Source organism: Mesoplodon densirostris, chromosome 4 (genome assembly GCF_025265405.1).
Source record: "Mesoplodon densirostris isolate mMesDen1 chromosome 4, mMesDen1 primary haplotype, whole genome shotgun sequence".
Taxonomy (NCBI): Eukaryota; Metazoa; Chordata; class Mammalia; order Artiodactyla; family Ziphiidae; genus Mesoplodon; species Mesoplodon densirostris.
In genome coordinates, this window is record NC_082664.1 from 158,695,717 (window position 1) to 158,839,895 (window position 144,179).

Below are 144,179 nucleotides of genomic sequence, written 5' to 3' on the forward strand. Positions count from 1 at the left end.
CTTTTCTGTTGAAGTTGGGAGGTGTGTGCAGCTCTTTATATGTAAGGTCACATATTTGTTTGGTCACCAAGGAAGCTATATTTGGAATGAGATTTAAAGAGCCTGAAAACTGGTCCAAGCAGCTTCTAGCTGGAAGTAAAACAAAGCGAAAGGATGTGTTAACAAGTGGGAAAGTCTACCTGCTGTGTTATAGTCGGCTTCTGAGTGGACCTGACTACTCTGTGGGACCCAAGTGAACCTGTAGGTTTGTTTCTGGTTTTGTTTTTTTTAAGCTGCACTGCATAGCTTGTGGGATCTTAGTTCCTCAACCAGGGATTGAACCCTGGCCGTTGGCAATGAGAGTGATGAGTCCTAACCACTGGACCGCCAGGGAATTCCCGAACCTGCCGATTTGACTCCAGAGGGGGGTTGAATATAAATGTCGCCGGCACTTCAAGGCTGCTCTTTACTGGTACCGGCCACTTGCCTGATTCTGTTCCCTCAGAGCACTGTCTCCCGAAAAGGAGAGTCATCTGGGACCTACCAGGCTGCACTGAATCGATCTGGTTGTGCCTTACACACAACACACACACACACACACAAACAGGCATAATGATCGATTGCCTAGAATGAGTTCCTCTAGGATTACCTTTTTTTCTCTAAATTAGTTTTTTCTTTAAATTTAACCTTCAGTTTTGAGTCACTTAGTTGGCTGCTGCATCAAATGATTCTTCGGTTTTATAGGTTCTCTCCCAGTGATGCCAGATGGGATCAGCACAGCCCCAGGTGCTAGTTTCTAATGCCTATAAAATACCACCTCCCCCCCCCCACAAAGGAGAATCATTTAAGAGTTCTTTGGACTTCATCTTAAAAGTAGCCAAAGAATTCAAGTGACAGGTTATAGCAGAAAATCTTTTGCCGTTAGTGAAATTAGGGTATAACTAAGAACATTCAGAATACTACACACACAGTTTAGGTGATCTTGGTATAGTGGTGGGACAGCAGTGATTATAAAATGAAAGTAATTAACATGTACATGCTCTGCTGGGGGAGACTAAAGGGAAAGAGGTGTTCAGCCTAGAAAAACATTTCTCAGTGGATTTCCTATGAGTCAATGTGTCTTGGGTTTAACTTTGAAACAAATTAAAAAACTGAAAATAAAAAAGCAAACCAAATGTTGTATTGAGGTGCAAATCATGTAATTGTGTAATCAGGCTGGTCTTGCATCCTCACAGTGTCACTGGGATGCTTGTTTTTATAGGACATTGTGCACATTGCTTAGTCTGTGCTGTGGACTGAATGTGTCTCTAAAAAATTTATACATTGAAGCCTAGATCCTCAATGTGCTGATGTCAGGAGGTGGGGCCTTTGGGGGTGATTAGTTCATGAGGGTGGTGCCCCCATGAATGGGATTAGTACCCTTATAAAAAGAGACATAAGGGAAGGTCTAAGGAGAAGATAACTCTCTGAGGACACCTTGATCTGGGACTCCCAGGCTCCAGAACTGTGAGAAATAAATGTCTGCTGTTTAATCCAGCCAGTCTGTGGTATCCATTATAGCAGCCCGAGCAAACGGATAAGGTCTGGAATTATGAGACTTTGTGATGACAAGATGCCTAATTGGACAGTTTGGGACTTAGCTGAAGCTGGACAAGGAAGTGGCAAGGAAGATTCTAATCGGTAATGTACTATTGCAGGAGGGAAGAGGATCTGATGTAAACTGAGCTCAACTTCAATTAGTACAGAGGTGACTGGTTTAAAGGGAGGATGAGGGATTAGGGGACCTCTGTAGAGCCAGGGAAGTGAAAACTCAGAAAGGATTGGCAAAGGTAAAGGTGATTGGGCCAGCTGTGTCTGCTGGCTGGTAACAACAACAACAAAAAAGTTAGGATTCTACCCTCTCACAGAGACGGGAGACAGAGTGCCCAACCCTCCTGATGATCATGTTTTAAAGCAATGGGTTTCAGATCTTTGAAAAAGACACTCCTAGCAGCACTTTCCACATGGAAATGTTAGAAAGTGACTGTGAATTTCATAAATATCTCTCACTAAGCCCAAACTCAGTGAATCCTGACTCACCTTCCCCTTAGATCCTCAACATTTCCGTGGTTTCTCCACCTACACAGAGTGTGATGGGGGGAAGGGGGGACATCAGAATGGTCTCTTACTTTCGTAAATTTTATAGGACATATTGCCTTGTGGGAGGGCGGGTATTGATGGAGCGTCTTCCAAGATTTTGGATGGGTCTGTGCCAACAAGATTCCCTGAGTGCTAAAGTTGCAGGTAATTATGTCTGTGGGTATGAATGAGTTTCAATCCTCTTCTTCCCCGTAAACATCAAATCCTCTGAATATTGCCCACCCCACATAACAATGCTTGATGAGCTAGATAGATCTTGATATGGGGGAAGAGGGTGGAGAATAACTGCTAATATCCTTTCTCAAAACAATGCCAGGAATCTAGGTATTGACTTTGTTCCCACAGAAGGTTAATTGACAGTGAAGATATTTATTTACTTCAGGAGAGCAGAGGTATTCAGAGATGGTCTGTCCACCAGAAACTACAAATGAGATGGTTCACTTTCCCCAAAGTCATATTTTATTCATTCTTAAACACCCCCTTGAAGAACTAATAGTTAGAGATGTTCTCAGCTAAACCAGATCCTTGTCATAGAATTTCCTCCAAAGAGCTTTGAGTAGAGGTGATGCTGACATGTCCTTCTACCAGCTGAATGACCCTAGATTTCTGGAATCAAATGTCTAATTTTTCATCATTGAGGAGTCTAACTCCAAAATTAGGTTTAAAATGTTCTAATCATACAGGGATACTGCCTTGTTTATATATCTAATTTCCATTTCTAAATGAAAGCACATCTCAAAATGAAGAAACTGCATTTGGGCTAATCTCCTGTGCTAACAAAGATGATTAGGTACCAACCTCAACCCTGCATGAGTTTATACGGACATTATACCATGTATGTGAAATTAAACTCACCAAATCATTTTATCCCAGAGCAAGGAGAGGATTCACCACAAAGAGAAATACCAGTCTCTACTCTGGGGATGATAAGCTTCTCAAATTCCATAAATTAGACATTTTTCAGCTTCAAACATTTTTCAGAACTAACCTCCTTCAGGTTTCCATTACTTATGCATGAATGATAAAGTTGTAAAACATAGGTTCTGCTCTACTAAATAGTGCACTTTGTCTGTCATAGGACTTAGAAATAAGCTTGAGGGGACTTCCCTGGCAGTCCAGTGGTTTAGACTCCATGCTTCCACCTCAGAGGGTGAGGGTTCGATCCCTGGTCGGGGAACTAAAATCCCACATGCCATGTGGTTCAGCAAAAAAAATAATAATAAAAAAAATAAGTTTGATAACATGTCTAAGCAAATAAACTGCAGGAATTCTGGTTAAATATAATAGATTAGGGCTTCTCTGGTGGTGCAGTGGTTGAGAGTCCGCCTGCCGATGCAGGGGACGCAGGTTCGTGCCCCGGTCCGGGAAGATCCCACATGCTGCGGAGCGGCTGGGCCTGTGAGCCATGGCCGTTGAGCCTGCGCGTCCGGAGCCTGTGCTCCGCAATGGGAGAGGCCACAACAGTGAGAGGCCCGCATACCGCAAATATATATATATATATATATATATATATATATATATATATATATATATATATATATATATATATATATATATATAATAGATTAAACACATGGTGGTCTAGGTCTTCTCCTTCTGGAAATCCTACTAAAATGATAGAAAAGAAGCATAAACTCACAAAGTGAATGAAAGAAGAGGCATCAGTGGGCGAGAGACTAACAAATATTCGAAAGAGAGAAAGCAGAGGGACAGTGAACATGGACTTAGGACAGAGGAAGCTGAATCCTGAGTGGATTTTTCACTAAGGAACCTGGGAAAAATGGAGAATCAGAAGCACAAAGTACAGCAAGGAGAGTAAGTGAAGGGGGTTCCAAACTAGGAGAGGGGTGGCAGCTTGAACACAGAGTGATTAAGTGAGCGAGATTCCTTCTTCACTCTTTGCAGCCTAATGAGTCCACCTCTCCCATCCAGAAAGAAAGTGATCTCAGAGATCCCCCACTGGGGCAGGGAAAGCACAGTAGAGGGTGGCTGTTTGGTCATTAAAGTAAAACTAAGGAAATTAAATTAAAGTTTATAAGCTCAATGGGGAAATCTTTCCCTTTTGACCCTGCTCAACTCCTACAAAATTGGAAGTTGATCATATAGCCTGTGGGCAGAAGACAGGACATTTTGTCTCTGGAAAAAAATTCACCTCAGAGGAAAACTAAAAAAGACCTACAATTTTGCATATTTTAGGCTCCAGCAGGAAAATGAATGGATTCGTATCCAATCACATGCCAACTCCACTGTGAGCACATAGTTCTTAATCATCTTTTTAGGGACCCATTTTTAAACGTCGACAGATAGTTAAAGATTGCCAGATATTTCCAGAAAACCTCTTAGAAGAAAGCAATGGGCACAAAAGATTTTGAAAATAAAGAAATTCAGTAAAGTAGATGAAAACTTCTAAAAAGGTTAATGAACATCTTCAAGAAAATAAGAGAACATAGTGAATCTTGTTATTAAACAAGAATCTTGATATTAATTGCAAATAAGTTGGAACTTTAAAATATCATCAATGTAAAATATTTTGTATGATATAATCAAAGAAATATTCATAACGACATACAGATTGAACCACATGGAATTGCCATTTTTGTAAATTTTAAAAAGTGATCACATATTTATAATTTCATATAATTCATTTTAAGAGGGAAAAAACATGACAAAATTGGAGGGAAAATTAAGAATATCAGAGGGTCTATCACGGAGGTCCAATATTCAACTAATAGTAGTTCCAGAAAGAGTAAAGAAACACACACACACACACACACGCACATGCAGGAGAGATATTATTAAAGAAATAATATCAAAAAATCTCAGGGGGAGGGGCAATATAAGGGTGGGGGAATAAAAGGTTATTATGGGATTATATGAAATCATGTGTGTGAAACTTTTGAAAATTGTAAAGCACTGTAGAATTTAAAGAATCTTCCATTCAAAAAAGAAATCTCAGAGAACTATATTGCAAGACTTTCTATCTTACAAGGGACTAGCCAATGTTCAGTGTATTGACTGCAAAATGGCCTGCACCAAAACATGCCGATATGAAGTTTCAAAACACCAGGTATACAAAGAAGACTCTAAAAGTTTCCAGAAAGATATAGACAAACATTGGCCACTACAAAAAACAATAACAAAAGCAGGAATTAGGATGACATCAGACACCTCAACATCTCAACAACGGCCTGTAGTATAGAAGACAATGGCAGAATTGCCTAAAAAATCACTTTCCCCTTAATTCAATATTGGAGCAAATTAATGAGACATTCAAAACTACAGAAGTTCTCAAAAAAGTTCCTATATGTACCCTTTCTCAGGTTGAGGATGGTGTTACTAAAATAACAGGGTAAAGAGGAAAGTGTGCAATCCCTAAAACAGAGGTTCCAGTAAGGAGAGAGGGGGTGGAGACTATGAGTGGATGATGAACAGGACAAATGAGGGTGATAAATAAATGAATAGCACAGCAGTTGTGGATGGGACAGGTAGAGGACCGTGTGTCTGGAGCAGCTGGATGATGGCTGTAAAAGGGAGATTTCAATGAGGAGGAAAGAAATTGATTCATTTGACTACATGGAAATAGTTTTCCAATAAGAGGGATTTTACTACTTTATTGGAGTATTTTGAAGAATTATTTAGAGGTGTATAGAAAAAGAAAGCAGGGCTTCCCTGGTGGTGCAGTGGTTGGGAGTCCGCCTGCTGATGCAGGGGACACGGGTTTGTGCCCCGGTCTGGGAGGATCCCACATGCTCCGGAGCGGCTGGTCCCGTGAGCCATGGCCGCTGGGCCTGCGCGTCCAGAGCCTGTGCTCCACAACGGGAGAGGCCACAGCGGTGAGAGGCCCGCATACCACAAAAAATAAATAAATAAATAAATAAATAAATAAAAGAAAGCAGATGGCAAACAAAATCAAAATGAAAGAATAATTACAAATTCCAAGGAAAATAAAAGTTGTCTAAGAAGAAAATGAAAGTGAAGTATCTTGTTTTCTTCTTCTTTTTTTTTTTTTTTGGCTAAGCAGTTATATACTCATAGCACTGCAGACACTGAAAAATTATTTAGCACACAGTGGAGATATTACTAGGTAGAATTCATAGAGGAGAAGGGAGCTGGCTATGGAAAATAGGTAAAGTTGATAATTTGAATATTATTTGGAAATGTGGAGGTAACTAACAAGAATAAACACTGGGAGAATTATAAGCTGTTGCCTCTTAGTGAATGTGACCAGGACAGGGAGATGCAGGACAGATCACCAGTGTTTGCTATGAGTCTTGCTGTCTTAACCACAAGGTCTTATCTGATCTTTAAAAAAACGTGTGTTTTACTTTGATGAGAATTTATTATAAGTTTCACTCTTTGAATTCAGAATACACAGACACAGTGAAGTTGCTTCATAACATTTTAAGTATCAAAAATACTTTCCTTACAAAATATAAACTTTTCAATGCAAAGATCAACAAATCCATGTTTGTTGATTAATCTTGTTTTGAGAAAATGTCACACTAATGATGAATACCAAGAAGGGTCTCTAGAGGATTTCCATATGGAAAAATATAGTCTGAGACTTCTTTTGTCTTAGTGAGTCAGTAAACAGTTAGCTTCATGTTTTTATGGACGAATTGAATCTGATGTGGGAAGAACAGCCAGGAAAATACCAGGACACATTAATTAAGCTATTTGATGACAAAAAAATTATACTTGCTGGTTTTAGTCAATCAATAATTAAACATAAGTGACTGTTTCAGAAAGCCAAAGCAATGGCCTTAATCTTCTTATTCAAAAACCTCATTAATCCTTAAAAGAATGAGTAATGGGGCTTCCCTGGTGGCACAGTGGTTAAGAATCCGCCTGCCAATGCAGGGGACAAGAGTTCGAGCCCTGGGCCAGGAAGATCCCACATGCCACAGAGCAACTAAGCCCATGCGCCGCAACTACTGAGCCTGCACTCTAGAGCCCACGAGCCACAACTACTGAGCCCATGTTCCACAACTACTGAAGTCTGCAGGCCTAGAGCCTATGCTCTGCAACAAGAGAAGCCACCACAATGAGAAGCCTGCACACCGCAACAAAGAGTAGCCCCCACTTACAGCAACTAGAAAAAGCCCACATGCAGCAACGAAGACCCAACACAGCCAAAAATAAATAAATAACTAAATTTAATAAATAAATTTTAAAAAAAAGAATGAGTACCTATGAAGGCAGTTTAAGGGGTTAAAATAGTTATTGTTAGAAAAGAGCTCTACAGTTAGACTTAATCACAGTTTTTAAGTATTAAGGAGACCAGGAGAAGTTAGTTAAAGTAGTTGTGTCTTGAAGTCATTTTCGAATATGAGAGTTTTGGTCTTTACTTATTCTTTTTATTGTACAAGCTTATGATCAACAATGTTAAAATCTTATAACAATCTTTTACAGCTCTTTTGCAAATAGGTCCCTTTCTCTAAAAAATAATCTCCAGGGGCTAAATGGAGAAAATCATGAAAGAGTCCCAGAATGCCATGCTCAAGAATGTAAATTGGTACAGCCACCATGGAAGACAGGATGGAGGTTCCTCAAAAAACTAAAACTAGAACTACCATATTAACCAGCAATTCCACTCCTGGGTATATATCCCCAAAACATGAAAACACTAATTTGAAAAGTACATGCACCCCAGTGCTCATAGCAGCATTATTTACAATAGCCAAGATATGGAAGCAACCTTAGTGTCCATCAACAGATGAATGGATAAAGAAGATGTGGTAAATAGGTACAGTGGAATATTACTCAGCCATAAAAAGGATGAAATTCTGCCCTTTGCAACAACATAGATGGATCTAGAGGGTATTATGCTAAGTGAAATGAGCCAAACAGAGACAGACCAATACTCTATGTTATCACTTATATGTGGAATCTAAAAACTAAAACAAACTAATGTATATAACAAAATAGAAGCAGACTCACAGATATAGAGAACAAAATAGTGGTTACCAGTGGGGAGAGGGAAGGGAGGAGGGGCAAGATAGGGGTAGGAGATTAAGAGGTACAAACTACTGTGTATAAAATAAATAAGCTACAAGGATATATTGTACAGCACAGGGATATATAGTCAATATTTTATAATAACTTTAAATGGATTATATTCTATAAAAATATTGAATCTCTATGTTGTACACCTGAAAGTAACATAAAATTGTAAATCAACTATACTTCACGTTTTTAAAGAAGACTCTACGGAGGAAGGGTACCTGTGGAGCTGGGTGCTTGACACTTGCTTGGCAGAACACAGACTATGTTCAGCTGCTCAACCTGAGCAGGCATAACACCTGGTACAGACGATGCCTCCTAAAACACAATGTGGAGCAGGCAACAGCCAAGGGAAATAAACTCAGATGCCAGTGGCCATGGAGTAGGAATCCGATTAGACAGTCTTAAGACTGGAAAATGGGGACATTGTGCATCCAGAGAAAATATTCTGACTCTCCCAGTTTCCTCTTCAGGGGCATTTGACATCACTTTCTGATGTTTGATGGTTCACGTTCACTCCTTGTACACACAGTCCTGTCCTCAGGCCCTGCCAGACCACTGTCAACAGAAAGTCTCAGCCATTTGTACGTGATTGTGTATCTGACAACCGCCACCCCCGACACACACACACACACACACACACACACGTACTTGTATGTATAATCAGGAGTATAAAGTGAGGGGCCTTGACTCCCCAATAAAGGGTTGGCTTCAGAAAACAGAGCAAACATTGAGGGAGAGAAAGAAAGATGCAGAAGGTGTTGGCGGTATCCCCAAAATCCCAGTTAAGCCCGTGTGTACACCAGCGCTGAGCAGCACTGACTAAGTTTATCAACAAAGAAACTCTAACAGTGGCAGAGGAGTCAGAGGATTGTACACAGTTTGACATGATGTATTAGCCAGAGCAGGAAAACTGCGTGTGTGTGCTTGACCTTTGACATTCTAAATAAACTTGTGAGAGCAACGTATTCTTTCGGTAATCTGTTTGGCACGTGATTTTAATCCATTTATTATACAAACCTACCTGATTGTGCTTTCACAAGGCTTCCCTTCAAATATGTGAGGACCGCTGGAATGTTCCAACCCGCCCTTCATGAGTTTTCTTTGCACCTGGATAAACATCCCAAGATGTTTAAACCATTAGTCATGTAAAATAATGTGTCTCCATGGTCCTGAAATCACTCCTGTAGGCATTCGCTACTTGGTCATTGTTGCAGGCAAAACTGTCTTCTTTTTAAGGTAAAGGAGTTTTGGAGGAGATCAGTTTGGAGAAACTGATGCCTGACTTCTGGTTTCAGCTTTGACGTGTAAAGAGTTTAGAAGCTATCACTCCCATTTTTACAACAAAAAATCTAGGCAAACTGAAAATAAATGACTTTCTCGGACCCATCAGAGAATTGAGGCTGTGAGGCAAGTTGCCACTCTGAAATCTGGAGACCAGTGAGTCCAGAAAAGACTTTACTGGCCTTACCTCAGCTGGGGGAGGGTCTTCCTTCCACTCCCTCTAATATTTATGTCTCACTCAAGAGGATAAAACAAAAACACAACAGTAGTCAGGAGGTTAGAGCCTTAAGGAAATACATAGGCAACTCTCTAGTCAAGAAGGGAGAGGTGGATGAGGGAAGAAAACTATACCATGGGGAAAACATTCATGAAGGTCACAGCTCAGAGATGCAGGCCTGCAAGACACTGAGATTTAGTCCTGAGATTATAGAATGCTTGTCCTTCCCTGTGTGTTACCACCAAAACATAGGGTTCCTGTATAATAACAGTGCATTATATCTGAAAGAGCTGGAAGACAGAGACTCTCTCTGGGGATTAATTAGGGAACCCCAAAATCACAATGGAGACAAAAACAAGGGCACTGGAGGACCTTGAATCCTCAAGCACATTCCGCTACAGCTACCCTTAGCCAGATGACCATAAATCCTCCAACTAAAAGCCTATTTACTTCAGTACCTGTTAGTCAATGTGTGTCTAGCTTTCAACAAAAAATTAGAAAGCATAAAAGACAAGAAAAAATACAGTGTGAAGAGACAAAGTGAGCATCGGTATCAGACAGATGTGACACAGATGTTGGAATTATCAGTTAGAGAATTTGAAATAACTGTGATTAGTAGGTCAAGGGCTCTAATGGGAAAAGTTAACAGCATGTAAGTTTACACGGGTAATGTAAGCAGAGAGACAGAAGCTCTAAGAATCAAAAAGAAATGCTAGAAATAAAAAACATAGTAACAGACATGAAGAATGCCTTCAAAGAGATCATCAGTAGACCCGACACAGCTGAGGAAAGAGTCAGTGAGCTTGGATATATAAATAGAAACTTCCTAGACTGAAATTCAAGGAGAAAAAAAAAAGAGAAAGAGAAGTAACAGGACATTCAAGAACTGTGAGACAATTTAAAAGTATGTAACATATGTGTCATTGGAATATCCGGAGAATAAAGATAGGATGGAGGAAAAGAAATATTTGAAGAAATAATGGTCAAGAACTTTGCAAAATTATTGACTGACACTAAACCACAAATCCAGGAAGCTCATAGAACATCAGGAAGAATAAATATTTATTTTAAAAATCACACCTTCATATATTTTTATATTTTAAAATATTTATTTTAAATATCACAGACTATATTCAAACTACAGAAAACCAAGACGGTGTGGTATTTGCAAAACAATAGACACATAGATCAATGAGCAGGATACAGAGCTCAAAATTAGACCCAAACAAATTAAGTCAGCTGATTTTTGATAGGGGTTCAAGGGCAATTCAGTGGAGAAAGAATAGTCTTTTAAACAAATTGTGCTAGAATTGTGTATATCCATATGCAAAAAAAAAAAGTGTAGACACAGACCATACACTTTTTACAAAAATTAACTCAAAATGGGCCATAGACCCAAGTGTTAAATACTAAACTATAAAATTTCTAGAAGAAAATGTAGGAGAAAATCTACTTGACCTTCAGTTTGGTGATGAAATTTTACATACAGCACCAAAAACATGATCCATTTAAAAAATTGATAGAGTGAGCATTATTAAAATTAAAAGTGTCTGTTTTGTGAAAGATGCTATTAGCCTCGGAATGAGAGAAGACATTTGCAAAACACTTATCTGTTAAAAGTCTTGTCTCTAAAAAATACACAGAACTCTTCAGACTCAACAATAAGAAAGCAAAGGACCCAAGTAAGAAATGGTAAAAAGATCTGAATAGACATCTCACCAAAAAGGAAAACTGTCACATGAAAAGATGAAGATGCTCAATGGTACATGTTTTCAGAGAAATGCAAATTAAACCAGTGATGAAAACCATTACACACCTATCAGTATTCTTAACCGTAAAAGACCCATAAACACCAAGCATGCTACAGGAACTCTCATTCATTGCTCACGGGAATGCAAAATGGTACAGCCATTTTGGAAGACAGTTTGGCAGTTCCTTACAAAACTAAGCATAGTCTTTCAAATGATTTAGCAATCAGGGTCATAAGGTATTTACCCAACTGATTGGAAAATGTACATTTACACAAAAACCTGCAAGCAAGTATTATAGTAGCTTTATTCATAATTGCCCCAAACTGGAAGTAATCAATATATCCTTCAATATTTGAGTGAATAAACATACTGTGGTACATCCACACCTTAGAATGCTATTCAAAGATAAAAAGGAATGAGTTATGAAGACTCATAAAGACATAGATGAATAATATATTGTTATTTGAATCACATCTCTCAATTTTGTCAGACTAAAAAAGAACTCATGATCCAAATATATATTTCTAAAATCAAATTCCAATAACTCAGATGAAACTTAAATTCAACATCTAATATATCTTATTCCAGTCTTTCCCATATGGCTGTATATGATGTCTCTGTAAAATAAGTAGTTAAAGGGACTCTTGTGCTTTGTTTTAAGCTTTCCTTAGCAGGCAGTGTGATCTTGGATGTCTCGAGATTTTGTGCCTCTATTCTTCATTTTATAAATAAGAATAAAAACAACTGATATTTAACAAACATTTTGATTCTAATAAATCTATTAAAAAAGAAATTTGTTAAGAAGCATTTAAATAATAAGTGAATGTATAGTTTGTAAGAGTATTGCTTTTTATTTATTTTTATTATTATTATTATTTTGCGGTACGCGGGCCTCTCACCGTTGTGGTCTTTCCCGTTGCGGAGCACATGTTCTGGACGTGCAGGCTCAGCAGCCATGGCTCACGGGCCTAAACATTCCGCGGCATGTGGGATCTTCCCAGACCAGGGCACGAACCCGTGTCCCCTGCATTGGCAGGCAGACTCTCAACCACTGTACCACCAGGGAAGCCCAGAGTATTACTTTTTGTACAATCTTTTGAGTCTGGGACCTGGGAGAAAGATCAGTGCACCAATAACAATGTTCTCGCTTTGGAAAAAAAAGTAGTATTGAGAAAACATCTAAGAATTCAGTTTTCTAAATGCCTTGGCATTTGGACTTGAGTTTTAACCTGGCACAAACATCAGTATTACAACTGAACATGCACTTGCTCCATTCAGCATCTTATTTGCTAAAAGTAAGAATAAATAGTAATAAATTGTAATATTTCAAAATCCTTATTTTAAGTCTTCTTTGATAAATATACAATATCATTTCCTCTTCTATCCAACAAAGCAAAATAAAAAAGAAATATCCTGAATAATTTTAAGATTATACTTTTCTTCTCAATTTATATTTGCCATTATTTTCTTCTCTCTTTTCTTTTTTTATCTATAATTATAGTTTTCATTTAGGAAACCTCTTTGAGCTAAGTAGAAATGATGTATTATGAGACTAAGCCAATGTTGAGAATTCAAAGAAAACAGGTAGCAGACAAAGGATTTGAATTTAGCTGGCTAACTCATATTTTGAGAAACTACAACTACTGGAATTACTTGCCTAAATACACCTTTATTTTCTAAAACTGGAATTACGCTTTCAAATGAAATTAAAATATTCTATTTGCATGTGTGTATTCTACACATTGCTTGTCAAAATGTGGTCCATGGATCAGCACCACATGGAGCTCCACGAGAATGCACAATCTTACTCCCTACCTGAGATGTATGGAATCGGAATCTGCATTTAACAGGATTTCCGGGTGATAGGCATGCACATTAAAGTTCTATATAACTACCAATAATAGGAACAATATTTTCACCAGAATGTACTATATAAAATTCAAGTTAAAATTTATTTCTGAATTTGTTGCCACTGCTTTTGTTGCTCATTTGTTTCACATTCTTTTTCCAAAATATGAATATAATATTAATATAAGTGCTTAACAGATAAAAGCAACTGAGTCCTCCAAGGTGAAAGTTCATTCTTGCCTTTCATCTCCAAATAAAATAGCATCAAATGAAGTATCGCTCCCTCCATGCCATCCTAATCTTACAATCTACTTCCCCTACCAGCATTTCAAAGGTCAGCTTCTACTAATTGAGGTAACAGAAAGGGATTTGATCTCATATCTGCCCCTGAATGATTTCACATTAGACACTGCAGGTTAATTCTTCTGGCTTTTACCAGTCTGGAGAGATGAGGTTATCCTTATGCTATGGTAACAAGTAACTCCCAATCTGAAAGGCTTAAAATAGCAAGATTTAGCTCTCATTCACCCTGTGTGTGTGTATGTGTATGTGTGTGTGTACCATGCTTCTGGTGCAATATGTAGAAATTCAAACTGAAGGTCAAATAAGTTTTCTCCAAATTTATCATCTTATAGTTTTAGAAGTCAAAAAGTCCAAAATAGGTCTTCCTGAGCTAAAATCAGGTCAGCAGGCCTGTGTTCCTTCTGAAGGCTGTAGGAAGCCTCGGTATTCTTGCCTTTTCCAGCTTCTAGAGGCTGCCTGCATTATTGGCTCACGGCACCTTCCTCCATCTTCCAATTTTTCTCTGACTCTGAATTTCTCTTTTGTCTCTCTCTTATACTTTAAAGGACCCTTGAAATTACATTGGGCCCAGTGGGATAATCTAGGAGACTCTCCTTATTTTAAGGTGAACTGATTAGCAATCTTATTTTCATCTACAACCTTAATTCTCCCTTGCCATGTAACATAACACATTAGCAGGTTCTGGAGATTCAGATGCAGACATCTTTAGAGTGGCGGTTGTGGGGGGGGGCATATCCTGCTAACCACATCTTCATTATGGAAAAGAATGGATTGTCCTAGCAACTGAGAGTCAAGTTAAACCACGTCAACAGATCACAAAAGACACCAAGTGCTCAATAACCTCAGAGATTAATTTTTCTAACATGGTTTCCAATATATATGAAAAATATGTTTGTTTACAATGGTCTTAGGATGTAGACCTTAATTAATATATATGTTTTAGACCAATATGTTTTCCAACTGAGGTAGTCATTAAAATATCCGAGGTGCTTATTAAAAATATAGATTCTGAGGTGCCACATTCCAGACCTCCAGATGAGAGATTTAGGAATCACTGTGTTGAACAAGTGCCCAGGAAATTCTGCTGATGAGCCCAGTTGGGAAAAGACAGAACTCAAAAAAAGATGTGGAAAGTCATCAAGATATATTGATGACAATTACAGAAGGAAGCATTGTACATACGGATTAAATTCTGCATCACTGGGTGGCAAGTAAAATACCAGTTAGTCAAACATTACAACGTTTTTCAGGACTACAAATACTTTATCTTCAATTGGCTTTAACAGCATGTATGGGGAGCCCCAGGACCAAAGAAAGTTTTAAGATAACAGCAAATACTCACTGAGCACTTATTTAGTCACCTTTCAGAGTGATTTGTGTATATTAACACCTTTAATCCCATGAGAACTAAACAAGGCAGGTATTATTATTATCTCAATTTTACATATGAAAATACTGAGGAATATAGAGATTAAGTTACTTCCCCAAAGTCACAAAGCCTCTAAAGGCATAGAGACAGGACTTCAACCCAGGAAGTTTATTCCAGAGCCCATGACCTCAAACCCCACAGGATATTTTGACTCTCAGCAAAGGCCATATAATATTTCAGTGTTTCAGACTAAACCAAACATGTTTGATATAAAACTGTAGTCACAAATCTATTTTTTATAGAGTATTATTTATACCCTGATAGAGTTAAGGTCACCCAAGTATAATCGAGGCTAAGAAACAGCTGCCAACTATTCCATTTAGAGATTCAGTCATTGTAAGACTGAATAGATGACCCTCCAAGTAAGCCTCATCATCAAGTATCAAATGCAATTTTGTCAGGAAGTATTATGGAAAATACAAGGCATTAATTTATGTAAATCAAAACATGAGCTTGCAAATGGTATATTTATTATTAAAAACATAGCAACTTTGAAAGCATTGTACATTTCTCATTTATAAAGTCCATATTTAAATGATATTTTATTTAAAAAGCTATAAAGATACTGGAATACTGAAATGGAGGAAAATGGGTCTGAGAACAATTTTCAGTCTGCTTTTAATTGTCCCAGATACACAGACAGTAATATGGTTGTTACAGCTACTGGAGCATTGCCAGGCTATCTTGCACATGTGGATGAGAAGTTTGGACGCCCTTGCCAGGAAACTGAGAAGCCTGAATTGTATGGCACTTAATGTTTCCTAGCACTTAATGTTCCCTCCTAGACCCATAGAGAATAGAATTGAGATTAGGAGGGAAAGGAAGATGTGATATTGGGAGAAAAAAAACGTCTTATGTAAACTTCAGTTAAAATATGCCCCTTTGAGCTGGACTTAAATCACCCAGATCCTAGCTTCTGGGTGGTCCTTTAAGCATCCAGTCATCTATTAAATATTTCAAGATTATGGGATCTTAACTAGACCTTTGTCCTTTATTTTTACCCAATCCCCAAATTACCATAGATATTATAAAATCTAGCTACCAGTCATATTTCTCCCTCCTTCCTCCCTTCATTAATTTTTTGTTGTTGTTGTTGTTTTCTCTTTGCACTTTACTTTGGAAAGTTTCAGTTGATATACCTTCAAGCTCAGTGATTCTTTCCCTTTCTGTGTCTCATCTACTCATGAGCCCATCAGATAGTTTCCACCTCTCTGCTTCCATTATTCATCTCTTTTTTTTTTTACATTCATCACATTGATTTATCTAGTTTTAATGACACCACTCAACATCCACAGTGGAAAATAAGATCATTTAGGAGCACATACAATTTTCTATCAGAGACCCAGTTGGCATCAAGAAACTCAAGCAGTCTGTTTGGTTGTCCTGAAAAAAGGAAGGGAAGGGATGGAGGCAGGGAATCCACAGGTGCTCTGTAGTTGTGTTGATAAAAAATCATATTCATCTCTTCTTGTGTGCTGTCTACCTTTTCCATTAGAGCTTAATCATAGTTATTTCAAAACATTCCAAAATCTGTGCCATATCTAAGTATCTTTCTGATGCTCGTTTTGTCTTTCAACACTGTAATTTTCCTGCCTTTTAGCACGCCTTGTGATTTTTTACTGAAATCCAGACATGGCATGCTGGGTAAGAGGAACTGAGGTAAACAGACCTTTCATGTGCAGTTCAGGCTATGTTTAATGTTTGTTATAGTTGTACATGCCAGAGGCTTCAAATTCCTCTAGTTCCATTGGTTTCATCTCCCCTGACGTCTTTGGGGCTTCCCTACGAATCCTCCTCAGAGTCTGAATCCCGTACAATCTGCTGTTATTATACGGGAGCCCTGCTGATGTAGTTGTGGGGTGGGGGAGAGGAGAAGTGCTCTTTTATCTTTTGATTAAACCCCAGTCTCTTGGTGGGCCTGTGTCCCTGAGCTGTGACCTTCACACATGCTACTTAGCTTCAGGAAGTCTATAGGGGGCTGGAGTCAGGGCAGTGGTCTTCCCCCAGGTGGAATAAGGTGATGGTACAATCTGCTCCCCACAGAGTAGGATTCTGTTATGGAGAACACTTGGGTGTCTTTCTCAAAGACTACTCTCCTTCTCCCCTGCCAGACCTGCAAGGGGCTCTTCCTTGGCTCTTCACAGAATTCCTGGAGGTAAAGCCCTTTTCGGTGGTCTCCACCAACTTCTTACTCTCAAGCTAGACCATACTCTGCTTCCAGCAATTCAACAAAATTACCCTTTAAGTGTTGCTACCAGTTTATGGCTCCAGTGGGTTCTGTTCCAGGAAAGCAGGTCTTGGCTCTGACTTTCCAGATTCACGTTTCTCTCCAGAATTTGGAGTGGTACCTAGACCTGAGACTTCATTGATTATTTTTCAGTTAGTTCATCTTTTTTTCCTGTTGTGAGGATGGTAATGACAACTTCCAAGCTCTTCACATGTCTGAGTTGAAGCTGTAAGTCTCCACCTATTTCCTGATGTGTCTTTCTTCAGACTCTCTGCACCTTGAGAGTTGCACCTACAGAGCTAGCAGGAATCTGCCCTTGTAATTGGCCTCTGATTTCTTCATGTGACATCCCAGCCCTGAGAGGCCACTGTTATTGAGAAAAGCTAGGAGGTAGAGAATTGTATCATTGATATCTGTATCATTTAAGTAAACAGTTAATAAATAATTTTCTGTGATAAAAAAAACCAAACCATTATCCAACAACTCTGGCAAGATTTCCAAAACTTATTTTGTAGGTAAGTTAAAAGTATTCAAGGGTATAGAGAGTTTGAAACCACCAGATAAAAAGATCTGGAAAATCTTTTTATCTTTTTAAAAAAATCACAATTTTAAAAAAACAAAGCAAAATAACTTGTATTTTGACATTGAGCTCCAATAAAGGAGATTATGCATGTATATATGCATGTGCATTTTAGAAGCCCTTATTAAGATTTTAATTTGCTATCAAATTAAAATGTCACATGAAGAAGAAACTATTTTATGATTCATTTGCCAAGTGTGACTGTGACAGCTGAGATTAATTTAACCTGGGCTTTTATACATTAGTATTCAAAAGGAATCTAACGCAGAGAAAAGTGCTTGGTTTTGTTTTATTTTTATAATGAAGGAAATGTGTGTTCTCTGTTTTGCTTATTACAATGAGCGGGTGGATTAAATGGTTTTGTAGTTAAACACAAATACGGATTAGGAATGAAAGCTATTTCCAAGATGCATTTCCACCCTTTAGACAAGTGCTTGAATGACACAGGGTCATGAAAAGCAGGGGCTGTAACATTTACTCTGGAAAATAAATGTTTACCTCAAGCAGCAATTGACATTTCTAGCTTATTACGTGAATGTCAAGCACTGTTTCAAATCACTTTCCCCACATTGGTCCCAGCTTTGGGCCCTAGGCCAATATCAGATCACCTTGATTGGTGGTTTACCTTTACTTCCTAGAATTCATATTCGTGTCAGTAACATGACCTCCAAATTCATAACAAGCAAGACATGTTCAGAGCTGAAATAAGTCCACAGGAACCATGGAAACGAAGAAAGAGCTTCAGACGTGGGCGGCCCCATTGCTCTGCACCCAATCAAGAGTGGTGTTCTGTGAGTTTCGACCCATCCCACTGAGACCACGAGGCCTCCAGTACCACAAAGCGCTGTTCAAAGTCTACATCTTCAACCCTAACCTCTGACCCTGACTGAGCACGTTATCACCACTATGCACGATGGTTACTGTTGCTATTGGTGACGCAGCCCAGAGACATCCACTAACACAGAAGCCCCTGCAATTCCCATCAGTTGGTTCCTCTTTTCCTGTTTCTTTTTTGCCAATCACACATAATCCACCACCATAGCAAGAAAAACCCCTGAATCCTCTCCTTTTCTTTCCATTTTAGTGGTGGGATTCTCATAATCTCTTGTCTTAATTGCTGCAACAATAGCACTAAAAAAATCATCATTCTGATGTTTCTACCCATTCTTGTTTCTTTCTCTCAGTGCAAGTCTATGGAGCCAAATTACACACACTCTCACAAACACACATTTTTTTTTCTTACTACTAACTAATTATTATTACTGAAAGTTTATCATATGCCAAGCATTCCATGAGCTTGGTGAACTTTTAATTTTAGTCAGCCCCAGCAACTCTCGATTAACTGGTCTGTGCCATAAATCAGGCATGTCGATGATATTTCAGTATTATTATTGTATGTAAATACATGCATTCTGACTCCTCAACTAAACTTAAGCTGCTTAAAGTTCATGATTGTGTCTTGCTCTCTGTAACAGGCCCTCGCTAAATCAGAGCATCAAGCTTGTTTTGAGACATTTTGTGAACAATGAGCTCATCCTACTCCACATGCTAAGTTTGAGATGTTTGGTTAAATGGGATAATTAAAGGCATTTATAGAACTTGCACTGTGGCATGCACCTAATAAGTGAACAGAATTCATAAATGTATTTAAACTCAAGTTTCCTACCTTATAGCTACTTTTGAGAAGCTAGGACTCTTGAAACTGGCTCGAAGGGAGTTAAAAATGTCACAGGAAATGAAATATTCTGTCCAAAGCCCACTAAGAAATTTGAGAGAACATGCTATTTTTGGAGTAGATTGACCATTTCTTAGTATGTCAAAATTTTGGCAGGTGGTTGGTTAGCCATAAATACTATGGAAATATTATTTTAAGGAGGCCAAAGAGTCTATACATAAGGCACACATAGCTTAACATGGAAATATGTATCCAACATATATTTTTAATTAGAAAGAAAATTACAGTTGAGTATAGGACTATATATGTTTAGTGGATTCACATAAAACTGGAAAATACAGACAGCTGCTATTTTTACTCAAAGTATACTGAGTGCCCATGACATAATTTGGCAAATACATGTATACCATAATATTTTTTAATGTATTGGAATAAATGAGACTTGGTTATATCAGGAATGGAATGTTTAAATACCCCAATAATCTAGACACCTCTTTGTAGAAAAGACACTTTTTTCTTCTGCTATAATACAATTTTAAAGAAAGCAATCTTTTGTTTCTTCAAAGACACAGATAAATAAATGATTGTTTACAGGAATTTTGTTCAGCATGCATTCCAGTTTTCTAAACCTAAAAATGCCTTATGTGAAAGGAAAGCCACCTGTCTTGCATCTATAAGCAAACACAAAAACATATTATTTTGCATGCGGTCTGGCCTATGGTCTTTAAAATCTTTAAAGTTCAGTTGCTTTGAAAAGGATTTTCTAAATCGCAAAGTCGCAATCCAAATTACAGCTGAAAACTGGGTGCATTCCTGTAATGAAGAGTTCATTCGTACTATCTCCCAGGAGGTGTTTAACCCTTTGAAGGACTCCTGTGTGCTTCTGTCTCTCTGCCAGAGAACTGGTTCCCCTCTAGCATCACTCAGCATTCTGTTGTTCCATGACCCGGCCACATGAACATGACTTTCTGCATTTCCTAGGCTTTTGCTCCCAACCACAAACCTTCGTTACGCTCTTCTCTTGGCCTCGAATGCTCTTCCCTGACTTCCACTTGCCTAAACCTTCCCTACCCTGCAGTCTGAAGACAGGTGTGGGTTCCCTGAGGACTCCTTTCTTGACCCGCAGACCTTACCTTCTGTCTGTGCTATAATTGTCTCCTTGCTAGGCTCCCCTTCCTACCCAGACGGGGATGTGTGAGGGCAGAGCCTGGCTCTGCTCACCATTCCATCTCCAGGCATTAGCACAGGACTAAGTAAACACACAGGACTTGTTAAATTAATAAATCCGTGGGGGTGGGTTGGCAGCTAATTTGCATCTTTCTTTTCCTCTCTTTTCATTTTGTCTTTGCAGCTGTGTTCTGTGAGGTGGGTAGATGTCTTTCCAGGGCTAAAATGTATGCTAATCTCCTTCATGGTTTGTTCCTCAACTTTGGCTCTGGGTTCCAGAGAGGATGCTCCTGTATTCCCTCACTTCACAAAGTGCTCTCAACTGGCTTAGCTTGGCTACTTTCTTGGCTAATTTCACAGTATGTGGAAAACATAATGAAAATGCTCTGTGCTGGGAGAAGTGATTTCCATGACAAAGAGAACTGATTTTTTAATCTTAACTATGTCATTATCCAAGTCTATTAAGTTGGACAATTTCAGTTATTTTTTGCTGGCCTCAAGTTTTCTCCCTTATGAAATGAGAGGTTGAACTACATGATTTTAGAGGTGCCTATAGTGGGCAGTTCTCAGATTAAATTGCCAGGGTGTTCCTTGCATATAGTTAGAGATACATGATGCTAATGTATGGTTTGAATATCTCGTGCAATCTGTAAATTCAACCTCATGCATTGATTGTATTAGCAAAGGTGACAACATAACAAAAATAATAACCCACAAGCCACAGATCAATTTGGCTAAAACTATAAAGGAAAGTTACGGACACATATAACTGCAAGGTCAGAAGAATTTCAGGCTTCGAAAGCGGTTCCATCACAGCCCCCCTCCTGCTCTTCTCATCCTCTTGGATCCGCCCCCCATGCATGACTGGACTTCAAACTCAGGCTGACTTGCCTTTTGGTTGCAATCTGCTTGCTGTTGTCCCAAGCCTGCTGCTCAGTTTCTTCCCCAGTCTTTAAAGTCCTGGAATCATTCTGATGGAGCCAAATAGGAGCAATTGCCCAGACCCCTAAAACAGTCCATTTGACCAGGGCTGGGGTCAGGGCAAGGATTGCACTGCCGAGCTTAGGCCTGAGCCCAGGGTTGCAGGGCCATCTAGTTGCTCCTGGAACAAACCAATTTTGAAGGTTGTGGAAATACTGAAACAAAAATCTAGGTTATTGTATTAAGAAAGGGGGAAGGAGAGAGTAAGGAGGCCCAAACAATAGATTGTCACAGTAGGTAGGCTTTGGAAAGCTATTCCTTTAAAAAGAGAGGAGGGGGCTTCCCCGGTGGCGCTGTGGTTGGGAGTCCGCCTGCCGGTGCAGGGGACACGGGTTCGTGCCCCGGTCCGGGAGGATCCCACATGCCGCGGAGCGGCTGGGCCTGTGAGCCATGGCCGCTGAGCCTGCGCGTCCGGAGCCTGTGCTCCGCAACGGGAGAGGCCACAGCAGTGAGAGGCCCGCGTACCACAAAAAAAAAAAAAAAATTAAAAAAATTAAAAATAAAAAAAAATAAAAAGAGAGGAATAATAAGTGTTCATTGAGGACACTCAAAACTACAATTTTTTTTTTTTTTTTTTTTTTGCGGTACACGGGCCTCTCACTGCTGTGGCCTCTCCCGTTGCGGAGCACAGGCTCCGGACACGCAGGCTCAGCGGCCATGGCTCACGGGCACAGCCGCTCCGCGGCATGTGGGATCCTCCCGGACCGGGGCATGAACCCGTGTGCCTTGCATCAGCAGGCGGATTCTCAACCACTGCGCCACCAGGGAAGCCCCCTACATCTTAATTTTTAACATCTCTCTTCAAATTCACATACTAATCTGCAGGTGACTGTTATATGTTATGTGGCTGTCCCACTATCCCCTCAACCCAGCAAATCTACAAAAGAGCACACAAACCCTCTCCCGCCCACACCAGCCCACAGAACACTGTACTTCTCTCAGCTGCACTACTGTTCTCCAGGTAACTCGGGCTTGGACACATGGAATCTACTTGGATTATATTTAGGTCATATTTTGAAAAAACCTGAAGTGAACCCAAATGAATTCTCTTTATACGATACGATAAAACGATGAGTAGAAGAAAGATAGTCAAATGCACGGATGACTAAAATATTGAAGAAAAATAAGGAAATGCACAGAAATGTATTCAAGGTACAAATTCTGGAAGGATACACTCATCACCAAAGTATATAGAGGGCTGGTGCACGAACTGCCCTACAGCCAGGACTTAGTCTCTTGAGTTACCCAATCTCATGTCAGGGATATTACAATGCATTATTGCTGTTTTAATGCTTAATTAATAAAATGTCTACACCATTTAAAAATACATGGACTAAATTCCCACGTTATCAATGTGGTCTCCAAAACAAATATAAGGGGGTGGGGGGCTTGTATATTTATTTCCATTTACAGATAATGAAATCAAGTTTCAAACAAGGATGTATGACTTGGCCTTGATCATGAAGACGAGGAGGTTTCAAAGCCTTAATTCCCAGTTTTTGACACTAAGCGTTGTGGGTTTGTCATAGTATTAGTAAGAACGTTGTCACACAACTAAGCTATTTGTCCTTTAGGTAAATAAAGTTCTGGGCTTCATTCTGGCAGGGCCAACTAGCAGCAATTGCCCACAGAATTTGCTTCTGTGGCTGTGAATATTTTAATCTCCTTCTACCTTTTGGTTTGTCTTTCTCTCATTTGATTCCAAATGCAGAAGAGCAACAGGGAAGCACGTATTGAGGGCAACCACCTGGAACAAGCATGTGGCTATTTGAACATAGGAACTCCAAGAAAAGAGCTAATACCTTAAGTATTACTTGAATGTCAACCCCCAAGTTACTCACATTTTATTGATTTATATAGATATATATTTATAAAGGTATTTTAGACTTTGTACTCTTTGGGGAGATACTTCTACAGCTTCTAAATACTTGTATTGTTTTATTTAAATTTTATACCAACCCTTTAATGTTAGTAAGGAATTTGACTAATTTCACACAAGTTCAGGAAGAACCAGGATTAGACATTGTATTTTTCAAACATCCAGCACATTCAAGTTAACCCCTCCTGTCTCCTATTACTTACCAACCAGTTTTCTTCTGAGTTAAATCATCAGGATATTTTCCTTAAACAACAGCATTCTGTGGCAGTTGGTTCACTTAGTGAGGGGGTGGGGCAGTTAAAATCCTTGTCTCCTTCCCATCTGGAAATCCTATTATTCGATTATGGATTCCACTGATTTGATTATTTCCCTATGTAATCAGTATTTATTGCTAATACAGTATATAATAAGTGGAAACAAGTTTTCACAAATTGTACAGACACATGAGCAGACAACTGTACAGATGCCCAGGGCTGCAGCAGCAGTGGTCCCTGGTGCAAGGGGGCATGTGGGGCCGTGGCTCAGACTTGGGATCAGGAAAGTCTGCCAGATGCAACATGCAGTTAACACAGAAGGAGTAAGCGTCGGCCACGCAAAGGCAGAGGGTAGGCAGAATAGAGAAGTTCTTCAGACAGAACAGAGAGGTGAAAACCCAAAGGCAGGGGACAGCATGGTGCCTTAGAAAAACTACAAATTCAGGGTTTCTGTAGCAGAGAGGGCTAGAGTTAGTGAAGCTGGTGAGAGAGGAGACCTAAGAATCCCCAGAGGCAGAATCAGGAAGGGCCTTGCACTCCATTTAAGGCATCCCTATTTTAACCAGAGAGTAATATGCAGCCTGTGAAGACTAAAAAAAGCTAGGTGTGAGGCATGATCAGATTTGAATTTCAGAAGGATCCATCTGAATGCAGCAGGGAAGACTGGGAAAAATAAAAGACCAGAGTAGGGAGGGCAGGAGGCTGCTGCAGTAACTGATGAGAGCAAAGCAACGCCAAGGGTACACATTCTTCCTGGAACTTGGATTTGGATTTCAGACACTAATCAGCATCCACAGGTGGCCAACTCAGGAGAACAGTCTGGGCAATTCTGACTCATGTACACCAAAATCAGAGCAATTGGTTCACAAGGAAGGAACAGAACAAAGCAGAAAGAAAGAGATAGAGATGAGACACCCCCCTCACCTTGAGTCGTAATGGGTCTGTGGGCACAGCCCCGTGAGAACCAACCCCACTCTCACCCTGTACCTTCCTGGAGATGCCCCGAATCTTTAAGATGCCTGGCAATGTTTTGCTTCTACTAGGGCAATGGGGCTTTGTTAATTGCAGTCAAAAAGGCTTGCCTAAGTATTTTAATTTCCATTTCATGGTGGGTGTTAATTAGTAGTTGTCAGATGAATTAATGTAAGAATAAATGAATACATAAATTAAGTCAATGGTTTCAGATGAATTTTGGAAATTTCATTAACAGCATAAGGCTTTCTATGATTTCTTCCAACTAATTATCTACATCTGTTTATTACATTTTCACTCCCAATTCTACCCCCTCCCCCCAAAAAGAGGCAGTTTGTCTTTTATGCACTAGTATGGTTACCTTTCTCGAAATATTTGTTTTAAATGAAAAGACTTAATGTGTGTAGCATGGTGGAGGGGTGGGAGAGCAGGGAAGGGGTCCTTCCCTGTGTAAACTCTCAGTCCTTAATTAAAACTGTATCTTCTAATGTTAAAAATAACTAATTCTTGGGCCTCCCTGGTGGCACAAGTGGTTGAGAGTCCGCCTGCCGATGCAGGGGATACGGGTTCGTGCCCCGGTCTGGGAGGATCCCATATGCCGCGGAGCGGCTGGGCCCGCGAGCCATGGCCGCGGAGCCTGTGTGTCCGGAGCCTGTGCTCCGCAACGGGAGAGGCCACAGCAGTGAGAGGCCCGCGTACAGCAAAAAAAAAAAAAAAAAAAAAAAAAAAAAAACTAATTCTTATTCAGAGTTCTGGCTGTAAGTCTAAAAGGAAAGGCTATGATTTTTTAAAGCTATAAGAAGTATTAAGCGATTCTCCATTATTACTGATTATTGGATTGTGTATTAAAATTGACAAATGTGCTTCCTAAAATTGTTTTTATTGTTAATAGTTTAATTCATTATTACATTAAAATCTTAAAATATTCTATGGGAATAAAATATACTACAAAGCTATTCTACTATAAATTTCATACTTTAGAGTTTGTGCATATTGTATGTCACATATTTCTTAATTTTCAGGTATTTAAATACGTGAACATATGCATAATCTATCCCTGAACTAGAGTTTGATGTGAAAAATCCTGCATATTGTATTTTATTCTTCTTTGGTGTTTATAGCTAGATTTCTGCACTAATTTTATCGTACCTGAATTCCATCATCCATATTTTAAATCATGCATGTTCCTAGTGCTAAAAAGATCTAGGCTTTTGTAGTTCTCATTGCTGTTAAAAGGGAAAAAGAACAAACAGATGTTCCCTAATCACATGGATGGTGTTCTTTCTGATGTTTAGTACAGGATGGGGTAAAAAGACACAGTTCAGACACTAAGGCAACACCAAGTAACTCCAGCCCGGCAGGTGAGAGTGGGGACTGTCAATCACGGAGCCATTCTTGCCAGGCTACAGGGTGTCAGACAACAGACTTCATTGTCTCCATTGAACTGCTAATTATTTGAGGATTCTGTAGGGAAGAGTCCATGTAAAGTTGGCCTGTTCAATTCTCAAACAGCTTGCTCCTGCTAAATTGTGTGCACACACATACTCTCACACCACACACACAAAAACAACAGTGGGTATGTAACCCACAGACATGACTTTCCCACCTTTCTCTCTCTCACTTCGTGTGCTCAGGGTCTCAACCCTCCATATTTACAGCACGCAGACTTACCCACGTCTATAGTCTCTCTTGCAAGACACTTTCAAAATCAACATTCCGTTGCTGGGCTCAAAAGCCCAGGTGACCTGTTACCTTCAAGTGAATGCACTGACTGAGAACTCAAAGCACTCTCTATGTGGCTTCAATCCACCTTTTCCATTCTTACATTCCACTTCCACTACAGTTTTCTTCTGTTACATGTTTATGGCTTCATCTGTCTCTTCCATATATCTTTCTGGACTGGTCGGGACACTAGTTACCTCTCCCTCCTCTTCACGCATATATTGATATTGTCCTCACAAAGAATGTCTGTGTAGTGCCAGCTACTTTGGTATCATCTTATCTTATTCCTAGTTTTGGTTTTAAAAAGTATTTTAGAAAATTCACCTTTATATCTTGACTTCATATATATATAAATTCACTGAGTGCAAAAACCCTGTTTCACACTGCTTTGCAGTTCTAACATAACCAGCACTGTGGTTTTGCTAGTAGATGACAATCCATGTAACTTTTATATGATTCCTTGAGCCCAACATGATAAAATGGCAAATGAGATATACAGACATTACATTCTCTTAAGATCTCAGAAGATTCGACTTTTGGTGAGGGGAATAATAAAGGAGAAGCTAATAGAGGAAATGCAAGCCTTCATTAAGTTCTGAAGAAAAGTGATAATGTATATAAGAGCTCGGCCAAGAGGGGATAGAAAACTCAAGATAAAAGAATAATTTGAACCTAAGCTAGACTCCAAAATGTCCACAAAAATTCTGTGAGAGAGTGAATAAAACAGGTTGGTTAGAGTGAAGTGGGATGGTTAGCTTTTAGAGATGAAAATTAAGACTCTGTGACTTTTTTTTCAGTAAGAGGAAACTAACAGAAATTCTTGCATGTCCCTGAGGGTGCCGTAACAAGTGAAACAGCATGTTGAATCAGGTGGGGAAATACTCTGGTGTCTTCTATAGATGAGCACCCGGATTCTGGAGTCGGATGTCTGAGACCCAAGCCTATCTCCATCATTCACGGGCTCTGTGACTTTGGGTAATTAGCCTTGCCTCTCTGTGTGCCCCAAACTGTCAGCTCCAAAAAAGGAGGTTATAATCCTATCTCAGATGATTGTTCTCATAAATTATGAATATTTTAAAGGGTATATGGGGAGAGAGGGAGGCTGAAGAGGAAGGGCTGTGTAGGTTTGGGGAAAGGGGCACCAGGAAAAGAAGGATGGGGTAAAGGGTATTAGCAGCTATGGAGAGTTAGTCACCACCTAATCCTTTGGGGAAGTATACACAGCTCAGGGAACTTCTCCTGCATTCATCTACAATTAGGTAGTGCAAAACAGCATCCTTTAATTGAGAGTAATAGTACATTAAACTGAATTTTAACAAAAGCAATAAACCTAAGCCTCTTTGGTGCATCACCAGAATGAGGGCTTTGCTTGGTTAAGGGCTCACTTATAAACCACACTCACCGAAGTGGTGCTTTACCTGTAATTAAGAGAGTGATACTCAAAACCTTAGTGCAGCTTCTCAAATGTCATCTAGTACAACTTGGAAGGTTAATAAGAAAGGAAAAAAACAGCATAGCCGATAAACACGATGACAAATCACAGCTCTCTTTGGCCTAAGAATCTGCAATGGTTTTAAGAATGTGTCCTTCTTAGCCTAATGCCCTCTACATGCACCCATGTTTTCATTCTTTTCTTACATTTTTATAGATTTTTACTGAGATATAGAGATAAATACAAATTTTTAAAAATCAACTGTCATTTGACCTCAAAAGAATAGAGACATAATGTCCAATAGTCAGTATGTATATAAGGAGCCCTTGGAGGGGCTGCTCACTTCATGGTGTTGAAAGGCATGGTCGGAGTCAGCTCAAATCCTCAACAGACCGGAAATGCAGGGCCTACTTTAAAAAGCATTATTTTGCCCAAAGAAAACCATTTGATATCATATTTGGTTTTCACGATTGTTTGGCTAAGCTTCTGACATAACCATGACTTGCCTGTGCACCTTTCTACATCATTCGGACTGAAGAAAAAAAGTCTTCGGACAGAGATAACCCCAAAACGTGCAACTGAAAATGTTGTTTTGCAGAGTCAGAAAGACTTTTCCTGCTTAGAAAATGTTTTCTCTGTAACACAGATGTGCTTTTCAAAGCCTCAGAGTTTCCTCCTTTGAAAATATGTTGAGCCAACTGAATTTTTAAAGAAAATATTTATACCCTGAATTTAGCTCTGCTGAAAGAGCACGCAAGAATTGCAATCATGTTCTTTGTAAGTGTTTTAAAGTTTTCCTGGAGTTTATCACGTGAGGATGAACTGAAGGACTGAGGTCCCAGGATTAACATAGACCTTGATTCTTAAAAGAATGAGGAAGTGCATAGAGGTGAAAAAATGTGCCAATATGTTCACTATCATTAATCCTCATAATCTGAAAACCTCAGTTTGTAATATTCAACATCCTTATTGGTCATTATTTGTAAAATGTTTGCTGTTAAAAGATTCCTATTAAAATAAAGATTGAGAATGGATAAGTATATGGCAATGGTAGGAATGTCCCTTTGGTAGGAATGTCCCTTTACTGTGTTTCAAGTTTGGGGGGATTACAAATACAGCCACTATAAACATTCCCTTTCCACAGCTGGCTACACCACTTGCCTTCCCAGCAGCAATGGATGAGAGTTCCATTTGCTCAGCATTTCTGCCAACACTTACACGGCCAGCATTTTCTGTTGTTGTTTGTATGCAGTGTATCTCGCTGTGGTTTAATTTTAATTTCTCTGATTATTAAAGATGTTGAGCATCTTTTCATGTGCTTATTTACTATTCATATATATCTTATTTAGTGAAGTGTCTGTCAAACATTTTGCCTGTTTTTTTCTTGCTTTTTCAACATTGAATTTTGAAAATATACATTTTGGATGCTAATGACTTATTAAATATATGTTTTGATAATAGTTTCTTTTAGCATATTGTCTTTTCCATGTCTTAACAGTGTCTTTAAAAACTTAGAAGTTCTTAATTTCAGTTAATTCTATTTCTTCATTTAAGGGTAGTGTTTTGGGGTCTTCCCTGGTGGTGTAGTGGATAAGAATCTGCCTGCCAGTGCAGGGGACGTGGGTTCGAGCCCTGGTCTGGGAAGATCCCACATGCAGCGGAGCAACTAAGCCCATGCACCACAACTATTGAGCCTGCGCTCTAGAGCACACGAGCCACAACTACTGAAGCCTGCGTGCCTAGAATCTGTGCTCTGCAACAAGAGAAGCCACTGCAATGAGAAACCCACGCACCGCAAACAAAGAGTAGCCCCCGCTCGCCACAACTAGAGAAAGCCCACCTGCAGCAACGAAGACCCAACATAGCCATAAATTAATTAATTAATTAAATTTTTTTAAAAGGGTAGTGTTTTTGGTGTTACATCTAAGAAATCTTTGCTAAACTCACAGTTTTTCTCCTATGTTTACTTCTAGAAATTTGATACGTTTTAACATTTAGGTCTACAATGCATTTTGAGTTAATTTTTATTTACATTATAAAGTAAAGGCCAAAGTTCAATATTTCTGCATATGGTTGCCCCCAGCACCGTTTGTTGAGAAGACTATTCTTGCTCCATGGAATTACCTTTGCAACTTTGTAGAAAATCAATTGACAATATTTAGCGGGTCCATCTGGGGACTCTTCTCAGCTCCCTTGATTCATGAGCCTGTCCTTTTGGTAAGACCACACTGTCTACGGCAGCTTTATAGGAAGCTTTGGCGTCCGGAAGTGTGAGCCGTCCAACTTTGTTCTCCCTTTTCACAATGGTTTGGACTATTCTGTCCCTTTGAAGTGCCACTAAAATTTTAGAAATAGGGACTTCCCTGGTGGTGCAGTGGTTAAGAATCCGCCTGCCAATGCAGAGGACACAGGTTCAAGCCCTGGTCCGGGAAGATCCCACATGCCATGGAGCAACTAAGCCTGGGCACCACAACTACTGAGCCTGAGCTCTGGAGCCCGCAAGTCACAACTACTGAGGCCGCGTGCCACAACTACTGAAGCCCGCACGCCTAGAGCCCGTGCTCTGCAACAAGAGAAGCCACCACAATGAGAAGCCCGCGCACCACAAAGAGTAGCCCCCGCTCACCACTAGAGAAAGCCCACGTGCAGCAAAGAAGGCCCAACACAGCCAGAAATAAATAAATAAATAAATTTAACAACAACAAAAATTTAGAAATAGTTTGCCAATTCTTATGAAAAGCCTGTGTGATTTTGACTCAAATTGTATTAAATCTCTATATTAATTTGGGGAGAATTGACATTATCACTTTCCTGTTCCTGAACAGATCAAACCTCTGTGTTTATGAAAGTGCCCTTTAATCAGTGTTTCATTCATAAGTGTTTTGTGGTTTTGGCATACACATCATGCACATACTGTTTGATTAAGGATTTCAAGTTTTTTTGTGCTACTGAAAATGGTTTACTTTTAAATTTCAACAATTGTTCATTGCTGGCATGTAGACATGCAACTGATTTTTAAATATTGATTTGCTAACCTCATGTATCTGTTCTAATGGCTTATTTTGTACATTCCTTTGGATTTTCTACTTAGACAACTAAGTTGTCTGTAAGTAGAGACAGTTTTGTTTTTTATTTGCAGGCTGTATGCCTTTTATTTCTTTGGTCTTCCTTTACTGAATCACTACCTAAAATGACTGATAGAAGGAGTTATAGGGGACATTTCTGTCCTGTTCCTGACTGTAAGAAGAGAGCATTCAGTCTTTCACCAATAAATATATGTGAGCTGTAGGTATTTTATAGACCTACTTTATCAGGTTGAGGAAGATTTCTTTCAGTGAATGAATTAATAATGAACTATGTCAAATGTTTTTTTCTGCATCTAGTAGGAATACCTTATGCTTTTCCTTCTTTAATCTATTAATATGGCTTATTACATTGATTTCTAAATATTAAACCAAGATTCCATTTCCAGAATAAATCCGTTTTGCCATTTTTACATATTGCTCGGCTCAGTTTGCTCATTTTTTAAACAGTATTTGTGTTTATATTCAGATGATATTGGTCTATAGTTTTGTGGGGGGTTTGCCATGTCTTTGGTTTGGATTTTTCGGTACTGCTGGCCTCATAAAATGAGTTGGAAAGTATCCCCCAAACCTCTTTACTGTAGAAGAAATTCTATAAATTTTTAAATTATTTCTTCCTGAAATGTTTGGTAGATTTCACTAGTGAAACTTTCTGGGTCTGGAGTTTTCCTTGTTTGTAGAATTTTAACTACAAATTTAAGTATGTAGTTTAATAGATACTGTACTATTGTAGTTATCCATTTCTTCTTAAGTGAGCTGGTGGTCCCCTTAATGTCTTAGGAAAATTTCCTCCACAAACATTTTTAGAATAGTTCAAATCCTTTGAATCAGTGCCATTATCTTTTGCCTGAAATACCTACAATGCTGCAGTATTAGTTACTTTCTCTAGTCTTATCCCCACTGGAACCCATCCTCACCATTATCATCTATCCAAAATATATTGTTCATGTCTCATTCTTTTTTTAGCAGCCTTTTAAAGACCGATTTAAATTGTCAAGTATATAAATTTTAGTATTTATTTATTTGGCTGCGCTGGGTCTTAGTTCCAGCATGCAGGATCTTTTGTTGCAGCACGCGGGCTTCTCTCTAGTTGTGGCGTGCAGGTTTTTTGGGGTTTTTTTCCTCTCTCTAGTTGTGGCGTGTGGGCTCCAGAGCACGTGGGCTCTGTAGTTTACAGCATGTGGGCTCTCTCATGGAGGTGCGTCAGCTCAGCAGTTGTGGCATGTGGGCTTAGTTGCCCTGCGACGTGTGGGATCTTAGTTGCCTGACCAGGGATCGAACCCGCGTCCCCTGCATTGGAAGGTGGATTCTTTACCTCTGGACCACCAGGGAAGTCCCTTAAGTATATAAATTCTTTAGCATATTAAAAATGGGTCTCTACCATAGGCCTCCAGCTTCATCTCCTCTCACCTTTTCCAGGAAAATCATGGCCTACAAAAGCCAAACTGCTTGTATTTCTCTGAATCTACTGCATTGCTCGCCCTGTATCTTTTACTATAATTTTTCACCATATTCATTATGAAGGTTTTTGGTTTTTTTTTTTTTTGGCCACACCACTTGGCTTGTGGGATCTTAGTTCCCTGACCAGGGACTGAACCCTGGCCCTCAGCAGTGAAAGCACAGAGTCCCAACCACTGGACCACCAGGGAATTCCCAATATTCTTAATCATCTTTTATGTCCCTACTCACACAACCTGTCATTCAGAAACCCTCTTTGATTCTCTAGGGAGAAACAGCTTTCCCTCATTCATTCATGCTATGTTGTAATAGATAATTCAGATATTTACCGTAGGTTATATCATACACAAATATACGAAACTGAAATTATCTAAGTTTGCCTTCCTAACAAGACCAAGCTCCTAAAAGTTAAGGTAATAGTATATTTATCTTTCTGTCCCTTACTCCTAGCCCAGTGCCTGCCCTACCGTAAGTACCCAATAATGTTTGTTGAACTATTCTGGGTTACATAGTACTGGAGTGGGTAGATTCTTGAGGTAAGATATGATTGTAATTTGTATTTCATTATCCAGCATCCTATCATTGAACTATGCACTGGCATTAGCCAAGAGGAAGTAGATGGGGATCCTCTTCTACTTTAATTGTTCATAATACCCTTTTGGCTCACAGGTCACCTTAAACACATGATCAATGTAGAGAATGCTTTACCAAATACAGTTATCTATGCACATACACACCAGATTTTGTGTGAAATTCCAGGAAGTTCATAGAGCTCTTTATCTCCATCCACTTCCCAGTTTGTATACAGGCTGTCCATTCTGAGTTGTTCAGTAGGATTACACCACCATCCAATAGGACCAAGTGAACCAGGATAGAATAAGAGAAGGAACAGAAGAGACCTGAAAGAAGGCTTAGAGTAGATCCAGAGGGTCCTTGTTCAATTTTTGGTGGAGATAGTTAGAATACGGTAAAAGAAGAACTGAAAGGTTGCTTACTTGATTGTCTCCATCAGTGTTCGTCAGAGGCCTGGGTGCTCCAGATTATCATGAGACGTTCAGGGACCCTCCACAGTTATCCTCCACTGATCAGACTTAATGGTGCTGATTTGGGTGGAGAATTAATAGGGGCAAAAGCCCTAAGCCTTTAAGAAAAAAACAGTGTTTTGAAGAGGAGTATTTAAGAGCTGTTACATGACAACCCTGTGGTGCAGATTAATCAGTGCCATTATCTTTTGTGCAGTTACTAGATGGACCCAAGCTAGGAGGAAAAAATGACCGGAGAGAGACCCTAAACAACTCTATTCATATGACCGTTTAAGGGATGAGTACTAGAAACAGAAAATGTGCTTCATTTGTGCAGATTTCTGAGGACAGAAGGCCATCCTCTACCCCTGCTTTTGGAGCCATTCCTTTCTGCTTTCCTGTTCCACTGATTAAATCCCCATCAAGTATCCCTCTCTTAGTGAATCTTTCCCCTCAGCATATAAATATACTCAGATACCCCACTAACAAACACGCCACAAGAAAGAAAAAAACAAAAACAATTAAAATAACAATAGCAAAATAATATAAACTCCAAAACAGACTATCTTGACTATGACCTTCCTTTCACCCACCTTTTAATTCCCAAAATTCTGTAAATAATAACATGAAGTGTAAACTCCCACACCTTAACCTTCTCACTCCCCATTCACCCCCAGATCTACTGCAATTTATCTTGCTTTCATATGAATTTCACTGAAACTACTCATGTGAAAGTCACTGATGAACTTTCAGCTGACCTATTTTATCCCTGTTTTAAGATATTTTTCAGTTGGGTGCCTATGATGCCACTCTATAAAAACTGAGCTCTCTTTAGCTTTAAATTTCAGAAAACTCAAGTGCAAATGAAGTAATCTATAAGAAAATTTTATTATTTCACAGAACTTAGTCACACCCCTTAAGAGGTCCCAATATATGTAATCTGCATAGTTGATTAATCATTGGTTCATAGATCACCAAGGGCACTTTTCTACTTTCAACTTTACCATGTTCAGACTTTATGCTAATCAAGGGTGTGTGTGTGTGTGTGTGTGGCAAGAGCAAAATCATATGTCAATGTCCATCCAAAGTAGGGAGAGTTTCTCCCCATGCATCTTTCTTTTAGTGGTCCCACCTATAAATGACTCAAAACCATGGAAGGACCCTCAATTTCCCATGGGTTCCTAAAGAGAAGATCCTCCTTGGCTTTAGGCCCCATGCCCACCTACAAATGAATCCATCTCACAGGGAAATAGACCACCGTGATAGGCCTTGACTAATCAGCATTTTCCAGACTCGTGTAGAAAAGGGATGGACAGAGCTATGCCACCAAGGAGGGAGGGGGCTACTCTGTTGGGTGGACAACCAATAATGACTGCTGTGTACTTTTTACCGGATTTTCTGTTTCTAGTACTCATCCCTTAAACGGTCATATGAATAGAGTTGTTTAGGGTCTCTCTCCAGTCATTTTCTTCTCCCAACTTGGGCCCATCTACCAACTGCACGCTCTTGACTTTGAAATCTATTTTTCTAAGAGATAATTTACCTGTTTGAACTGATATCTGCTTAAACAGACAAGACAGCAAATCTAATCACTCCCCCTGTAAACACACAAACACACACACACACCCTCACATATCCACAGGCATATACACTCACACAGACACACATACATACAATGACACACGCACAGACATATGGATTCTTTCCAAAGCTTTACTTCGTCTATTTCCGGTTTTTAGCGTCTGTTGAATTGCTATCCACAGAGGTGCCGTCTTCATGCCGTCACACACAAACAGATACTGCACGAGGTCCATGTTTAGCCCAGGCGCATTTCTTCTGAGGCTTATTTATACGTCTTCATGTGCCACAGCCCGTCATTTAAATAATGGATATTTTCGATCCCGATTCCTTTGTTGACTTTCTCGATTTCCTCGGCAGACATCTTCATGACTCCCACACACAGGGCGTGCTGTTTTCCTTCTGCCATGATTGCAACCACCGTGTCCACCGCGGCGGGGTAGAGCTTAGCTCCGGGAGAGGTCAGGCCCGGACACATGATATTGGCTCCACTGAGCACAAACTTGATGGCTCCTTTATCAACCTGCTGGCGGGGCAGGATGAAAGGGTATTTGTGAAGCAGCCTTAGCGTTGGATAAAAAGGCCCTTCTCTTTGTCTAAAAAATAGTAACTCCCCGTTTACCGTGAGGATTTCTATGTGTTCGTGGCATCGCACTATTTTGACAGGATCCTTCTTAGGCATGATTTGATTCAGCCACGGATCGATACCAGGAAATTGCTCTATCAACTGGTTCTTAATACCCTTAATAACGGAAGTTTTCAACTGGATGCAGTTGGACACATTTTCTTTTTCATCAAATTTCTTGAACATGATCCAAGGTGAAGAGGGCGACGACAAGGAAGCGCCCGGAATCAAAGAGAAAATTGAATTACAGAGAGCCCGGTAGAGGCGCTTACCGGAGGACGGCTGGCGTGGACGGTTGGTACGGCTGTCGTTAACCGGAAAAGGGGCGCGCTTTACGGCTTTCCGGGAAATCTACTTCCGCTCCTTCGAATGTGGCGTCGCACTTTCCGGCAGTATTTGGTCTTCCGATTACTCCCCGGGGCGGGCATGTAAAAGGGCGGGACTTGAAAAGGAAGGGTGGTAGAGCAATTATTTTTGTTGCAGGAAGAGAAGAATGGAGGGGGCCTGTCTTCTATTTTTTTTTATTGGGAAATGGCTCACCATCTGTACAATTACCCACGCCAGAAACCGGGGGACGAATCCTGAACGATAAGACCTCCTGTTCCGCACGGTCACGGCAAGGAGTCGAGTCCTGTGCGTTATTCCTCCTCCACAATCTCTCATGCTCTCACAATCTCTCGCCGGTTTAGCTCAGCTCCGAATACTTGCAAACAGTCGCTGTCTGTCACCTTCCCAGTTCTCTCTACTTGCACCCGGAGAGGAGAGGCTTTGCGGCCAGGAGGAATGCGAATGTTTTACGATTTCAATCCTTTTAAACACACCCAAACTCGTTTGATGGGCCGGCATACGGTCTCTTTTGGTGAATGTAACGGTGCTTCTGAAAATAATGGGCTTTCTGCTTTGTTTGGGTGCAGCGCTTCTCTATTCTTACTGATCTGCGTGCTCATTCTGTCCGTTACTGAGCAGCATATAGAAATCTCCATGGTTGTGGAGCTCTTTCCCTTTTCAGTTCTATCAGCTTTGGATTTATAGATTTTGAAGCTGCGTTATTAGGTCCATACCCATTTCAGATTAATGTGGAGGTCACCCTGTTAATTAGGATTTTATCCGCTTAGGTTTTACTTGTCATCCAAAGAAGTGTGAGGCCCGTGAGGGCAGTAATTGTATATTTTATCTCTGTATTTTTTCACCCAGCACAAGATAGATCTGTTTCATACTACATACACAATAAGTGACTGATGAATAAATGAAAGAATTCTTCCTCTCCCCCAAGTTTTGGTCCCTTTGTTTCCCAGACAGTGCTTTGTGAAGAGAATAAGAGCAAATCCTTGCTCTGTGGGCACTTCTCTCCAATAACACATGCTTGATTTGGGAAGCCTGCACTGCACCAGAATTGTAACAGGTGCTGAATGTATAGTGGAAAAATAACATACATTTCCTCATTTTTGGGAGCTTATAGCACATGAGGGTTTTATATATGTGTGTTTTATACATATACATATATAATCATTATTATAAGGAATTGGCTCGCACGATTATGGAGGCTGAGGAGTTCCAAAATCAACAGTCAACAAGCCAGACACTCAGGAGAGCCGATGGTGTAATTCAGTTTGAATCTAAAGGCCTGAGGACCAAGATGGTATAAATTCCAGTCTGAGTCCAAGTCTGAAGGTAGATGAAGACCATTGTCCCAGCTCAAAGGCCATCCGGCAGGAGGATGGCCTTTTCAGGGGAGAGTCAACCTTTTTGTTTTATTCAGGCTTCCAAACTGTTTGGATAAGGCCTGTCCACATTAGGGAGGACAATCTGCTTTACTCTACAATTAAAATGTTAATCTCATCCAGAAACACCCAGGATAATACTTGATCAAATATCTGTGCACCCTGTGGACCAGTCAAGTTGACACATAAATGAACCATCACAGGGGTAGACCATCTTAAATGAGGCAGTATAATGGGGTATTTATGTGTGCTGACCCTAGAGCCCAGAAATGACTTCTTCTCCATCAGTTACTAGATTGAAATCCTGGAAGTTACTTAACTTCATCTGTGCCTCAGTTTATTCATCATGAATGTGTGGTTAACAAGAATACCCATCTCCTGGGGGTTGGGGTGAGAATTGCTTGAATTAATACTTATAACAAATGGGTTTTTAATATTTGACATAGCTATTATTATTAAATTAACATCAAAACAGTTACATAAATATTTTAAACACTCTTCACACAGGACACAGTACAACTAGCCCCACATTTGTGCTTTCCTATTTATAACTGAGTCTGTTCTACTTCCCTAAAACTTCACTCCAGTTACTTTGATCCTGTGAAGCCACACACATCCAGATGCATCTCTGGTTATTTTATAAGCTGCTAACCTAATTCATTATATGTGGATTTTATGGGTTAACTCTTATTATAGGATGATTGTCTTTCTTTTGTTCTTAAGGATTGTCCCATTGTTCTGATCTGTGAAGTCATACGTATGAGCAGCATAAACGAGATGTAGAAATTCAGGGGAGGGAAAGTCATTACTGGCTAGAATGACTAGGGTGACCTGTCTAGATGCCAAATGGCTTAATCAGAAATGATCTGATCTAGACCTGGCTATCAGAGGCATGCCCAAGGGATTTTGTAGTGAAGCTATTTTAAGCAAAGGCCTTAAAATTTTTTAGTCTGGAGTTCCATAGCAATGAAAAATCTTTTTGAAGTTAATTATCCTTCTTATCTGAAATCATACTCTTAATTCCGTACCACGTAACTCTTCCCCAGGGTGCACCTTCTTAGCCCACAAGCATCTGTTTGCTATCTACCACGAAAAGGGACACAAAGGTCTAGTTTTTGCTTCTAAATTCTTCAGTTAAAATGGAAAACCTCTTTTTAGACTTTCTAAAAACTCACCTTCTCTAAAATCATGGGGCCTGGTTCTTAAACTTTATAGAAGAACCTAGGTCTTTGAGGCTGGCATACATTAGCATATTAAAGAATGTGATACACAAATGTTGCTTTAAACATACTAATATGTTAAAACATGACCAACTTATTCTGGTTAAATAATTTTAAATCAATTCAAAATTAACTATATGGATTTTTAGAAGAAAGAAGGTCATGACACAAAATTCAGTCTTTCAGGCCCGGGAGGTACCACTTCCTCAGTCTTATCAGCCCCCCTCAGTATCACTTTATTTCCTCATGAAATCAGAATAATATAGCGTGTACTTCACAAAGTGTATAGGGTAGTTATGAGGAATAAAAAATACAGTATATAACAGACTTACCTAATAGTAGGAAACAGTGTAAGTACATTTTAAAGTGTTTATTTACTTGCAAAACAACCTTTATGCAATAGCGATAAGATCTAAGATTATACCATATATGTAAAAAAATTACAGAAAATAACTGTAGCTTTGGATAATTTACTAAGTCAAATAGTCAAGAGATGCCAGAATTGAATTTTATATCAGTAATCTCAAGGGAATATGTAATCGACACATGGTGTTTATGTGGCAAAGATGAGGAAATCAAGTCAGAAAATTTCTCAGTTTCCTCTAATTTCCAAAATTCGGAACCTGATCCCCACACCTGGGTTGTATAATTTCAGGGGGTTCACCTAATACAAGTTTCTCTGCATTTTGATAAATGACCACTAGAGGGCAGGAGAACCAAACGAAGTCCTCATACCGTTCACCAAGATTGAAGTTCTGTATTAGAAGGAATACTAATAGGTAACTCAATAATACGTAATTATACTAATACGTAACTATTCTCAATTAAAAGGTAACTATTTTTTATCATACAGTTGTTTTTCCTCAATTATATTTCCGAAATAAACAAACCCATCTCTACAGAGTCACAAAATATTTCCCAAGCTCAAGTGAAGCACATTCTAAATAGTAATCTACTTAATTTACAGTTTGTGAATTTTTCTCTGCAACCATAGACAATCAGCAATAAAATAATTACTTCTAAAATGATGTCTTTTAAAACAAAAAATTAGCCCTACATTTTTTGCCTGTTGAAAGACACATTAAAAGTGCCTTTTCTCACATTGCTTCAATGTATAAACTATTTTTGAAAATTAAAAAAGCTATGTGTATTATAAAAATAATCTCACAACATCCGGAATGTTTTAAATTATGTCATCTACCTCAATGCTCCATTCCACAGGTAACACTGCTAAGTTTCTCATGTACTGTACTACAAAAATGTACTCTGCATACCAAGCATAGTAGATGGATGGGGAGAAAACATGAGGTCGTGCATGCGCCACACCTGTGCCCAAGTGGGGATGCACAGAGGAAAGGGCCCCACGTGGGAGCGGTGTGCAGGGGGTCCCTCAGGATCCTAGGGGCTCTCATTCCCAAAGCAAACCCTGGCCTCGGGGTACTGAACCCTCCCTTCTCCTCTGGACTCGGCCCACCTCTCGGGCCCTGGACCAGTCCCCAACTCTCCTGGTCTCAGATTCCCCTGATTGTCCCAGGAGGACAAGTGTCCTCGCCACTTCCCGTAGCTTGTCCCAGGTTACTGGCCTGGCAGTAACCCTGTGAGTTTGGTCCTTGTCATACCCCAGCTGTCACATGAGCAAACCCAGGAACAGAGAGGTGAAGCGACATTCCTAAGACACACAGCTGTGCTGTAGAGGGGAGAAACACCCACCTTTTCACCGGCAGGCGGGGGACCTGCTGGGTGCCAGTGACGTTTCAGCAGGTGGAGGGGAGGTGGGACACAGGAGCTCTGCTCCAGTGGGCAGGCACCAGATTCTCCACGTTCAGGGCTGACTTGTTTTCATGCTGGGGTGGACACTTCAAATAATGTACGTAAACAGTAGGAAAATGCAAAAATACAGCCATAACAAGAAGCCAAAGCAATATATAAAGAATTTTCTCAGATATTCCCCCAAATATATGAAAAGTAATTTTGCAGCTGACCAAGGAGGGGGCTGACTGGTGGAGGTAGAGGAAGGGAGGAGCCCAGACTCCTTGGGACCCTGGCCTGTAACCCCCAACACACACACACACACACACACACACACACACACTGGGCCTTCCAGTGGGGATCATTTTAGCATCTCCTTCCGGATGTCATCAGGCCTATAGGAGATAAGACCAATGAAGCCCCAGGGGTGATATCACACGAGGCTAATGCACAGACTCAGAGATGGATGATTACAGAAAGGGGTGGGATGTAGCTAGAATACAACTCAAAACTGGCGTGGGTTCTGATCCGCAATCTTCCCCCCCTTTTGGCCTTATGCCCTAGTCTCTCCCATGGAGGGGTTAAAATGAAATTCAGATACTCCCCTTCTCTGGCATGAAACTTTCCAAGGACCTCCCACATTTAGAATCAGGCCCCCAAGTGCCTCATCTCGGCCTATGTGTCCCTCTGTCCCCTGGTACACAGGCTTACGTGATCCCTGGTGTCCTTCCCTGTGCCAGTTGCTCCGTTAACCACAGTGGGCACAACTGCCCCCTGGTGGCCACCGGCAGCACTGCAGCGCCAGACAGGAAACCAGAAATTAAAACAGACCTTTGTTTGGGGTCATCAAGGCAAGCCCCGGGGCTCCCAGGCCCCAGGAGGCAAAGAAGCAGGACCTGTGGGATCCAGGGGGGATCAGAGGGACCTTGGATCCTCCATGTCTCCCAGTTTCCCTCCACTGTCCTGGGACATCCATGAGGACAGGAGGCCTCACCCCAGGCAATGACTCCGCCCCCTTGCACCTCAGGACTGGAGGCTCCTGCAGGGAGGGTCTGTTCCCTGGCTCCTGGAGGAGCGGTCCAGGGCTCTACCACGTTGTGCACTACCCAGGTCCCCAGGCTGTCCTCTGCTCCCAAGGGCCCCACAAGGTAGAAAACATTTACAGGACTCAGCACAGTGGGTCGCCAACAGAGAACCAAGGCCAACAGACTCTTCTATGAAATCGTGGAACCCTCGGGGTCCCGCCCAAGCACATCAATTTGTAGAGGATGAAGCAGGTCTTCTCTCCCGTATCCTGGTGCCCCCTGGCACAGGAGTGGGAGTCTCGGGAGCCTACCCTCGTCCCACGCGCTCAGAGCAGTGGACACAAGGCCTCAGGACCTGTCCTCTCCCCGCTGCCCTGGGGATGGCCCAACCCAGACGACCCTGGGAACCTCTGGATCCCCGCCAAGCAGCCCAGCATCTCTCCGCTCCGGATGCTGTGCGCCGCCAGCGTGTTGCTAGGAGACTGGGTGCTGGGCCTCTTCCCTCCTGGACCTCTTCCCTCCTGGACCGCAAAGCCCACCCGGCGCGTGCGCACATGCTCTCCCCAGCGCCCTACCTTCGGTCTCCGTCCATGTGGGCGTTTCCACTGCCCGCAAGCGCTTCTGGCTAACCGGCCGCGTCGCTAGCCAATCAGGGTGTCCACCACTGGCGCCTCCAGCCAATCAGGTGTCCACCATCGGTGCCGCCGGCCAATCGAAGTGTCCACCACCTTGCCGCCAGCGAATCCAGGCACCCATTATGGTGGTGTCCCTCGGAGCCGCGTGGCAGCTGTAGAGGTGATCTGAAGCATGAGAAGATACCTGTCCTGGGCCTGGGCATCTGGAAGGTGAGGCAGCCCCGTGGTCGGGAAGGGGCGGCACCTTTCCTCGGCGCTCCCTGACGTGGAGGGGCCACCTACCTGGACACCCGCGGGGACACCCCCGGGACACCTGCCGCAGCCTCCGCAGGCCCAGCTGATCGCCCGCACCTGCTGTGGGGCTCCTCCTGTGTTTGAAAGATGGAATATTTAGATATCAGATTTTCTGAAAATGGAGGTTGTCCTTGTTCATATTGAGTCCCAATCATAATTATTCAGAAATAACGTCTGGGAAAGCCCAGAAGAAAAGGTGGTCATGCTTGGATAAGGGCGGGAAGATTGGCAGTCACCTCACAGATCAGAGCAGCAGCCAACCGGAAGATGGGGAAATGTCTGTATCAAAGAGACAAGGAAATGCTGCCATTGCCAACTTGGTTTTAAAAAGAAACATTGAGGGCTTCCCTGGTGGCGCAGTGGTTGAGAGTCCGCCTGCCGATGCAGGGGACACGAGTTCATGCCCCCGTTTGGGAAGAACCCACATGCCGCGGAGCGGCTAGGCCCGTGAGCCATAGCCGCTGGGCCTGCGCATCCGGAGCCTGTGCTCCGCAACGGGAGAGTCCACAACGGTGAGAGGCCCACGTACCGCAAAAAAAAAAAAAAAAAAAAAGAAACATTGAAACTTTGTCTTCTTCCCCGTGTAAAAACCTGGTAGTGGAAGTACTTTGGACCTTTCTCTACTTCGGACTTTCTAATTCCTATCAGTGATTTAGACATAGCACTAACTAAAAAGCCTTTCAAATGTGCTTTCTTTTAAAACTTAGTCTTCGGTAAAAAGATATTCATTTAAGAAGTCACATAGGAAGTTATTGGATGAGTAGGAATTCGAATGATCCACCCTTGCTCATCAAAATATTATTTAAATTATTTCTTCTATCCACTTAACTCGCAGAGGCCAGGGATGTAGTTTAATTCATTGTGGTTTGGTAGAATGAGTTGGAATTATTTCCTCTTTACCTCTTGTCAGAAAGATTTTGTTTTAAAGTGGGATGAATTCTGACTTGAAAATTTTGTAGAACTATGTGTGTGTTGTGTTTAATTGCTTCATTTTAAAAATAACTATGGGACAGTTGAGTTTTATTTCTTCTTGAGTTAAGTTTTTCTAGGAATTTTTCCATTTTATTTCATTTTTCCAAATTGTCGGCTTCTAGTCATTGATAATAGTCTCTTAGATTTTAAATCTCTATTTTTATCTATATGTACTGCTTTCCTTTCATGCCATTTTTTAAAAAATTGTTCTCCTCAGTCTTGTCAAAAGTTTGTCTACTTTAGGGAATTCCCTGGTGGCCCAGTGGTTAGGACTCCACGCTCCCACTGCTGGGGGCCTGGGTTCGATCCCTGGTTGGGGAACTAAGATCCCACATGCTGTGCAGCACAGCCAAAAAAAAAAAAAAAAAAAAAAGGCCAACAACAAAAAAGTTTGTCTACTTTATTAAGATTTTTCAAAGAACTAACCACTGGCTTTGTTGATCTTCTTTATCAGTTTTTGATATTCATTCTTATTTTCATAAGTGGTTCTTCTAACTTTGAGGTGGACACTTAGTTCGTTAGCTCCCAGCCACTCTGATTGTGTTCTCGTTAAATGAAGATCATTATACTGATGCATCTCGTGGGGTGATGTCAAGTTCGAGTGAGAAAGCGCCTTGTGAGCTGTGAAGCCCTTTGGGAACATTGGGTTTAATGGTCCTGTGAGCCGTCCTGGGCCTCTTCCCCGGGTTCCAGCCCCCTTGCCTGCTAGAACAACCCCATTCACAGTGAGCGTTTTCTTTTCCGAATTTCCACATTCTGATAGAGTCCATCTCATTCCTTTGGGTCTGGCAGATTCTCTGTGTGATGGATTATCTTTGTGTGCACATGTCTACCTTCACACTTGGGCTGATAGTCTTTGTGGGTAGAGGGTGAGCCTGTACCTCTTTGCAGCTCACCTATCATCTTTATTCATCCTAAATTTATTTATTCCTGTGTTCCATTCTGGAAGCACGGCCTCTAGCTCAGTTATTTGCAAGCACTAAAAATACCGAAAGTGTTTTCCCCAGATAAGTAAAGGAATTTGAACTTAGATTAACTATAAATCCTTTCTGACTCTGACATTCCCTAATTTTAGGACAAAGGGATAGGTGTACCAATTCAGTAACTTCCTTTTTTACGGATCATTGGCTGTGCATTCTAGAGTGCAAAGGGGAAATTAGGGTTGGCCTCTCCTGAATGTGGGTGGCTTACTTCTGTTCCTCGTTTTGCAGGCGGCCCCAGGGGAAGTGACGGAGGCAGTAAAAGTGGCGATAGACGCGGGCTTGTACCACAACGAGAATGAACTTGGAGTGGGGATCCAGTGCAAAGTCAAGGAGGGCATGGTGAGGCGGAAGGACCTGTTTATTTTCAGCAAGGTGGGCCTTCCCTGGCAGAGAGAGCGGGGTGCAGACCGCTCAGGGCTGGGCCACGAGATGGGGGGAGCAGCACAGGGAGGGGTTTCTGGTCTCCTCACGGGAGCTGATGGCTCCACCTGTGCTTGAACAGACGGGACAGGACTTCTGCAGCTTCGTGCAGATGCTGGGATTAGTGCGGTCAAGGGGTTGGGGACAGCGTGACAGGCAGAGGGGACCTCTTGAGCAAAGGCACGGGGTATGGGACAGCGCGGGGTACAGGGGCCCATAAGAAACTTGACGTTCCTACATCGAAAAATGTTAGGCAGCAGAGAGACGCGAGGCTGGGGAAGCGGATGGGCCAGACAGTGGAAGTCCAGATGCCGTTTGAGGAGCTTATTCTTTTCCCCTTAGACAGAGGACCACCACTGAAGGCTTTGAAGTAGGGAGCTTGTATTCTATGTAAGAGAGACTTGTGTCGAGGTGACTGTAGCCGCTGAAAGAAGCACGGGTTTGAACAGGAGGCAGGAGACAGGCAACAGTAACAGCCATAGAGGCAGGGATGATGACGGCCTGAACTAGGACGCAGACCAGGACGGGAAAGAGAAAGTCTTGTGAAGGACAGTTAGGAGGCAGGCCCTGTGGGAAGTGCTGGGGGTAGCCCTGGATGATGGAGAATTAAAGAACTCCCTTGCTTTTGACTTTGAAGCAGGACGTTAAGACCAGTAGGCCAGGAGTCAAGGGTTCAGGTCCAGCTGTAGTGCATGAACCATGAGGGACCGGCTCAGTGTGGATGGCTCGGGACCACCGCTTCATCGTGTAAAGGTGAGTCTCTGGATTCGGTCATCTCCTGAGTGATTTCCAAGCCTCAGTTTCCATAATTGCAAGACGCAGCATTGCCTCTGTAGTGGATTTGCTTTTCTGTTTTACTCTAAGATAATCCCTGTTATTCTAAAGCTAGTGCCGAGGGCTGGTCAGGGAGAAGCGTAGGTGTGAACGTGGCTGAGGAACAGACATCCCTTCTGATAATTAGTGGGGAGATGGGTGGCGGGTATTTCTGAAGTAGCCCCTAATTTGGCAACAAGTTGCTTCTGAGTAGATCATAGCCAGCGGTGGAAGTGTCATCACTGTTCTTGAAATTTGGAAGTCATGGGAATATAATTTAAGCAAATAAATTACTATATGCTCACCATCTAGAGAGTACTGTTGTTAACAGTGTGACATATTTACTGCTAGTTTTCTGTGGGTTTTTTGTTAATACACTATAGTTTATACAGTGTATGAACAAAAACATTTTAATCCTTCCTTTTACTTATGTATTTTTGTTTTTTCTCTTGCTGTGATGGAACCTTCAGATTAACTTCTGTCAAAATTAATTCTAAATAGTATAATGAGGGAAATAATGTGAAGGAAAGCAAATTACAGATTTTCTACTTAGCAGAGGGTATGGATGGAAATATCTAAATAAGTACAAGGCAGTGTATATTAACTTACTTAGTTTAACCTGCATGTTTATGAGGCCCCAGTAACAGAGAACCTTTAATATGGAGTCTATTTAAGTGGAAAATACAATATAGAAATTCTTCTTATTCTTCCTCATATCCTTTCTGCCTGCGGGCAGGTTTTGTTTGTTTGTTTGTGGTCCCCATGCATCCAAATAACCAGACGGCCCTCCCATAAAATATTTCACGGTATCCCCAACTCCCCTTTAGCAGGAATCAGGCAGAAGCGGCCCAGCTCTGGAGTTCTCTCCTGGGGCGTCCTGGACCCGTCTGAGGATAACGTCACTGCCCTGTTGTATTTATTGCCATCCGATCTTGGACTTTGTGCCTCTTCCAGGTACTGGATTTGTGGGCCCAGGGGCAGATGTACATTAACACGGGCTCTGTGCTTCCTTCCTCTCCTTGTAGCTCTGGTGCACCTGCCATAAGAAGTCCCTGGTGAAAGTGGCCTGCACCAGGAGTCTGAAGGCCTTGAAGCTGGAGTACTTGGACCTGTACCTCATACACTGGCCCATGGGCTTCAAGGTACCATGTAAGATGGGGGAGATACCCATAGGCAGCACCTTCCTCCCTGGCCGTACCCCGTTAGGTGGTAGAAAGAGCCAGAGCATGAGGGTCCTGGTTCCCTCTGGGCTCAGCTCAAGGGAGGCGTGGGCTGGAGGACCTCTGAGACCCCCGTGACTCTAACGCCCTGTGGGTCCTGCTTCCAAGCCCATCATTTCTCCTCCAAACCAGAAGGGTATCCGTTCTTCCCATAGGTCTTTAGGTGAAAGCAGGTATCAGACAGAGGAGACACTGCGGCTCAAAGCTGCTACTGGTATCACTTCCCACTGCCCAGTGACCCCCTTGGCCCTGTTCTGTCCGGGGGGGTGACTGCTGCTCTTCCACACGTTCTCCTGCAGCAGGTCCACTCGGTTACAGCGGGAGATCGTGTCTCCACCCAGCTCCACTCTCTTCACTTGATTGCATCTCACCCCCCTACTTAAGCCCCACTCAGCAGCTTCCCAGCCTCAGTCTCATGTTAGCCACTGGCCAGGGCATCCCTGCACACCTGTCCCAGACCCAGATGACACCTCCTGACCAAGGACTCAGGTATATAGGTGGCCCCGGGAGTACAGACATCCTGGAAAGGATTCCTCCTACATTAGGCTAGATGATCGCTGCTTGGGCGTCTCCCATGAGATTACCTTTTCTGAGAATCTCATGGTGTAAGCTGAGCTGTCGGTCACCTTTTTAGACTAAACAACAAAAACTGCTTCATTCCTAGTGCAGCTCTACTTTAAGTCATTGTATTAGTTTCAGTAAAGGATGTAGCATCTGTGCATCAGTCACAGTAACAGAGAACAGAAGATGCCTAGAAAGCGAAACAAGGGAGAATGATTCAGAAACAACTTATGTATGTATGGAATCCAACGTTCAGAGAATAATACTTAAAATAACGATAATAGCTGTCTTGCACTTACTGTCAGCTAATAGTATGATTTTAATGATGTACCAGGCACAGTTTTACGCTTACTTTCTCATTTAATCCTCACAAGCCTGTAAGGTGGGTACTGTTGTTAACACCCCATTGTACAGGTGATGAAACTGAGGCACAGAAAGTCTTAGTAAGATTATCGGTCCCAGAAGCAGATACTCAGGTCAGACCCTCTTACCCTGCCTGGGGAACTGCCTCATTTTCTAGGGGTCCCTGCAGTTGGCTGCCTAGGTGGTAGAAAAGTAAAACGTCTCAGATCACTCAACAAATTGCAGAGTAGAATTCTATTTATGAGTAATTAAGAGCCAACAAAATAAAACAGAGGGCTTCCCTGGTGGCACAGTGGTTGAGAGTCCGCCTGCCAATGCAGGGGACACAGGTTCGTGCCCTGGTCCGGGAAGATCCCAATGCCATGGAGTGGCTGGGCCCGTGAGCTGTGGCCTCTGAGCCTGCACGTCCGGAGCCTGTGCTCCACAACGGGAGAGGCCACAACAGTGAGAGGCCCACGTACCGCAAAAAAAAAAGAAAAAAGAATCCAAAAGGGAGGAGCAGGTGTGGAGCTGGTGACAGTTTTCTAGTTGCTCTTTTTACAGTAAACTTTTATTTTGTGAGAACTGTAAATTCACATGCGATTGAAAGAAATAATACAGAGAAATCTCGTGTCCCCTCTGCTCAGCTCCCCCCGACGTTACCATCTTGCAAGATGACAGCCCATGTCACGACCAGGATATCGACAGCGATACAACCCACTGAGCTTATTCAGATTTTCCCAAATTTGTGCTGGGCGTGCATTTAGTTCCGTGCAATTGTTTCACCTATGTGTTTCATGAATCGTGGCCACAGATAGAACACAGAACTTCTCCATCACCATGGGCATCGCTTTTCTAACTGTTCCCCCCCTCTCTTCTGCCCCACTCCCTCCTTTAATTTTCCAGCTTTCTTGAGGTGTAATTGACAAATAAACTATGTGTTTTAAGTGTGCAGCGTGATGATCTGACAAACGTGCACATTGTGAAATGATTCCCACAATCCAGTTAACTCCCATCACATCACATAGCTCCCTTTTTGGTGTGTGGTGAGAAGGCTTAAGATTTACTCGAACAGAGTAAGTAGTAGATACTAGTGCCATAAATATAAAAATCAACTTTTTAAATTAGAATAGTTATAAACTAAAAGTACTATCCTCATTGTCAATTCTATCGGTTGATTCCATGAAAGGACATTGGATGAGATTCATCACCCTTTCTTTTTTTTTCCCCCAGGTTTAATGTTGTATAATTGACAATTAAAATTATAGATAGTGATGATCTGATATGCATATACATGGTGAAATGATCCCTACATGCAATCAAGGTAATTAACACATCCATCAACTGTCAGATTCCTTTTTTTGTTTTTGTTTTGGTGGGAACCCTTAAGATCTATTCTCTAAGCAAATTCAATTATACACTACAGTATTGTTAACTACAGTCAGCATTCTGTACATGAGAACCTCAGAACTTACTCATCTCATAACTGAAATTTGGTACCCTTTGACAAACATCTCCCTATTTTCCCCACTCCGATCACATGCATGTTAGATCTTTTGTTATTATTCCACAGGTCCCCAAGGCCCTGTTCCTATTTTTTTTAAAAACCTACTTTCTCTCTCTTGTTCCCACTGGGTAATTGACAATCGCTTTATCTTCCAGCACACTGATTATTTCCTCTGTTCCTTCAAATCTACTGAGGTTATCCACTGAGTTTTCCATTTTTATTATTGTATTTTTCAGTTCTAAAATTACCATTTGGTTTTTCTTTATGTCTTCTATTTCTTTGCTAGGACACTCTATTTCCTTGTTGAAACTTTTTACTTTTTCATTTGTCCCCAGTATGTTTGTAATGGCTTGTTGAAACATTTTCATGATGGCTGCTTTAAAATCTTGGTCAGATAATTCTAATATCTCAGTCATCTTGGTGTGGGTATCTGTAGCTTGTCTTTTTTAATTCAGTTTGATGCCTTCCTTGTTTTAGGTATAATGAGTAATTTTTAATGGAAATCTGGACATTTGGGGTATTGTGTATTCATTAAGTTTTAGATCCCTTTAAAAGGTCTCATAAAATTATATATTGTGGCAAATTCACAGAACAAAGGGGGAAAAAACACAAAAACTACAGACAGGTGAAAAGCCAGACTTCGAAAATTTGGAAAATATACTATGGTTAGCTTTTTCTGGGGGATCCATATCTCCTATGATCACTTCCAGGGATGACAGCATTTCAACCTCAGTTACACAGGGAAACAAAACAAAACAAAACAGATAAACCAAAAAAGCCAAAGCAGCAGTAGGTTGGATTCTTTGAAATGTATCTTTATTTACTTTGGGGGAAAAGGACTGGGTTTAGAGATTTTTATTTCCTGCTCCAGGGACTCCAGCCATGTCGCGACTGATCAGGCTAAGTGACATGGAATGAAGCAGGTAAGTTCTCATCCTTGAGATGTCCTCCAATCATCAATCCAAAACCAAGAACTCTGGAGCAACCACAGACACTGCTGTTAATATTCATCATGAAATGGATAATTTGGATGATGAGACAGTCTAAAAGATAAAGGGAGAGTCTTAGTCAAGTAACTGTTTCTGAGCTGGGTAAAGAGAGGTTTCTTTTAAACTGGCTTAAGCATGAGAATTAATGTAGTTTTCTTTTTTGGACAAGTACAAACCCAACGAGTTTTATAACAACCATATACAACTGTATTACAATGTAATGAACACACTGTAGAAAATAAATACGCTTACATGCACTTGGGCACACACACAAAAATAAACCAATATATTCCATTTTTTAGGTATATTATTCTACAACTTAAGGAGATAAACTCTTTGCATTGATATTATAAACTCCCAAGAGGGCAGAAATAAGTTCTTCCTCTTTTAAAACAGTGCCAATCTGGTTTAATACCTAAAGTTAACAAATATTTCAAGGTGATGATGAGGAAGGTGACAAGAATATCACTGTTGTTCAATTTCTTTCAAGCACTCAGAAATAATTTACCTATGACTTTGCTGGGTGAAAAGTTATATATTAAATCTAGAGATAGAGTGATTATAATATAAGCCACTTCAACGGGGGTTTCCATTTTTAGCAAAGGAAGTGAACTGTCTTTGTATATATAAAGTACAGTAAGTCCCCTATATGCGAACCTTCAAGTTGCAAACTATCAAAGTTGTGAACGTGCGTTCCATCAACATCAGGCGTGAGTGAAATTACAGCTTGCCTGCCGTCTCCTACTGCTGACGATCCTTCACCTGTAACATCTCCCATCTCCTCTCCCTCCTGCAGGCAGTAACTCTTCTTGCCCATTCACTCGATGCCAGCCCCTGGATGCCAGGTGTTGTACTGTACTACTGTACTTTTCAAGGTACTGTACTGTAAAACTAAAAATGTTTTCTATATTTTTTGTGTTTATTTGTTATGTATGTTTGTGTGAAAAGTATTATAAACCTATTACAGTGCAGTACTATATAGCCGATTGTGTTAATTGGGTACCTAGGCTAACCTTGTTGGACTTAACGAATGCGCTCTCGGGAGGGGACTCATTTGTATGTAGGGGACTTACTGTAATCATTTTCGAGGTAGGCAATGCTAAACCACTGGATAATTGTTGATTAAAATGACTGATATTAATTGTTAAAAATTACTACCTGCTTCTTCACTGTCCCTTACTTTTCCCTGTCTATCATTTTCTTATATTCTTCATTCAACAAACATTTTCTAATTACTCAGAGAGAGGGCAGTTTTTTAAAAATCCTTCCCTACGAATCTAACGTTCTGTGGTAAACAGAAAGTAAACAGAAAAGGTTAGCAAACCACACGGTATGTTAATTAGGGAGGTGGGCCAAGAGAAAAAGGGAGCAGGATGGAGGGGAAGGAAGGGCTGCACAGGGCTGCGTTTTTAGATAAAGTGACAGAGAAGGTGTCATAGAGATGCCATCTGAGTCAAGACTGACAGTGGTGAAGGAGTGACCATCCAGATGTTTGGAGGAAGAGCATTCTGGGCAGAGGGAACAGACAGTGCAAAGGCCCCAAGATGGGCCTGACACATGTGGGGGACAGCAAGGAGGCCACTGGGCTGCACTGGAGCCAGAAGGGGCAGAACAGCAGGACTTGGAGGCAGGGCGTGGGGAGACCATGTCCTGCTGGACTTTGTAGGTTTTGTAAGGACTCTGGCCTTTACTCCGAGTGAGAAGGCAGGCCAACAGATACCGAGAAGAGGATTTCCCCATCAGACCTACTATTTTTTGGGTCTGTTTTTTGTGGGGGGTTTTTTCAGAAAATAGTAGTGTTTTTATTTTTTTGATTTAGTTTAATTTTTATTTTATATTGGAATATAGTTTATTTACAATGTTGTGTTAGTTTCAGGTGTGCAGCAAAGTGAATTAGTTATACATATACATATATCCATTCTTTTCCCATATAGGTTATTACAGAATATTGAATAGAGTTCCCTGTACTATATATTTTATATGTAGTAGCATGTATATGTCAAATAAGTCAGACAGAGAAAGATAAATATCATATGATATCACTTATATGTGGAATCTAAAAAGAATGATACAAATGAACTTATTTACAAAACAGAAACAGACTCACAGACACAGAAAACAAACTTACGGTTACCAAAGGGCAAAGGTGTTGGGGGAGGGATATTAGGAGTTTGGGATTAATATATACAGACCTACATTTTTACCTCATTCACTCCGGTGAGTACGGGCAGAGACGAAGTACAGAAGCAGAGAGAGCGATAGCAGCCAGTTAGTTGATCAGGAAGATTCTGATACAGGCGCGTGAGGTATGTGGGGTTTGGGGGGGTGGGGTGGCTGCAGGTACTATCATGAGCTCAAGTGTCGACTTGATAAGTTTGAGTGGAGTAGAGCAAATGGATATACAAGTCTTGGTCCAGGGCCTAGGTCTGGGCTGGATATAATCTGGGGGAGTGTGTATTTACCCAGTGTTTAGAGCACGGGACTAGATGAAGTACCAAGGATGAGGATGTGGATAGAAAAGGGAAGACGTCCAAGGATTGAGCCTTAGGTCACTCCAAAGTTAAGAGGTCAGGTTGATGAGGAGACACCTACAAAGACCAGGAAAAGGAATGGCATGGCGGATAAGGGGAAACCAGATCTGCAGTGAAGAAAGCAAAGCTGAGAAAGTGTTTCTAGGAGGAGTGACCCACTAGGTAAAATAAGATGGATGAGAATCACTGCTGGGTTAAGCAAAGGGGAGGTCATGGCTGACCTTGACAAGAGGAGCTTTGGCAGAGAGGAGGGCAAATGCCTGGTTTGTGTGGGTTCAGAAGAGAACGGGGAGAGAGACAGGAGAGGAAGAAAGCATGGACTTCTTCAAGAAGTTTTGCTGTAAAAGGAGAAACGGGGATGGTGGGGTGAGCTGCAGATGAAGTCAGTTTGAGAGAGAGCTTTTGTGAAGATGAGGGAATGTTCCAATGCCTCTAGGAGTAATCTCATGCGGAGGGGAAATCTGATGAAGTAGACAGACAGAGAGCAGGATGTAACCAGGTTTTAGACCAATGAGTAAGACAAAGAAGAGAGAGGAGACTTGAAAATATGTGCAAAGGATGTCATCGTATTGATTGATCCTGGAATTTAAACAGAGGAAGGACAGAGGGGCATGGAGTAACGAGTATGAAGGCTTGAAGGAAAAATGTTTTCCATCCACTTCCCTAAAAGAAGAGGCAAGAGAAGACCCTGCCCTTTGTGGATTAGAATAAACGGAATTCCTTCATTACCCTGCTCCCCCAGCGTCTACAATGGAACAGGGTACTTACGAATCTTCTTCAAAATAGCGCATGTTTCTGTTTAGGCCATCTAGACTTTGCATATCCTCTGGGGTCAACTGGAATTCAAAAACCTATCAGAAATGTGAGAAGATCAATTCAATTTCCTGGAGGCAATTACTGCAGCCCCTACATGCCCCCCACATGCAGATACACACACACAAATTTGTGTAGGAACTTATGTAGGTTTCATGAGACAGTTGTCATGAACTTGGGGTTCATCCCCTGACAAAAGTCATGGGCATTTGTCCATTCAAAGAGTTGGGATTAGCAACTCAGGTCACCCTCAGAGACTTGTATTGAATAGCTGTGTTGGTAGCCAAGGAATCCTTGAGATTTTTGAGCCCAGGTCTCACTTCAGCTAACTCTTTCATTTTTTCAGCTGAAGAAATCAAGGGATGATTTACTCAGGGCCATACTGTTGAGTGAAAACCAGGACTGAGACTCAAACCTGACGCTCTGTCGACTGTTCTTTACAACCACCATGCCTCCTCTCTTGTAGGATTTGGAGGACAGGACAGTTAAATATAGCACATATACGCATAGAATATACAGGGAGATAAGCTTTGCCCAAATACACATTGGGAGCCTCCCAAATACCCATCCCAGGGAAAACGATGTGCTTCTGTCAACCCCCTGCTGCCCCAAACCCTACCAGGTACCTGGAAGTTCTCCTTGAGCCTCTTCTCATTGAAGCTCTTGGCCAGAGCAGCCACCCCTCTCTGCAGCTGATAGCGCAGGGTGACCTGGGCTGGAGTTCGCCTGTGCTTTTCAGCAATGGTGTTGAGTACTGGATCCTGCAGGAGAACTGGATTGTCCTTTTTCACCCTGGGAGGGAGGCAGAGGTGCTATGTGTCTGAGGTTGTGTATCCGTTCTACTTGGGGATAGTTCATTCAGGCTAGGGGTGGTTGATCCTCTAGAATCTTCCTCATTACCTTCTGGCTGTCTCAATATTTCTTTGGCTTCTTTTGGTAAATCCAAAGAAGGACAAGGGAAAGAAAGGGAAAATCAGGTAGTTTTTTCATCTTTTAAACATTTCTGAGAAACTTCGTAAAAGATTGAATAAGTCAAGAAGACAAAATTGTTGTCCACAGTAAGACCCAGTGACCACCATCATAACAAATAACCAAGAATTTTATAAGAATTTGCTATTTCAAAAAATGCTCTCAACTAATTATCTCTATTTTGTCCTCAAGTGTTAAAAGGTACACATCTATATTCCTCTTGAAGAGATAAAGAAACTAAAACTTACAGAAGTTGTAACTTGTCTCATATCCCTCAACTGCTAAGTGTCAGAATCATGGCTTGGAATTACCTTGTCACTTTTTTTTTTTTTTTTTTTGCGGTACGTGGGCCTCTTACTATTGTGGCCTCGCCCGTTGCGGAGCATAGGCTCCGGATGCGCAGGCTCAGCGGCCATGGCTCACGGGCCCAGCCGCTCCGCGGCATGTGGGATCTTCCCAGACCGGGGCACGAACCCGTGTCCCCTGCATCGGCAGGCGGACTTTCAACCACTGCGCCACCAGGGAAGCCCCCTTGTCACTCTTTAAAGCCACAGCTTTTGAATTGGATGAACATTTTAATCAGTAATAATTACTTTATTATTCAATAATGTTTTATTGAGTCCTCACAATGTAGGCTAGGTAAAGGGTTTGCAAAGATGGATGATTCCTCTTGACTATACTTAATTTCCCCCAGACGTTGAGAGATGTCTCCAGAAGGCACAGCATCTAGGGTCGGAATACCTTTATAGAGATCATTACCATTTCTTCCTTAAGTCAGACCCCAAGGTAGCATATGCAACAAGGAGAATGTCCTTGGACTTGCAGAACTCCAGCAGTTTGCTCTGGTTGAGGTAAGGGTGACATTCAACCTGTAAATTGCCAAGCAGAAGTATTGGAGTGTAGGACCAGCAGGATTGCCAGCACCAAATTTACAAGGAACATACAGTGAATACAGATTCACAGTATCAGAAATACTTAGAAATACCAGCAACGTGGCCCAGCAAGTGACCGTCATCCACAGCTGTACCCATGGTGAACCAAACACAATAGTTTTACTGCCTAAAAATGTCTTGTGCTTTACCTGTTCATCCCTCCTCCCCTCCCCATGAGCCCTTTGCAACCACTGATCTTTTCTTTCTTTCTTTCTTCCCTTCTCTTCCTTCTCTTCCTTCCTTTCTCTTTCTCTCTTTCTTTCTTTTTTTTTTTTAGAACACTTTTGGGTTTACAGAAAAAATCGAACAAAAAATACAGTTTCCATATTTCCCTTCATTCCCTCGACAATTTCCCCTATTATTAGCCTCTTACATTAGTATGGTACATTTATTAAAATTGATGAGTCAATATTGGCAGATTATTATTAAGTAAAGCCCATAGTTTACATTAAGGTGCATTCTTTGTGATGTAAATTCTATGGGTTTTGACAAATGGATGATCTGTATCTTTCATTACAATATCCAACAGAATAATAGTTATACTGTCCTAAGATTTCCCCTGTGTACCACCTATTCATCCACCCTTCTGTTCCTTTGTACCCCTGGCAAGCACTGATCATTTTACTGTCTCCATAGTTTGGCCTTTTCCAGAATGTCATAGAGGTGGAATCATACAGTAGGCAGAATTTTCAGATTGGCTTCTTTCACTTAACAATATGCCTTTAAGTTTCCTCCATGTCTTTTTCTCGTTTGATAGCTCACTTTTAAATTGCTAAATAATATTACATTGTAAGGCTGTCCCAGAGTTTGTTTATCCTTTCACCTCTGGAGGGATGGAGGGACATCTTGGTTGCTTCCAAGTTTTGGCACTTATGAATAAAACTGCTATAAAACTCTGTGTTCAGGTTTGTGTGTTTTCAGCTCCTTAGGGTAAATACCAAGGACTACAATGCTGGATCATATGGTAAGAGTATGTTTAGTTTTGCAAGAAACTGCCAAACTGTCTTGCAAAGTGGCTGCACCATGTTGCACTCCCATCAGCCATGAATGAGAGTCCCTGTTGCTCCTCCTCCTCACCAGCATTTGGTGTTGTCAGTGTTCTGGATTTGGGTACTTTTAACAGGTGCATGGCAGGAGGGTGGCCCCACCCCATCTGTGGTTTTTCTCTCTGTGGTCTCAGCTACCCACAGTCAACCATGGTCTGAAAATATTAAATGGAAAATTCCAGAAATAAACAATTCATAAGTTTTACATTTCACACTGTTCTAAATGGTGTGATGAAGTCTTGTGCTGTCCTGCCCCATCCCACGCAAGACAGGAATCATGCCTTTGTTCAATGTACCCACACTCTATATGCTACCAGCCTGTTGGTCACTTAGTACCCATCAGATCATCTGTTGTGGTGTCGCAGTGCTGGTGTTCAAGTGACCCTTATTTTACTTAGTAATGTCCCCAAAACACAAAATTAGTGATGCTGGCAATTCAAATATTCTCTCTCTCTCTCTCTCTTTTTTTTAAATTGGAGTATAGTTGCTTTACAATGTTGTGTTAGTTTCTACTGTACAACAAAGTGAATCAGCTATATGTATACATATATCTCCTCCCTCTTGGACCTCCCCGCCCCCCATCCCACCTATCTAGGTCATCACAGAGCACCGAGCTGAGCTCCCTGTACTATACAGCAGGTTCCCACTAGCTACCTATTTTACACATGGTAGTGTATCTATGTCAATCCTAATCTCCCAGTTCATCCCACCATCCCCTTCCCCACCCCACATGTCCACATGTCTGTTTTCTACATCTGCGTCTCTATTCTTGCCCTGCAAATAGGTTCATCTGTACCATTTTTCTAGATTCCACATATTTGCATTAACATACAATGTTTGTTTTTCTCTTTCTGACTTACTTCACTCTGTATGACAGACTCTAGGTCCATCCACATCTCTACAAATGACCCAGTTGTGTTCCTTTTTATGACTGAGTAATATTCCATTGTATATACGTACCACATCTTCTTTATTCATTCATCTGTCGATGGACAGTTAGGTTGTTTCCATGTCCTGGCTATTGTAAATAGTGCTGCAATGAAAATTGGGGTGCATGTGTCTTTTTGAATTATGGTTTTATCAGGGTATATGCCCAGTAGTGGGATTACTAGTCATATGGTAGTTCTATTTTTAGTTTTTTAAGAAACCTCCATACTGTTCTCCATAGTGGCTGTATCAATTTACATTCCCACCAACAGTGCAAGAGGGTTCCCTTTTCTCCACACCCTCTCTAGCATTTATTGTTTGTAGATTTTTTGAGGATGGCCATTCTGACGGGTGTGAGATGATACCTCATTGTAGTTTTGATTTGCATTTCTCTAATAATTAGTGACGTTGAACATTTTTCACGTGCCTCTTGGCCATCTGTATGTCTTCTCTGGAGAAATGTCTATTTAGGTCTCCAGCCCTTTTTTTTTTCCTGCCCATTTTTTGATTGGGTTGTTTGTTTTTTTGGTATTGAGCTGCACGAGCTGTTTGTATATTTTGGAGATTAATCCTTTGTCAGTTGCTTTGTTTGCAAATATTTTCTCCCATTCTGAGGGATGTCTTTTCGTCTTGTTTATGGCTTCCTTTGCTGTGTAAAAGCTTTTAAGTTTCACTAGATCCCATTTGTTTATCTTTGCTTTTATTTTCATTACTCTAGGAGGTGGATCAAAAAAGATCTTGCTGTGATTTACATCAAACAGTATTTTCCCTATGTTTTCCTCTAAGAGTTTCATAGTGTCTGATCTTACATTTAGGTCTTTAAACCATTTTGAGTTTATTTTTTGTGTATGGTGTTAGGGAGTGTTCTAATTTCCTTCTTTTACATGTAGCTGTCCAGTTTTTCCAGCACCACTTATTGAAGAGACTGTCTTTTCTCCATTGTATACTCTTGCCTCCTTTGTCATAGATTAAGTGACCATAGGTGTGTGAGTTTATCTCTGGGCTTTCTATCCTGTTCCATTGATCTATCTTTCTGTTTTTGTGCCAGTACCATACTGTCTTGATTACTGTAGCTTTGTAGTATAGTCTGAAGCCAGGGAGCCTGATTCCTCCAGCTCCATTTTTCTTTCTCAATATTGCTTTGGCTATTCAGGGTCTTCTGTGTTTCCATACAAATTGTAAAATTTTTTGTTCTAATTCTGTGAATAACACCATTGGTAATCTGATAGGGATTGCATTGAATCTGTAGATTGCTTTGGATAATGTAGTCATTTTCACATTATTGATTCTTCCAGTGTTCCAAGAACATTGTATATCTCTCCATCTGTTTGTGTCATCTTTGATTTCTTTCATCAGTGTTTTGTACTTTTCTGAGTTCAGGTTTTTTGCCCTTTAGGTAAGTTTATTCCTAGGTATTTTATTCTTTTTGTTGTGATGGTAAATGGGATTGTTTCCTTAATTTCTCTTTCTAATCTTTCATTGTTAATGTATAGGAATGTAAGAGATTTCTGTGCATTAATTTTGTATCCTACTACTTTACCAAATTCATTGATTAGTTGTAGTAATTTTCTGGTAGCATCTTTAGGATTTTCTCTGTACAGTATATTGTCATCTGCAAACAGTGACAGTTTTACTTCTTCTTTTCCAATTTGTATTCCTTTTATTTCTTTTTCTTCTCTGATTGCCTTGGCTAGGACTTCCAAAACTATGTTGAATAATAGTGGCAAGAATGGACATCCTTGACTTGTTCCTGATCTTAGAGGAAATGCTTTCAGTTTTTCACCATTGAGAATAATGTTTGCTGTGGGTTTGTTGCATATGGCCTTTATTATGTTGAGGTAGGTTCCCTCTATGCCCACTTTCTGGAGAGTTTTTATCATAAATCAGTGTTGAATTTTGTCAAAAGCTTTTTCTGCATCTACTGAGATGACCATATGGTTTGTACAAATTTCCAAGACTGAACCAAGAAGAATTAGAAAATATAAACAGACCAATCACAAGTAACGAAATTGAAACTGTAATTAGAAATCTTCCAGCAAACAAAAGTCCAGGACCAGATGGCTTCACAGGAGAATTATATCAAACATTTAGAGGAGAGCTAACACCTATCCTTCTCAAACTCTTCCAAAAAACTGCAGAGGAAAGAACACTCCCAGACTAGTTCTATGAGGCCACAATCGCCCTAATACCAAAACCAGACAAAGATACCACAAAAAAAGAAAATTACAGACCAATATCACTGACGAACATAAATGCGAAAATCCTCAGCAAAATTCTAACAAACGGAATCCAACAATACATTAAAAAGTTCATACACTATGATCAAGTGGGATTTATCCCAAGGATTCAAGGATTCTTCAATATATGCAAATCAATCACTGTGATACACCATAATTAACAAATCAAATATTCTCTTACTGTGCTTAATTGTATATATATATATTGGCCATACCACATGGCATGTGAGATCTTAGTTCCCTGACCAGGGATGGAACCTGCACCCCCTGCATTGGAAGCACAGAGTCAACCACTGGACTTCCAGGGAAGTCCCATTACTGTGCTTAATTAAAATTAAACTTTATCATAGGCATGTATGTATAGGAAAAAACATAGTCTATATAGTGTTCAGTAATATCCATGGTATGGTTTGGGTCATCCACTGTGGTGGGGGGGGGTGTCTTATCCCGCAGATTAGAGGGAACTATTGTATCTCACTTTTGTCTTAATTTGCAAATCTCTAATGATATGTGATGTTTAACAATTTTTCATATGCTTATTTGCTACCTGTTCAGGCAAACCTTGGAGATATTGCAGGTTCAGTTCCAAGCCATCACAATAAAGCAAATATTGCAATAAAGGAGCCACATATTTTTCAGTTTCCCAGTAAACATAAAAAGTGATGTTTACACTACACTGTGGTCTATTAAGTGTGCAATAGCATATGTCTAAAAACTACATACCTTAATTTAAAACGACTCAATTGCTAAAAAGTACCAAAACAGTTACAATAGTAACATCAGCAACTAGTGTCCAAAGGTACAGTACATGAGAGGGGAGCGCCATTGGTGACTTTGTTGAAGTGAGGAAAGAGTAAGCTGATGGGGAGGGATAAGAGGTTGGGGGGCCAATTGGTGGGGCTCACCTGGTTGCAGACGGGCTTGTACTTGAGCCCTGGCTTGTTCAGGATCATCTCCAGCTGCTTACAGTTAAAGTTGGACACCCCAATGGACTTGGCCAGTCCTGCGTCCTTACACTTCTCCAGGGCCTGGGGAGGAAGAGGTGGTGAGGAGTAACTGGCTAGAGAAGCATAACAAATGGTAGCATGCTGTGGATGAGAGACAATACGTGATGCAGATGTCAGTAAATAAGACAAGAATTGGCCAATAGGAGGAGAATGAGAAATAAAATCGTTTTTGAAATGGGTAAGGAGACAGAGTAAGAATGCAAGCAGCCAAGGCAGGGCTAAGAGATCCCGTGCGATCTTTAGCTAGCACCTAAAATAATATGATAGAACAATATCAGAACAAGCGCCAGGAGAATGGAGGTTGAGTCAGGTGCAGCCTGGGAAACAGGAAGTGGCCATGCCATCTCCCAGACCACCAGCTCCCTGTTTTCTCTTTGACCTCATTTCCTATTATTGTCCACCAAATTCACTCTGTTCCAGCCACACATGCCCCTTTGCTGGTTTTTCAACATGGTAAGCTCTCTCCTACCTTAAAGTCTTTGCCTTGATTTTCTTTATGCCTGCATCACTCTTCCTCCAGATACCCACTTAATCTACTTAATCCATTAGTCAATCAATTTCGTTATCCATTTAATCAATTTCCTCATTTCCTGCAAGTCTTTGGTCAAATGCCACCTTCTCAAAGAGCCCTGCCCTATCCATTCTGTTTTTAATTGCCTATCTGTGCCCCAAACCTAGCCTGGCACACCCAGTTCCCTTACTCTTTCTTATACCACTGCATCCTTCCCCCCCACCAGTAGCACCTACCACTCTGTGGGGTCAGAGACCTTGATTTTGTTCATGGATGTAGCTTGAGTACTTAGAAGTACTCAGTAATCATAAGCACTGAATAACCACTTATTGAATTACTAAATAGAAGAAATGTGAAACTGAGGCAGAGGGACATTCAGGGACTTGCCCAAGTCTACACAGGGGGCAGAATTGGACTACATCCTCCTCTCCTCAATTCCTTTTCTGTCCTCTCCGCTCCAAGGTGCAGAGACATGGCCTCTTTGGAGCTGCACTCACCTCCCATGTGGTACAGAGATCCACTGTGTCAAAAATGATGTTTCCATGTGTGTCCTTTGGGAAAAAGTCCTCCCCAGGCTGGAACATAGGAAAGAAAAAGAGATTGGATCAAGCTATGTCTGGCCTCAACCAATATGTTTGGAGCCTTTAGACCTTGAGGCTAATGGGACCATCTGTCCTTATTCTTGAAAGGAATGGTAGTACATTGAGAAAGTACAATTCCTAGAAATGTTTTTAACCCCTAAAGGTTTAATAAATACTGTTTGTGTCAAGGACAACTTGAGATACCCAAGACCCCATCCTAGTGAGAGCCCAGAGTGGTGCCATAGCTGAATGGGCTCCTTTGTCGCAGATCCTTGTGGGATAAGGCTCTTCCATCCCTGCTTTCCACCTGGAGGTGGTCTTTTGAGAGAGGGACTTGTCACCATCTCAAGGGCTGAGTCTCATCCTCATTAAATTTTCTGTGCCTTCACAGGTCTCCACACTGGCACATTCCCCAGACACCAGTGGGCATGCGGTTGAAATTCAAGAGTACAGGGACTTGAAAATATAGATAGTTGTCCACAAGATCAAGGCAAATACATTGAAAACAGTAAACCCATCAGTCTAGAGCTGGAATAGTGAACTGGGATAGTGATAGTTGCAGAAAAAAGAAAAAAAGAGAATATTAAAGCATTATATATGATTCTTGTCATTTTCACGAACTATATCCTCTTTTTATTTAGCTACTAATGATGTTGATAACCAAAGTAAAATAACTTTCGCTAACCTTCATAGCTATTGGGAAATGAGTAAGATAAAGATCCACATAGCTCAGTTGAAGTTTCCTCAGTGAGCTTTCCAAGCAAGTTTGGACCAATTCTGGACGGAAAAAGGTGCTCCACAACTGCAGTGGTGGAAAGAGAAGTGGAGTGGGATTATTTAAGAATATTTAGGAGAGATTAATACAATGGCAAATAAACAACAACAACCAAAAACCCGCTCGTGGTCGTTGGGAAGTGACAAGTCATCCTGTGAAGCTCAGGATTCTTTATCATCATAGCTTATTTTCACATTGAATTAAGAAAACATGGTAGAAAGTTAAAATATAGTCTTACACAGATGCTCTCAAAACTGAAAATACAAAAAATAATTATTTGGTTTGTTTGTACAAAATATAGCCCTGGATTCTCCCTCAAACATCATAAATTATAATATCTGGAGACTGGGCTGGGAAACTGCATTTTATTTTTCATTTTTTAAAGAATTTTTGATGTGGACCATATTTAAAGTCTTTATCAATTTTGTTACAATATTGCTTCTGTTTTATGTTTTGATTTTTTGGCCCCAAGGCATGTGGGATCTTAGCTCTCTGACCAGGGATTGAACCCACAACCCCTGCATTGGAAGGGGAAGTCTTAATCACCTGACCACCAAGGAGGTCCCTGGGAAACTGCATTTTAAACAAGCACATCAAGTGATTGTGATTCAGGAAATTCTATCTTGGCTGCATTCAATTGTTAGGTTTGCCAAAGACAGCTAGGCCCTTTAGGAATTTTGGGGGGGAGGGCATTTTAGTTACTTCATTTTAAGAAGTAATAATCTAAGGAAAATCCATCAAGATTACTAAAGGTAAGGAAACAAACGAATCCTATGTAAAGAAGATTAAAGCTGAGAGTTAAGAGGGTAGTGCTCTAGCAATACCTCATCTAAACACAGTCGTGTGGAGAGATTCACATTCTGGAGCTAGAAGGAAGAAATATCCATTCATAGACCAGTATAGGGTTCACTATCATGGACACCAACTCCCTCCTCTTGGGCTACTTTACCTCAAATTCAAATGCTTTTTTTCTAGCAGTAGTCAGTTCAATGAACACGATGGGGAAAATACCTCTTGTGTTCTGTTTCCAATCCAACTTAAATACTAAGTTCTTTTATTTGTTTCAGATGTGATATCAGTGGATCTAAATTATATTAGTAAAAATGGCTTGAAAGTTTTAAAAATGCGTTAGAAATACTTCTATAAACATGAATGTTATCCTCATATCGGTTCCGTGGTATTATATTATTTTTCCTACCTCATAGGAAAGATAGATAAATGTCTATTGACAGTGCAATAGATTGAGATATAAAGACTAAGACTTAAAGAGGTTAAAAGACTTTTTTTGGCTAAGAAATTTCACAAAGTCAAATATATAGAATATTAAAAAACTAAAATTTGATTGTAGTTTCCAAAAGCCTACACTTTCTGACTAAATTGCTTTATCTCACCCTATAGCTAAGAAAGATTGTCACTTCATCAAAACTTGAGTATAACAGAGTTGGAAAAGCCAAATCCATCCCTGAGTTTGAAAACATATGGTAATAATAACAGCTAGTATTTTTGAACATTTAAAATACATTAAATATTTTTAAAGATTTACATGTATTTTTTGAAGTAATACTCATAAAAATCCTGTGAGGCAACTATTGTTATCTTCATTTACAGCTTGGGAAACTAAGGGACAGACTTTAAGTAGTTTGTCCAAGGTAAGTAAGTGGCAGAACCTGGATTCAAATATAGGAAGTCTGACCACAGAACACACATTCCTATCCAGCTGTTCCAAACCAGCCTTCTCATATTTCAAGGTCTGAGAGTGAATGAGAATTAAACCAATGAGAAAAGAAATACGCCAAGAAATGATTCAGCTAAGAGTGAGCTTCCACAGATACATATGCAACTATACACAACACCTTTGTAGTGTAGAATAAGTCACCCCTCTTCACAGTGCCATCTGCAATCTTCATCTGGATGGCTCTCCCAATTTCTTCTTCATTTTGGTACATATAAGCTGAATCAATATGGCGGTAGCCTATGTCGATTGCTCTCTTGATGGCCTTTTCTACCTCACTCTTAGCAACCTAGAAGAGCATGAAAAGATAAAGACCTACTTAATTCAGGAACAGATGACCAATTCCATAAGCAGAGCTAGTCAGCAGAACCCATTGTTTTTCTAAGAGTTAAGAGCTAGTGGTGACAAAGCTTAATGTTGACCTATGATCGGCAGTAAATATTTAACAACTGACTCTGAAGGAGTCCTGATTTGTAGTATTAGCCAGTTTCTATGGTGGAACTATTCCCACCATTGCTAATTTCATGCAACCGATGCTGGGAATACTCTTACAGTTGAATCTTTGAGCTCATGAGCTGGTCCCAGCACATCACATCATGAACTCTCTATTTCTGGACTTACACTATATACATGTATAGATTTACACAATATATAGATTTACCTTTCTAAATTAATTCACTCTGTAAGAGATCATTAAACTGGTTTCAACCCAGAAATCCAGTGCAAAAAAATGATCAATGCGATGAGGATGTAACTTCGGAGAGAATAAATTTGTGATTTACCTTTGTAAACTTGGAGAAACACTTCAAACAACATTTGAGGAAGAACTAAAATGTAAAAAACAAAAACAAAAAAAACCCTCTTTTTTTCACTTAAAAATATCTTATAATTAATTTCTTCTATGGTTACTAAATTAATCCTTAGCTAATATTCTCCTTCACAATTTTGTTATTCTTCTTAGCTGCCTACTGTTCTGCTGGACCACCAGGCTGGACTTCTGAAGTTACCTATCATTTTCACAGCTCCATTATCCCCTCTACTTCACTCAGTAATTAAAGGGTCTTTTGGGTATATTTTTTTAATTTGCAACTCCTGATGAATTGACCAGTCCCATGGGGATGAACTGACTGTCCACAGATGAAAGAGCCAAGTAAAGTAAAAGCAACAGTTCGTGCTAGTGTCCTTGCTACAGACCTCAACATCACACTCCATGTGGCTCTCCTGCTGGGAATCAAGCATGAAGTTCAGTCTTCCAAACAGAGAGAACTTCCAAGTGTCACATGCCTCTCCCCACAGCACAGTATTCACAGCCTGACCTGTAAGAGACTATTTTCACCTCAGACCACCAAAACTCCCTCTAAGATGAATCTTGTCTCTCTTTCTCCAGGTCCTTTTGCCCCTGAGATTTCTCTGGATGCTCTACGATTGGAGGTGGATGGGGACAACTTGGACATTAGAAATTACAGAGAAACTTCATCACAAGAAATCTGCAGCAACATCTCTGATACATGGTAATCAAGACAACTGGGTTTCACTGATTCTAATCTACTGTGGAATGGCTACAACTGGACAGCAAATGAGACTAAAGGGAAAAGATGGACCCACCCCTGAATTGCTGAAAGATGAAGAACTTCCGTATCTCTTGCTATGGCATCAGAATCCCTTGCCAGCTGGTTAGAAATGTGGATTTTTGAGCCTTGTCCCAGATCGAATGAATTAGAACCTTCGTGGGCAGAACCCCAAAGTCTGCATTTTAAACAAGATCCTCGGGTATTTTCATGCCTATTAAAATTTGAAAAGCACTGACAATGCACAAAATAACCTAACCTGGAGAGAAGCATACTACACATTAAGAAAGTGTGGTCCTGGGCCTCCCTGGTGGCGCAAGTGGTTGAGAGTCCGCCTGCCGATGCAGGGGATACGGGTTCGTGCCCCGGTCTGGGAGGATCCCATATGCCGCGGAGCAGCTGGGCCCGTGAGCCATGGCCGCTGAGCCTGCGCGTCCGGAGCCTGTGCTCCGCAGCGGGGGAGGCCACAGCAGTGAGAGGCCCGCATACCGCAAAAAGAAAAAAAAAAAAAAAAAAGAAAGTGTGGTCCATCTGAATTTCCCAAATTCACACAGTGACTGGTTCTGATCAGGACCCAAGTCTGCTACTCCTCCATCTCCAATACCATTCTGATTACCTGAGGAGGGGCAGAAGTGCCCAAGCCCAGCATAGGCATGAAGCATCCATCATTCATCTTTAAAGAAAAAAGTCTCATTTGACTCATCTTCTCTCACTCTTCTGGCTAAACAAACACTGATTTTCCTCTTTATTAGAGAAATCTGCAGAGGGAAGAAAATAGTATTCAATACAATTGTTATTTTTTTGACAGCTTTAATGAGATAAAATTCACATATCATAAAATCCCCCCCTTTAAGGAACTCTGCTCAATATTATGTAACAACTTAGATGGGAAAAGGATTTGAAAAAGAATAGATACATGTATATGTATAACTGAAGCGCTTTGCTGGACACCTAAAACTAACACAACATTGTTAATCAACTATACTCCAATGTAAAATAAAAAGCTTAAAAAAATCACCCCCTTTTAAGTATACAATTCAGTGGTTTTTAGTATATTCATAGAGTTGTTACCACTACACAACTTTAGAACATTTTCATTATCCCCAAAGAAACCCACAATCATTAGAAACAAGTCCCCACACCTCCTTCCCTTCAACTCCTGGCAATTGCTTTCTGTCTATATAGATTTGCCTATTCTAGACATCTGATATTAATGCTCTCATACAATATGTGGCATTTTCTGACTGCCTTCTTTCACTTAGCATAATGTTTTCAAGGCTTGTCCATGTTGAAACATGTATCAGTACTTCAGTCCATTTTATGGCTAAATAACATCCCACTGTATGGATATGCCACATTTTATTGATATATTCATCAGTTGATAAACATTTTGCTTTTTCTACCTTTTGGCTATTATGAGTAATTCTTTTATAAACATTCATATACAAGTTTTTGTGTAGACTTGCATTTTTAATTCTGTTGGGTATATATCTAAGAGTGGAATTGCTGGGTCATACAGCAAATCCATATTTAACATTCCGAGGAACTGCCAAATGTCTTCCAAATTGGCTGCACCATTTACATTCCTAACAGCAATTTATGAAGGTTCCAACTTCTCCACAACCTCCCAACACTGGTTATTATCTTTTTTTTTATTATAGCCATCTTATGCAGTGTGAACAGTTCTACAATGAACGTAGGAGAACTAATATCTCTACAAGATCCTGATTTCAATTCTATTGGAATAGTACACAGAAGTGAGATTGTTGAATCATATGGTAGACCTGTTTTCAGTTTTTTGAGGAACAGTTATTCAAAGTAGTTGCATTATTTTGCATTCCCACTAACAGTGTACAAGCTTTCCGATTTCTCCACATCCTCTCCAACACTTATTATCTGTCAGGTTGTTTTTTGGGGTTTTTTTTATAATAGCCATTCTGACAGGTATGAAGTCATGTCTCATAGTTTCAGTTTGCATTTTCCTGATGACTAGTGATGCTGACCATTTTTTTATATACCTATTGGCCGTTTGTATGTCTTCTTTGGAGAAATGTCTATTGAAGTCCTTTGCCCAATTTTTAAATTGGATTATTAGTTTTGGTATTTTTTACTATTGAGTTGTAGGCGTTCCTTATGTATTTTGGAGATTAATTTTTTAATCAAATATATGATTTGCAAATACTTTCTCCCATTCTGAATGATGCCTTTTCACTCTTGATAGTTTTCTTTACTGTGCAGAAGATTTTTAGTTTGATGTCGTTTTACTTATTTATTTTGGGTTTTGTTGCCTGTACTTTTTGTGTCTTGTACAAGAAATGATTTCTAAGACCAATGTCAATAAAATTTTTCCTATGTTTTCTTTAGGTGTTTTAAAGTTTCAGGTCTTATATTTAAGTCTTTAATCCAGTCTGATTTTATTTTTGTGTGTGATGTAAGACAAGGGTCTAATTTTATTCTTTTGGATGTGGATATCCAGTTTTCCAAGCACCATTTGTTGAAGAGGTTGTCTCTTCCACATTGTGTATTCTTGGCACCTTTGCCAAAGATCTTTGGATCGTATATGTGCGTATTTATTTCTGGTCCCTCTGTTCCATTTCACAGTCTACTATTTTGATTACTATACCTTTGTAATATATTTGAAATCAGGAAGTGTGATGTCTCTAGCTTTGTTGTTTTTCAAGATTGATTTGGCTAGTTGGGGTCTTGAGGCATCATATGAATTTTTGAATTGTTTATTCCTATTTGTGTAAAAAATGTCCTTTTTTTTGATATTTTGAAAGGGATCGCATTGAATCTATAGATTGGTTTGGGTAGTATAAACATTTTAACAATACCAATTCTTCCGATCCATGAACATGGGCTATCTCTCCATTTATTTGTGTCTTCAATTTCTTTCATCATTTTGTAATTTTCAGTATACAAAATTTTCACCTCCTTAGTTAAGCTTATTTTTAAGTATTATTTTATTCTTTTTGGTGCTATTTTAAATGGGATTGTTTTTCTACTTCTTTTTCAGAAATTATCACCGAACTAGGAATTTTGTCCCAGTTGGCTCAGTTCTACAAGCACAAAGCTATTCTTTCAGTCTGCCTTGGGCATGGGTGCCATTCATAAGCCATGCCATCTTAGGCTTTATCTTGAAACTTCCTATAGGCCCAGGGAATATCTGTTCTTTATCTTTGTGGTACTGCAAGTCAGCATGGAATGAAATAGTTACTTTGCTGTGCAGGTTATGAAAGAATTTTGACATCTCTAAATGCTGTGCAGGCAGGAAATGTCTGGACTAAGAGAGCTGCCACAAAAGAGCAGAGATAAGCAAGTCAATTCACAGAAATGGAAAGTTCCTTGAGGTCTGATTCCACTTTCCTTAGGAGGGAAATGCCCCTTTGAAAATGAGTTTCTCCAAAACTACTCCACACAGTCTCATGTGAATAAGCCTGGAAACCTGCTAACCTACTTTGCTAAGATGTAGATGATGACCAAAGAATGGCCTATTTCCCATTCCAGTTCACCTCCATAGACCTGAGAACTATTAGAAACACTGACAATTTGACTACAGGTGTATCAAATCCTTTAACGGTGTTGTCATGAGATAATCACAAAATCTGACTCTTAGACTCTCAAAAAAGTTTTTTTTTAAATTAAAGGTAATAAACTGTTAGAAAGAATAAAAATTGGACAATACATTGTTTATTTTTAATAAGAGACTATTTTTAGAGTAGTTTTAGAGTGACAGGGAAATTGTATACAAAGTACCGCAAGTTCTCATACCCCGTCCCCCGCCCCCAACTTTGCCCTGTTATTAGCATTTTGCGTTACTGTGGGAAATTTGTTACAACGGATGAGCCAATATTGATACATTACTATTAACTAGGGCGCATAGATTACATTATGGTTCACACTTTTTGTTGTACAACAGCTCTATGCATGCTGAAAAATGTGTATTGACATGTATCCACCATTACTGTATACATAATACAGAATAGTTTCACCACCCTAAAAACCCTACATGCTCCACTATCCATCCTTCCCTTTCTCTCTTCCTCCAAACCCCTGGCAACATTGATCTTTTTACTGTCTCTATATTTTGCATTTTCCAGAATGTCATACGGTTGGAAGCATAGAGTATGTAGCCTTTTAAGGCACTCTTTTTTCACATAGCAATATGCATTTAAGTTTCCTCCGTGTCTTTTTATGTCTTGATAGTTTATTTCTTATCACTGAATAATATTCTACTGATGGATAAAATTATGTATCCATACCCAAAGAACCTCTATATATAACTTGGCAATTATTAAAAGCTAGTATAATCATCCATGTGCAAGGTTTTTTGTGGATATAAGCTTTCAACTTATTTAGGTAAATACCCAAAAATACAGTGGCTGGATCACATAGTAAGAGTATGTTTAGTATTGTAAGAAACCCCAAACTTTCCTCCAAAGTAGTGGTACCATTTTGCATTCCTAGCAGCAATGAATGAAAGGTCCTGTTGCTCCACATCCTTGTCAGCATTTGGTGCTGTCACTGTTTTGAATTTGGTCATTGTAATAGGTGTGTAGGAGAATCTTTTTTTTTTTTAGTTTCCTATTCCAAATGACAAATGACGTTGGGCAAATTTTCATATGCATATTTTCCATCTGAATATCTTCTTTTGTAAAGAGTCTCTGAATATTTCTGTATTTCCAGAGGAGAAAAGTGAGACTCAAAGTTTAAGGACGAGTCTTTTGTCATACAACTACATACTCTAAAGACAAGATGGACAGCAAACTTTCTGACTTCCAGTCTAGAGACTTGTCCACTAGCCTCTCTTATGTCCAAGCACTTAAATTATGTTTCAATCAAAATACAGTAATGAGGACCAAGAACTGAGACCTTGCCCTATAAGATTGTGGCTTATTCCTACAAATGATATTATATTTTCTATTCAAGATAAGTTTCCAAGCAGTAACAACAGTACAAGGCAAAACACAGGTGGAGTATTTCTCACCTGGCACTCAGCAGGCTACCCCATAGATGCCCAGCAATTCTCTCCTATCATTTTCCTAGCACCTCATCTTCAGGACCTTTTACATCAACTGTTTCTCTGGGTTATGTCTTCCTGGAAGGAGGAAAGGAATCTTGAGCTGATGAAATATACAGAGAAACCACTCCCATTATAATCAATCTCTAAGCAAAGCAACTGACAGTGTCCTTGACAGCTGAGTCTCACCTCTTCTGCCAAGCTGGGAAAGAGATGCAAACTGGAGGGAAACCCAGAATAATCGGTAGGTGACTGTATGATCAGGCCCTGATGTGGAGTGAAGACTAAATACTTTCTCCCCTTTCATAGGGGATGGTTCTAGCCTGGTTAGTAGAACAAATTGGGCCTCCCAGAGTCACACAGGAACTCAATGACTTGACAACCCACATTGGTTTCCACTCATATTAAGTCTATTTTCTTTTGTATCCTCAACCCCAAACTACTATTGTTACCTCCTCAGGTGCATAGGTGTGATATTTCATACAGGAATGACATGACCATCATTAAGTTCCAAACACTGGCATTTGGATCCATTACCTGTTGCTCCTGTGACTAAGCAGACACTGATTTTTTCTTCTGCCCTCACAGGTTATGAATAACAGGAAGGTAACACCCCAACTGTACTGACCAGCTATTAGGAAATATGTTGGAGGAGAAGAAAAGTTAAAGCAGTACCCATGGAGTAAGAAGAGAATTGAAGCCAGTTAACTTGGTTGTACTTCTATCAGAATGGTCTTAAGTAAAGTGTTATAAAATAATAAAGACATCAGGGCTTCCCTGGTGGCGCAGTGGTTGAGGGTCCGCCTGCCGATGCAGGGGACACGGGTTCGTGCCCCGATCCCGGAGGATCCCACATGCCGCGGAGCGGCTGGGCCCGCGAGCCATGGCCGCGGAGCCTGTGTGTCCGGAGCCTGTGCTCCGCAACGGGAGAGGCCACAGCAGTGAGAGGCCCGCGTACAGCAAAAAAAAAAATAATAATAATAATAATAATAATAAAGACATCATTAATTTTTTGCAAAATTTTAACTCATATTTTTAAGGAGTAAATTTTAAATTCCAGATACACTTACATTATTGTAAATTATTGTAAGAGAATGTTGAACAATTATTAAACATATGCTGGACTAGAAACCTCCACATACCAATATCTTTCTTGCTTTTCCAATGATGAAGCCCCTTCTTGACCAAACATTGTTTGAAACACTTAGCTATCTTACACTACACTACACCACACACACACACATACACATACAATTTAAAGGAATGATTAATGAGCATTTTTCAAAATGTTAACCTTTAGTAAAGAAATAAAACTTCAAAATGAAAGAAAATTTGCTTTTTTACCTTTTCAATCAGAAAAAAATTATTTCATTCCTTCTTCTTTGATTTATAATAAGAATATCCAGTCCTGACAAGGGTGCAATCCTGAAAAGGGTAACAAAAAAAGACATGCTGGCAAGGTGCTTAGTGAAGGTTAATTATTGATAGTTTTTGCAGTATGCAAACAGACTGTTGGAGGGGTTATATCTTTCACCCAGTGTATAACTTTTAAAGAACTATTACAGTGTAACTCCTCCCAAATGATAAATATTTTAGATAACTTATTATCTTACTCAACATTATCCATAAAGGAAAAACCTCTAAACAAGTTAAATTATAATAAATTTGGGAGGAGTTAGGGAAATCATGAAACATTGATACAATGGAATGTTAAGAAGCCAAATAAAATTTAACATGTACAGTGATATCAGCAAAATGCTAAGCTGTGATTTTGGAAATTGTGTGTCCATTTTCATTTGTCTCAAGGGATTTTTTTATTTCCTCTTTGATTTCTTCAATGACCATTGGTTTTTCAGTAGCATATTGCTTAGTCTCCACTTACTGTTTGTTTAATTTTACTTTCTATAATTGATTTCTAATTTCATGTTGCAATCAGAAAAGCCTCTTGATACAATTTCCATTATCTTACATTTACTGAGACTTCTTTTGTGGCCTAGAATGTGATCTATCTTGGAGAATGTTCCATGTGCACTTGCAAAGAATCTGTTTCCGCTGTTTTTGGATGGAATGTCCTTTAAATATCTGTTAAGTCCAACTGGTCTAATGTATCATTTAAGTCCAGTTTTTCCTTATTGATATTCTGTCTGAATAATCTAACCTTCGATGTAAGTGGAGTGTTAAAGTCCCCTACTATTATTGTATTCCTGTCAATTTCTCTATTTAGGTCTGTGAATATTTGCTTCATATATGTAGGTACTTCAAAATTAAATGCATATTTGTTCACAAATGTTATAGACTCTTCTTTGATTGATGCCTTTATCATTATATAATGCCCTTATTTATTCTTTATTACGGACTTTGTTTTAAAGTCTACTTTGTCTGATATGGGTATTGCTAGAACAGGTTTTTGTTTTGTTTTTCCTCCATTTGCATGGAGGATATTTTCCATCCCCTGACTTTCATTCTGTGCATGTCTTTAGCTCTGGAGTGTGGCTCTTGAAGGCAGCATGTATACTGTTCTTATTTCTTTATCCAATCAGCCACTCTATGTCTTTTGATTGGAGGATTGATTCCTTTGACATTTAAAGTGACTGATAGTACTGTACTTATTGCCATTTTGTTACTCGTTTTCTGGTTGTTTTTGTAGTTTTTCTTGTCTTTTTTTTTTTTTTTTTGCGGTATGTGGGCCTCTCACTGTTGTGGCCTCTCCCGTTGCGGAGCACAGGCTCCGGACGCGCAGGCTCAATGGCCATGGCTTACGGGCCCAGCTGCTCCGCGGCATGTGGGATCTTCCCGGACCGGGGCATGAACCCGTGTCCCCTGCATCGGCAGGTGGACTCTCAACCACTGCGCCACCAGGGAAGCCCTTTTCTTGTCTTTTTATTCTTCTTTTAGCCTGTTATCTTTTGATAACTATTTAATTTAGTCTTTTACGTTTGTACTAGTTTATTTAAGTGGTTGATACACCACCTTTACTATGCATTTGGCTTTACTAGTGGGATTTTTCCCTTTTTATATTTTCTTATTTCTTGTTATAGCTTTTTCTTTTTCACTTAAGGGAGACACTAATATTTCTTGTAGGGTCAGTTTAGTGGTGATAAACTCAGTTGTTGCTTCTCTGGGAAACTCTTTAGCTCTCCTTCAATTCTGAATGATAATCTTGCTGAGTAGACTGTCCTTGATCATAGGGTTTTTTTTCCTTTCAGCACTTTAAATATATCATGCCACTCCCTTCTGGCCTGTAATATTTCTACTGAGACATCAGCTGATAGCCTGATGTGGTTTTCCTGGTATATGACTCATTGTTTTTCTCTTGCTGCTTTTAGAATTCTCTATTTTTAACTTTTGCCATTTTAATTATGATATGTCTGGGTGTGGGTCTCTTTGGTTTCATCTTGTTTGGGACTCTCTGTGATTCCTGCACCTGGATATCTTTTCCCTTCTCAGATTTGGGAACTTTGCTGCCATAATTTCATCCAATATATTTTCTGCCTCTTTCTTTTCTTCTCTTTCTAGGACCCCTATAATGCAAGTGTTAGTGCACTTGATGTTATCCTAGAAGTCCCTTAAACTGTTCTTATGAAAAATAATTTATTCTTTATTGCTGTTCTGATTGAGTGATTTCCACTATTCTGTCTTCCAGGTTGTGAAAACATTCTTCTGTGTCACCTAACCTGTTGTTAATTCCTTCTGGTGTATTTTGTATTTCCGTTACTGTATCCCTCAGCTCTGATTGGATCTTTTTCATATTTTCTAGTTCTTTGAGGTTCTCATTGTGTTCCTCTACTATCTTCCCACATTCAGTGAGCATTCTTATTACTATTGTTTCGAGTTCTTTTATCAGGTAAATTATTTATCTCTCTTTCGATAGGGTTTTTTTCCCCTGAGGTTTTATCTTGTTATTTCATTTGGAACGTGTGTGTTTTTCTTCTAATTTGTTTGGTCTTTTCTGTTTGTCTCTATGAGATTAGGCAAACATTTACCTATTCCAGAGTCTAAATGTGTGTCCCTGTGTGGGAGCATCTCTATGTGGTCTGCCTGTGACCAGTGGCATTGGTGGGAGAGCTGGATCTAAAGTGAGCACAGGCCATGTCTTCTCCCTGGGTGAGCTGGCAGCTGCTGTTTTGGTGGGAGATAGGGCTGGAGTCAGAGGGACTAGAGCCAGAGTTAGGTGTGAGCTGAGGCTTCTTCTAGGCTCAATGGCAATTGGTGACCTGTTGGGGGTCGGGCTAGGGCCCAAGGGGCTGGAGACACACTTCTGAGTTGCCATCACTTTCTCCCTGTGCATGTGATGGCTGTCTCTGCCTTAGCAGGGACCAGTGCCAGAGCAGGAGGGGATGGAGCAGGAGGCTTTTGGCATGCACTGAGGTAGTCCTGGCAGACCGGCCAGAGCATCAAGCAGAATCCAATCTGCTGTCTCTGTTGAGACTGAAAGCAATCAAATCAAATGTGTACATGCTCTTGAAGAATGGAGTCTTGGTTTCTTACAGCCCTCTGGTAAGCCCCACTGGTTTTCAAACTAGCCAAGGGGGCTCGTCTTCCCAGTGCCAGTCCTCAGACCTGAGGTGCCTAATATGGGTCTTGTACCCCTCGCTCTTTAAGGAGGATCCCTGAGCCTGTTTATACTACTCTGGGTCACCTGCTAGGGGTGTGGGTCCTGAATGGATTGCTTCTCCTGCCCACCTACTAGGCTCTGTGAGGTTCTTTCTTGATAGCTTGGGTTGTAGAGAGCCATTCTGCTACTCTTCAAGTTGTTTGCAGTGAGAGTTACTCTATATGTAGTGGTAGTTTTGATGTCTTCATGGAGGAAGGTGAGTTCAAGGTCCTCCAACTCTGCCTTTTGATCCCCCTCCCGAGTATCCTTACTTTGAAATCTTTATTATTTCACACACACCAAAATATGCAAGAAGCCTTAAACTAGAGACACAGATTTTAATTAGCTCCAATGATTATAGCAATTCTCTCCACACCCCTAGAATCAATAAATTCTGATACAACCATGGCGGATCGCTCATAATCAATATTCTTCAGAATATGGATAGTCAGGGTGATCAGCAATGCTGAAAGAGAAGGAGGGAGATTAATTTTATTAACTCGGTCTCACACTTGTCAAGGAGAATGTTCCTCTGTGGATGCAGTTAGGATGCTCTAAAGCTCTAAATTTACAACCAACTCATTTACAGCATACATACATGCAGGCTCCCGGTCCATATGTCAACTGCATCTTCATATCCAGTTCCCACAATCACATGCAACATAAAAGCCACAGTGATATCTACCTTGGTTGGAATTACAATTTCTAAGAAGGTCTAAGAACTATAGATGAAATGCTAAGGTCACTTCAGCCCCAGGTAGAACATTTGGCCCTGGATGATGACAATAATCACAGTAAGAATTTTGCTGATCTTTTTCACACATCCATCCAACACATAAACATGGAGCACCCCCCAAAATAGAGGGTGCTCTGTTAAGAAACTTCTAATCTTTTGAGATATCATGTACACATAAGTAACTATACCAATAAACAGGGATTACTATTTTCTTAATTTATAGTGTATTAAAACTCTGATTATCAAGGAATTAGTATTACTGCTGTTTTCCTTTTTTTCCATGTTTTTACTTCTATTTCTAAGTTTGTCTTTTTCAATTCAATTCATTAAACAGTGCATTCTGAGCAATTCCATGTGCCGGGAGCCATGCTGTTGACCTAAGTCCACAAATATGAGTAAGTCTAGGCATTCACAGCCTAATAAGGAGAACACAGGATACTTCAAAGATTTGAGTACAGAAAAGTAACTTTCCACCTTTTTTTCATTTATAATATCCTTTCTCAGAATCATGATACAGCTTTACAAACAAGAGAAAGAGTTTTGACATCTTTCATTTGAAACTAGATCTTTATCAATAATTTGTATTCCCTTCTCTCTAAATTCCCTTCCAAATTTCTCTGTTTGATTAGTCTTCTTTCTCTTCAGTCCTGATATCCTCCTGCAGTAACTGAACATGGAATTCTATGTTTGTGAATTAAGTCAAAGTCGAAGAGGTAGGGGCTCCCCAGGGGGTGGACTCCTGATGCACAAAGGCAACACTGAGGTAAGTCTTAAATCAAGACACCAGAGAGACCCACACGATCTTATCTGGATGTATCCTGCTAAGCACACAGCAGTCACTCACTGGAGGGCCAGTTAAATTCATGATCTAATTGTAATTCAGTTTGGTGAGATTACAAGATGAGGAACTGGAGTTATAACAGGGAAAAAGGCCCAGTGAAGAGATAAATTTGGAAGAAATGGATGATGTCTTGGGAAAGAAATGCACATTAGGGAGAAAAGCCACCAGACATTTAGGGGAGGGGATGAAAGCATGCCCCACTGTGCCTTCACAACACGGACGCACACTGGCCTTTATGGGCTCTTCCTCCATTAAAATATTAACATGATATTTTACAATTGTGTTAGGATAAAAATGAATGTATCCAGGCTGGATTCACTGTTACATAGTCATTACTAATACAAATCATTTCCCCCTGATTTAAAAAAAAATAAAGGTGAAACATTTTCCTAGGTCCCTAAAAGAATAGTGGGCTGTAGGCACTGTGCCTTCTGTATCTAATGGGTACGTCAGCTCTGAGAGGAAGTACACCAGGCACAGAGATGAGGGGCATAAAGTAGTGAATTCACCACAATGTGAACTTTGGTGATTTTGCTTATGAGTTGTCCTGGGCCCTGCTCACATTTCTGTTAGGTCAGAGACTGAGCCCTGGAAGAAACCTCTGGTCTGAGGTCTACAGGAAGCCCTGGTTTACTCCTACACTGGAAACCAGGCCTGCCTTCCTGGTTAGGGAAGCTCAGTTTCTCTGCTGACCTACATGCTACAGAAAACAATGTGTCTGGACCTCCCTCCCACTCTCCCCATCCCACCCATCTAGGTCATCACAGAACACTGAAGTGAGCTCCCTGTGCTATACAGCGTGTTCCCACTAGCTGTCTATTTTACACATGGTAGTGTATATATGTCAATCAAAATCTCCCAATTCACCCCACCCCTCCACCCCCCACCCCCGTGTCCACAAGTCTGTTCTCTACATCTGCGTCTCTATTCCTACCCTGCAAATAGGTTCATCTGTAAGGGGATATATGTATACATATAGCTGATTCACTTCTTTGTACAGCAGAAACTAATGCAATGTTGTGAAGCAATTATACTCCAATAAAAAAAAAGAAAACAATGTGTGTGAAATATATACAAGTCACTTACAAGAGTAAATCATAATACCGTACATTACTGTTGAGGCCATCAATTGCTTTCATGTCTTCTGGAGTTAATTCAAAATCGAGAACCTGGAAGGAAGGGAAGAATCACATTAACCTCTCCCCCAAGGAGTTGGCCTCCCCCTGGGAACTGGAGGACTTTCCAGCTGGATGGAGGCAAGAAGAGAGTACAGGGAAGACTTGCCTGTCCTCAGCTTTCAAGTGAACCAGCCTGGGAACACTTCTGCAGGATCCTCCACCTCTCTTTCCCACTCCCTCTCCTTTTCTGCTCCATTTCACACACACACACACACACACACACACACACACACACACACCTTGCAAGGCAACAATCCTAAATCTTTCTAAGTGAATTACTTGTGACAGAAAACAAACAAACAAAAATCTTTTTCCAAACAAAGGGGCAGTTGGACAACCTGGACAAAATACTCATGCTTGACCAAACATTACACTGATTTTTCCTTCCCAGCACCCCTAAGTATGACACAGCTTTGAGCTTAAGCAAATATTGGAAGGAGAACCCCCTGCAGTGAAAACCTATCCAAGAAGCCCATATCAAACTTACTCATTCTCTATGAATAAATTGAACAAAAAAGATTATGTAAATGCCTTTGTAGAGAAAGTTATGAAATGTATTTAAAATATTAAAGAACACCTAAATAATTAGAAATTCATATCATAGTCATGGAATGGAAATCTCAATCTTGAAAAGAAATCAGTTTTCTCTAAAGTGATCTAGTGTTTCAATGCAACATGAACCAAAGATATAAAGATTTTTTCTTTTGTAGAAGTTGGTAAAGTGATACTAAATTTTATATAAAAGAACAGCTAGTCAAGAGCAGCCAAGACATCCTTAAAGAAGAAAAATGTACCATTCTTTAAAGCAAGACTTATTTTCCACTACAATAAGACAGTGCAGCAAAGTAAATAGCTAACTAGAAGAAAGAGGCCAGAAATGTACTTATGGACACTTGATACATGACAGAGTTGACAATGAAAATCTGTGGGAAAATATGGACATTTAGGTTTCTATTTAAGTATATATATATATATATATATATATATATATATATATATATATATATTATATATATATATCCATTTTCATGTCATATTAGAAAATCAGTTCCAGGTGTATTACAGGGCTAAATTTGAATGGAAGACAAAATCAAACTTTCAGGGTAATATTTCCTTGCCCCTTGAATTGGCCTGACCTCTAACTTGCACTGGACAATGAAATTTGCCAGAAGAAGTGGTGAGTCAGTTCTGAGCCTAGACATGACAAGGATTTTTTTCCCCACTCATTGCTTTGGTATTATACCACTGTGCTGAGATGAAGACCAGGTTAGTGGCCACAGTCTAGCCGACTCTACATGAAAAACCATATGGAGAAGAGGGCTGGCTCCTCTGACAACAGCCAAATCCACCTGCTAAAGTGGCACTGCCTAGCTGCTCTGCATTTGACTGCAAAGACGTGAGATGGCCCAGCCAAGGAGAGAATAGCTTAGATGAGTGCAGGCTAATTGTCATACCACAGAATCATGAGATGCATAAATGATTTCTGCATTAAACCCCTTAATGGGGGCGAGTTTGCTGTACAGTTATGGATAACAGTATAATAATCATCTCATACATATAAATCAAGAGACAACCTAATAAAAATGGACAAAGTCTTGCACAGGAACTTCACAAAGGCAGAAACTCAGGGAGATTAGAAGTATGAAAATGAAACTATGTTACTATTCAGAGGAATGCAAAATAAAACCATGATGACATGGAGGTTGAAGATCACTGCTGTAATCTGTGTGCTCCCCAAATTCGTATGTTGGAAAACTCACTTCTACTGTAATGATATTAGAAAGTGGGACCTTGGAGTGGTGGTTAGGTCATGATGGTGAAGGCTTCATGAATGAGTTTAAATAATATCATATATCATATAAGAGACTCTGAGAGCTCCGTTGCCCCCCACTACATTAAGACACAAGGAGAAGCCTGTGACCTGGAAGAGGGCCCTCACGTGACCACACAGGCATCCTGATCTCAGACCTCCAGCTTTCAGAACAGTGAGAAACAAATTTCAGTTGTTTCTAAAACACCCAATATCTGTGGTATTTTGTTATAGCAGCCCAACTGTCTAAGAAAATCACAATTCAATTTCATCAACTGAGAATAAAGAAAATAAGATATCACTTGCAGGGTGACAGAATAAATTGCAGATGTAATGCTGGAACTAAAATCTCCATTTTCTGTCCAATCTTAATCCTATCCAGCCATGCCACCTCTCCTGTTGCCACAGTAGGAGGAGAAAACCATTAGGAATATACATAAGTCATACATGCACGATAAATAACAGGTAAATTATCTTGGCCCAAAGATAGTCTTGAGAGCTGGACAAAGAATGACCCTTGTGAAGGATATTATTTAGACCCCCTGTGCCCACAGCCCCACTCATCACCTGTATGTTCTCTTTGATCCGCTTCTTATTGTAACTCTTGGCCAGGACCACAACCCCACGTTGCATCTGGTAGCGAAGGGCAATCAGTGCTGGGGTTTGCTTGTGATTTTTTGCAATGGCACAAAGAACCGGGTCCTCCAAGAGAACTGGGTAGCTCGGGTTCACCCTGGAAGGAAATTCAGAAATGCTGAAGATCTGAGACTGAGTATTCAGTTTGTTAAGAGGCTTCCCAAACAGACCAAGTAGGTCCACTCTAGACCACTGCTTCTCAAAATGTGGTCCATGGACCAACAGCATCAGTATCACCTGGGACCTTGTTAGAAATGCAAATTCCATGGCTTAACTGCAGACAAACTGAATCAGAAACTCAATTGTGGCACCTGGCAATCTGTGTTTACAAAGCTCTACAGGTCATTTGGATGCATGATTGAGTTGAGATCAATGCTTCCACAATCATGGATTTTTTCTGTTTTACATCTCAGTGGCTGTTTTTATTCTCCAATCACAGCCCCAAAGTAAGTACAAGAGCATGAAAGGAGAAAGAGAAGGAAAAGACTGGGATATTTTTTAGTTTAATTTTCTCAGGTATTGATAAAAATTGAGTAGTCTCAAAATGAGAACTATCCATCTCATCATTACTTACAGTGTGCAATACTTCTACAGATGTTTACAAAAATGGTTCAAATTGTAATTTTTGGATCATGATAGACCTGGGAGTTATATGTTATTATCCTGATTTTATACAAAAGGTAAGTGAAGCCTGGAGAGTCTATTACTAGTAATGTGTTCCTTATGTAATAAATAAGTAAATCATGACTTAAGCTTATGTCTTAGGTCTTAACTGGGGGATTATATATAGATTTTAATACAGACACGTGTTATTGATCAATCTACAGCAAGATACATATAATATAAGAAAATTGGCTGGGTGATGGGAAGACAAAAGAGAAGGATTCCTTCCATTCCTCCCTTCTCTCCCTCAAGCAAGTTGAGAGTTATCTCCAGAGCACTGAGTACGATATGACTAAAAATATTTCATCAAAAACGGAATTTTAGGTAAACTCCCCATTGTCTTCATTAGGGTTCATTACCAATCTTTTAATCGTTGGGATCCCAGAGCACCATAGGCAACAAGAACAATATCGTTTGACTTGCAGAAGTCCAACAGTTTGCTCTGATTGAGATAAGGATGACATTCCACCTGTAGAAGACCAACAAAGAAGAGTTTCAGATTATATGAAATGGTAATGTAAATATAACAGAGAAATGTTAGAAGTTAAAAAAATCTAGGGCTTCCCTGGTGGTGCAGTGGTTGAGAGTCCGCCTGCTGATGCAGGGGACATGGGTTCGTGCCCCGGTCCGGGTTGATCCCACATGCCACGGAGCAGCTGGGCCCGTGAGCCATGGCCGCTGGACCTGCGCGTCCGGAGCCTGTGCTCCACAACGGGAGAGGCCACAACAGTGAGAGGCCCACGTACCACACACAAAAAAAAAAAACTAAAGAAAAAGACTGTAACATTAAATTTAAACTGGAAGCATCAACATCAAGTAATGACTTTTTTAAAATACATTTTATATCTCTGTCCCTAAAAAGGTAAAAAATAATAACATTCCTGAGAACAAGCAACTCTAGGGACCAGATCTCAATTACTAAATACACTACCAGGAGACACGCCTAATTCCAGATCTGAGACAGAAAAACAACTGTTTGAGTCTTGGACATCAAATTTTGCAAAGAATTTGCTCCAAGACTCATGAAGAAATGTCTGAAGCACTAAAAGAACCAATTTGATGGGGATCCCACTGGTGACATTTGGTTAGATTTGAGCCTCAAAAGGAATAATGAATAAAAGCAAATGTAACACTGGGAGTAAATAAAAATCCCTGAGTCCCAAGTGATGAGAGAGAGAGAAAGAACAAAAATACTTGCCTCCACTGATGGTGATTATTACAATAAATCCTTTCTCAGAAACTGAGAACTAAGGGGAAGGAGTAAAGTTTGTATCCTGTCTTATAGGAATAAGGTATTTTATGCTGACTTAATGACAGAATTTTATTTTTGCAATAAAATGTCAGGTAAGAAGATCAAAAAGAGTATTTAAGTTGAAAATATTGAAAAACATCCCAATGAAATAACTAATTCAGGTGAAAGTCGTTGATGGATTCTCAACCATTATGTGAAAATTTGGGGAGAATCTAACTTCCCCAGATGACTAGGTAATTTCAATAGGGAAAATACACATTTCCAAACAAAAAATCTAGCTACCACTAGCTTTACCAGGAGAACAAAAGTGCCATCATTCACAGTGGGACAACCTGTCATCACGTGCTTCCTACTGGGATGCATTTGAAGGTCACAGCATGCAAAGGGTGTGTTCTTGTCAAAATGTTTAACCTTAAGGTAGTAAGGAGTTCAGATCTATCTACTCATTTACAGGAACTGAGACTAGAGAAACAAATTAACTAACATCACAAGATGATAGTCTGATAAATCTATTATATTTGTCAAAAACCTGTCTGGATATCATGGTTACAAAAATGATTGAGTGACCACCATGCTAGGTTAAAAGAGCTTGAAAAACATGTCTCAAAGTGACATGTGAATTACAATGAGATTCAAGTCAACAAAATATTACATACATAAATATATATATATATATATATATATATATATATATATATATATATATACATCTGGCAATGTGGCAAAATGTGAAAAATTTTGCCTACAAGAGGGAAAATGGATGTTCTCTATCATACCCTTAACTTTGCTAATATCTGAAAATTTTCACAATGAAAACTTGGAGGCAAAATTAATGCTAAAATCACATTAATTTTTAAACTTTTATAATTGAAAATGTTGATGCTGTATATAGATATATATAAATCTTGAATTTTACAAGCTACTTTTTCTGTAGAAGACTCTTACTCCTTGACTTCAGGTTGTACTTGTGGACATTACATTATATGAAATACAACAGTCACAGAAAAACAAATATTAATATCTAAAATGGTCAGACGGGAGCAAGGAGAAATCGGAAGTTTCTAAACATGAGTGTGAAGTCTATTACTCAAGATGAATAAATTCTAGAGATATGCTGTACGGCGTTGTCCCTGCAGTTAACAATATTGTATTACATTGTATTGTATAGTATTGTATACTTAAAATTTAAGAGGACGAATCTCTTATTAAGTTTTCTCACCACAAAAAAGTAAAAATACAACAAAAAATATACGAGCACAGGATCAAACAGAGAAAAAATGTGTTTAAACATTTAATTTTAAGGTAGAAATCAATGGGAGAACCATACCAAGACCGAGTAAATCACAAGGTCTGCTCTAATTCCTGAGTGACTATTTCATCTACTGTTAGTATCACCATAAGACATTAACTTCACCCTCTAACCTGGATGAATTTCATAGTCTCCAGCAAATTTTTCTGTACTATGCTTCCTGTTGAAGATCTCTAAAAGCAGAGACACTAAGACTAAGGACTCAGGCATCTGAGCCCCACACAAACTCTTAAAACCTCAATGAGATCTCATTTTCACTCTTTATTTGCTTCTCATTCCATGTTTTCATGGCCTTCCTACCTGTACACAGTTCCCTCCAAGGCACTTTCACCATCCAATTTCTGGTCATCCTTTACAGATCAGGGAAATGCCACCTTCCTCTAAGTTCTGGGTAACTATTCTAACTCTCCTTTATCTCCTTTACCTTCCCTAAATTCCTACCCACAATTTAGCAGGAAGCCCTCCCCATCTTTTCCACCAAGACTTAATCACACAGAGATACCATTCTGGGTTCTATTCATGCCCTTCCAGACAGAGGCTCTGCTCTCTAGAATCTTCTGTCCCACAAAGGTAGGATGAATAGGAGCAGAAGACAAATAGACATCTGGCTCTACTGCAGGAAGGAGGTTATGAAGAGCAGAAAGGAGAGGAGATGGAGGCTGCTCACCTGGTTGCAGACTGGCTTGTACTTGAGCCCCGGCTTGTTCAGGATCTTCTCCAGCTGTTTGCGGTTAAAGTTGGACACCCCTATGGACTTGGCCAGTCCTGCGTCCTTACACTTCTCCAGGGCCTGGGGGGGAAGGGGTAGTGAACATGATTTGCAATGGGCTATAGAGCAAGAATAAATGCTGAAAAAGTGCTAACAGGGTCAACTGTCAAGAATTAGCATGGATTATCAAGAAGAAAAAAGGGGAAGAAGGTTGTGACACAAGAATAAGAATTACGGGACTTCCTGGTGGCGCAGTGGTTAAGAATCCGCCTGCCAATGCAGGGGACACGGGTTTAAGCCCTGGTCAGGGAAAATCCCACATGCTGCGGAGCAACTAAGCCTGTGCACCACAACTACTGAGCCTGCGCTCTACTGCGAGAGGCACAGAGCCTGCGAGCCACAACTACTGAAGCCCACGTGCCTACAGCCCATGCTCTGCAACAAGAGAAGCCACCACAATGAGAAGCCTGTGCACCGCAGTGAAGACCAAATGCAGCCATAAATAAATAAATAAATTTATAAAAAATAAAATAAAATAAAATAACAATTACTGTCTCTTCCTTAGAAAAACTCAGAAGAAGACATATCACACTGAAGGAAAGAGATGCTTATCTTCATTGTCCCAAATTCTTCTCCATTTCTCTCTGTGAACATTTCAGCAATGATTTCGTCCACACCACCCCAGCATAACAGCCCTTTAAAGTTCATGAACTGCTGGATCTGATGGTCCACAGCCCATTCTCACAGGTGGAAGAAATGAAAGGGGTTCCCCCTCTCCTGACTTCCTCCCCTGGGCTCTCTCCTCCACGGACTCACCTCCCACGTGCGACAGAGATCCACTGTGTCAAATATCATTTTTCCATTTTCATCTTTGGGAAAAAGTTCCTCCCCTGGCTGGAATAAAATAGAAGCAGTCATTTTAAAGATGTCACTAAATAATTTCCCCACACTTAACCAGGCTGCCAGGCACATCTAGGACCAGGACACTAAACATCCATGAGGTAGGTGTAGTAACATTCTAGATCTCTTACACTTACTATATGTTTTAATAAACAGAATTTTCCTGGGTCCCAAAGGGGGCTTAGAGTGACTTATGTAAAGAATGGCAATAAGTTACATGGCTTTATTTCCAGAAAAATGTGCAATCTTGACTTAAGCCTGACAATCCGATTTCCTTTTCCCTCTGAACATCTGATAGCCCTAGGGCAGGCACATGAATCAGCAAGGCTCTTTTTAGGTTAATATGGAATATAGAAGATCCAGACATGCTCTCAAATGTTAATGACCATGAGCCTTGAACTGATCAAGGTTAATTTGCCACCAAAGGAAAATGTTGAGGTAAAAATAAAGCAAACCAAGAGTACTACAAAGTTAAGGGATAGAAAAAGAGGAGACATTTCTGAAGAGTACTGCAAATCCTTAAATCTATCCATGGCTGGGACTTCCCGTCTACATAGTCCAATAAACTCTTTCGCATAGGGTAGTTTGAGTAGATTTCTGTAACTTCAGATCAAGAGTTCTACATAATGCAGTTCTTAATGGCTAAGTGCAGTCTACAAAACTCATTGTGAAGACAGCCAATGGTGTAGGCAAGGTCTCCCTAGTCCCTGTAAAGGATGCTAGGTTTAGACCCACCCAGAGAGAGCACCACCAACTCCGGTTAATTTGAAAGGGTGAAAGAGGAGATAAACTTATCATGTTCAAGTGTAAGGCAGCTTCATTGCTCACCACTGCTGCACCAAACTGTGTGTTCATGAAATCCCCAAGAGGCTCGGGACACTGTGTTGAACGCGTCTATTTTTATTTCCTCAAGTTTTTGAGGCAGAGGATGTGAGATTGTTGAACTCTTTTCTCTTGGAGGCATGGAAAGGAAATTAAGGATTCAAAGAAACCCAGTAAAAAGATAATCAGAGATTATGATTTTGGGAATTCTACTCTAGTGTAATCATCCCTACATCTTACTAAGAAAAATCTGAATTCAACCATCCGTGCAAGTTGATAGATATTCTCACACAAGAAATAAAATTGATGTGATCACACAAATTTCAAACCTTCAGAGCTGCTGGAAAATGAATAATATAGAGATCAACATAATCCAGTTGAAGATTTTTCAGTGACTTTTCCAAGGATGGTTGAACGAACTCTGGTCGAAGGAAAGTGGACCAAAGCTGCAGAGGTTAAAGAATGGGAGCTATGTTAAATTAATGCCTTAGGTAATTTTGTTTTTCTTCTTTCACCTAAAAATTAGACAGTTTTCCTGATTAGAAACAGATGACCACAGAGGAAAATCACTCTGTTTCTTTTTCAGTTCCATTTTTTATCTAACCAACCCAAGTAAACTTTATTATTTGATTGATTTTATCATCAGTACATCATTCACAATAAAAAGAAATGATCCAAGAAATAAAAAGTATTATCAAACAATTACCGTACTCATCATCTGAATTATGTTTGATAGAGTTTAAAAGCAGTTCACAAACTTAATCTAATTCTATCAAAGAATCAATCCTCTCAGGAATTAGTATCTGTTTGTTTACATAACTGTAGGAAAAGTGCTTTGAACATGTTAATATGAGCAGAACATAATTCAAGACACTTTTGCTAGATCTTGTGTAATATACAAACTGCCTCTCCTATTGCTCTCTCTCATTGATGGACGTAAGAACTGAGATTTAGAATTTGAAGAAATTTTAGAAAGTCCCCTAGATGATAAGAAAGGCTATAATCTGATCACAGTTCTGTCTGATTCATTAGCCCATATGAAATCACACAGCTCTGGTCTAGGATCAGAGAAGTAAAGTGACTTTACTTTAAAATTAAAATTTGAACACAGCAATTATGAGAATGCCATCATCACTCTCATTTTCTTTTTGGATACCAGATTTAATATACAAATATGTGTGAAAAAAGTTATACCAATAAGCACAGTTCACCAAACAACTACTCATCCTATTATATAATTGTCACCTGTGCACAATCATGTTGCACACATGTGCACACTCACACAACACACACAGCACCTTTGAAGTGTAGAATATGTCTTCTCTCTTCACAGTGCCATCCGCAATCTTGCTGCGAATGGCCTGTCCAACCTGCTCTTCATTTTGGTACAAATGAGCACAGTCAATATGGCGGAACCCAACATCAATAGCAAATTTGGTGACCTCCAGAGCTTCACTCTTAGGAACCTACATAAGCAACAAAGGTAGTAGTTGGATATCCACAGGATTAAGAGATTGCTAAAACACAAGATTTGATCTTCCCAAGAATCAACTTTTCTTCATGCACTTGGTTAGTTCTGCATGTGTGGTGAAGAACGCGTAACAGTTTCTCTCAATGTTCCTGGTAAGTAATTAAAGTTGGACATCCAGGAAGTCCTTCAATCCCAGGCAATCACTGGTTTATCACTGGCATTAGAGGTCCCCAAGACCACCTCCAGTTTCAGTGATTTTCTGGAGGAACTCATAAGACTGAGCATAAAGTTGTAGTCATGGATATGATTTATACAGTGAGATATTTTAAGCAAAGTCAACAAAGGTATAAGGTTCATGGTACAAAGCATCAAGAAACAAGATGAATGCTTCTAAGAGTCCTCTGTCTACCAGTGTAGCCACACAGAATACACCAAATAAAAACCGTATCTATTTATGGTGTACAAAGTGATGTTTTCATATAAGTATCTATTGTGATATGATTTACCACAATCAAGCTAGTTAACAGATTCATCACCTCACATAGCTAACTTTTGGGGGTGGTGAGAACACTTAAGATCTACTCTCTTAGCAAATCTCAAGAATATAACCCATTATTATTAACTATAATCACCATGTTGTATATTAGGTCTCAAGAACTTATTCATCTTATAACTGAAAGTTTGTACCCTTTGACCAATATCTTTACATTTTTCCCAGCCATGGCCCTAGCTTCTGGTCACCATGCCTCTATGCTTCTGTGAGTTTGATTTTTTAAGATTCTACACATAAAGAGATCATGCAGTATTTGTCTTTCTATGTCTGGCTTATCTCACTTAGCTTAATGTTCTCTGGGTTCATCCATGTTGTTGCAAATGGCGGGATAACTTCTTTTATAAGGCTGAATAATATTCCGTTTCTTTTTATGTGATTCAGAATCTTTTCTTTTTCAAGGAGGTAGATACTTGGTCTAACTGCCCTTTGTTGGGTCTAGTCCTGGTTTTCCTTAAATGTACGGACATTCGGAGATGTACCCAGGAATGAACCAGTGAGCTTCAGGAATAGCCTGGACCCTTACCTCCCCTCATCCCACTTTACGCTGCAAATTAAACATGCCCAGGGGCTTCCCTCGTGGCACAATGGTTAAGAACCCGCCTGCCCGAATTCTGTCAAACATTTAGAGAAGAGCTAACACCCATCCTTCTCAAACTCTTCCAAACAATTTCAGAGGAAGGAACACTCCCAAACTCATTCTACGAGACCACCATCACCTTGATACCAAAACCAGGCAAGGATGTCACAAAGAAAGAAAACTACAGGCCAATATCACTGATGAACATAGATGCAAAAATCCTCAACAAAATACTAGCAAACAGAATCCAACAGCACATTAAAAGGATCATACACCATGATCAAGTGGGGTTTATTCCAGGAATGCAAGGATTCTTCAATATATGCATATCAATCAACATGATACACCATATTAACAAATTGAAGGAGAAAAACCATATGATCATCTCAATAGATGCAGAGAAAGCTTTCGACAAAATTCAACACCCATTTATGATAAAAACCCTGCAGAAAGTAGGCATAGAGGGAACTTTCCTCAACATAATAAAAGCCATATATGACAAACCCACAGCCAACATTGTCCTCAATGGTGAAAAACTGAAACCATTTCCACTAAGATCAGGAACAAGACAAGGCTGCCCACTCTCACCACTCTTATTCAACCTAGTTTTGGAAGTTTTAGCCACAGCAATCAGAGAAGAAAAGGAAATAAAAGGAATCCAAATTGGAAAAGAAGAAGTAAAGCTGTCACTGTTTGCAGATGACATGATACTATACATAGAGAATCCTAAAGATGCTACCAGAAAATTACTAGAGCTAATCAATGAATTTGGTAAAGTAGCAGGATACAAAATTAATGCACAGAAATCTCTGGCATTCCTGTACACTAATGATGAAAAATCCGAAAATGAAATCAAGAAAACACTCCCATTTACCATTGCAACAAAAAGAATAAAATATCTAGGAATAAACCTACCTAAGGAGAAAAAAGACCTGTATGCAGAAAATTATAAGACACTGATGAAAGAAATTAAAGATGATACAAATAGATGGAGAGATATACCATGCTCCTGGATTGGAAGAATCAATATTGTGAAAATGACTCTACTACCCAAAGCAAACTACAGATTCAATGCAATCCCTATCAAACTACCACTGGCATTTTTCACAGAACTAGAACAAAAAATTTCAAAATTTGTTTGGAAAAACAAAAGACCTTGAATAGCCAAAGCAATCTTGAGAACGAAAAACGGAGCTGGAGGAATCAGGCTCCCTGACTTCAGACTATACTGCAAAGCTACAGTAATCAAGACAGTGTGGTACTGGCACAAAAACAGAAAGATAGATCAATGGAACAGGATAGAAAGCCCAGAGATAAACCCACGCACATATGGTCACCTTATCTTTGATAAAGGAGGCAGGAATGTACAGTGGAGAAAGGACAGCCTCTTCAATAAGTGGTGCTGGGAAAACTGGACAGGGACATGTAAAAGTATGAGATTAGATCACTCCCTAACACCATACACAAAAATTAGCTCAAAATGGATTAAACACCTAAATGTAAGGCCAGAAACTATCAAACTCTTAGAGGAAAACATAGGCAGAACACTCTATGACATAAATCACAGCAAGATCCTTTTGGACCCACCTCCTAGAGAAATGGAAATAAAAAAAAGATAAACACATGGGACCTAATGAAACTTCAAAGCTTTTGCACAGCAAAGGAAACCATAAACAAGACCAAAAGACAACCCTCAGAATGGGAGAAAATATTTGTAAATGAAGCAACTGACAAAGGATTAATCTCCAAAATTTATAAACAGCTCATGCAGCTCAATAGCAAAAAAACAAACAACCCAATCCAAAAATGGGCAGAAGACTTAAATAGGCATTTCTCCAAAGAAGATATACAGACTGCCAACAAACACATGAAAGAATGCTCAACATCATTAATCATTAGAGAAATGCAAATCAAAACTACAATGAGATATCATCTCACACCAGTCAGAATGGCCATCATCAAGAAATCTAGAAACAATAAATGCTGGAGAGGGTGTGGAGAAAAGGGAACACTCTTGCACTGTTGGTGGGCATGTGAATTGGTACAGCCACTATGGAGAACAGTATGGAGGTTTCTTAAAAAACTACAAATAGAACTACCGTATGACCCAGCAATCCCACTACTGGGCATATACCCTGAGAAAACCATAATTCAAAAAGAGTCATGTACCAAAATGTTCACTGCAGCTCTATTTACAATATCCAGGAGATGGAAGCAACCTAAGTGTCCATCAACGGATGAATGGATAAAGAAGATGTGGCACATATATACAATGGAATATTACTCAGCCATAAAAAGAAATGAAATTGAGCTATTTGTAATGAGGTGGATGGACCTAGAGTCTGTCATACAGAGTGAAAGAGTGAAGTAAGTCAGAAAGAGAAAGACAAATACTGTATGCTGACACATATATATGGAATTTAAGAAAAAAATGTCATCAAGAACATAGGGGTAAGACAGGAATAAAGACACAGACCTACTAGAGCATGGACTTGAGGATATGGGGAGGGGGAAGGGTAAGCTGTGACAAAGTGAAAGAGCGGCATGGACATATATACACTACCAAACGTAAGGTAGATAGCTAGTGGGAAGCAGCCGCATAGCACAGGGAGATCAGCTCGGTTCTTTGTGACCGCCTGGAGGGGTGGGATAGGGAGGGTGGGAGGGAGACGCAAAAGGGAGTGGATATGGGAACATATGTATATGTAAAACTGATTAAATTTGTAAAATAAAATTTAAAAAAAAAAAGAAATCTAGAAACAATAAATGCTGGAGAGGGTGTGGAGAAAAGGGAACACTCTTGCACTGCTGGTGGGAATGTGAATTGGTACAGCCACTATGGAGAACAGTATGGAGGTTCCTTAAAAAACTAAAAATAGAACTACCATATGACCCAGCAATCCCACTACTAGGCATATACCCTGAGAAAACCGTAATTCAAAAAGAGACATGTACCAAAATGTTCATTGCAGCTCTATTCACAATAGCCCAGAGCTGGAAACAACCTAAGTGTCCATCATCGGATGAATGGATAAAGAAGATGTGGCACATATATACAATGGAATATTACTCAGCCATAAAAAGAAATGAAACTGAGCTATTTGTAATGAGGTGGATAGACCTAGAGTCTGTCATACAGAGTGAAGTCAGTCAGAAAGAGAAAGACAAATACCGTATGCTAACACATATATATGGAATTTAAAAAAAATGTCATGAAGAACCTAGGGGTAAAACGGGAATAAAGACACAGATCTACTTGAGAATGGACTGGAGGATATGGGGAGGGGGAAGGGTAAGCTGTGACAAAGTGAAAGAGAGGCATGGACATATATACACTACCAAACGTAAGGTAGATAGATAGTGGGAAGCAGCTGCAGAGCACAGGGAGATCAGCTCGGTGCTTTGTGACCGCCTGGAGGGGTGGGATGGGAAGGGTGGGAGGGAGGGAGATGCATGAGGGAAGGGATGTGGGAACAGATGTATATGTATGACTGATTCACTTTGTTATAAAGCAGAAACTAATAAAAAAATAAAAAATAAAATAATCTACAAAGATATACTGTACAACACAGAGAATATAGCCAATATTTCATAACTATAAATGGAGTATAACCTTTAAAAATTGTGAATCACTATATTGTATACCTGTGACTTGTATAATACTGTACATCAACTATACTTCAATAAAAAATAAATTTAAAAAAGAAAAAAAATGAAAAGAACCCGCCTGCCAACACAGGGGGACACAGGTGGGAGCCCTGATCTGGGAAGTTCCCACATGCCGCAGAGCAACTAAGCCTATGTACCACAACTACTGAACCTGCACTCTAGAGCCCGTGGGCCACAACTACTGAAGCCCACATGCCACAACTACTGAAGCTGGCATGCCACAACTACTGAAGCCAGTGCACCTAGAGCCCGTGCTCTGCAACAAGAGAAGCCACCACTCGCCACAACTAGAGAAAGCCCATGCAAAGCAAAGAAGACCCAATGCAGCCAAAAATTAATTAATTAATTAATTTAAAATAAATGAATAAACATGTCCTGTCTTCAATCTCCAAAATGTCTCTAAATATTTCCTTCTGTTTTATAGATGAAAAAGGTGAGGCTCAAAGTTTAAGGACCAGTTCTTTGTCGTACAACTATGTACTCCAAAGACAAGATGGACAGCAAACTTTCTGGCTTCCAGTCTAGCAAATTGTCCATTTTGCCCCTCTTATACCCAAGCACTGAAGATTATAGTTTAATAAAAAATATATTACAAAAAAACAAGAATTGAAACCTTGCCCTATAAGACTGTAGCTTATCCTCTCAAGTGATATTATATATTCCATTAGAATAACTTTCCAAGCAGAAACAGAAAAACAAGGCAAAACACAGACGGAGCATTTCTCGTCTGGCACCTAGCAGGCACAACACAGTAGAAGAGCAATTCTCTCCCATTATTTTTCATTCACCTCATCTTCAGGACCTTTTACCTCAAATACTTCTTTTTGGAAAGAGGAAAGAGTTCTTGAATGAATGAAACATACAGAGAAACCACACCATTGCAATCACCCTCAAAGCAAAGCATCTGACAGTCAGTGTTCTTGATGACTGAGTTTCACCTCTTCTGCCAAGCTGGGAAAGAGACAGACACTGGAGGGAAACCCAGAATAATCGGTAGGTGACCACAGCTTCAGATGCTGATGCCGAGGGAAGACTGAATGCTTTCTCCCCTTTCATAGGGGTTAATTCTAGCCTGGTTAGTAGAACCAAGTGACCCTCCCAGAGTCGCACAGTAACTCAATAATTTGACAACCTAAGTCCACTTCTACTCATGTTACATCCATTTTCTTTTCTAACCCTAACCCCAGCCCACAACTGTTACCTCCTCAGGGGCATAGGTTCCAAATCCCAGAATGGGAATGAAGTGGCCATCATTAAGTTCCAGACACTGGCATTTGGGGTCCATTGCCTGTTGCTCCTCTGACTAAGCAGACTCTGACTTTTTCTTCTGCCCTCACAGGCTATGAATAACAGGAAGGTAACACCCCACTGTACTGTCCAATGTTAGCAGAAATATTGCAGGAGGAGCATGATTAAATCAGTAGCCATGGAGTAAGGAATATTTGAAGGCAATTAACTTGTTTGGGTTTTTTAACAGAATAATATTAAGTATTGTATAATGATAAATAAATCACTAATTGCTTGGAAATATTTTACCTCATATTTTTAATAAGTAAATTTATAATTCTGGATCCACTTACATTACTGTAAATTATTGCATGGGATTTGCTGAACAATTATTGACCATATGTTAAGACTAGAAACCTCCACATACCAATCTTTTTTGTTTTTCTAATTATGAAGCACAACCTTGACCAAACATCAATTGAAACAATTAACTATATTACAGCACACACACCCACACACACACAATCACACAACTTAAAGGAGTGACTAATAAGCATTTTTCAAAATGTTAGCCCTTAATAAAGAATGAAAACTTCAAATGACAATAAATTTGCCTTTTGACATTTCCCACCAGGAAAATTATTTTGCTTACAGATGGGGGTGAAATCCTGAAAATGATACCAAAATCAGACATTCTAGCAGAGTGCTTACGGGAGGTTAATTATTAATAGTTTTTACTGTGTGCTGTATGCAAGCAGAATCTTTGTTCATACCTTTTACCTAGTTAGAGAACTTCTGAAAATTGTCATGATGTAAATGATACTTCATATAATTTATTATCTTGCTCAACATTATTCATAAAAGAAAAACCTGTAAACAAGTTAAATTATAATAAAATTGGGAGGAGTTAGGGAAATTGTGAAACATTGATACAGGGGAATGTTGTGAAGCCAATTAAAATTTAACATGTAGATTAATGTCAGCTAAATGGTGAGGTAGGGAGTGCTGAATTCTCCCATGGAAACATAAGGAAAAAAACAGAATCTTGCTATAAAACTTCATAGTCATTCTGGAAAACAGTCAAACAAAAACCTAGAGCAACAAAGTGAACACCCAATTAGGAAAAATCCAGAACAGAGTGGTAGGACATTTCATGGTGTTTTTACTCACCTGTACCCCCCTCCTGCCTGGTGCATTGCAGTCTTGATCTGTAAAGAACAGCAGCTCAGCTCCCAGTCACATCCCTCAGACCAGAATGATCACAGAAAACCTTATTTGCAATGTCACAACCTATTTGGGGCTGTCTAAAAACTGGTGTCTGTTTCACCTAACCCTAAGCTTAAACTGAAAAGCAGCTGGAATGGTTCATTACAGCTGCAGGGGGATTATATATGCACAGACGCCAGGGAAAAGGGATTAAAGGAGGAGACATAGCATAGACCACATAAAACCCTAAGTAGAACTGGGGTGTGGATTTGGGGGATAGTAAGGCATTCATGTATTCAGGAGAATCAAAAAGCCACACAGGGCCTCCCTGGTGGCGCAGTGGTTGAGAGTCCGCCTGCCGATGCAGGGGATACGGGTTCGTGCCCCGGTCTGGGAGGATCCCATATGCCGCGGAGCGGCTGGGCCCGTGAGCCATGGCCGCTGGGCCTGTGCATCCGGAGCCTGTGCTCCGCAACGGGAGAGGCCACAACAGTGAGAGGCCCACATAACGCAAAAAGGAAAAAAAAAAAAAAAGCCACACAGATACCAGGCAAGATGCAGAGTCAGAAAAGAACTGAGTAGCCCTTTAACTTTCCTGTTGGGCTGATCCCAAGACTAGGAGCATGCCAAGCTAATTAGTGAAGGACAGTCATGGCATGGAACAAATCTGCAATGAGTGGGTATTTGCTTGTTGTTTCAGGTGCCCAATCGTAAACACACAGAGACATACACACACACACACACACACACACACACACACACACACACACGGCATACGAGAGAGGAAGGAAGGAAGGAAGGAAAGAAAGAAAGAAAGAAAGAAAGAAAGAAAGAAAGAAAGAAAGGAAGAAAGAAAGAAAGAAAGAAAGGAAGGAAGAAAGAAAGAAAGAAGGAGAAACATGGTCCATGAAAGGAAGAAAATAAATTGGCAGAAACTGTTCCTGGACAATCACAGGTATTAAACTTAGTACACAATGAGTTTTAAAACCACTGTCTTGGGGAGGAGATCCAGATGGCAGAGCAAGAGGATGCTGAGCTCACCTCCCCCATGAGCACATCAAGCTTACATCTACATATGGAGTGATTAACACTGAAAACACACTGGGGACCAGAAGGAAGGTCCTTACACAGCCAAGGCTGTAAAGAAACATCTACATAGAGTTGGGTGCAAAGGGAAGAGAAGCAATCAGATCAGGACTTTTGCCCCAAGGAGGGACACAGAAGAGGAGGGGATTACAGGGATTCAGTCTCGGAGATCCTCCCTGGAGGGTGAGCCGTTCAAACCACATACTGGGGACCACAGCCCTGGGGCCCACCACCAGGAAGTGGAGTCCCCGTAGCTGGTGTGAAAACCAGTGGGACTAACAGGAGAGCTGTAAGAAACCTAGACTCTCTTCTTGAAAAAGGTGCACACTCTTGCTTGCTCCTGGGAACTAGGCAGAGGAAGCAGATTGAAACTGCCCAAGACTCTGGCCAGTTTACTCTGACAGCCCCAGGGTACAACCTGGCCCAGGCCAATGCCCAGCCAATGCCCACTTCAGCACCTCTGGCTCCAGGTCAGCTCCTACTAAGGCAAGGGCTGCCAGTGCTGGGGACAGTGTGCAGTTGTGGAGGACAGAACTGGCTCAGGCCAGCATGACATCTGAACAGGGCAAGGGTGGCCATTACTGCCATTGGTAAAGGTGGCAGATCAGAAGTGTTCTGGAGCTCTGACAGGTGTGCCAGGATGTACAATCATGCACAGCAGCCCACACCAGGTGCCTGCTCCAACCTGTCTTCCTCCAGCACTGCTCCCCTCTTGGGCAAAGGTACCAGTGCTGGTGGGGCAGGCAGGGAGAGGATGCGTACTTAAAGGGAATGTAACCAGTTTGGGCCCAACCCTCAGGGCTTCTGCTCCAGCACCTTGCGACCTAGCCTGGCCCAATACGATGGTGCCAGCCACTGAGCATAGAAAAAACCTCAGCTCAGACTTGTTTCTGGCTCTAGCCTCCCCCGTCCCACCTCCCACCAAGGTGATAGCTGCCAGCACAACCTGGGGAAAGACGTGACCTGTGCTCACTTCAGCTCCAGCTCTCCCACCAAAGCCTCGAGGGTTGGGACTTCCCTGGTGGCTCAGTGGTTAAGAATCCTCCTGTCAATGCAAGGGACACAGGTTCGAGCCCTGGTCCGGGAAGATCCCACATGCCATGGAGCAACTAAGCCTGTGTGCCACAACTACTGAGCCTGTGCTCTAGAGCCCACAAGCCACAACTACTGAGCCTACATGCCACAACTACTGAAGCCCATGCACCTAGAGCCCTTGCTCCGCAGCAAGAAAAGCCACCACCATGAGAAGCACGCACATGCAAGGAAAAGTAGCCCCCTCTCGCCGCAACTAGAGAAAGCCCACGTGCAGCAAAGAAGACTCAACACAGCCAAAAATAAATTAATTAATAAATAAATTTATTTTGAAAAAAAAGCCTCTAGGGTTGCTTCCACACAAGCACACCCTTTCAAGACAGGGATAGGTAACTGTTTCACCTAATTTCATAGAGATGGAGAAAGTTAAGAAAAATGAGAAAACAAAGGAATTTGTTTCAAATGAAAGAATAAGAAAAAAACACCTGAAAAAAATAGCTAATGAAACAGATAAGTAACTTACCAAAATAATTTACCACAGTTCAAAGCATTAGTAATAAGAATGCTAACTGAACTAGGGAAAAGAGTAGATTAACACAGTGAGAAAGTTAACAAGTAACTAGAAAATATTTTTAAAAATAACCAGTCAGACCCGAAGAATACAATAACTAAGGTGAAATACACACTAGAAGGAATTAATAGCAGGTTACGTGATATGGAAGAACTCATAAGTGATCTGGAAGGTAGAATTATGGAAATCATGCAATAAAAACAGCAAAAGGAAAAACAAAATTTAAAAAAGAGATCAGTTTAAAGGACCTCTGGGACAACATCAGGTATACTAACATTCACATTATAGGGGTCCCAAAAGTAGGAGAGAGAAAGGGGCAGAAAGTGTATTTGATGAAATTATGCAAAAAAATTCCTGAACCTGAAAACGAGAAAAGCTACCCAGGTGCAGGAAGCACAGAGAGTCCCAAACAAGATAAAACCAAAGTGGTCCACACCAAGACATATCATAATTAAAACAGCAAAATTTAAAGAGAGAATTCGAAAGGCAGCAAGAGAAAAACGAGTCACATACAAGGAAAACCCTATCGAGCTATCAGCTGATTTTTCTGTAGAAACTATGTAGGCAGAAGGGTATGGCATGATGTATTTAAAGTGCTGAAAGGGAAAACCCTACAACCTAGAATAATGGGGAATATACCCAATATTTTATAGTAACTTTATATGGAATATAATCTATAAAAATAACAAATCACTCTGTTGTACATCTGAAATAATATAATATTATAAGTCATCTATATTTCAAGGAAAAAGATAAGGATGTTTGTTTTTCCTGATCATTAAAGTCATACATTCAAATTACAGAAATTTGGGGGAAAAAAGGAAAGGATAGAGAATAAAGATAACCTGTAACTAGCCCATTACATTTAACGTTTGGTACATTTTCCTTCATGATTTTCCTTTACAAATATGTGAGTTTGTATTTTATTTACAAATCAAAATAATCTTCAACATACAAATTGTATACTTTCCTTTGACCTAACAGAAGTATTTTCTGAAGCTATCAAATATTATTTTAAAAATCCAGTATTATATTTTGCTTGTTTTAAGTAGTGTATCATATTCATTAATTTAATTTCTTCATCATTTGTCTATGCTTTAGTATTTTGATTAGTTCTTGCATATTTTGCCATTCATTCATTGATTCATTCAGCAAAACTTTATTGAAAATTTTTATGTGCCAGATATTGTTTTATCAATAAATAATGTAGACAGAAATAAATTATTGTTAAATGCCTTGAGTTTATATTCTAATGGAGGATAAAGGCTACTAATGAAATCAGGAGTCAGCTGTTAGAAGTGGGTAAGTGCCCCTTGGAAGATAAGGTTGCACAGTTTTTCGCATTTCTGTACACCCGATAAGCAGAGGCACTGACTACCCTTCATCCCACATTAATTTTTTCAAGACATTTGTACAGTGAACAGTCTTGCAATATAGAGATCATGGCTCCATCCAGAGAAATGGAAGGTGTGTTTACTGTCCAGTAATATAAAGAAAATATCTCCCTCCAGAGACAGGGCAGGGATGCTGAGTGCCCACTGTAATTGATCCAGGGGCCCTAGACTCAAGGCTTTTCTCCTATAACTCAACTCACTGCATGTTCAGGTATCACCTGGCCCCTTCACTTCAACCTTTAGAAATAAGGGCTCAAGGAACTAGCACAACAAACTTTGTTGTAGTGAACATTTTAGCAATGTATACGTACACCAAATCATCACATTGTAAACCTTAAGACTATACAATGTTATATGTCAATTATGTCTCAACAAAGCTGGAAAATGATACTCTTATTTTGGTTACAGCAATTGTTGTGAGTAATAAACAGTCTTTCCTCTACCAGCATCGTGAAACCAGGGCAAACTGATTTGTTAGCTCACAAATTAGGTTGATATCTTATATTCTTCATGAGTCTTGACAGAATGCAATATGAATGAGCCAAAGATTAGAACAGGTTAGAAAATAGCCCACTACATCAAAGATGTTAATCTCCTTATAAAGAGGGAATTGGTATTGCTATTAAATTGCTATCAGCAACACTGTAATTGCTTTTGAGTGTGTCTGGATATTAAAATTCCACAACATTCTGACCAGACACCTGCCATTTGAATGAGTGTCTTCAGTGGTGCAGAAGGCAGGGGAGCTGAATACTCAGAGGGCTGACCAAAGAAGAAAAATCATCAGCTGAAATCCAAGTAACATCCACAATCAGAGAGCACACAAGGGAAGGTCAGGCTGTGGAATACCAACTAGTGTATTCTTGAGCCCAGTTACAACCATATGTGGTCTCTATAATTGATCTCATGGGCAAATTCTGACTGTCCTCAATGTGAGGTAGTCACTGGGGCCACCCAATTTTGGATAACTTCCTCACCAGACATGGAATGATCCTTAGAACATCTAACCTGGTGGCTCTCAATGGCATCATTAAATGTTGGTGCAGGTGACCCGTAGGGAGAAGAATGGAACTACACCTGGCATGGCAGGATATGTGTGAAATACCAAGCATATCTTGCTCACCTGCAGTGTGAATCCAGGTGTGCTACTGGAGCAGGTGGGCATACCTTAACCATGGGGTGCCCTTGGGAAAAGTTGGAAAATCAGCTCTAGCAGTCTCCCTTCTTGCAATTAATTACCCATTTTCCATAAAGTACAAATGTAATGCAAGAAGATTTCTGCCAACGTTCCCCTTCCCCCCAAAAAATTATCCACCTTACCCACCCTATTGTCAGATTAAGGGTGGAAGCAGGAAGTAGGAAAGGAGGGATAAATGTGCAAACATCTATATAAGACAGTGTCTCTTGAGGTTTACAAAAATGACAAAAATAGGGCTCCCCTGGTGGCGCAGTGGTTGAGAGTCCACCTGCCGTTGTAGGGGACACGAGTTTGTGCCCGGGTCCGCGAAGATCCCACATGCCGCGGAGCGGCTGGGCTCTTGAGCTTACTTCATAGGATGTTTGATTCATTGAGAGTGCTTCCTGGTAAATAGTAATCACTCAAAATGTTGGGTAGTATAATTGATGTTGTTGCTCCTATCAATGCTACATTTCCCCTCGAGTATGTCAGCGATTAAAATTATTTTTATTTCTATTTTTTTCTCTACTTCACAGAACTAAGCCATGATCATTTTTCCATGCTTTGGGTTATTATTTGGTTGTAATTTTAATTAATTTCTGAAACAATAGGAAATGAACATTTCTTTTTCTCCTTATTTCCTGTAGAACATAGAGTTTCTGTGGCAAATAAATTCTGGGGTACATAAAAATGGCATCTCTTTTTTATTATGTTGCATACATGTGACAGTAAATCTGGTGTTTGCTAGACAGTTAGTAACGAAAGAGCTGTCTCACTTGGATCCCACTAGCATTGTTGTGTACATTAGACCATATCCATGAGGTCAGGATTCTTCCCCATGAGGGACAACAAAAGATGTTTTAATGATGAGGAACACAGACTTGATTGGAAACAACTTCAAGAGTTTGTGACCAAATAATAGGATAAATGGCATTGAATTTCTGTATTTTTGAGCAATAATCCTTGATATCTATCTGTTTCTGTTGTGAATGCCAGAATTATTGTGTCATGTGAAACAACCTTTCAGACAATGTCTGAAAGAAAATCTCTGTGGTCTGGAGAATAAGAAAAGAGTCTTCTGATGTAGCGTCTTTTCTCCCAGCACAGTTCCAAGCAAGTTCACCCACACACTCGTATAGGCAATTATGTTAAGACTTTTTCACTTCTTTCACTCTTTTTTTTTTTAATAAGGGTTTTTTGTTTTGTTTTGTTTTTTGGTTGTGCTGGGTCTTCGTTGCGGCGAGTGGGGGCTACTCTTTGCTGCGGTGTGTGGGCTTCTCACTGCAGTGGCTTCTTTTGTTGCGGAGCATGGACTCTAGGCACATGGGCTTCAGTAGTTGTGGCACGCGGGCTCAGTAGTTGTGGAGCACGGGCTTAGTTGCTCCACGGCATGTGGGATCTTCCTGGACCAGGGCTCAAACCTGTGTCCCCTGCATTGGCAGGCAGATTCTTAACCACTGTGCCACCAGGGAAATCCTCCCTTCTTTCTCTTTTATATCAACATTTAGACGTTGAGACCTCAAAGCATTAACCATCTCTTTTCCCTCTGGAGCTGGATTGACCATCATGCAGAGCAGCCAGACCTAAATGGACCAAAGGACCTGGGACAATAAGTGTCTTTGTGGATCCAGTCCCTGATGATCAGGGGGACCCCCAAGACTTGGTTCTGTATCTAAAATACAGTATACAGAAGTTTTTCAGCTTCCATTTTCCAAGAAAGATCACTTCCAAGAAAAAGAAAGAACTGTGTTTTCTTCTTACTCATCTGAATTTGTGGCCAGAAATCATGAACACGATTATGCAAGACTTTTCTAGTTATCAGATCAAGAACAATAGATGTACTTGCTCCAGGACATGAAGAAATTGTTCTCATTGAGGACAGATTGGATGAACATCCAGCAGATGTTGAAATGCATGTTACCTAACAAGAGTTCTTTGAATGCTTTTTTGAGAATCTGAGCATTTTCTTATACAAGAGTATCAACTCTGTCTATAATAAAGATGTTTATTGATGTAACACTTTACTCCTGTTGTGATCTGATGCTTTCACTTATTCTGTGACTGTGATTGGCCTTCAACTTCCCTCAAACTCTGACATTCTGTAAGTGCAAAAATACAAAGATGAAGAAGAATAGGTAGTGCCTTTGAAATATAGAGGGGAGGGAACAGAAGAAGGAGCTGGGGGAAGTGACCAAAACAGCTTGGCCACCTTCAGATGGAACTAAGGGTCACCCTGTCCACACATTTACTTTGGTTTTGGATGCACTGTATAGAAAATTGGAGTCAAATAAAAAAACAGAAGAGTAACAGAGGTCACTTCTGAAGGATGTGGAGAGAATACACAAAACTGCTCAGTGTGATGTTTGTGAAACAATGTATTTCCATTCTTATGTGTAGGCTGTTCACATACAGATTGTGAAAAATTCAACCATGTCCAAGTCAAACAGTTGGAAGACACTAGGACTACTTCAAGGTGTAGGTCCAAATGCTCTTAGAAAACTCTTTGAATTCAGTAGGGAAGAGAAATGGTGGTAGTCAAGACAAACTCTGAAGGAAAAGGATATAAAAACCTTAAATTTTGCATCAGTAGGAAGGGATAATCAAAAGATTAATTATGGAAGTATTAAGCATGAAAGAGTAAAGGTCACCAAATAATGTCTGGGACAGTTGAGAAAAGGCGATTTGAGATAAAGTTTTATGGTATTTCCAGGAAGTTCCATTCTATTAAACTTTATCAGACACATGATTTGCAAAGATCTTTTTTCCCATTCTGTGGATTGACTTTTCACTCTCTTGGTAGTTTACTTTGACACAAAAAAAATATTTTGAATTTTGATGAATACTAATTTATGTATTTTTTCTTTTGTTGCCTGTACTTCTGGTGACATATCCAAATCCAATGTCATCAAGCTTTCCCTCTAGTTTTTCTTCTAAGGGTTTCATATATGTACCTTGTATGTTTACATCTTTGATGCATTTTGAGATTTGTGCATGTGTGTTCCTGTGTGTGTGCGTGTGCATGTATGTGTGTGCGTGTACATGTGTGTGTGTAAGGCAGAGGTCTAACTTCCTTCTTTTGCATGTTGATATGTAGTTTCCTCAGCATTGTTTGTTGAAAGGACTGCACTTTTCCCGTAAATGATCTTGGCAACCTTGTCAAACAACATTAGCTATATTTGAGTTTATTTTTGTATTCTGTTCTATTTCACTGGTCTTTATATCTGTCTTTACACCATTACCCACACTATTTTGATGATAGTAGCTTTGTAGTAAGTTATGAAATCTGGAATTGTGAGAAACCCAAATCTGTTCACTCTTTTTACTTTACTTTTTCTTTTCCAAGACTTGTTTCTTTCTTTTCAAGATTGCTTTGTCTATTCAGGGTCCCTCGAGATTCCGTATGAATTTTAGGGTGAGATTTTCTACTTCTGCAAAAAAATGATGCTGGGATACATACAAAGTTCAGTGGAATGTGTAGATCCCTTTGGTTCATATTGTCATCCTAATATTGTCTTTCATTCACAAACATGGTTGTCTTTCCAATATCTGTGACTTTACTTTCTTCAAACAAATTTTTTAGTTATACATTTGTCAACTAAAAAATTATTCACAACCTAAAAGTTGAGAGTTATGTTTTATTCAGCAGAAATTTTTAGGACTTCAAGCCCAGGAGACAGCATCTCAAGTAACCCTGAGAGAACTGTTCCAAGGAAGCTGGGGGAAGCCAGGTTATATAGAAGTTTTGCAACAAAGGGCAGGTAGTCTGAATATCAAAGATAATTGTTAATTGACAAAAACCAGATTATCTCAAGTTAAGGAATTTAGCACTTTTCTATGTATGGGAAGATGCAAGAGTCTGGGCTCACTGAAATCACTCCTTTGCTATGCACCTCAGCTTCTGGGACCAGTATCCTGTGTTTTCACATCCTGAGTTTCCTCAGGGCTCACCTTATGGAGTGGCTGCAGTCTGATGGCTGCTAGATGGCAGGTATTCTGTTTCCTCCCTGAGTTCCCTCAGAGCTCACCAGCTCACTGTAGGCTGTGGCTGCAATTATTGATGACTGTGACTTCCTTTGTTTACTGATATGGCAGGAATTATTCCATTTATCGCATTTCTTTTGCCTTTTTGGTTAAGTTATTTCTAAGTATTTTTTTCATAATATTTTAAATGGAATTGCTTTTTAAATTTTCTTCTCAGACAGTTCATCATTAAGGTATAGAAATGTAACTGATTTTTCTGTGTTGATATTGTATCCTACACCTTTGCTGAAATTGTTTATTAGTCTAACGTTTTTTGTTTTATCTCTACGGATTTCTACACACACGATCATGTCATCTCAGAACAGAAGTGATTTTACTTATTTTGATGTAGAGTATTTCTTTTTTGTTTGTTTTCTTACTTTAGCTGGAACTGCCAATTCTATGTTGACTAAGAGTGGCAAAAGCAGGTAAATTTTCGTATTATTTATCTTAACAAGAAATTCTTTCCAGAATGAAGAAGGGGACAAGAGGAAGGGAGGGAGAGAAGAGGACATCTTGAGTTATAAACAAGCATTCTCTTGTGCCACAAGTAAATAATTGCTTTTACTTCTCCTCACCCATTTGTAAAAGAGACGTGCCCCTGTAGAGAGAACAGCAAATATTTGCCCATCAAAGGTCTACCCTTTCTGACCCTCAGTTATCTAAATACATCTTTATAGGCGGTGCACCCTTTCCCCATGCCATTTTTGGGGTAATGTTTGCTACTTCTAGGACTGCCTTTTATTATTTGCCTTTATCTCATCTGGTTTCCATGCCAAATGCAGACACACCTTATGATAAGCCTTAAAAACATAAGTGTACCAAGAGACCCTTGGTCTGTGGCCTCACCTCCGCCTCCTGTGAAGCTGGACACTGGCCATGGAAACACTGGAAGAGAGCTGTAAGAAATAGAATGATTTTTAAAAATAAAAGCCCTCATTTCGTGAGCTTCCTTCCATCCAGTGGTACCAAAAGAGAGAAACTGCGAGGCTCAGAACCTGTGCAGGCAAAGCAGGGGATGTATTCTTAGCAGTCCTATTGTGCTATATCAAACAGCTTTGTTCACTGTGAGTCAGCAACATTTTTGAAAGAGGGAGGTTGGAGTTAATGGTATAGAAACATTTTTGGATGATCACGCTTGGTGAACATGAATGCTCTAATGAGGATTAGTGTAGAAGAAAAACGTCCTCGGGGAGGACATTTAACATTTTATGAAAACATTACCTGTTGGTCAGATATAGTCTTCTTGTGTACTCCATGCAAATGGGATAGAACACTGGATTATGTAAGCGTAAGAATGTCCACTGAATGTGTAACTAGTGATGTTAAAACTTGCACCTGGGGAAATGCAAAAATTCTGTAGCACTAACACGATTTGGGCCACTTTTACTAAACGTTGGGATTGGTAAAGGTGGGGCTGCAGAAAGTGTTGTAACTAGAATTCAGTTCAGCAAATATTTACAGTCTCTCCTACATGCAAAACAGTGTTCCTAATTTTTTTTTTTTTTTTAGGTCATGCACGTAAGAACAAGCTTAAGAGTTTTGACATTTGCTTTTGCAGGACTATATCCTCAAATCTTGCCCTGGTTCTAAACTGACAACCTTCTTTGAAACAGGGACACAGGAGTAATTATTGCTGGATCTTGAAGCCCCTTGTCCAGAGGTAAACGTCCCAAATCATGACCTAGAAGACCAAGGATTACACATGGATTATGCCATGGAAAAATATCAGGAATTTGAGTGCAGTTGACTCTGTTATCTGTTGGTTATAACACACTTGGCCAAGGGAGCCCAACAGATTGAAAATCTGGCTTTTCTAACGTGCAGACTTTGGGCTGGTCTAGGAGCCTGCCTTCTTAACCCAGTTCGTCCTAAGAATCCACATCAGGGAATTTGTACTAGTTGCTGGGGGATCAGCCCCAAATAAAGACATTCCAACTTCAGACAATGGAACTGCCCCTTTGACACCAAAAATCTAGCTGATTTCAGCATCCTGAGTTTGCTCCGCCCCCAGACCTTATACAATCCATGAACTGTGGAAAGAGCAGAGGCGCCCAGAGTCCAAAAAGCATAATCGGGAGACACACTCAAGACTTGAGGAGACCCTGGTCTTTGCTTCACCCCAAGAGCACCTATCCAAACTAAGAGCAGAGCCTGCAGGGCAGCTGCTTGCACCTATGGCCATCACTGTTCCTGGTTTTCAGGCCCAGGAAGGTTAGACCAATCGTGGAATGAGAGAAATAGTAATAGCAATAGCTATATTTATTGATATTTTCATCAGTTTTATTGAGGTATACTTTACATATCATGAAATTCATTCATTCTAAATGTACAGTCCAATGATTTTTAGTAAATTTATAGAGTTTTGCAATCATCGCCACAATCCCATTTCAGAACATTTCCAACACCCCCCAAAAGTTCCCCTGTGCCCATTGGAAGGCAATTATTGCTCCCAAACCCCAGTTCTAAGCAACCTCTAACCTCCTTTCTGTCTAAAGAGTTTTGCCTCTTCCACAAATTTCATATAAATGGAATCATACAATGTGTAATCTTTTATCTTCTTTTTTCATTTACCAAAATATTTTTGAGACTCATCCATGTTGCTGCATGTACCAATATCTTCCTTTTTATTGTTGAAAAGTCTTAGTCCAAAGTTTGAATATTTGGAACTAAAAAGCATCAGTCTGATCCCATATTCCTCCAAGAGTGGTTCCTAGATAACCTCTTTCAGAATCTCAGGGTTGCCTGTTAAAAATGCAGATTTGGGGGTTCTATCCCAAACTTCCTGCATCAGCATTATGCAGTGATGTATAGTATATTACTTGGGTAACTGTATTATATACAATGTATCAGTGGAGGTAAGACCAGGAATCCATATACTTAATAAGCACCTCCAAGTAATTGGTACAGACCGCAAAGCTTGACAAAACCACCATCTAACTAGGCTTTTACAGGACATCTACCAAGATATTTGAATATACCTACTCTGAGAAGTTTCTTCTCCTGGCAAAACAGCCACTGTTACTTTAGACATTCTTTATCCTAATGTTTAAAACTTTCATGATTCACATTGACTCTTTATAGGTTATGCTGCATTTCATTAGTTTCACATTCTTTCACATAAAATGAAATCAAGGTGCATCTTAAACTTGACAGTAGGTCATCATTTAATGGGCAGAGTTTTTTCTTTCTTAGGTAGCACATAAAGTAATAGTGCATCTTACAACTGTCAACATCTTAGATTTGAATAATGATGGTACTTGAGGCTGAGAACCACTAAAGTCTGCAACATCCAGGTTTGCAGGGCACATATGGAAGTATTATCGGTCGTGACTATAAATCCATCCTCATACATAAAAACACATATAAAAGTTTTCAGAGAAGACATAACACAAGAGTTTGCTGCTGAAAAGTGAAGAGGTCTTAGGATGGATTGAATGGTGGCTCCCAAAAGGTATGTTCACCCTATAAATGAGATATTTGGGTAAAGGGTCTCTGCGGGTGTAATTACGTTAAGGATCTTGAGATGAGATCATCCTTCATTATCCAGGTGGGCCCCAAATCCAAGGATAAGTGTCCTTATAAGAGACAGAAAAGGGGAAAACATAGAAGAGGAGGCGGGGTGAAGATGGGGGCAGAGATGGGAGGGATGCAGCCCCAAGCTCAGGAACCCCTGGAACCAGCAGAAGCTGGAAGAGGCAGGAAGGAGTCTCCCCTGGAGCCTGAAGAGGGAACGTGCCCTTCGTTCTCCACAGGTAAAGACAACAGGTATTTCCAAAACGTTGAGTTCCTCCAAGGATGTGAGTGGCTCTAAGTATTCCTCAGTGAGACACTGATCTATCTGTGTCCTACCTTGGATTCATGGTCAGAATCCTTATTAGCAAATTCTTATGCCACAGCCAAAGGCAGAACTCAGAGCATCCTGTAAGGAAGAAAGAGTTTGAACAAATTGAAAATTTTCATCCTGAAATAAACCAAGATGTAATATTGGCAATGAATCATTTTAAATATTTGAAGTTTTCTTATACGGTCCCCCAATCTGTTATTCAACCCCACTTTGGACGGGATCAGAAGAGCTTATTTCAGTCAGAAGGATTTCAGTTGGACTCCAGGAAAGTAATCCTGGCCCACTTTGCAAAGAGAACTTCGGTGTCATCCCTCATAGGGTTGAAGGGTTGGTGGACACCACACCCTCTGACTCATGTGCCCCTCTGGGAAGGTTAAGGGAGTCTCCTGTCTAGACAAATAATGACATTATGCAACCCTCATGCTCTGAGAGATAAACTGCATTCACTCTACCGTGATCTTCATCACCATTATTTGCTGAAACAAAGCAAAATCAACTTCCAAGGTAGAGTCAAGCTGACGTGGGCTTCTCAACACAGTTTAGCCAATGCTTCCCTCTCGTGTGTGGCCGTGACATTGCATGAGCCCAGGATTGTGACCACAGGCAGACAAGGGTTTGAGGAAAACCTAGAGATGAAACTCCCATCAACAAGCTTATTTCACAGACAAGGAAACCCAAAAGACCTGGGTTTCACGGCAGGTCCCTCAGCCATGGCTGGCAGAAGTGACGGGCCTGCAGGGTGTCCGTCTCCCAACTTTGCTGCCTCGTCAGGGCAAACCGTGCAACAAAGGGCTCCATGCAGGCAGCCCCGCTCCCCGTGAGGCTTTTGGAAATTCCACAAACCGTAAAGCACAGTGCTCGCCCCCTAGGAATTTGTCATCAGAAACAGAGGAGAAGGTGATGACAAATCCCAAATAAAAAACAATCCGAATCCATGCAAGTCCTTGTGTGAGAGAATTTGCCTATTAAACCAACAAAACTGGAGAGTTAGCAGAGACCAAGTTACCACCAAGTAAACTAAGGATTTCTAACTTCATCCTGGCAAGATGGGTGGCTATTGAAGGATCTTCAGCAGAGGAGAATTATGAACTCTTGTCCAATTTAGAAAGGCCATTGTGGCTAAGCTGAAGGCTGCTTGGAGACAAAAAGACCAGAAAACCTTTGTTTGTGCGATACGGGGTATGCATGGTGAGGATTTAAAGACCCTCATTTTCTAGCTTAAAGAACTAAAGGGTCAACAGTACTATCAAGCAATATGGAGGACACAGGAGAGGAGCAAGAAGGCTTGTGAGGTCAAGGAATAATCATTTCCATTTTGGACATACTGAGTTTAAAGGCCCTTTAGCATATCCAGATGGAAGTATCTACTAGGTTAATAAAGAAGCAAGCCTCGAGCTCAATGTCAAAATGTAGATTTAGTTACAGATTTTGCACCAAGATCATAGCTGAGCCTTGGGGACAAGTGGGGCTGCCCAGGGGATCGTGATGGGAGAGCACCATCTTATAGGGTTGGAAAAATCCACAGGGGTCATGAAGTAAAGTCCGAGCTGTCAGGATAACAGCAGGGCCTCACATCACAGAAGAGAGGAAAACAGTTCCAAGACATGTTGTAAATACTGTCAAATGCTGACCCCCAAAAAGTAACTCCAGACTGCCCACAATACATCAAGGGGCTACTGGTGAAAGCCATCAATGATCTTAGAACAACACAAGTTGCTCAAAGAAGAGAGGGAGGCCAAGACATGAAGAGAGGAAGAAGGAAGATAGGATGGTATCTCAATATGATAGGATCATCCTATGTCCTTGTGGTCACTGTCACATTCTTCATGGAGGGAAAAAGTAATTTTTCATCATATGAAATATTAGAGGTTCCAGTGCCCTAAGTGGAAATTCAGATTAACAATAGGGTCTGAATCACAACCTGGCTCTCAGATTTGGTGGCGGGGGGATGACGTGTTTGGGAAAGAAGATCTCGGTGTCCCGTGTTAAATGATGAACACGTGACACAAATGAGCAAATGAGCATCATGCTGATGAGGACAGGGTAAAACAGGCCTCCGCTGTAAGAATGTAAATTAACATTTATCATTTTCTAGAACAATTTTGCACTGCATTGGCATGTTTACATCATTCAATATAGTAATTCCAATTCTAGGATTTTTAATTAAAGGAGTCTTCTATAATACGGAGAAAGCTTGATGTTTAGCTCAGGGCCATTTATATTAGGAAAAACAGAAATCAAACTGCATTTTTCATAGTAGAAGAATCATTAAGTAAGTTATGTTACATACGTAACTGGAATATTAGGCAACTATTAAGAATAATATCAATGAAGGTTTTTAATAACTCAGAGACAATATGGACACAAAACTGACATTTGAGTCTGAACCCCTGTCTCAGCCTGGTGTGCTCAGGTGACCCTGTCATCGTGCACTCACCCCTACTCCTTCATCATTGTCATAAGGTGACAATGACAAGGACAACAGCCCCACCTCTATCTTTGGCTCTGGATGGTGCTCACAGGACGGGAAGTGGGGGAGACAGTGAGCCACAGGAAAGCACCAAAATCAGTGCACTAGGGCAAAGCTGCAGCCACCTCTGGGATCGGAGGCCGTGCCAGGGCCAGCCCTGGCTTAGTGTCGGTGTGGTGATGACTGTCTTCTTCATTTTTTCTCCTTCTCCCCTGTCGCTCCTGACCTTGCAACTCAGTCTAGAAAGAAAAACAGGTGCAATCAATTGAAAGCTTCCGACGTGTCAGGTGACAAGGGATATTTTGACAAAGGCTATTGGAAGCAGGCAGGTTTTAGGTGCGATCTATAAACACCTCCTGATTTTTTTTCATTTTTTTCGTGTAGTATAGTTGATTTACATTGTTGTGTTACTTTCAGGTGTACAGCACACTGATTAGGTTATATATCTGTTCTTTTTCAGATTCTTTTCCCTTACAGGTTATTACAAAATATTTAGTAGAGTTCCCTGTACTATACAGGAGGACCTAGTCAGTTATCTATTTTATATATAGCAGTGTGTATGTGTTACTCCCAACCTCCTAACTGATCCCTCCCCCACCCCTTTCCCCCTTGGTAATCATAATTACAAACATCTCAGTTCCCACTGTCGATAAGCCTGGCCTGTCACCGGTGCTCCCCTACCCGCCAGGCCCACTTCATCTCTGAGACACCTTCTGGAGCAGAGTTCCTTAATCTGGGGCCCGCAGACCGCACAGGGACAGAGTTCTGAGTGTCCATGAACTTGAAAGGCAAAAATATCACATCCTCGTCTTCACTGAGCTTTAACTGAAGTTAACATCCTTGCCATTCTAACTGCAGACAACAAACCACAGCGATTTCCACAGTGCCCAGGGCTCACCAACAGCATAAGCAGGGGTTTTCCTACCGCAGTGCAGTTGCTACAGATATCTGATCATTTACCCTCATGGCAGTTTTGAAATCACAGTACTTGTTAGACATGCCACCAGAGCTGGCTACTTAATGCGTCAGTAAAGAAGCTTAGGTATTACTAGATAATAAAAATGTTTTGTTAACTGTTGTGGAGGCAAGAGAATGACCTCCCCAAAATGTCCACATCCTAATCCCAGAAACCTACAAGATGTTTCCTTATAGAGTAAAAGGCCTTTGAAGATATAAATTAAGGATCTTTTTTTTTTTTTTTTTTTTTTTTTTTTTTTTTTTTTTTTTTTTTTTTTGCGGTATGCGGGCCTCTCACTGTTGTGGCCTCCCCCGTTGCGGAGCACAGGCTCCGGACGCGCAGGCTCCGGACGCGCAGGCTCAGCGGCCATGGCTCACGGGCCCAGCCGCTCCGCGGCATATGGGATCCTCCCAGACCGGGGCACGAACCCGTATCCCCTGCATCGGCAGGCGGACTCTCAACCACTTGCGCCACCAGGGAGGCCCAAATTAAGGATCTTGAGATGGGAAGATGACCCTGGATTATTCAGGTGGGCCCCACATAACCACAAATCTCCCTATAAAAGGAAGGCAGGAGATCAGAGTCAGAGGGGAGATGTGACAGCAGAAGCAGAGGTCAGAGGGAGGCAATTGCTGGCTTTCAAGACAGAGGAAAGAACCAGGAGCCAAAGGAGGCAGGCGGCTTCTAGAAGCTGGAACCATCCAGGAAGCATTCTCCACTAGAAGCTCCAGAAGGAACGCAGCTGACCCATTTTGGGCCCTGGATGTCCCTGCATACTCTCGCCGGGTACTGTACTGAGACTGTGTGGCCTCACTACTCTTTACCAAGGCTGTTTCTCAGGGTCGTGTTCACAGCAAGCAGTTTTCAGTGAGGAGTAACATCTCTCCCCAAACAGCAGGCTCCTTCCGCTTGCTGCCAAAGTGGTGAATCCTCCAGGCTCAGTGTTCCTCTCTGTACAGCACACCCCCGACCCAGCATGTGGGGAATCCATCCAGGCCCCCAGAAGGTCAGTGGTGCTGACAGGTCAGGCAAAGCAGGAGAGAGAATGGACAGTGAGATTTGACAGCACGGAGGTTGCTAGTGTCCTTGAGAAGAAGGATTTCACGGGCTTGAGGAGGATGGGAGTGGACTTAAAAGAGGATAGAAAGGGAGGGAAGATATTGGATACTGAATATTTTCAAGCACTTTTGCCAGAAAGACAAATGAGAAAATGAGAAATTCACTTAATCCCTCTAGGAAAAGCTGCGCTTAAATTACAGTTTCTCTATTGAGAATTGTATAACTCCATACTGGTGGGAACAACTCACGAATACCACCTTGGTATGTTACCCATAAGATATTTACCTTTCACAAGGGAAAACAAGTTCTTAGGCCAAAACTATCGCTCCTTTCTGTTTGGGCCACAGGCCAGCTGAGACAGATGTCACACTGCCGTCATCTGGCCACTCTGGTGGCTAAATCATATTCCACGGCCAACAAGCTGAAACTCTGTGACTCTCTTTGTTTGACTGTCCCTTAAAGGAAATTGTAAGTGCAGTACAAAGACTTAGGATGTCAGATGTTAACTAGTTAATATTATCCAACACCAGGAAGAAACTAAAATAGCAACAGTGAACTGTCTTGCCCTTGGAGAGGCCGTTAAATGATATCAAGTTCCCTATTAATTCCCGTAGCTCATGAGAGAATAACACTTCTGAACCACCTTTTCATGCTGGCTGGAACCATAGAGTTTCTTTGCTCATCAGGGGCACCCATACTTGTAATAAGCATATTGCAAGAGTTGGCACCAGTAGCAAACCAGCTATTCACCTCTTCCCTGAAAGGGAGTAGGCACTGAAGTTTTCTTTGTACCAGGAAACTGTCCTTTCTCCCCAAATACCACTGGTGTTCTATGTCAAGAATGGGAAGATGGGCTACGAGAGGAAGATTTTAACTGGTGGAGGGAAGAAGAAAGAGGGTTTTTAGAATCACCCAGCCAGCGTGAATCTTCAAGGTGACCCAGAGAAGCACTCTTCTTTCACTAAGGCCCAGAAGAGCTGGGTGATTCTCCGGAGCTCACCCAGGAAGTCCAAAACAGAGCTGAGATTATAACCCAAGTGACCTAGGGCTCTTTGAAAACTGTCACACTATTCAGCAGAGCAGTCCCGTCTAGGGATACCCCAGTGGGTGGCCTGTAGAGACAGACTGCCGGGCTCAAATCCCAGCCCTGACTCGTTGTGTTACCTTGGGCAGCTTCCCGAAATTTTACTTCATCTGCAGTAAACTGGACAAGCCACTTATCCTCCCTGGGCTGCATCTCCTAAAAGTGTTGGGATACTTTTACATAGCTCACCATATCAGCAGTACTCCGTAAGTGTTCATTTATTACTATTGCCTCTCCGGGACATTCCAGTCCAAGTGTTGGACAATGATTGTATCTGGAAAGAGCCTGAGGGAAGGAAGAACAAAAAGTCTAGTAAAAAATCGAACTCCTGGGCTTCTCTGGTGGCACAGTGGTTGAGAGTCCGCCTGCCGATACAGGGGACGCGGGTTTGTGCCTCGGTCCGGGAAGATCCCACGTGCCGCGGAGCGGCTGGGCCCGTGAGCCATGGCTGCTGAGCCTGCGCGTCCGGAGCCTGTGCTCCGCAACCTGAGAGGCCGCAACAGTGAGAGGCCCGTGTACCGCAAAAAAAAAAAAAAATCAAACTCTTTGTGACCGTGGAAAAGGTCAACAAAAGTGGAAAAATTCCGGTAATAATTACTCTTTGCTGCAAGGCAAAGAAGAACAGCTAGGCCAGATTCCTGCCCTTGGGACTGTCGTGAGCTCACAGCAGACTGGATTCTTGAAGGACACGAACAGCCTCTTAGGGTGGCCTCAAGGTTGAGAGAAGAAAAGCCAAGTGCAAAGTCCCTGGATGGAAGCCTGGCAGCCAGCAGACCTGCCTGGAGGGAGGGGTACGGAGGAGCCCACAGACCTGAGCCAGAAGTTCAAAGCCGGTGTCAGCAGAGCTCAGGGCTGGGGCGGGAGCTGGGGATGGATAAAGATACGGCTCAGCTGAGAACAGCCGTGACCTGCCTGTAGATCCCTGGGAGAGAGTCAGCAAGGAGCTGAGAGCATCAGCACCCCTTCAGGTCACAGGCTGCTGGCCACTTCAAGTCCCACCACCCACCTGCCAAATATGAAGGCATTTTGCTGAAAAGATAACAAAAACGCCCACTGGGCAATATAGTAAAAGTTGTACCATCTCAACATATGCTCCCCAGGGTCATTTTCCATGTTCTCTCAGAAATTGCCTTAAAAGTGACTTTTTGTGAATTTTTCCTGTTTTTCACTTTGATATGCCTGAACATAATTCCAAACTTCTCCCATCTCATCCACCACACTTTGTTTTCATTCATTCATTCATTCGATGAACACTGCATGAGCGCTCTGGGTCAGAGCCCACATGAAGGAGGTGGAGACATGGGAGCACCTGACCCCAAAGAAGGCAATGGTACCCAGGCTGACGATGCAGTGTGTGTGTCCTCTGTGTGTCTGAAGTCAGGGTCCCCAGACAGACTCTGAGACGGAGAGCTACGTGCAGGTTTGGGTGAATGTTCTTGAAGACACACCTGTGAGGAGATGAGGATGGCGAGACTGGGCCAAGGCAGGAGCCGGCCGGCAAAGCAGTGGCAGCTGAGGCTCCACTGGGCTGGGGAGCTTTGCGAGTTGTCTTGAGTTTAGGCGGGGCCCAGGGCTTTGTGTACGGGCACCAGCAATCAGCGGCAGTGAACCACCCCAGTACGACATACAGCCTTGGGTGAGGCAGTTTCTTGCTTCCGGGGTCAATTTCCAAGTCCACCAACAGAATGGATAAAGAAGACAAGATATATATATATAAATATATATATATACACAATGGAATATTACTCAGCCATAAAGAAGAACAATGTCCATAGACAGATGAATGGATAAAGAAGATGTGGCACATATATACAATGGAATATTACTCAGCCATAAAAAGAAACGAAATTGAGTTTTTGTAGTAAGGTGGATGGATCTAGAGCCTGTCATACAGAATGAAGTAAGTCAGAAAGAGAAAAACAAATATCATATGCTAACACATACATATGGAATCTAAAAAAAAAAAAAAAAAAGGTCATGAAGAACCTAGGGGCAGGATGGGAATAAAGACGCAGACCTACTAGAGGATGGACTTGAGGACACGGGAAGGGGGAAGGGTAAGCTAGGACGAAGTGAGAGAGTGGCATGGACATATATACACTACCAAATGTAAAATAGATAGCTGTGGGAAGCAGCCACATAGCACAGGGAGATCAGCTTGGTGCTTTGTGATCACCTAGAGGGGTGGGATAGGGAGGGTGGGAGGGAGATGCAAGAGGGAGGGGATATGGAGATATATGTATATGTATAGCTGATTCACTTTGTTATAAAGCAGGAACTAACACAGCATTGTAAAGCAATTGTACTCCAATAAAGATGTTAAAAAAAAAAAAGGAAATTTTGCTATTTGCAGCACCATGGATGGACTTGGAGGGTATTATGTTCAGTGAAGTACGTCAGACAGAGAAAGACAAATACTGTATGATATCACTTATATGTGGAATCTAAAAAATACAACAAAGTAGTGAATATAACAAAAAAGAAGCAGACTCACAGGTATAGAGAACAAACTAGCGGTTACCAGTGGGGAGAGTGGGGGAGGGGCCACATAGGGGTGGGAGAGGGGAGGCACAAACTACTGGGTGTAAGACAGGCTACAAGGATGTATTGTACAGCACGGGGAATATAGTCAATATTCTGTAATAACTGTAAATGGAGTGTAACCTTTAAAATTGTATAAAAAACTATAAAAATTAAAAATGTTCCAATGGGGGTATAGATGTGAACCATCCTGCCCTCCAAGAATTTCTAGAACTTTAGACGAAATCATCAAGCCACAGTTGGCCACACACACCACCTTTTAAATGTCTGAAGAGGGTACATCACGTCCCAGGTGAATGGAACAGACCTTCCCCCACGACCTTAGAAAATTAACAGGAGTAGGGTGGCCCACTAGCATTCCCTCCAGACACATGAGGATGCAGACAGCCTGAGCTAATGCTTCACCTTCACTGAGCGTTTAATTACCCAGAAGAGCATCTATTGCCTCATTAACTCTCTAACTGTGACCATTACAGTTAGAAACGCAAACACAGCAGCTGGACAAGGCAAACACAACCCAGCCATTTGCAAGGTTGAAGATGGAGGCCTCGTGGCTGACAGGTGGTGGTTACGTGGGCAGCGAGTTGTCAGCTAATCCTCCCCGGGTGAGCAGGGCAGCGAGGCCCTCTGTGTCTTCAAGTGGGACTCTGGGAAAGGGGAGTCAGTTCAGCCTCCCTGTGACAGCCCCAGATGCTCCCTTTCTTTGTTCTGCTGAGGAGCAGCCTGGAAATATTGAGTCCAAGCATCTTGGTCAGCAGCACCTGGTCATCACACACCTGAATGAGGGGGGCAGGGGGGTACAGGTGCAGGCGGTTCGGAGGGGAAGGTTGGGGTGGGAGGCTGCAGAGAGAGAAAGGAGGGCTTTGCTACGTCCTACGCTGATGAGTAGAGCTGAGTCACTTGGAAGAATGGGCAGCCCTGTGAAAGAAGAGCAGAACTTGTCCACTCCCTCGTTTTGTAGAAAAAGACACTAAAACCCAGAGAGGAGGCACCACTTGCCCAAGGTTACATAGCTCGCTGGTGACAGAACTCGCATTAAAACTCAGATTCCCTGATTTCCCCTCCAGGGCTCTATTCACCTCCCCAAAGAAAATGGAGGAAAATGAGAAATGTGGGTGACAAAGTAAGCAAAATGACAAAACTAGGGGGGGAAAAGAGAAATGGTTGAAAGATTCAACTGGGAAGGGAAAGGAAAGGAAACAAGCAAAGAACAATCATCAAAACGATGCTGATGCTAAAATTCCTGTGCACAGGAAGAGCCAAGAAAGTGTTGAAGAAGAACAAGATGTAGAGCCAGCCCTCAGACTGCAAATATTCTGGAGCTATTGTGATTCAGCGTGTTAACAGAAGAGTAATCAGCAAATACGTCAATGGAACAGAATATGCAGCCCAGACACAAAACAAAGTAGACGTGGAATTTAGTACATGTGTATAGACATCATTTCAGGCAGTGGCCATAGGAAGGGGGAGGGTGGAGAAGCAGTCACTGATGGGTATTAGCACTAGTGGCTGTATAGTTGAGGGGGAATTAAGTTAAATCCCCACTTCACAACATTTCCCAAAAAAATGAGAGATAGATAACTCAGTTAAAAGGGCAGTATTAGGCAACATCTGAAAAATAGTACAAGAAAATATAAGGGAATCTCTCTAGGAGGATGGGAGACCTTCATAATTAAAGCACTAGAAAGCAAAATCAAAAGGGAAAAGACTGATCCGTTTGACTACATCAGAATTTAAAACTCCGGTTTCCTAATATAGACCACAAGGAAAATTAAAATCAAGGGACAAACCAGGAGAAATATAAATATCCAGCAAAGGACTTAAAACCATAAAATATAAAGAATTCCTAAAATCAATGCAAAAGGACTATAAAAATAGAAACCATGGGCAAAGGATATAAGCAAGCAACTCAAAGAAGAGGAAACAAGAATGTCCAATCAACATATGAGAAGCTGATCAACTCGTGATCAGGGAAATGCCGATGAAAGCAAAGTGAGATATTTCTTCCTACTCATCAGCCTGAAGAAAATGTGTGTGTTTGATGACACAGAGCATATGGAACTTGTACACTCATACCCAACCGGCGGAATGAAAACTGGGTGTAACCACGTTGAAGGGTAAATTAGTCAAACCTACTGAAGCTAAATCCCCCAATTTTCACTTTCATGTTTAAGCAAATGAATACATTACTAGTCACTCTTGCAGTAAAGAGAGTCACTTTGACCATAAATTAGAGACCAAATGTCAGACAGGGATCCCAGTCAAGGAAGGATGTCTGCAGCATTTTGCATCTCAGCTCCCGGGTGGGGCCGGGTCGGGGCCCATCAGAGCCAGTACCTGAGCAGAAAGGTAGGGAGGGCAACCTGGGGATCAACATCTCCTCCCCGCTCCGTGGCCTTCAATGCTGCTGACTCCCTGGCTGTCCCAGGTGAAGGAGGCAGCTTCGCCATCAGGTTGTCTCATTTTCGAAACTCAGTAGTGAATCTGTTTCAGTTTGGTAAGTGAAGCAATTACATTTCTGAGTGGCAGGGGTCACTTAGGGCTAAGTGAAAAACTTGACTCTGCCAGGCAAGAGAGATGCACGTCATTAATAATGGCCTGTCCCCACACGTCCACGGCTGAGCTCCACATCCCCTCCCTTCCTTGGACTGACTCATTCTCCATCTCCTTTCTCTGTGCAGAGCGTCCAGAGATGGTCCACTGGGGGCCCAGATGGGAAGGTAAGTCATTTAAGCGTTGGTCACCTAGAAAATTGAAAATCTACCATGATGGTACTAGGGCACAGAGAGTGAATTGATTTCCTGTAGCGTATGGACCCCAAAGTCTCTGGGGAATCACGTCAGAACCAGGTGGGGAACAAGAAAGGCTGAACAAGCAGAAGTTGAGAGCAAAGCAGGGCGTGGTGGAGGGCAGGTGGGGCACTACATAAAGTCAGGTGTTCAAGGCCCTGGATCACCTGTGTCCCTTGGGAACCTGTCTCTAACTTTCTAGATTGTTCCAACTTTAAAACCTGAATCCCAGGTCTCCTGGTCATGCCTGACTCTGTCTCTCGCTGTCCTTGGCTTCATGATCCTCAGTGTTCCCGAGCCTACTTCCCATTGTATCCTAGGAGTACCCGCCCTGTTCCTGGTCCAGTAACAGTAATAACTGTTGTTCAGTCAGGACGAGGCACAATGCAAGCACTTTACGTGAGTTATTTATCAGCGCTGGCTCTATCACGTAGATGGTAAATGACCACAGACCCCAGGGCCTGCGTCCTCTGGGCAGTGGTGGCTGGTGCTCCATCACCCCAAGGACCTTTGTCCAAACATACATACCAGGACCCCACAAAATCTTCTGAAATGGAATCTGTAGGGGTGGAGCCTAGGAGTTCCCTGGATGGCCGTAAGGGTGGCTGCTGGTTCAGAGCTGCTGGCCTGAACACATCCTGGTTTAACTGATCCCACTACACCAGGAAGAAGCCAAACTCCTTCTTCTGCCATTAGACCCCTGCAGGAGCCCCCATCAGGGCACCTGGTGTATCTGGTTTCCTCCTGCAACCTTCTCCCACAGGCTGCATTCCAAAGATTTTTATAAACATCACTGGGGGTTAAGCATTGGTTCAGATAATCTACATCTCTTTCTTAGACTGTGCCTGGAAACTCCTTTGGCAGAGACCAACGGATCCCTAAGAGAACTTTTGAGTATGCCACACCCATCACTCAAAAGGTCTTCGAAATAAAAATGCTGACGGCAACCAGAAATAGAATAGTTCTGCCCCCAGCTTTCACGGTAATAAGGAGAAGCCTGTGAATCAGCTACTCTAAAGGGCAGAGGGCGGGGATGTTTGAAGCAAAAGGGAGATCAGGATCTATCACCTGATAACACCTCCCAACCCACCAGCCTCTTTATGCATTAAATAGGAAAGTAATTAAAAATAATAATCACATCTGGGCTATTGTGCTGGGAAGAATGCAGGAAGATGAGGAGGCGGTGCCCTTGACCCCATGCACTGGGAGAATATGAAGGATGTTTCTAAATGGGGAGTCCACCCCCTGAGCAAAGTGTAGAGGGGTGGCAGAGGAGGGATGCAGGTCCCACTCTTGTCCAAGGCAGATGGAGGCCAAAGCTGGGATGGTAGAGCAGAGAGGTCAAGAGCAAGTGAGGATTCAGAGACAGACAGGCCTGAACTCAGGTCCCAATCTCTCCACTTCCTACCTGTGTGATCACAGGGGAAGACACAGTTTCTTCAACCCATCCCTAGGTGGGAAGGATCCCTGTACCTACATCACAGGACAAATGTTGTATGTTAATAACCAGACAACTTAGCTTCAGAAGAAACTTTGATTAAAATAATATGTGTAACAGGGAACTATATTCAATATCTTGTAATAACCTGTTGTAGAAAATAATCTGAAAAAATATATATATGTATAAGTGAATTGCCTTGCTGTATACCTGAAACTAACACAGTATTGTAAATCAACCTTATGTCAATAAAAATAAATAAATATATAGTGTAAAACATTTATCTCAATGCCCAGCACTGAGTAAGAGTTCAACAGATGGCTGATAATCACTATGACGACATAAATGTCCCCCCTGGATTTCCACTTCTGATCCCTGATGAAGTCTAGGCAAGGACTTCATGACTCAGAGCCTTGTTTTCCCCACGTGCACACACACACACACGCACAAAGGGAGTAATTACCTCTGACCCCAATCCTACTTGAGTCTTTAGTTTCCCAAAGAATTAAGACAAGTAGGGAAGGACCAAGGAAAAAGATATTATTGACCTTCAGCCTTAAAAAGGAGGAGCTCCTGCCCCTTGAGACAACATGGATGAATCTGGAGGACATTATGCTAAGTGAGATAAGCCAAAGACAAATACTGCATGATCTCACATGTACGTGGAATCTAAAATAGGTGAACTCGTAGAAGCAGAGAGCAGAATGGTGGTTGCCAGGGGGGCAGGGGTTGTGGAGGGATGGTGGTCAAGGGCTACAAAATTCATGGTACAAGATGAATACTGGAGATCTAACGTGCAGCATGGTGACTATAAGTAAAAACTGTATTGCGTACTTAAATTTTCCTAAGAGGGTAGATCTTGATCTTGTGTTCCCTCCATACACACACAGACACACACACACATGCACACACACACACACACACACACACACAAAGGAAATGGTAACTGTGAGGTAATAGATATGTTAATTAGCTTGATTGTGGTGATTATTTCACAGTGTATGTATATATCACATCATCAATTGTATGCCTTAAATAGATCCAATTTTACTTGCCAGTTATACCTCAATTTTTTCAAAAAGATATTGATCTAGAATGAAAAGGTATCAGCATTCCTGCCTTTATGTTACTTCTAGCAACAAGATGGGACTCCCAGGGAGCTGACAGAACAAAAATCACAGCACGTCCGAAGGACCCACCAGCCAGAGAGGAAGAGCTGGTGAAACATTCAGAACACAGACCCAATGGAACCTGCAGGGGGAGAAAAATGGACACCTGCAGTAAAAGGTACTAAGAGCAGCCAAGGAAATTGAAGAAAAGCACAAAAAGACTTCCAGGGGCTTCCCCCAAAACATGCTTTGAGTTTTAAAATTTAGTAGATGAATTAAAGAAGAGGATGGTCGGTCACTATGGAGGCCAAGTGTTAAGAAATGTGTCAAAGTACAAAAAAAAATAATAAGAAGAGATGAAATCGGAGGGAAAGAGAAGATACAGAAAGGATAGCTCCAGGAGAGCTAATTTTTGATGAATAGCATTTCCAGAAAAAGAAAAAGAAAACAGATTATGAGGAAATAACAGGGACCACCTCTGCCCTCCTGCCGTAGGCGACTAGAAAACCAAAATGCACAAAAGGTGTTTCTAACATTGGATGACAGACAGTGCAGGACTGCCAGCTTCACATGAGATTGTCCTTCATAAGATTACAGATAAGTCTCAGCCCTCTCAACAGGGGCTAGGCCCGTGAGCCATGGCCGCTGAGCCTGCGTGTCTGGAGCCTGTGCTCCACAACGGGAGAGGCCACAACAGTGAGAGGCCTGCGTACCGCAAAAAAAAAAAAAAAAAAAAAAAAAAAAAAAAAAAAAAGAGAACTGCCAGACAGACAAACTCCAGCTGCTTACTCAAACACAGGTAAATGGCAGACATTTTCTCCTTGCAAGGAAAACAACTAACAGTTTTTGTTGCCAAGAATAAAAATTGAGCTTTCAAGAGAAAATTATAGTTTGAGAAAACATGTATCAGCCACTATGAACTCCCTCAAGAAAAAAATAGTTAATAGGACTAGCCCTGTATTTATTTTTTTTAATTAATTTATTTTATTTATTCTTTTTTATTTTTTTTATTTTTGGCTGTGTTGGGTCTTCGTTGCTGTGTACAGGCTTTCTCTAGTTGCGGCGAGCAGGGGCTACTCTTCATCGCAGTGCACGGGCTTCTCACTGTGGTCGCTTCTCTTGCTGTGAAGCACAGGCTCTAGGCACGCGGGCTCAGTAGCTGTGGCTCACAGGCTCTAGAGTGCAGGCTCAGTAGTTGTGGCACACGGGTTTAGTTGCTCCGTGGCATGTGGGATCTTCCTGGACCAGGGCTCGAACTCATGTCCCCTGCATTGGCAGGCAGATTCTTAACCACTGCACCACCAGGGAAGCCCTAGCCCTGTATTTATTAATGAAATTTAATTCGTAATTGAAAATCTTATTACCCTGATACCAAAGCCACACAAAGATATCACCAAAAAAGGAAACTACGGGGTAATATCCCTCATAAACATAGATATAAAAATCCTCAACAAAATAGCTAATTGAACCCAACAATATGTAAGGAGGATAACACATTTTGATCAAATGGTATTAGATCTCAGAAATGGATAGAGAAAAGACAAACATTTTTAAATACCATTGATTGTTATTATTTATGGCAACGTTTGATAAAGTTGCTGTGAACACTGAATTAGTGAATACTGAACCATCACTTCTTGCGGAAGTACTGGGTTATGTCCCTGCCAGCCTTTGGTCACAACATTCTCATCAATTAACCAGTACATAACCTTGCTTTACGTGTGCTTCTATTTAAGGAAACCTCATTTAATTTAAGTTGTTAACTCATTAACATTGGACTCATGACCCACAGTGCTGTAAGTCATTCCTGAATGAAATTTTAACTCATGTCTTGTCTCCATAAGACACATGTCATCCTCTCGCACTTAGGAATACTAGGTAACACTTCAGCACTATGCCTGAGGCCAATTTTTTTTTTTTTTTTTTTTTTTTTTTGCGGTAAGCGGGCCTCTCACTGTTGTGGCCTCTCCCATTGCGGAGCACAGGCTCCAGACGCGCAGGCCCAGTGGCTATGGCTCACGGGCCTAGCCGCTCCACGGCATGCGGGATCCTCCCGGACCCGGGCACGAACCCGTGTCCCCTGCATCGGCAGGCGGACTCTCAACCACTGCGCCACCGGAGAAGCCCCCTGAGGCCATTTTGAACAGCAAAATCACCCAGAAAAAGCAGAAAACCTAAAAATGTGGCACAAAATAGACTGTGAAAAGCACACGTGCAGGTAGTGTGAGAAGGCAGACTGTCATCTGGTCCAACCTCAGCTGGGAAGGTGCACTCGGGGTGACTCAGGATCTAACACCCAGCACACGTTTGTGAAGGACCACAAAAACTCCACAAGTATTGATTCTGGGGTTAGAATTTAGGAAAATTCACAAATATACACTCAGTAAATAATGAGGGTCAACTACAGTCATAGAAGGAAAATGTCCATGAGTTGAAGAAACACTTGGGTCTACGTTTTAACGGGCTCGCTGAATCCTAATTTAGATTGATGAGAAAGGGCACATAAGTGAGCATGTCCTAATGAAGTTCTGGATTATCATGATCAAGGGAGAAATTTGCAAAAGTCCTGGGAAAAGAATCAGTTACCCATAAAGGGGGCCAGGGCAGGGGGGGAATCCAGCTTATCTGGGACTTCTCGTCTGCTACACAATTACCTGAAACTTTGCTGCAGAAAGTGTGATCCACTGACTGGCAGCTGTTGTGTTGACTGGGAGGGTCATAGAAATGCAGAGTCTCAGGTCCCAGCCCAGTCCTCCTGGATTCAGATCCACATTTTAATAAGACCTCTAGTGACTAGCAGTCACATTGGGGAAGAAGACAGTAAAGAACATCTACAGACCTTCTAGAAAGAGATTGCCACCCAAGAACCCTCTAAGCAGCCAAGATACCATTTCCTATTGAGATAAAAGAAAGATATTTAATGATAGACTCAGAGAGAGTATCATCTCTGGGTCCTATGTTAAAAAAAAAAAAAAAAAAAAAAAAAGCTAGCTAAACAATCCATGAGCCAAAGAGAAAGACTTCGAAATGGGGGAAGATGGAGGAGAGAAAACAGGGCCAGCAAGCCTTACAATATACAATTAAATATTAATGGTGAGAACAGAGTCTCTGAGAATGTATAAATAAGAACCTTTGTACCAGAAGAGACAGATTATAAGGAAAATTCTAATAACAAAATTATTTCATAAAACCTAGATGTTGGGATGAGAATTTGGGAGAGAAATTAAGAGTATTGCAGGGAACCAGTAGCTCCTTGCAAGGGGTAGATGTAGGGGAGAGGAGAATAAAAGTGCTTTTACCTAAAGTTCTAAAGTGAGGCTCTGAATGGGTTATATTCTGCACCTCCATGCGTGGATGCTTTGTGAGGTTGCCCCATACCCTGCGGATGGACGGCTCTGAAATGGTAACAACCCCTTTTCCCCAGGAAGCTTAGAGATTGAGCCCTGGAGGAAAGCACCATGTCTCTTGGTTATTCTGAGGAGGGGAAGGAAAGATAGCTCCCACTTACCTACCATGCGTAAGTCACTCTATGTATACACAACCGCATTTAATCGTCACCGAAATCCTGCCAAATACAGCTGATACTGTTTTCTCCATCATAAAAATGAAGAAACAGAAGCTTAGAGAAGGTAACATGCCCAAGGCAAGCTAATAAGTGAGAGAAATGGGATTTGAGCTCAGGTCTGTTTGCTTCCAAAATGTTTGCTTATTGGGTGAAGCAGTGAGATTCAGAGGCAACAACAAATAGTAACCTCCTGAAAGCTTCACTTTGGAAGACTGTCTAGCAGTTTCTTACAAAACTAAACATACTCTTATGCAGTCACACTCCTTCGTATTGGCCCAAATGAACTGAAAACATGTCCACGCAAAAACCTACACTGATATTTATAGCGGCTTTATTCACAGCTGCCAAAACTGGAAGCAACCATGATGTCCTTCAGAGGGTGAATGGACAAATAAACTGTGGTCCATCCAGACAACGGAACGTTATTCATGACTAAAAAGAAATACACTATCAAGCCATGAAAGACATAGAGGAAGCTTAAATGCATGTTCCTAAGTAAAAGAGGTCAATCTGAAAAGGCTACAGACTGTGTAATTCCAATTATATAACATCCTGGAAAAGGTAAAACTATGGAGATAGTAAAACAATCAGTAAGTGCCAGGGATTAGAGAAAGGGAGGGATGAACAGGTGGTGGAGAAGAATGTTAGAGCATTGAGACAAGAACGTTTGCTATTGTAAGGATGGATAGGTATCATTATATATTTCTCCAAACCCACAGAATACACAACCCACAGAATACGAGTGACCCATAATGTAAACTATGGATTTTAGGTGATGATGATGTGTCAATCTAGGTTCATTGATTGTAGCAATGTACCCTCTGGTGGAGGATGTTGATACTGGGGGAGTCTGTTCACATGGTGGGCAGGGGGTAAATGGGAAATCTCTGTACTTTCCCCTAATTTTGCTGTGAGCCTAAAGCTGCTCTTTAAAAGTGTATGTTTTTGTTTTCAGGAGGAAAAAACACTGATTTTAAAAAAAATTTTAATTTCTAACCATTCCAAAAACCTGGTCATATCAAGTTAGGTAAATGATCAGATAAAACAACCAAGAATCTAATGTCTCTTCACTTTTTCTTTTTTTTTTTTTTTTTTTTTTTTGCGGTACGCGGGCCTCTCACTGTTGTGGCCTATCCCGTTGCGGAGCACAGGCTCCAGACGCGCAGGCTCCGGATGCGCAGGTCCAGCTGCCATGGCTCACGGGCCCAGCGGCTCCACTGGCATGTGGGATCCTCCCGGACCGGGGCACGAACCCGTGTCCCCCGCATCAGCAGGCGGACTCTCAACCACTGCACCACCAGGGAAGCCCTCTTCACTTTTATATTTGACTCTAGACAAAAAAAGTCTATGGCCAGATTTTTTTTTTTTCCTCTTTATAAAAATGTATCAAATTTATTTCAATATCTAGTTTCATTTTTAAGTTAAAGCTTTTAGACAGTTTTTTTGTAGTTTAAAATTCATTATCAGGGGTGAGGAAAACATCAATAAGCTATTAATTACTGACAACAAATAAAATTATTAACCATGCATTTATAAAAGCCATGTTAAAGAGTAAAAAGTTCCAGTTATACTACTTAACTGAAGGAAATATCCTTCAGTCCTTTATTTCTAACTATAACACATTCTAATTTTGACATGATTTACACCTTTTTCACCCAACTAATACTATGCTAAACAAAATTTTTCCAACTGTTAAGCCTTTCTTTACCATTTATGAAATATGACTTAACTGTTACTCTTTAAAAGTTCCTTAAAAGAGATTTGAATTTTAATTTTCACCATGAACCTGTTTGATCAAAAAAGTAAAGGACATCACTACCACAAGAATTAAAAGAATGGAATGAAAAACAAAAGTGGTATTATATAATCAGTAAATTATTTGATAAGACATTTTAACTACTTCACATTTCTACTTATAGCACAAGTGAGAATTAATTGGTTCCAAGGTACTACAAGGTTTGGCATTTTTACTCCAAGCTTTAAATCATAGTGTTGCTCTACTCAAGTCATCTCTAAGAAAATGGCAGTGTTCATAAGTACAAAAATTGTTATATCCAGTAAGTGGTAATCTACATGGTCAAGATAATAAGAGAATTCTTTATAAAATTAGATTTTTAAAAATGCAGAATGTCTGGTAATTACCAGTATCTCAAAAGCTAAAATGAGAAAAATACAGAAAATAGAAGTACTCGTTGAATAATAATACTTTGCTTTGAGGAAGCCAGAAATGATTCTATTTCAAGAAATAAGTAATAATGATAAAAGATGTGATTAATACACTGTATCTCTTTTAAGCCAAAGCATGCTTTTCACCTCAGGACAATTCTGATTTTTACATTCTTAATCTCCTTTGTCCAGAACAGGACCCCATTTTAAGCCATTATTTGAATAGAGTCCATAATCTAAAGCCATTTTTCTCCACAGGATGTTTTCACTTTAGTACATACGCTGCAAAAAGGCAAATGACTAAGTCAGTTATAAAGAATCTGTAGCATAATAAATGCCAATTTACAGTGACTGTCAACAGACTTCTACACCGAAGCCTAAAAGCTGCTATAGTACAGGTGAGAATTAACATGATTCTTCCACATGCTCAGACTTCATTTACTAAATAATACTGTCATAAGATCTGAAAAGAAACCTTAATGGGTCCTTCCAAAGCTGCATAATTTTCCAGATGATTTTCCTCTGGTTGCAGAGCCTGTTCATTCCTTCAATCCTTTTTTAGTCGTTTAGCTTTTGCAATATTTTCTTGACGTTTTTGTTTCTTCTTTTGCTCCTTTTCCCTGGCCTCAATCATCTTGGCCAATTTCCAAGACAGTACAGCACTTGCTAGAAACAATGGAGTTAGGGCCAGAATAACTGTTGTAAGGAAGCCATATGGGTCCTTTGCAGCCCATTCCACAACATACTCAGCCCAAGCCTTTATATCAAACATCTTTGTAGAGGCCTTATGCTTGAGTAGTGATCTCTAACTTTGTCCTGGGATTATTAGCCAATCACAATTTCAGATGACCCTTGGTTGGTTGTCTTCTTTAGCTCTACCATACACTTCTGAGAGAATGCTTAAATTCTATATACTCCAGGCCAGAAGCCTATGGCCAGATTTTGAAAGGAGGTAACTGAATTTCAAGTCACTTTGGAGTCATATAACTCTCTCTTCTAAATAGAGATGAAGTATTTAAAAAAAATGGGCTTAGTTTTTTTTTTTCTCTTAAAGAGCATTTCCTAATGTTGATGAGTATAAAATTCTAAAATGGATGAAAGAAGGAGAATATGAATTCAACTTCTTTAGACATGTATGGGGTGTTTGTGACATATATACTCATACAGAGAATGCTGGAGTTGGAAGGTCCAGTGGTTTTCATATTCCCAGAGGTGTTGGGATTCTGATACCATCTGAGCTGCCTTGTGGAGTTAATGAAAGGGAGGCCTGGTCCTGTATATGTTTTATGTATTAAAGTTCTAAGTAAACTAGCACTTGTTAAAATAGTCTCACTGCTTTAAACAAAAAACAATTTTTTGAAACACAGGAAAGGGAGAAATCGAAAACCACTTACAATCTGACCACCTATTCTTCTGAACCTGAAATACCAATTTTGTTTTTAAGAACAAAGCAAAGAAAAGTGTTACTTTACATGGTGGGCAGCCAGTCTTTGGAACTTGCTTCCCTTGGAGATGTTACGGGTTGAAAAACACGATGGTTCACACATCTTGCTCACATACTTATTGGGTGTCTGTGCCAGGGTTACAGTGCCAATAAGATAGCCATGACTCCTACTGCATGAAGCTTACATATTTTTAATAGAGTTGAAAGAAAACCATGAAGAAAGACGTTCAAAATTAACAAAGAAGGGAATTTCTTCTAAGTCTTAGCGTGTGAGCTTCCATAGACCAGAGACCCCAACAGCCTAGCAGCTTACTCTTCTTATTGACCAAAACACCAACTTTAGAAGAAAATAATCCCGGCAGTGTTTGGAATTAGAGCTACCCCTGGACAAGGTTCTGAAGCTGATCTGGTGCGTCTTGAGTTGACTTTTAGCTCCTCTTCCTTCTCCCAAAAAGGCTTTGTGCCATCGCAAATCGTCCCCCATCCGGCTCCCCACCGGTGACACTTGGAGGAAGTACTCTTTTCACGGCATTTGCATCTACGTCTGGGTTTCCTTAAGACTGTCAAGCTTCAAGCCTCAGAGCCAGAAATCTGTAATGGTTTGATTCCGGACACCACGATCGTCCCATGGGAGGGATAATTTTGAGCTCTGCTCTTAAAGTTATGCCAGCAGTGTGCCCTGCCTGCTCTTGGGTCTCCTATGACGAGGACACAGAACAGAGACACGGGTCCTCACAGGGACTGAACACAGCATTGCTTGTGAACCTCGTGTGGGTGGGAAGACGTGTCCCAGGCCTGCATCCTCACTCTCTTTTAATCTCTTATAAATCCTTCCAACGGAGGTGTTGTCCCTTTTCCGGGTGCATGAAATCAGTACCACCTCCTTCCCCCACTGAAAGTGATGGAACTGCCCAGCACAGCCCATGACTGATTCCTCAGTGATTAGATTTAACTCTGATTTGATTTCCAAATGTGGAGAACACAGATCAGTCATGGTGCTGGGCTTAATACAGTTGAGGCCTTTGTCTGACAGGAGAGAAGGTAGGGAGTAGAGAAAACTTGAAATGTAAGTCTGTCCAGTCATCCCAGATGGAGAACGAGACCTGTGTCAGGACCTGCCTTCCTTCCTGCCTTGCTTCGACACCACAGCCCCACCGGGAGCTTGATGCCTGCCTTCCCCAGACCCATGACGACGCTGAGATGGATGGATTTGCAATGAGCACAGCCTCTCAGCTCCCTGTGTGCAGCGGCCCCCCTTCTCCCCCAGCCCCATCAGCTCCAGCACATCTCCCAGCTCCTTTGGCCGAGGTTTCAGCCCCCACCCCCCGCCCCATCTCCCTCCTCTCCTCTCCCTGACGCTGATATCTTCCCAGTTTTGTTACCGAGTCCAAGCTTGCTCTGTTCGCCGCACTACAGGCCAATGAATCGGAGACGAGGTGTTGAGGCAAAGAATACGACTTTAAAGCCGGCAGACCGAGAAGACGGCAGACCGATGTCTCCGGAAAACTATCTTATGGGGGTTTGGATGCCAGTTTCTTTTATAGAACAGAGAGGGGGAGGAGATGAGGAAGTAAAGTAAAAGGCCATGAATTTTGCAAAAGTCCCCTGGAATGGCCAGCCTCGGGGAGGGGATGTGTTAATTTCTTCTTTCTTGCATCCATCCACAGGTGGACAGGGGCCGGATGCTTCCCTGAACAAAGGCACTTTGGCTTAACATTCAGGCAGAGGGGCAGGCTTCCCTGAGTCAGGCCATTGTGTATAGACAGTATCCTTTTAGTGAACAAAAGCAACGGCAAGCAAAGGTTAAAGTAAAAGGAACAGATCCAGCCTGTAGTCAGAGTTGGCTCTTCCCTGTTACACTTTGACTGTTGAACCCCAGTTTTTCCCACTTCCCAATTCCTCCAACTCCAACTGTACCTAACCCGTGAGATTCTGAACACTCTGATGGCCATGGGACCCTCCGAGGTCTTTCCTTTACACCTCAGGTGCTGTCTCCACCTCCCTCTGGCCACTTCCGTCCACATTTTGGCCAAACTCCACGGTTCAGATAGGATCTCACGTGAGGATACACTGGAAAGTTAGGAGAGATGTGTAGCTGTGAGCTAAGTGGCCCGGCCAACAGTCAGCTGACCTCCAGACCTGTACCTGAGCCCAGTCAAGACCAGGAGAACCACCAGCCTAAAGGGCTGATCCACAGCATTGTGAGCTGAATATGGTTATGATTTTAAGCCAACTGAGTTTTTTGGGTGTTACATAACACTATTTGTGCAGTCAGTAACTGCTAATATTTAACAACATATGTCCAATGTTTGAATAAATTTCCTCCTATTTATATGTTCCTTGACATTTTTCTGTTTTTATTGCCAACTTCTGTGCATTTCATCCCCTTGGGAGCAGTTAAGCCACACCCCCCAAAGTCACACTCCCTTCCCTACTATCTGCTAATAATAATAAAAAAGGAGCCTATTACAAGGTTTCGAAAGAATAACTCAAAGGACTATTGGAAGAAATAGCTTATAAGTAAAAACTACTTACTAAGGATCAGAAAGTATTTACTTTCAAAAGTGGGCCCAGTACTACTGACAGAAACAATCAGGGTATAGAAATATATAACTCACAACATTTGCCCTCAAAGTGGCTGAAATTGGAGGAGCTAAAAGTCTTAAAATTGAGGAGAATAAAACTAGTACAGGGCTTCCCTGGTGGCGCAGTGGTTAATAATCTGCCTGCCAATGCAGGGGACATGGGTTCAAGCCCTGGTCCAGGAAGATACCACATGCCGCAGAGCAACTAAGCCTGTGCATCACAACTACTGAAGCCCGTGTGCCTAGAGCCCGTGCTCAGCAACAAGAGAAGCCACGGCAATGAGATGCCCATACACTACAACAAAGAGTAGCCCCACTCACCGCAACTAGAGAAAGCCCACGTGCAAAGCCCGCGTGCAGCAACGAAGACCAAACACAGCCAAAAATAAATAAATAAAATTAATACATTTTTTTTTAATGTTATGCTTTGAACCACTAAAACCAATGTTGGGGATTTACTCCCAAGCCAATACTTCAAAAGCAGAAAGAAAAAAAGAAAGAAAGCTATCAACATAAAGTTACTTTGTGCCAAGGCAGTCACAGGAGAGAAAAAATTTTTAAATACAAAAGGCCCACAAACTGAAGAGAGACAAAGTATAGCAACTTCAGGGAATATTCTACAGACATTAAAAAAAAAAAATCCATGAAGACAATAGATACACAGCAAGGTGCTTACCATGTAATATTAATCAGAAGCAAACTAAGTTATATGTGTTCTAAAATTATAGCAAAAGTATTCACTCACGTGGGAATATATTAAAAGGATACCTAATTGAAAGTAGCTCTACGTGAGCTTGAGACAAATATTTAATCTTTTCAAATATTATCATGGTTTAAAGGTGATATAATAATAGCATTTTTTAAATTTAAAATAACGAGTTATGCAGAAGAGTTGAAATAATGAAGATAGAAAATTTTAGCCAAACTGGTCTGGACAGCTCTGTGTTCATATTTTTTAACACAATGTAATTATACTAGATTGTGACTCAACCTTCCCACCTCTGTGCCTTACCTTTTAGTTACCTCTGTCACCTCTAACTGTTCCCATATACATCCTTAAAATATGCTGATTAAGGCTTCCCTGGTGGCGCAGTGGTTGAGAGTCCGCCTGCCGATGCAGGGGACACAGGTTCATGCCCCGGTCCGGGAAGGTCCCACATGCCGCGGAGCGGCTGGGCCTGTGAGCCATGGCCGCTGAGCCTGCGCGTCCGGAGCCTGTGCTCCGCAATGGGAGGGGCCACAACAATGAGAGGCCCGCGTACCGCAAAAAAAAAAAAAAAAAAAAATGCTGATTACACAGGGCACCCCAGAACTGTACCCCGGGGGGCTGCCATTCCTGCTGATGAGTTCGGAGACACTGATCCCAAACTCCTACTGCTTCTTTTATCTTCTTGTAAGTTTATAGGATTTGATTTAGGGCCTGTCTTCAATTTAGACCATTAGGATTCTCCTTGCCATTAAATGGACTTGTGTAAGTCTACAATTTTGTGCCTACAATGTAAACCTATAAATGAAATGGCTAACAATAACAAATTCACTCAACAAATATATATTAAATAGCAGGCACCATGAACTAGACCCTAACCCTCTATTTCTCTCTTAACAAGGCTTTGATCCATGTAACTTATGACCCATCTACTTAACCCATCCTTTCCACTGGCTTAGAATCCTGCTGCAGGCACCATGTTCTGGTTGTTCACAGTCAAGGCTTCCTGCCTCACCATATACTTGAGTAGAGGTGTTTGCCAATTACATGAAAACTGATAACTCTGTGTTATATCTAATTCATCTTTGATGTTTAAGATGATAACTGCTATCATTTGTCTCTCTGATCAAACATGCCTTTGCATGTTATTTCAGGGAACCCTGAGGTCTCATGTCAGTCGATGAGAGCAGTAGAGGGAACCAAATGGCACAAAGTACTCAGAACAGGAGTCCTCCTGAGACAATCCCATCAAAGCTGAAGGGTTTTTTTTTCTTTTTTTTTCTTTTTTTTTTGGTCATTATGATATGTGATTTATAAGAAGAAATATATATTTGGTCCTCCTCCAGTTCTTGGCACAGAGCTCTTAAAACCCCTGGAATGTCTTAAGTGATAAGAGCCATAAAGGTGAAAGGTGTGCCTTTGGTTATTCGTAATAAGCCCTCATTGAGCCAAAGACCACACCTGAGTTTATGGTAATAAGGTGACTTTTGGAAAACCCCCGAAGCTGGAGGCTGGTTGCCAGGGGAACCAGCCACTGATTAGAGGGCTGGAACTTTCAGCCCAACCCCCCAGCCTCTGGGGAGGAGAGAGGAGCTGGAGGTTGGGTTGACCACCAATGGCCAATGATTCAAACAATCGTACCTATGTAATGCTGCCCCCATAAAAAACCTAAACTGAAGGGGTTCAGAGAGCTTCCAGGTTGGTGAACATGTGGAGGTGCTGGTGGGGTGGAGCATCCAGAGAGGACCTGCCTCTTCCCCCGTGCCGTACCCTGTGCATCTCTTCCATCTGGCTGTTCCTGAGTTGTATCCTTTTATAATGATATACTAATCTAGTGAGTAAACTGTTTTTCTCTCAGATCTGTGAAGTGTTATAGCAAATCATCAAACCTTCGGAGGGGGTGGTGGGAACCCAGATTTGTAGTCAGTTGGTCAGAAGCACAGTTGACAACCTGGACTTGGGATTGACACCTGAACTGGGGGAGGGGGCAGTCTTGGCGGGGGCAGGCTCAGCACACCTGACTTACCTTCTTAGAACATACTGGAATTTCTTTCCCACACTTACGTGAAACGGCCCCCCATCTGTTCAGTGAACTCACGAAGCTTCTATCCCTTCACCTAAGGTGACTTTGATACATCTCTATACTAATCTCCTTCATTAATTCATTTGTTCATTTATTTACCAGCTATTCATTGAAGACCTGCTGTGTTTGTGTCCACCCTAGGGCTAGGCTCTGGGGAGGTCATACAAATTCCACGGCCCTGCCCCTGATTTTAAAGAGAATGTTTCTAATATTTCTCCATTTAGGTTGATGATACTTATAGATTTTAATACCCTTTATCCAGTTAAAGAAATTCCTTTCTATTTTTAATTTAACGAAGAGGTTTTTTTAAATCAAAAAATATGTTAAGTATTAAGTGCTTTTCCTGTAGCTATTGAGATAATCATATCATTTTATTCTTTAATCTGTGCATGTAATGAATTATGTTGATAGTTTTTTGGGTTTTTTTAAATTCCAAATGTATTTTGAAGACCAAGTCTACAGGATTTGCTGACAGCTCAGATGTGATACTGTTGCCAAATCTTGGCTCCCTGTGCATATGGCCGAGACAGAGATTTGGAAGATAAGAAATAGAGAGGCTTGGGGCTTCCCTGGTGGCTCAGTGGTTGAGAGTCCGCCTGCCGATGCAGGGGATACGGTTTCGTGCCCCGGTCCGGGAAGATCCCACATGCCGCAGAGCGGCTGGGCCCGTGAGCCGTGGCCGCTGAGCCTGCGCGTCCAGAGCCTGTGCTCCGCAACGGGAGAGGCCACAGCAGTGAGAAGCCCGCGTACTGCAAAAAAAAAAAAAAAAAAAAAAAAATAGAGAGGCTTTTAATTTTCTTTGCCAGGCAAAGGAAGACACAGTAGGCTAGCGCCTCAAGAACTGTGCCCCCCCTTCCTGGGGAATTACACGGATTCTTATAGGGAAGCTCGCAGTCCAAAGTGAGTGGTAAGGATCAAAATGGTGAAGGTCTTGCATTCTTCTTCTTCTTGCATTATTTCAAAACAGTCACCACTGGAGTCCGGCAACCCAGTAACTGGGTCTGGCAGCCCGGTAATTGGGTCCGTTAGTCTCTCTGGGTTATCGGTCTGCGACCTCCTTTCTGAAATACAGCTACAAAGAGAGATTTGCTGTACGAAATCATAGGGAGAGTAAAGAGTAAATACCAGGTGCAGGAACTAAATTACCTAAATTACACAGGATTAGGGATGACAGGTTAGCTTCATGAAGGGCAAATCTAGTTACAGACACTACAGATTAGTAACAGTTCAAATAAAACTAGGATTGATTAACTCAGGCCAGTTTATGTTTCTTCTCTAGCCTGTTCACTGTTCCCTTTATTTTCCTTGTTCTCAGGAGAGGGAAAACTTCATTTCTATTTTTGCTGCAACAAACTCTGAGAGAAATAGAGTAGTCAGGTATGATGCCAAAAGTTTTGTCCTAAGCAAGCGAGTAAATAAAATTGCCGTTAATCCAGACAGGGAAGGCTGCAAGGAGGTTTGATTTTGGTCGGGGGGAGGGGGGTGGTTTACAAATCAGAGCTCAGTTTTGTACATGTGAAATGTGAGATGCAGAAAAGACACTGAAAAGGACTGTATACAATTGAATTAGAAGACAGGTAGCACCCGAAGATATGAATATATAAATGTGGGAGTCATCGACACCGGAGGAAATTGAGCTGACAAAACATTCTTAAGAACGTACGTATACAAGAGTAAATAGATCTCAAAATTATGTGCAAAATGCTTGTCCCTTCTCCCATATAGGACAAAGAGCACATAGAGACAGATTATCTATCATGTTTATTATCCAGCAGGGGTTTTTGCTCTGGGTTTGGATGATACTCCTCACCAGGCATGCAAGTTTTTTCTGGCAGTAGTTATTTTGTCCTATAGGTTGCCTTCAAGTTTCTGTTGTTCTGTAAAATGTGATGGAAATTTTTCTATTTGGCGAGCAGAACTGAAACATCTCTCACACATACACACACACGCACGCGCGTGCGCCAATTCTACTGTATGTAAATTTATATAAAATATATGTATTTTAATGCCTGAGTCTCACAAATTCTGCCTTTGAAGTTTCTAAAGGTACCAGACAGCCTAAAGAGAAGGTATGACCTCTTCAGGTAAGATGGAAGCGCAGGTATTTATAAAGTAGGGTGGCTGTGACTGTGGGCTTCTCCTTACTACTTGTATTAAATTATTTGGAGTCTCATTGAGCCAAAGACAAAGTCCACTCATTCTATAGGTTCTTGGATCTAATTTTATAACATCCAAACTGGAGGCTGGATGGGGCCTTCAAAGATGGCACAGTCCAGTCACCTAGTCATCCATCCATTGTGCCTCTAAGTAACACACTAAACCACCCTAGACTGAAATCTCTAGGAATCACATAAGAGGGGCAATGGTTAAGAACAGAATTAAGAGCTTTACAAGTGGAAAGTGTTCTTTTTCTCCCTTTCACTGTGAATCCAAACTTACCTATCATTTCTATCATATCAGTAAGGAACCCAAGACTATAACGTTATCAAGAATTAACATATCAATACTTCTTTAACATTTAACATCAGGATTCCTTTAATATATTTACCATTGCCCTGAAGTTTGGGCTTCAAGATCAGTTTGTTTCCGCCATAAAAAGGAATGAAATTGAGTCATTTGTAGAGACGTGGATGGATCTAGAGACTGTCATACAGAGTGAAGTGAGAAAGACAAAAACAAATATCGTATATTAACGCATATATGTGGAACCTAGAAAAATGGTACCAATGAACCAGTTTGCAGGGCAGAAATGGAGACACAGATGTAGAGAACAAACGTATGGACACCAAGGGGGGGAAGTGGCCACGGGGATGGTGGTGTGATGAATTGGGAGATTGGGATTGACATGTATACACTAATATGTATAAAATGGATAGCTAATAAGAACCTGCTGTATAAAAAAATAAATAAAATTAAATTTTAAAAAAAATCTGCTTGTTTCCTTTCCAAAACCTGGCAAATTTATTGAATTCCTGATGAGATTACTCTCTGACTCCTACATTCTCCTTCTGCTCATCCCAGCCCTGACTAATATGTGACCTTTTTTGACAGAATTATTGAAATTCATTAATGGTTTTATTGCCTCTGATTGCCAACATTTGTCACTGGTGCTGTGACATTTATCAAGCTCTCGTTAGCCCACACAAGGGTCACTTCCAGCACTGATTGAACTTCCACAAACAAATTTTCCTTAACTAGCATCAGTTCAGCTCCAACAGTCCTGGCTAATAAGCTACTAATGAGTTTGTCATGGAGTTTGTAACAAAAAAACATAGAATTAGTGAGTATTTAGCAAAGTTAAAAGATATTGAACTTTCAGAACAGTATGTCATTTCTCTAGAGCACTGTTCTATATAATGCCTTCCTATGGAAGGGTGATGGGATAGCAGGAAGTTGCTTTACCCTGGGGGTGGAGGGTCCATACCCCCTTCCCTTAACCCAAACTACCTGATGTGTCTACATCTAAGATGACTTCTGATTATTCCAGAGCCCAGAAAAGAAAGGCATTTACATCAATGTGAAAGAGCTGGGAAGTTGACTCACTCCTTGGAGGAAGCTCAAGTGATCTCTTTACTTTATTGCTCAAGTAGCTTCAGAGAGTTTGAGAAAAGAGTCTTACCTTAGAAGTCATAAGATCTGCGTTCTTACTAGCTGTTGGGCAAACAATTTAACCTCTTAACCTTGGGTCCAATTACATCTTCAGTAAAATAAGGATAACAAAACTTTACCTGCTCCCAAGAATAAAATTTGGTCAGATGAATTCTGCCCAATGTCTCCTCCCAGATTGAAAGGTGGGCACCCCACAGATTTTAATTGTTGCTGTCCTCACTCCAATACTTACCTCCTTCCTCATTTTCACACCAAGAAGGTCAAAAGCTTCCTTCCACTATGGCTGGAGGAGTTTGGCTGTAACACAGTGAAAAGCATAGTTTTCATGTTCAACCTGCCAAACCCCTCCAGTTTTGAAAGGGAAATGATCTCTGTGATAAAAACCAAACTGAAAACCCTCTAAGGTTTGAACAGAAGACTGGTGGATAGGAGAAGCTCTAGGGGACAGGAAGGAGAGGATGGGTTCAATGTGCGTGAGGTCTTGACACTTCCCCCCAACTGTCTGCCCTCCTCCACAAGGCTTCTCTCACTCTGATCCTGGTCTCTGTGATCAAAGTTGGATCCCAAAGATGTAGTGCTCCTTCTAACATTCACTCATCCTCATCCAGTCAACACTCATTGAGTGCTTCACCTCCTTACTGCTGGGCTTTGGGATAAATGTCCTGGGGTAAATAGGGCACAGTCCCTGCCCTTGGGAAACTCCCAAGATAATAGAGGAGTGAGCTGGGTAAAGAGATAATAACAGTGAAACGTGATAAGTGGTCTCATGAGAGTACGTACAAGGTGATAGGGAGCATCAAGATGGAAAAGACCAGCCTCCAGAAAACTTTTGTAGAGGAAGTTACTTTTCCACCACGTTTAGTTGACCTCTCAAAAGAAGGACCCCTGTATGACCTGGCATGGTCCCCCCTGTGATTAATTCCTTGAGTGACATCAGCACCTGGAGGTACAGCATCGGCCCTGGTCTGCCCGCTGCAGCCTGTGAGCAAGGGGCTGAGCTACTAGCCTGTCACATGGGACTAAGGGCTGAGGGCTGATGTTACCACCTGTGCTTTGCCTTAAGCATCAGCAGGTGGCTACTGGAGCTATTTGGAAGCAACGTTCCTTGGAAAGTATTAGCATATATAATTTCTAGATGAATTAGTAGAACCATATTATCCATCAAAGTATTTATAGTCAGGGTTTACTTGCTGGAAACAGTCACAGTTTCTTCCTTGGGAGTCCTAAAACCAAATAACCCACATGATGCTCATCTTAAAAATCATAATGCCGTCCACTCCCAAAGCCGCTGCCCTAGTTAAGACTCTCATTACCTTTAATGAAATTCTTGGGGCGCGCTCCTCACGGGTCTCACTGCTTCCTACATTCCTGGTCTCCAGTATTAATCCTATCAGGGTCCTCCTCAAAGCACAGCTAAGACTGCATCACAAAGTCTGCTACTCAGCCATTAGTGTTCCCTACATTGCAGCTGCCATTCCCAAAAGAGGTCCCATCTTTCCAGCCTCATCTCTCACTGCACCCAAACACCTCCCAACCCACCAGCCACGCTGTTCCATGAACACCCTCGGCTTTTGCTCATATATTCCCTCCACCGAGAATACATCCACACCCCACACCCACAGTCTTTGTCTTTCAAAATTCTTCCCCAATGTCCAGGCCTTGCATAAACCCCCTCTACGATAAAGCTTTGGATATCCTCTTATTTGAATGTGATATTTCGTCCTCTGAGCCCCCACATCACTTTGTTTGGAATTCTCTTGTGATCCTTCTCTTATTAGCTACATGACCCCGGGAAAGTCACTTAACTGTAAATCAAGAATAATACCTACCTCACACGTTGTTGAGAGGATTAAATGAGATTAAAAATAACTTGGAGTAGTGCGTGGCATATAGGAAGTACTCAATTTACAATAGCTTTTCTGGTAGCTATTTTTTGTCTGTGATCACACACACACACACACACACACACACACACACACACACACTGTAAGCCCTTGAGGACAGGTGCCAACCCTGTTCATCTCTGTGTCCCTTGCAGAACCTCTCACATGGTATGTCCTCAAAAAACATTGATTGAATTGGAAATGCCAGCGTCCCAACTGAAACAGCAATTCTATTTTTTTATTGAAGTATAGTTGATTTACAAAGTAGTGCCAATCTCTGCTATACAGCAAAGTGACTCAGTTATACACCTATATACATTCTTTTTTTATATTCTTTTCCATTATATTTTATCACAGGATATTGAATATAGTTCCCTGTGCTATACATTAGGACCTTGTTGTTTATCCATTCTAAATGAAATAGTTTGCATCTGCTAATCTCAAATTCCCAGTCCACCCCTCTCCCTCCCCCACTCCCACTTGGCAACCACAGGTCTGTTCTTTATGTCTATGAGTCTGTTTCTGTTTTGAAGATAGGTTCATTTGTGCCATGTTTTAGATTCCACATATAAGTGATATTAAATGGTATTTGTCTTTCTCTTTCTGACTTACTTCACTTAGTATGATAATCTCTAGTTGCATCCATGTTGCTGCAAATGGCATTATTTTGTTCTTTTTTATGGTTGAGTAGTATTCCATTGTATATATGTACCACATCTTCTCTAACCATTCATCTGTTGATGGACCTTTAGGTTGTTTCCATGTTTTAACTATTGTGAACAGTGCTGCTATGAACATAGGGGTGCATGTATTTTTTGAATTATAGTTTTGTCTGGGTATATTCCCAGGAGTGGGATTGCTGGATCATAGGATAATTCTATTTTTAGTTTTCTGAGGAACCTCCATACTGTTTTCCATAGTGGCTGTATCAATTTACATTCCCACCAACAGTGCAAGAGGGTTCCCTTTTCTCCACACCCTCTCCAGCATTTGTTATTTATCGGCTTTTTAATAATGGCCATTCTGACTGGTGTGAAGTGGTACCTCACTGTAGTCTTGACTTGCATTTCTCTAATAACTAGTGATGTTGAGCATCTTTTCATACGCTTATTGCCCATCTGTATGTCTTCTTTGGAGAAACGTCTGTTAAGGTCTTCTGCCCACTTTTCAACTGGGTTTTTTGTGGGGTTTTTTGTTGTTGAATTGTATGAGCTCTTTGTATATTTTGGAGATTAAGCCCTTGTCTGTCGCATCATTTGCAAATATTTTCTCCCATTCCATAGTTTGTCTTTTCGGGTTTTTTTTATGGTTTCCTTTGCTGTGCAAAAACTTGTAAGTTTGATTAGGTCCCATTTGTTTATTTTTGTTTTTGTTTCTATTGACTTGGCAGACTGACTTAAAACACTGGTACAGTTTGTGTCAGAGAATGTTTTGCCTATGCTCTCTTCTAGGAGTTTTATGGTGTCATGTCTTATGTATAAGTCTTTAAGCCATTCTGAGTGTATTAGTGCCTGATGTGAGGGTGTGTTCTAACTTAATTGATTTACATGCAACTGTCCAACTTTCCCAGCACCACTTTCTGAAACAGCAATTCTTAATGTCCAGAGAGGGAGAAACTTTGAGAAGAGGAATAACTCACCCACTTTGTCAATACACCTGAGCTTTGTAAGTATATTTCTTTCTCCTTCTTGAGTGGTTAGTTGGAGACGGAATAGGTATTGTCTTTCCTAATAAGGACACTGATATACACCCAACTCATATCATAATTGCTCAATTTTTATAGCATTTAAAAAAATAATGGTATGTCTCATAGACTGAATTGTGTTATTTGTATTTTCTCCATTTGTGTGTGGGTCACGGAGGACAGTGGAGTGGCTCTGTCACCTCTGTTTTGCTATCTGCGGACCCATAAACAGAACCTGGTACAAAACTGTGTTCCAGAAAATGCATTCTGAATATTGTTGAACCAGATTCTCACTCACATTTCTTAGTGAAGCTACTAAGGAAGCAATTGATCCGTCTGGGCCCAGCTGAGCCTCAGCAATTCTCTCTCCCCTCAATCTTGTCCTTACTTCATTATCCTCAGGGCAGCTTGCTCATGTTTCTTCCTGGACAGGCCAAACAGGGGCAAAGGTTCTTGAACCTCCTAAGGATGTCAGGGCTGTAATATGCTTTGGAGTTAAGGCTTGAAGGAGCATATTTAGAAGCAGTCCTGTTACACTGGTATTCACAAAGTTCTGCTCTCCATCAGTCTATCGGAAGCTGATGCTAGGGGAGGATATTAAACAATCCATCAAAGGTCTTTGCTTGAAGGAAACTCAATCATAAAGAATGTATTTGTTAAAAGTGCTTTCTTTTTAGGTGCATGATCAGGGAAGGAGGGGAGAAAATGATCCCCCCAAGTACGCAGACAGACAGGAAATCTTATCTTCATCTGGGATTTGGAGAAAGATACATTAGAGATTGAACAAGACAGCAACTTCTCTCAGAGTAAACGGGGAACTTATTTCCTGTTGGAAATGGGTGATTCCTATTCATCCTTCAACTCTCATACTAAATGTGAGCTTTGACTTCTAAGAATCTTTTGGTGGACCCCAAGACTAGACCCCAAGACTGGACCCCAAGACTGGACGAGGGGCCCCTCAGGATGTCCTCACAGCACCCTGGTCTTCCCCTCTTGTAGTAGTGGGTTATACCCACTGTCCGGCCACTGCCTCTTTATCCACGCTCAGCCCACTTCAGCCCACCTGGAAGGTGGTTCAGATTCAACAGACCTTAACTCGCATTCTCATATGTTGCTATTAAGACTGCAAATTGCTACAGTCATTACAGAGGACAATTGGCAATATTTTTCAAATATTATCGTATCTTTCAAAATTATAAAAGTACAGATTCTTTGATCTGGCAGTTCTTAGACATCTAACCTAACACTTAATCTTTGAAGTCAAGGATGAAAAAGAATTATCCCTTCTCAACAGGAAATGAGTTCATCATTTGTTCTGAGAGATGCTGCTTTGAAGGCAAAAATCATGACTGTCCTGCTGCATCTTTAATCTCCCGAAGTCCAGACTGTCCCTCACAGCCATAGGCATTCAATAAATGTTTAAGTGAACAAATGACTTTACCAAAAATTCAGATTTTCTTCATCATGTAAAATCTATTTTTACAAACCCAACATGTTCCTCTTCCAAATGGGACAATTAACTAGTCCTATAATTTTGAAATCACAAAGCAGGGCATCTCTGAAGCACTTCCTTTGTTGAAAACTGAAACATATTTATTACTGATATTTAAGTGTTGCTCCCACCTACTCCCCCTTTGCAAATATTTCTGAAGAAAATTCATTTCTGGACAGATTTCTCCTCATTTACATCTAATTCTCTTCAGATTACACTCAGTGGAGGGGTATTAGCAAAGGTTAGGGCATCAGAGACATGTGACAGCCAAAGAATCAAGTGAATGCAAAGCTTTAATTGACAATTAGTCAGAATGAAGAAAGAGACAAAGGAACCAGATGCCTGTCCTGGAACTCAGCAAAGAACTATGCATTGTGACTGAGAGATGCAAAGAACACAGAAGACCTTTTTCCATTTTCTCTAAGTCATTGAATTTATGGGCATAGATCTGTTTGTAATATTCATTACTATCCTGAAGGGTCAGTAATGATGTCCCTCTTGGATTCCTGATATCAGTAATTTGGGTCTTCTCTCTTTTTTCATGGTCAGTCTAGCTAGAGGTTTATCAGTTGTGTTGATCTTTAAAAATACCAGCTTTGGGGACTTCCGTGGTGGTGCAGTGGTTAAGAATCTGCCTGCCAATGCAGGGGACACGGGTTCGAGCCCTGGTCCGGGAAGATCCCTCATGCTGCGGAGCAACTAAGCCCATGCACCACAACAACTGAGCCTGTGCTCTAGAGCCCATGAGCCACAACTACTGAACGCACATGCCACAATTACTGAAGCCTGTGCGCCTAGAGCCCATGCTACGAAACAAGAGAAACCACCACGATGAGAAGCCCGCTCACCGCAACTAAAGAAAGCCCACGCACAGCAACCAGGACCCAGTGCGGCCAAAAATAAATAAATAAATAAACAAATTTTTTAAAACGCAGCTTTAAAAAAAAAAAACTATTTATTTATTTGGCTATGCCTAAAATACCAGCTTTTATTTTCATTGTTTCTCTCTTTTTCTAGTCTCAATTTCATTGATATATACTCTTATCTTTACTGCTTAAGTTCCTTGCCTTGGACCTAATTTGCTTTTCGTTTTCTAGGAGAAAGTTTAGATCTTTGATTTGAGACCATTCTCCTTTTCCAATATAAGCATTTAATTCCTCTATGCACTGCTTTAAATACATGCCACAATTCTTAATACATTGGTTTTTTTGTTTTCATTTAATTATAAATATTTTTTTATTTTCCTTGGGGCTTCCTCTTTGATCAATGGACTATTTAGAATTGTTTTTGTTCAATTTCCAAAAGTTGGGGGATTTTTCCAGATATCTCTGTGTTATTAATTTCCAGTTTAATTATTTTATAGTCTAATAACATACTTTGTAATATTTCCTTTTTTTAATTTATTAGGGCTTATTTTATGACCCAGAATATGGTGTATTTGGTGACTCAGTCATGTACAGTTTTAATGAATATGTATTCTGCTGTTAAGTGGAATGTTTTTAAAGTGTGAATTAGGTCAAATGGGT

General features: G+C 40.9%; 4 protein-coding genes across 4 annotated transcripts; all 4 read right to left on the reverse strand.

Annotated features, from left to right (window-relative positions):
* Nucleotides 1-35,102: 35,102 nt before the first annotated feature.
* On the reverse strand, nt 35,103-35,933 carry LOC132487655 (malignant T-cell-amplified sequence 1-like). Its single transcript, XM_060095398.1, has one exon. It carries the CDS (start codon nt 35,792-35,794, stop codon nt 35,249-35,251), a length of 546 nt encoding a protein of 181 aa, XP_059951381.1. The 5' UTR covers nt 35,795-35,933; the 3' UTR covers nt 35,103-35,248.
* Nucleotides 35,934-50,070: 14,137 nt separating this feature from the next.
* LOC132487656 (aldo-keto reductase family 1 member C3-like) lies at nt 50,071-66,391 on the reverse strand. Its single transcript, XM_060095399.1, has 9 exons — nt 66,305-66,391; nt 64,242-64,409; nt 62,299-62,415; nt 61,530-61,607; nt 60,420-60,542; nt 55,132-55,241; nt 54,030-54,195; nt 53,359-53,441; nt 50,071-50,113 (listed from the first exon to the last, which is right to left on the reverse strand). The coding sequence occupies exons 1-9, from the start codon at nt 66,389-66,391 to the stop codon at nt 50,071-50,073; spliced, it is 975 nt and encodes a 324-aa protein (XP_059951382.1).
* A 9,334-nt stretch (nt 66,392-75,725) lies between these two features.
* Nucleotides 75,726-93,713, reverse strand: LOC132487657 (dihydrodiol dehydrogenase 3). Its single transcript, XM_060095400.1, has 9 exons — nt 93,630-93,713; nt 87,457-87,624; nt 86,488-86,604; nt 85,253-85,330; nt 84,395-84,517; nt 81,526-81,635; nt 80,435-80,600; nt 77,966-78,048; nt 75,726-75,768 (listed from the first exon to the last, which is right to left on the reverse strand). Exons 1-9 carry the CDS (start codon nt 93,711-93,713, stop codon nt 75,726-75,728), a joined length of 972 nt encoding a protein of 323 aa, XP_059951383.1.
* A 33,553-nt stretch (nt 93,714-127,266) lies between these two features.
* LOC132487658 (small integral membrane protein 15) lies at nt 127,267-128,083 on the reverse strand. The gene has a single exon (XM_060095401.1). It carries the CDS (start codon nt 127,937-127,939, stop codon nt 127,715-127,717), a length of 225 nt encoding a protein of 74 aa, XP_059951384.1. The 5' UTR covers nt 127,940-128,083; the 3' UTR covers nt 127,267-127,714.
* Between the last annotated feature and the right edge of the window lie 16,096 nt (nt 128,084-144,179).

Bases quoted from the DNA above. Each gene is read 5' to 3' on its own strand.
- LOC132487655 (XM_060095398.1), bottom strand. From the start codon at position 35,794: ATGTTCAAGAAATTTGATGAAAAAGAAAATGTGTCCAACTGCATCCAG.
- LOC132487656 (XM_060095399.1), bottom strand. From the start codon at position 66,391: ATGAGTCAAATGAGACTTTTTTCTTTAAAGATGAATGATGGATGCTTC. The intron at 53,442-54,029 runs GTACCTGGTAGG...CATTTCTGATAG, and splicing joins GGCTCAAGGAGAACTTCCAG to GTTTTTGAATTCCAGTTGAC. The intron at 50,114-53,358 runs GTAAGTACCCTG...TTTATCTTTTAG, and splicing joins CGCTATTTTGAAGAAGATTC to ACTGTCTCATCATCCAAATT.
- LOC132487657 (XM_060095400.1), bottom strand. From the start codon at position 93,713: ATGGACCCCAAATGCCAGTGTCTGGAACTTAATGATGGCCACTTCATT. The intron at 85,331-86,487 runs GTTTGAAATTTG...ATTTTATTCCAG, and splicing joins ATTTTCCAGCAGCTCTGAAG to CCAGGGGAGGAACTTTTTCC. The intron at 80,601-81,525 runs GTAATGAACCCT...ATTTCCTTCCAG, and splicing joins TCCCAACGATTAAAAGATTG to GGTGAACCCGAGCTACCCAG.
- LOC132487658 (XM_060095401.1), bottom strand. From the start codon at position 127,939: ATGTTTGATATAAAGGCTTGGGCTGAGTATGTTGTGGAATGGGCTGCA.